The 123,991-nt window shown below is 38.9% G+C and overlaps 2 protein-coding genes, 1 long non-coding RNA gene and 1 pseudogene across 4 annotated transcripts; 2 read left to right on the forward strand and 2 right to left on the reverse strand.

The window, feature by feature from the left end:
• Nucleotides 1-2,052: 2,052 nt before the first annotated feature.
• LOC132694780 (uncharacterized) lies at nucleotides 2,053-49,304 on the reverse strand. Its single transcript, XR_009617474.3, has 3 exons — nucleotides 49,221-49,304; nucleotides 4,131-4,207; nucleotides 2,053-2,592 (listed from the first exon to the last, which is right to left on the reverse strand). It is a non-coding gene; the product is annotated as an uncharacterized LOC132694780 (long non-coding RNA).
• CLEC4E (C-type lectin domain family 4 member E) lies at nucleotides 48,379-54,864 on the forward strand. 2 transcript variants are annotated; one of them, XM_060658496.3, is made up of 7 exons: nucleotides 48,379-48,640; nucleotides 49,422-49,522; nucleotides 50,333-50,425; nucleotides 51,032-51,121; nucleotides 52,318-52,469; nucleotides 53,141-53,256; nucleotides 54,275-54,860. In XM_060658496.3, exons 2-7 carry the CDS (start codon nucleotides 49,486-49,488, stop codon nucleotides 54,444-54,446), a joined length of 660 nt encoding a protein of 219 aa, XP_060514479.1. In that variant the 5' UTR covers nucleotides 48,379-48,640; nucleotides 49,422-49,485; the 3' UTR covers nucleotides 54,447-54,860. The 2 variants fall into 2 exon arrangements, with proteins under 2 accessions (XP_060514479.1, XP_060514480.1); XM_060658497.3 differs by lacking the exons at nucleotides 48,379-48,640; nucleotides 51,032-51,121 and having other exon boundaries at nucleotides 49,425-49,522; nucleotides 54,275-54,864.
• Nucleotides 54,865-58,934: 4,070 nt separating this feature from the next.
• CLEC4D (C-type lectin domain family 4 member D) lies at nucleotides 58,935-69,017 on the reverse strand. Its single transcript, XM_060658499.3, has 6 exons — nucleotides 68,750-69,017; nucleotides 66,969-67,058; nucleotides 64,149-64,253; nucleotides 62,840-62,991; nucleotides 61,445-61,560; nucleotides 58,935-61,162 (listed from the first exon to the last, which is right to left on the reverse strand). Exons 1-6 carry the CDS (start codon nucleotides 68,772-68,774, stop codon nucleotides 61,012-61,014), a joined length of 639 nt encoding a protein of 212 aa, XP_060514482.1. The 5' UTR covers nucleotides 68,775-69,017; the 3' UTR covers nucleotides 58,935-61,011.
• A 21,320-nt stretch (nucleotides 69,018-90,337) lies between these two features.
• On the forward strand, nucleotides 90,338-91,387 carry LOC132694777 (coiled-coil domain-containing protein 127-like; annotated as a pseudogene).
• Nucleotides 91,388-123,991: the final 32,604 nt, after the last annotated feature.

Raw genomic sequence — 123,991 nt, forward strand, 5'->3', positions numbered from 1 at the left:
CACTACATAAATTCTGGACATCTGCTGTACAAGAAATACAGTATAGCTAACTATACAGTTCTGTACACGCCAAAATTTGTCAAGAGGGCAGACCTATGTTAAATGTGCTTCACACACACACACACACACACACACACACACACACACAGGAACTTGGGAGGTGTGGGGCATGTCTATTGATTGTGGTAATGGCATCATGCATGTTTGCATATGCCCAAACTCATCAAATTGTACACATTAGATATATGCAATTCTTTGTGTATCAATTTATACCTCAATAAAGATGTTAAAACTTTTTAAATAAAAATTAAAAATAATAACCTATGGTGGAAAGAACATCTGGCCACCTATTAGTCTAGATTCCAGTTCTATCTAGAACACAAGCGAATTATGTTTTCAGGTAAATTACTTGTTCTTTCTGTTTATTTACTTGTAAAATGATGGGATTGAAACAGATTAGCAAAAAATATGTACTATTTGTTTAAAATTCTAATTTTTTGAGTAGTTGGCATTCAGATTTGTAAGAGTTGCCTTTTAGGCAAGAAACTATGGGCAAAACTGTATGCATTCTCATTACTTACCAGATAATTTCTTTTAAAGTATCTGGACCTGCATTATTTAAGCAGTAAAAAATATACATTAGAAATATCTGGGCTGAGTTAACACTTAAAATCAAATCCTTGGATCTTGAATCATTATAAATTAGATAAAATCAGAATCTAAGTTCATATTCATTGGACTAACCATTTGGAAGGGTGTAGTGTCCTTTCAACAAGTGGAAAATCAGGCTAATCTTCAAGTGATCAATGACATAGACAAGCATCATAAATCTGTGACAACCCAGCTCTTACGTTCCTGATAAAAATCGCCTTTAGAAAACTTTCTGCCTCAATCAACATGTCAGAAGAAATTACACCCAACATTTAATCATTTCTTTGGGTCTTAAAGACATCTCTAAGGTGCAATGGCAGAAAATACAAAAGGAAGTCCTTGTTAATTTCTCACAAGGCCACATGAAGTTATGAAGGCAGAATTAGGCAGGGAGGACAGATCTGATTCAGCTACAACAGATATATCTTAACTGCAGTGATCAATCAGAAGCACTAGGGGGTCTCTAGCAAAGAATGGGCATGATATGGTTGAGGGTATGGGGCAAAGCATCAGGTAAGAAGGAGCAGAAAAATGACAGGAGGCAGGCGTTGCTGTAACAAAGTTTAGCAACTTCGTAATTGTGCTGAGCACATCTCCCATTGCCATGTGGAGATCTGATGCCAAAGACAGCATCTTCTAAAGGGTTCTTGTTTTCATTGTTCTGATGAGAAGCTGGAGTCCATTCATTAGCACTGCTCTCTGTTCTCTTTCACTCTCAACCAGAAATTACGGTCCTTGGTCCTTGAGAAATTAATGGCCTCTGGTCCCACACCTACCTCCAATTAGTACCGAGGCAATAGGTGAAAAATATGTTTGGAATCGTGCAAACCTCCGGGGGCAGGTTAATGTCCTCATTAAGCCTGAGACTTCAGAAGAGTTCTGAGCTGTGAAACTGTACCCTCTGTTGAATTATCAACAAAACCAAGGCCCCTGGCACTTCGGGTTATTGCCTGGCCCAAGAGGCTGAATAAATTAGGAAAGTTAAAAAGAAGAAAAAGTAACTCTGATAAGTTACCGTAAACAAGAAAGCTTTGCAGGCTCACTAATGTAACAAACTGAGCTCAAATAAGAGCAGTAAAAATAAAAATCAAACTACAGATTTCCCAGAACATTTTATTCTAAAAGTCTTCAAGATAGGCTTTTTTTTTTTTTTTAAATTTTTTTTCAACGTTTTTTATTTATTTTTGGGACAGAGAGAGACAGAGCATGAACGGGGGAGGGGCAGAGAGAGAGAGAGAGACACAGAATCGGAAACAGGCTCCAGGCTCCGAGCCATCAGCCCAGAGCCTGACGCGGGGCTCGAACTCACGGACCGCGAGATCGTGACCTGGCTGAAGTCGGACGCTTAACCGACTGCGCCACCCAGGCGCCCCCAAGATAGGCTTTTTAAAAAGATACCTTTAGACTTTTTTTTTTATAAATTGCAAAAACAGAACAGAGTCCCTGTATACCCTTTACCCAACTTCTGTTTATGTTAATATCTTACAGAACCATCAGATATTTATCAAAAGAAATGATGGTACATCCTAATATTGGTCTAATACTATTAACTAAATTCAAAGCTGGTTCGAATTTCACCCGTTTTTCCATTGTTTCTCTGCCCAAGGATCTAATCCAGGATTGCACATTGGATTTCGTTTTGTCCTCTCTCCTTACTTTCTTCCAACCTGGAACGATTCCTCAGTTCTTCTTTGTCTTTATGACTCTGACATTTTTTGAAGGGGGCCCATCAGTTAAGGGTGGGCTTCTCCGGTGATTTCTCACTATGAGATCGAGGCTACGCACGGTTAGGAGGGATGCTGCAGAGGTAATGTACTTCTCAGTGCACCACATCAAGGGGCACTTAATGCTGATGTCTATCACTGGTGGTATTAATGTTCCTCGCTCGGCTAGGGTCATGGCAAGCTTTTCATCATGATTTTCATAAGTGAAGAAAGAGACCTTTAATGAGAAAACCAAGTGAGATTACATAGCCTAAATGCAGGGTCTGGCTCCAAAGTTCATGGACTTTCCAAAATTCACCATGTTCTTCCTCTTTAGTGGGAATGATATTGAAAATTCCCTTTAGGGCTTATAAGCCAAGGAATACAGGCAGCTTCCAGAAGCTGAAAAAGGCACAGAGTGAATTCTCTCTTAGAGCCTCCAGAAGGAATGCAGTTCCCCCCTGCATCTTGTATGTTCCTAGTCATTCCTAGTACCTCATTCTCATGCCTAGCAAAGACCCTGGTTAGAGCCTATAATTATCTGTGAACGAATAAAGAAATTATATACCCCCCCCAAAAAAAGAAAATTCCCTTTATTTTTTTAACTTTTCCTCTAAGATCCCTAGATGAATAAAACTGACTAAAACTGTTGCCCATTATGTGTTACTATGTGCTTTCTGAGCTCTAGAAAAAGTGAAAATATGATTCAAATAAAAACGTTCGAAAATTAAAGTTTGTGGTCTCTCAATGAAAGGGGGTATTAAACATTAGAGTTTTGTACTTTCTTCTGAGCCAGTTTTATGTTTTCTGATGATCCAAGGCCAACATAATTTTGTATATTGGCCAGCAAAAACAAACAAGCAAAAACAATGCTGTGAATGTGGATATTAATATTTTCATCTCGGAGATTTGGACATAGGCTGAGAAACAAAATTAAACAGTTTTGAAGGAAATTTTCTTCAGAAAATCAGTACTAATAATTTTATAACAATGATTATGGTCAGCCCCCAAACTGGAAAAATAAGAATAGATTTCCTTACTTTACCTCACTCTCATGTCTTCCCACATAAGTTATTTACCTGAAATAATCATTGTACCTACTCTTAGAATGTATCACATAGGGGTGCCTGGGTGGCTCAGTCAGTTAAGTGCCCAACTTCAGCTCGGATCGTGATCTCACGGTTCGTGAGTTGGAGCCCTGCATCGGGCTCTGTGCTGACAGCTCAGAGCCTGGAGCCTGCTTCGGATTCTGTGTCTTCCTCTCTCTTCCCCTCCCCCTGCTTGCTCTCTCTCTCTCTCTCTCTCAAAAATAAATCAACATTAAAAAAAAGAAATGTATCACATAGAATTGGGGCACCTGGGTGACTCAGGTCATGAACTCATGGTTCATGAGTTCGAGTCCTGCTTGAGGCTCCGTGCTGTCAGCTTGGTATTGTCTCTCTCTCCCTGTATCTTTGCCCCTCCTCTGCTCATGCACTCTCTTCCTCAAAAATAAATAAATAAAATTAAAAAAAGAGAAATGTATCGCATAGAATAGACCTGAGAGTCAATTGGAAAGAATTCTACTCAGTGGAATTAAACCATAATGCAACAAATTAACAGAACACATTACACAGTAAAAATAAAATTGTTTTCAAGTAATTTGTATCTGTTTTCCCTTTTTCCATAGCCAGAATATATTTCCTGCATATGAATTCATATGTGAAGCCACCATGCATACACCAGCTCACACTGAGTTTCAAATTGCTCCCGGGTTTTTCTCTCATTTGGACTCACTGAGTTACATGCTTCGTTATGGGGAAAAAAGACGGGCTTATCTCTCTTCAGCGTGTCCTGATGGAGAGAACTTGAAACTACAAAGGATATGGAAGAGAGTGTAGCCAGTTCATTCGTTAAGCCACAAATATTTTGCAAGTTAATATGTGATCATGAGCACTGAGGCCAGACTACCTGGGTTCAAACCCTGGCTTTAGTGGTGCGGTCTTACCTAAATTAGTTAGTCTTTCTAAGTCACGGGCTTCCTCATTTGTAAAATGGCGATAACAACAGTACGGATCTCATCTGTAAGACAGGAGAACAGTAATCCCCTCAAGTGCTGTAATGAGGAGCAAACGAAATATCCGTAAAACACGCATATAGTTGGTGTAGAGCAGTAACACGCAGAGTAACTGTGAATCCTACTTTGCCCAGGACATTCTTGATTATTCCTGTTGTCTTGGCATAATTATTAACAGGGCCTTCCATTTGATCTAAAAAGCGTCGCGGTTCGGAATATGAATTACACAGCCATCCTAGTTACAAAGCACATAGTAAGTACCGTGTAACCATCAGTTATTATCGAAACCTTGTGCTGAGCATCAGCAGTGAGCATTGACAACAATGAAATGATAATCTCTGCCTTCATGAAGCTTTTATTCTAGTTGGGAGAGATCACTAACCATCAACATCAGTCAGTAAAATGGTGATAAATATTATGACGTTGAATAGCAACTAAGTTCCTGGAAACTGCCAGTTAGCTTATCTTCCCAAATCTATCCCAAATCAGTGGGATTTTTAAACTTGTCTGAAGAGAGAAATATTAACTCAAAATGGGCTAAAGATAGGCGTACCTGGGTGACTCAGTTGGTTAAGTGTCCAACTTCAGCTCAGGTCATGATCTCCAGGTCGTGAGTTCGAGCCCCGCATTGGGCTCTGTGCTGACAGCTCAGAGCCTGGAGCCTGTTTCGGGTTCTGTGTCTCCCTCTCTCTGCCCCTCCCCTGCTTGCTCTCTCTCTCTCTCTCTCTCTCAAAAATAAATAAACATTTTAAAAAATGGGCTAAAGACTTAAATGTGAGATGTGAAACCAAAAGAAAGAAAGAAAGAAAGAAGGAAAGAAAGAAAGAAAGAAGAAAAGAAAGAAAAAGAGAAGCCCAGAAACCATAAAACTCCTATAAGAAAACATAGGAGAAAAACTGCTTGACATGTGTCTTGGCAATTATTTTTTGGAAAATGACACCTAGCATGCAAGTTACAAAATAAAAAATGGACTACATCAAAGTAAAAAGCTTCTGCACAGCAAAAAGAAACCCTGAAAATGAAAAGACAACCTAAGGAATGGGAAAACATATTTGCAAATAATATACCTGATAAAGAAGTTAACATCCAAAGTATATAAAGAACAATTACAACTCAAGTAAAAATAAATAATCCCATTTAAAATGGGCAAAGGACCTGAATAGACATTCTTCCAAAAATGATACATGAGGGGCGCCTGGGTGGCTCAGTTGGTTGGGCGGCCGACTTCGGCTCAGGTCATGATCTCGCGGTCCGTGAGTTCCAGCCCCGCGTCGGGCTCTGTGCTGACAGCTCAGAGCCTGGAGTCTGTTTCAGATTCTGTGTCTCCCTCTCTCTCTGGCCCTCCCCTGTTCATGCTCTGTCTCTCTCTGTCTGAAAAATAAATAAACGTTAAAAAAAAAAAATTAAAAAAAAAAATGATACATGAGTGGCCAACAGGAACATGAAAACGTGCTCCACGTTGCTCCTCACCAGGGAAATGCAAATCCAAAGCCCAGTATCACCTCATGTCTACCCGAATGGCTGTCATCAAAAAGACAAGAGATAACAAATGCTAGTGGGGTTGTGGAGAAAAGGGAGTCTTTGTGCACTGTTGATGGGAATGTAAATCGGTGCAGCCAATTTACCATGGCAACAGTATAGAGGTTCTTGGAAAAATTAGAAATAAAACGACCCTATGATCCAGCAATTCCACATCTGGACGTTTATCTGAAGAAAATGAAAACATTAACTTGAAAAGATATCTGTACCCCCCACGTTTACTACAGCATGATTTACAATAGCCAAGACATGGAAACAACCTACATGTCCATCGAGGGATAAATAGGTAAATAAAAAAATGTATATATACACATATATACAGACACACATCATAGAATACTCTTCAGCTATGAAACAGAAGGAACTCTTTTTATGACAATATGAATGAATCTTGAGAGCACTATGTTAAGTGAAATACATCAGACAGAGGAAGACAGATACTGTATGATCTCACTTATATGTGGAATCTGAAAGAGCGAGAGAGAGATCAGATGTAAAAAAGATACAGAAAGATATAGAAAAAGATGTCAGATTTGTGGTTGCCAGAGGTTAGTGGTGGGGGTAGAGGGGATCGGATGAAGCTGGTCAAAAGATACTTCCAGTTATAAGATAAAAAGTATTAGGGATATAATGTACAACATGATGACTATAGTTAATATTGCTGTATGGTATATGCGAAAGTCGTTCAAAGAGTAAATTCTAAGAGTTCCCCAAAGGGAAAAAAAAAACCATTTTTTTCCTGTTCTTTGTATCTATATGAGTTAATGGATGTTAATTGAACTTTTTGTGGTAATCATTTCACAATACATAATTCTAGGACATAACTACCGGGCTGAATTAAAAGGATAAGATCAGAGAAAAAGCCAAGAAAGTTGTGCGTAGAGTCCGTTTGAAATCATCACAGGTAAAGGTTTCTTCCAAATGGGAGACTTCCCACAGTGGATAAGCCAACCGCCTCACCCCAATCCTCCTGTGGTAGACTGTTGTATCTCAAAATCCATTCTTCCTTTCTTCCTAACACTTGCCCACTTTGGTAGAGGCCCCATTTTCTGGTATTCTTAATTCTTAAGGGTGGCCATATGATTGAGTTCTTAACAATACCTGACTGAAAGAACAAACACAATTTTGACCTTGTTTTCCTGAAAGGAAATGACTTGTCCTATACTTCCTTGTTTCCCTTTCCTCTGGGCTGGACCACGAACATGGCAATGAGCCAGCTTTGACCATGCAGACAAGAACAATGCATTAGGGCAGGCTTTCTAATCATGGTTTCTAGAGAATTCACTAAAAAAAAGATTATTCAAAGGATGATTTTCTCAGTTCTCTCAAGCGTGACTACTTTATGTGGGTAAGAAGTAAGTTAATTAATCACACAAGATGATTTATTTATTCACTCCCAGAGAGAATTTATTTATTCTCTCCCAGAACAGGTTGAGAGGAGATGGTGGAGTTCTGCGTGGAAGGAAACTTATTCTTTGAATTATCTCATGAGTCAGGGCTACCTAGCCAATTCAGACCCGCCAGACTGGTACTCTTAGAGAAATGAAACTCCGTTAATTAGTCCCTTCTGTGCATTAGTGTTTAGTGTTTAGTGTGCACATAGTGTTTAGTGTGCAATTAGTGTGCAATTAGTATTTATGTGCATCTTTGTTTTTTCAAAGTAGAATTTATTCTCACTACTAGACACTGCTTATTTTTTCTTAAAGGAAAATACATCTCACTGCATTGTAGTATATTGGGTTGGGGTAGACTGATTCAACATAGGCTCATTAGTGGTTTGGATACTTAGGTATTTTTACCCTTAATCAATAACTGATGGGTTTTTTTTTTAACGTTTTTATTTATTTTTGAAGGAGAGTGAGAGACAGAGCATGAGTGGGGGAGGAGCAGAGAGAGAGGAAGACACAGAATCCAAAGCAGGCTCCAGGTTCTGAGCTGTCAGCACAGAGCCCAAGGTGGGGCTCGAACTCATGAACCATGAGATCATGACCTGAGCCAAAGTCGGATGCTTAACCGACTGAGCCACTCAGGCACCCTTATAACTGATGTGTTTTTTTTTTTTATTTTAAGTTTATTTATTTTGAGAGAGAGAAAAAGAGAGCACAAGCAGGGGAGGGGCAAAGGAAACCCAGGCAGGTTCCTTGCCATCAACACTGAGACTGATGGGAAGCTTGAACCCATGAACTGTGAGATCATGACCTGAGCCAAGATCAGGAGTCAGTCGCTTAACCAACTGCACCACCTGGGCACCCTGTGTTGGGTTTTGAGTGATGGCTGGGTATGGGTTCTGAATCTAACCTGTCGTCTGGTAAATTACAGCAAGATAGAGTGAGTAAATTATTTATTTCTCTTACCCAACTCCTTCTTTGTCATCACTTCCATATCTGCCTATTCTAGCAATAGACCATGATGACATAATTACTTATGACATCACAGGAACTGACTACATTCATACAGAAGGATGAGAAGGATAGAGAGAAGCCACGTGGAACAGAAGAGGACAAGATGGAAGGTACGAAGAAGAAGAGAGAAAGAGTAAAAAGAAAAAACAGAGAGGCAAAGCAGAATTAAGTGTCAGGAAAGAAGGCAAAAAGCTTTAAGAAGCTAGAAAAACTTCCAGCTTAATAGCTGTATCAACAGGTGAACCTCAAAGTCTTAGTGGCTTAGAAGCATTCAAAAAATGCATTTCTTGGGGCACTTGGGCGGCTCAGTAGGTTAAGCGCCGGCTCCTGATCTCGGCTCAGGTCATGATCTCATGGTTTGTGGGTTCAAGCCCCATGTCAGGCTCTGTGCTGACAGCCTGCTTGGGATTCTCTCTTCCCCTCTCCCTGCTCCTCTCTTTCTCTCTCTCTCTCTCTCTCTCAAAAATAAATAAATACACTTAAAAAAATAATTTAAAAATGTATTTCTTGCTCATACTACAACCCAGCAAAGATCCAGGGTGGGAGTAGTACAAAGCTCTACTTCCTATAGTTATTCAAGGACTAAGGCAGATGGATGTTCTATTATCAATTGGTGTCAACATCTCAACAGCAGACCTCAGATTTTGCTACCGCTCGGTAAATGAGCACCGAAGGGTGCTCACCAGCAATGTAATGATCTTTTCTTGGGTAAATACCTAGGAATGGAATGGCTGTGTCACATGTATATATGACTTGCCCAGATATTACGTTTTGCAGAATGGTTATTATTTTACATTCTCAGCAACAATACATGAGAGTTTCCATTCCTCTACATCCTTGCCAATATCGGTGTATTCAAACTGTTAAATTACACATCCTAAAAGATACATAGTGACATCTCATTAAGGTTTTGAGTTGCATTTCTCTATCAGCTCATGGTGTGGAGATTCTTTTCATCTGCTTCTTTGCTGTCTGTGTAACTTCTTTGGTGAAATGTCCTGTTCAAGTCTTCTGCCGTTTTGAAAAATTGCGTTTCTTTTTTTACTCTTGAGCTCTGAGAGTTCTTTATATATCTGGATACAAGTCCTTTATCAGATATGCAATTTGCAAATATTTCCCCTGAATCTATGCCTTATTTTTCACTTTCTTAATGCTGCCATTTGAAGACCAGATATTAATTGAAATGCTTCTTTGAGGCTGCTGAAATGTTGAGAATGTAATCAGTTTGGGATCGCGTATGTGATGACACAGAGGTTTTTCTTAACTTTATGCTCCCCTTCTCCCGGGTGGTGATTGATGCTGTAATTAATCATGCTTGGCCACCTAAAGTGATTTTATTATTGGAGTGATCTCATGACATGAAGGAAACTAAGGACAGCTGTCATGGATCTCCTTGCTCAGGTCCTGCAAATGGGCTTAATGATAGGGTGGAGATTAGTGTTATTCAGAATAAAGATAATGATAAGAATTAAGAAGGTGGAAAAATCTTGGGACAAATGAATTGGATGAAACCATTCCGACAGCTGATTGAAAATAACATGAAACACTCAGCACTCAGATCTTTTAAAAAAATGTTTATTTAATTATTTTGAGAGAGAGAGAGAGAAAATGAGAGAGAGAGCACGCACGAGCAGAGGAGGGGCAGAGAGAGAGGAAGAGAGAGAAAATCCCAAGCAGGGTCTGCACTGTCAGCCCAGGGCCTGATGTGGGACTCAGTCTCACAACCATGAGATTATGACCTGAGCTAAAATCAAGAGTCAGACGCTTAACTGACTGAGCCACCCAGGCACCCCAGATCTTTTTTTTCTAATACCATTCTCTAACAAAATGTACCAGGGTTCCTCACAGAAATGGATAGTTCTAGGACTAGAGCAGGACGTATACAAGATGAGCATCTCATAGTGCCAGAAAGTAAGAAAATGCTCAAGCACAATGATAGGCATACGTCAAAGGGACACAGGAGTCAACTGAAGAGCTCCCAATGTCTGAAGCTAGAATGACTTGACCAACAAAATAATGTTACATCAACCTATATCCCAACCTATATCTCAACAAATATCCATGAGTCTATGCTGATACAAATAAATGATAAATGATTCGATGTGGAAGAATAGAAAAGTTTCCAATGGAGAGGAATTCTAAATCATTTATATATACACTTCACCTTCAAGAAGATGGAACATAACTCCCTAAATGTGGGCCAGATATAGTGACTTATTTCCAAAGAGCACGGTGTAAAAAGGGAGAAAAAAGAATAACTTTACTGTGAAGTAATGTGATACCACCTCAGTGAGGTCTTCAAGGTCAATATCAATAGGGATGTCTTATTGATGGCAGGTACCCTTGATATTATGTGATGAGAGTGGCACTTTGCTTTTGTTGTTTTACTCCCCAAACTCATAAAGCTAGTCTAATCATGAGAAAAATATCAATCTAACCCCAGTTGAAGAATATTCTACCTAACCAATACTCCTGAAAACTGCCAAGGTCATCAAAACAAGAAAAGTCTGGGAACTGTCATAGCCAAGGATCCTGAATGGGATCCTGGAACAGATAAAGGGCATTAGGCAAAATTAAGGAAATTTGAATAAAGTATAGGGTTCTTTTTTTAATAATAATGTATCAATATCAATCCATTGTTTATGACAAATGTACCATATTAATGTTAGCTGTTAGTAATTGAGGAACTGGATGTGTGGCAAATGGGAACTGTCTGTATTATCTTCATAATTTTTCTATATATCTGTAACTATTCAAAACCAAAAAGGGTATTTTAAAAGTTATTTTAAATTATCTTTTGAGGGGCACTTGGGTGGCTCAGTTTGGTTAAGCATCCTGTAGCAGGATTCTCACACAGAGAGTTGTGACACCGAGGCTTTTCTTTCCAGGAAGCAACTTTATTCCTGCTGGCACCACTCATTTGGGGTTTGTACCCAAAGAACTGAGCCCTGAACACCACATGGTGTAGTTTTTTATATATTTTTTACCTCTTTGTCTCCCATATATGGTAACATGCAAACATGTAGTCTGCTTGAGTGGTCTCATGTTACAAGGTCATGAGAGGGTTGTCACTTAAGCGTATAGTCAGGTTCTCTTGATGGTTTTTTTTTTTTTTTCTTTCCTTAGGGAGGAGACCCTACCACAATCTGACTTCAGCTCAGGTCATGATCTCACAGTTTGTGAGTTCGAGCCCCGCGTCAGGCTCTGTGCTGACAGCTCAGAGCCTGGAGCCTGCTCCAGATTCTGTGTCTCCCTTTCTCTCTGCCCCTTCCCCCCACTCTCTCTCTTCCCCTCTCTCTCTCTCTCTCTCAAAAATAAATAAACACTTAGGGTCATTTGGGTGGCTTAGTTGGTTAAGCGTCTGACTTTGGCTCAGGTCCTGATCTCATGGTTCATGAGTTCAAGCCCCACATTGGGCTCTGTGTTGACAGCTCAGAGCCTGGAACCTGCTTCGGATTCTGTGTCTCCCTCTCTTTCTGCCCCTCCCCTGCTCGCTCAGGCTGTCTGTCTCTCTCTCAAAAATAAATAAACCTAAAAACAACAACAGCAACAACTTCTGGGTCTCCTGGGTGGCTCGGTCGATTGGGCGTCCAACTTTGGCTCGGGTCATGATCTCGCAGTCTGTGAGTTCAAGCCCTGTGTCGGGCTCTGTGCTGATGGCTCAGAGCCTGGAGCCTGCTTCGGATTCTGTGTCTCCCTCTCTCACTCTCTGCCGCTCCCCTGCTCATGTTCTGTCTCTCTCTCTCTCTCTCTCTCTCTCAAAAATAAATAAAAACGTTTAAAAAATTTAAAGAAAATAAACACATAAATAAATAAATATCTTTTGAAATGGCATAAGAGGTGGATTAGTGACAAAAATGTTAATGGACGACTATGAAAGATTGGTGGTTCCCACCAACTCCTCAAACTGTCGAAAGGACCACAACAGGTTTGTTCAACTTATTTTCATCTCAGTTGCAAAATCCGTTGATTGCATGAAAGACAAAAGAATAGACAACAGCTTGAGAGCCAGTGTGACTTACAACAGTTCAAGATAAAAGAGAGGATTACGACTCTCAGTCACTGGTGGGCCAGGATCTCCTGGCAGGGTCCCCAACAGAAGACACAAGGCACTATGCATCCGTATGGATAAAATGGTCTGAGAGCGGTGAAGACATTTTATTCGGATTGCTGGGCACAGACGCTTAATGTACCGCCAGCCTAAACCTGCTGATGAAAAGTGAAAGATTGATGTAATTGAATTAAGAGACTACAGTGGTGCAATTGTAGGATGTTTGCAGGTGAAAGTATGACTGAAAATAAGAATTTGTGGATGAAAATAGTGTGTTATAAAAATGGATGTGATGTCTACATAGAGGACTTTTCCTTACCTAAAGCAAGGGGAAAGAGATGTACAAATTTGCTCTTCATCCAATTTTAATTGGTCCTGCTAGAGGTATTTATCCAATCTGGGTGTCTTTTATTGTAGGAAAATCTCTTTAGAAGCAGAAATGTCTGCAGGTTTATAGAAAATCCGTTACTAAGAGTTAGCTCATACCAAGCGCAGAGCACATGCGGAAAGGGAAAACACCATGAATAAGAGGAAGAGATTTGAACAAAAGGAATATAAATAAATACGTGCAAGTTTCACTGGAGAACCTTTTTTTCTTACCCACCTGTCAACATGACTGACATTCCTACAATTTCTTGAGTTAGCCTTTTGAGTTCGTGTACTAAATGGGACATACGTATCTCTGTGTGTCTGTAAAAGTGAAGATTATCTCAGCTTACTCAGTAGACATAACCCCGGAAAGAACATGACATGTCATCAATCGGTTCTGATGTAAACGCTTAATTTGATTTGATTTAATATTATGTAATTTAATTCAAAGGCTGATTTAATTAGTTCTGATTTAAAATAATATAGAGGACTGGACCATGGCGTGTTGCCCCCAAAGGCAGGGTCTACACATCCATGAGGCATTGGAGAGGCATAAAACAGGGGTGACTGGGTGCCTCAGTCAGTTAAGTGTCCGGGCTCAGGTCATGATCTCTCGGTTCATGAGTTCGAGGCTTGGCTCAGGCTCTTTGCCTGGAGCCTGTTTCAGAGTCTGTGTCTCCATTTCTCTCTGCCCCTCCTGCTCACGCTCTGTCTCTCTCTTTCAAAAATGAATAAACACTAAAAAAAACTTTTTGAGGCATACAACAGAAATAAAGTCTCTTTCCAAGGCTAGGAAAAACACGTGCTAACAAACAGAGAGGGAACAGTGACAGAGTGACGCATACTGCTGAAACAAACTTCAGCAACTTCATAATTGTGCCTAGGGATCAACCTCCTTGGAGAATACACTTGAGGACTTTGCTGAAAACCAATGCAAGAGCTAACACTTCCCACAGGGCCTGCTGACTTCTGTTGCTATGGAGGAGAACTTTTAATCACTCCATTAACTTCACCCTTCCCCCCCCCCCCACCCCTCCTTCAACTTCAGACAAAAATTACACTCCTTAAATAGTTTCTGCCCTGTGGCTCTTCACCTGCTTTCAATTAGAATAGAGATAATGGATGAAGAATATGTTTGGAATATTCCAACTCTCTGGAGACATCTGCCTTTGGCAAGTAGAAGGCCAGGGAGAGTTGTGGGTGGGAATTCTAGTCCATTCCTTCAAGCTTCAACAGGACTAAAGGTTCACGTTGCTGCCTGGAGGTTGATGCTGAATGAGGTCAACAGGTCATAATGGGCAAGTAGTTAAAAGCTAAAAACCTTGAATCACCAAACCAAAGCCATGAACTCAGATAGTAGATTCGGTTAAAATGATCAATCCAATGGGGGTGGGTGGTGGGGGGAACATAGGCAAAAACTTTTAGTCTAAAGGATTTCATCTTGTTGGTTGGTAAATATATTTCAAACAGAAAAATATTCTAGGTACTATTTCTGTTGAACCATTCTGGAAGCACAAGTTGATATAAATCACTCATTCTCTTTCTCTTTGAACAAGAACAAAACTATTACTATAACCCATCTTGTCCCAATCCATCAAAGTATAAGTCTGAGGAAAAGCTTATTGATTGAGGTTGATAATTTACTGCCTAAAACTAGTAAAAATTCTCTTATGCAAAACCAGGCTCAATGAGAAACTTGTTTACGCATTATTTCTGGGCATGAACTAACTAATATATCACAGCAAAAACAATATACAATTGGAAAGGCAAAGCTGAGCTCCTAATAACTAGGTAAGTGCTTGCCTCATGATGTAAGTGATAACTCCGGGTAGACATTATACCTGTCACTGTGGCCAAACAACTAACATTTCACTATTAGAAAATTAAGAAAATGTCTTTGGAAAGATAATGATGATTCATTTCCACTATGAAAGGAGAAGTCAGGGCATCACAAAATAACTGGGCATCTTGAAAAATACATGAGAGGTACTGAGAGGAGACAACAAGGAAAAAGTTCACCTACTCTACAAATTGCCCTAAGTCTTTGAAACAATTTGTGAACGAAAGAATGGACCATTCTATTAAGGGAATTTGGAAATATGGATGACCCTTGGGCAACATGGATTTGAACTGCACGGGTCCACTTATACGTGAAATTTTTAAATAAATACAGCAGAGTACTGTAAACATATTTTCTTTATGATTTTCTTAATCACATTTTCTTTTCCCTAGTTTACTTTATTGCAAGAATACAGTGTATAATACACATACAAAATATGTGTTAATGAACTGGCTTTCAGTCAATAGTACCCTAATAGCAGGTAAGCTTTTGGAGAATCAAAAATTATACATGGATTTTCCACTGCACAGGGGTGGGGGCACAACCCCAAACCTTGCGTTGTTTGAGGGTCAACTGTATTGCTCCCACGCTCAGTGAAATTAAACCATATTTTCAAATTTCAGAGTGTGAATTAAAACTCGGGGGGGGGGGGAAATCTGCCATAAAGAGTCTTTGCAATCAAAAGTTAGTAGTATTAATTATCATAACAGAAGAAAAATTTTAAAAACAAAGAATTGTGCAAAGCCAACTCCTTGGGTTCAAACCTGAGTTCTGAGTATATCAAGTGAAGTGACAAGAACATGCTTACCAAGGAAACTAGACACTTAACTTCTTGGTAAAATATTGCCATTATCTGGGGCGCATGGGTGGCTCAGCCATTGGGCGTGGGACCTGGGTCATTATCTCCGATCTGTGAGTTCCCTGCCCTGCGTCAGGCTCTGTGCTGGCAGTTCAGAGCCTGGAGCCTGCTTCGGATTCTGTGTCTACCCCTCCCCTGCTCACACTCTGTCTCTCAATAACAAGTAAGTGTTAAAAAATAATAATAATAAAATAAAATAAAATGTTGCCATTATCCAGTTGAATATTCTTTTTTTTTTGAGGGTTTCTTTTTTTTTATTGAAATATATTTGACATATAACATAGTGTAAATTTAAGGTGAACAACATGTTGATTTGATACATTTTATGTACTGTAATATGATTACCATGATAGCCAGAGCACCTCTATCATATTTCCATAATAATCATTTCTTTTTTTGTAGTTGGAACAATTAAGATCTAGACTCTTACCAAGTTTGATGATTATATGATATTATCATCTATAATGACTGTACTGCATTCTTAAATAAATATAATTCAGTTGTCATTTTTGTAAAATATATATATAATCACCACCTCACAGGAATGGTGCAAGCACTGAATGGAAAAATTTTGTGAAAACACTTGAAAAGTTAAAAATTCCATAAAAATGTAAGACTAAGATATTAGTCTCGATATCAATAATAATAATGAAATATATTGAGGCTTTACACAAATTACTTCATTTAATCCTAGAGCATCCCAATAAAAAAAGTGTATTATTGGGGCTCCTGGGTGGCTCAGTCTGTTGAGCGTCCGACTTCAGCTCAGGTCACGATCTCTCAGTCCATGAGTTCGAGCCCCGTGTCAGGCTCTGGGCTGACGGCTCGGAGCCCGGAGCCTGCTTCCAATTCTGTGTCTCCCTCTCTCTCTGTCCCTCCCCCGTTCATGCTCTGTCTCTCTCTGTCTCAAAAATAAATAAATGTTAAAAAAAAAAATTTTAAAAAAAAGTGTATTATTGGCCACCTGGGTGGCTCAGTTGGTTGAGCATCTGACTTCAGCTCAGGTCATGATCTCGCAGTTCCTGAGTTTGAGCCCTGCCTGAGTCTTGGCTGCTGTCAGGGCAGAGCCTGCCTGGATCCTCTGTCCCCCACTCTCTGTCTGCCCCTCCCCCACTTTCTCTAAAAAATAAATAAAACATTTTCAAAAAGTGTATTATTAACCCTATCAGTTCCTAGAAGGAACTGTGGCTTACAGTCTCTGGGTTGCAAGACAATGTCAAATATATAACATTATAAAAAATTATAATTATAACATATAAAAAATTAAGATGACATTGAAACATACCTTGTAAAGTCACACTTGTGATAAAGATACAATTTCTGTCCAAGAAACCGATCTACATGCTTGACAATAATTTTTTTTATTTATTGGATTTTTTTGGAGTCACAAAATACCTGCCCTTTGTTACAAGTAAAACAATATAAGAGTGTATAAAGGCAGCATTAATAATGTTGATGTTAAAAAAATAACACATAGCAGTAAGCTGAGGTAAGCAGGGTTCTGAGAACTTATGTTTTTTTTTTTAATTTTTTTTAACGTTTATTTATTTTTGAGACAGAGAGAGACAGAGCATAAACAGGGGGAGGGTCAGAGAGAGAGGGAGACACAGAATCTGAAACAGGCTCCAGGCTCTGAGCTGTCAGCACAGAGCCCAACGTGGGGCTCGAACCCACGGACCGTGAGATCATGACCTGAGCCGAAGTCGGGCGCTTAACTTACTGAGCCACCCAGGCGCCCCTCTGAGAACTTATGTTAAATGAAGTGATATTCCCAACAAACTGATGGATGATAAGCACTATTTTGTAAGCAAGATTTTTATTTAACTTTCAATACAAACACAAAAGGCTTGTCACAGTGTGCAGATCGATGACTTTTCATGAAATTAACATTCCTATGTAACCAATATGCTGGTAAGAATGCAAAAATGTCATCACCACAGAAGCCACAACATCTGTGCCCTCAGTTACCTCTCTCTCCCAAGGGCAAGTAGCCACTTAGGCTGACTTTTTACCCTGCAGATTATTTTGGCCTGTTTGGGAAATTTATATACACGCAATCATGCTTGCTCTGTAATGGCTTGTGTCTGGACTCTTCCTCAACATAATTGTGATATTCACATTATGGTGTTTCCTGTAGTTCAGGTTCAGTCATTTTAATTTCTGTACGGTATTCCATTTTTGTCAATCTACTACTTTTGATAGGCCTTTGGGTTGTTTCCAGTTTGGGCCTATGACAAAACGCTACTATGGACCTTTTTATACATTACGTTAGGTGAACATTTGTATGCCTTCCTGTTGAGTTTGTGCCTCAGAGTGAAACAGCGGTGTCAAAAGATATTCCTATGTTCTGCTCTAGCAGACATGGCCAAAGAGTCTTCCAAAGGGCCCATGTCACCAGCAGCAAATAAGACATCAAGTCCTTCCACATTCTCTCCAACAATTGGTACTGCTTGCTTTTGTCTGTTTATTGGTAGTCTTGTGGGTGTGTTCTAATTTGCATGTCTTGATGGCTAAGAAAGTTGAGCACATTTCATGTTTTTATGGGCCCTTGGAAAGTTCTCTCATGAAATAAATGTCTAAAGGCTTTTGATCATTTTTCTCCTGGGTCAACTTGTTGATTTTGTGGAAGTTTTTTACATATCCTAGATATGAGTCCTCTGTTGAATATATATTTTGCACTATCTTCACCCATTCTGTGACTTGCTTTTTTACTCTCTGATAGGTGTCTTTTGGGGTGCCTGGGTGGCTCAGTCGGTTGAGTGTCCAACTTTGGCTCAGGTCATGATCTCACAGTTTGTGAATTCGAGCCCCACGTCAGGCTCTGTGCTGACGGCTCAGAGCCTGGAGCCTCCTTTGGATTCTGTGTGTGTGTGTCTCTCTCTGCCCCCTCCCCCACTTGCGTGCGCACTCTCTCTCTCTCTCTCTCTCAAAAATAAACATTAAACAAAATTTTTAAAATTTTAAAAAGGCGTCTTTTGATTAACAGAAGTTTAACATTTTAATGTAGTCCAATTAATCAACATCGTTTTTTTACGGTAAGTGATTTTCATGTCCTTTAAAAACAACTTTCTGTATGCCAAGTTTATGAAGTAACCGTCTAATCTTTTGTCTAAAAGCAATGTTGGTATACTTTTACATTAAGGTCTATCATATATCAGAATTTAGGCATAAGGATTCTTTTTTAACATAACATACACTTTATTTTCTAATGTAGATAAAATGGACGTATAATATCATTTTAGTTTCACGTGTGCAGCATAATGATTTCATAATTGTGCAAATTGCTAAAAGATCACCACAATAAGTCTCCTTAACACTCATCACAGAGTTACAAATTGTGTTTTCTTGTGATGAAACTTTTAAGAGCCACTTACCCTCTTAGGAAGTTTCAAATTTAAAATACAGTGTTATTAACTGTAGTCACTATATGTAATGCTATACATTACATCCCCAGGACTTATTTGTTTTATAGCTGGAGGTTTGTACTTTTTAACTCCCTCTACCCATTTCACTCCCAACACACACACCAGCTCCCCACTCCCAAGCAACCACCAATCTGTTCTCTGTATTCATGAGCTTAGGTTTGCTTTTGTTGTTGTATTTTGGCTTTTTTTTTTTTTTTTTTTTAATTTTAGATTCCACACGTAAGTAAGATCATTCGGTGTTTATCTTTCTCCATCTGACTTCTTTCACTTAGTGTCATGCCCTCAAGGTCCATCCATGTTGTCACAAATGGCAAGATTTCCTTCTTTTTATGGCTGAATAATATTCCATTGTATATGCATACCACTTTTTCTTCATTCATTCATCAATTTTTCCATAGGGATAACCGATTTTTCCATATATTGAAAAGTCCACCGTTACTGTGGGGCAGTGACACTTTTCTCATAAGTCAGATAAATGTGAGAGTCTTTTTCTGGATTGTACAAACGATCTATTGGCTTCTCTGTACTGAGGTAAATACTATACTGGCTAGATTACTGTGATTTTATAATAGGTCTGGTATCTAACAGTGTAAGTGCCCTTGTATGCCCTTATCCTCTAAGATCACCTTGTCTGCTTTTCACCATTTACATTTACATACATGTTTTGGAGTGACTTTGTCAACTACACACACACACACACACACACACACACACACATACCTTTGCTGGAATTTTCCCTGAATATTTTGAATTCATAAATGAATTTGTGGGAAATCAATAGTTTTAATATATTTTGAGTACTGATTTTTAATATATAGAGTAATCCATAAACATGTATATCCTTCTATTTCTAGTGCCTATTTGTCTTCTGTTAAGAAGTCAGTTTTGGGGCGCCTGGGTGGCTCAGTCGGTTGAGCGTCCGACTTCGGCTCAGGTCACGATCTCGCGGTCCGTGAGTTCGAGCCCTGCATCGGGCTCTGGGCTGATGGCTCAGAGCCTGGAGCCTGCTTCCGATTCTGTGTCTCCCTCTCTCTCTGCCCCTCCCCCGTTCATGCTCTGTCTCTCTCTGTCTCAAAAATAAATAAACGTTAAAAAAAAAATTAAAAAAAAAAAAGAAGTCAGTTTTGGGGCGCCTGGGTGGCTCAGTCTGTTAAGCGTGCAACTTTGGCTCAGGTCATGATCTCATGATTTGTGAGCTTGAGCCCCACATCAGGCTCACCCTAGAGCCTGCTTTCAAATCTGTGTCTCCCTCTCTCTGCCCCTCCCCACCCACATTCTGTCTCTCTTTCTCTCTCTCAAAAATAAGTAAACAGTAAAGAAAAAAGAAGTCAGTTTCAGTCTTAGTTTTGTTCCTCTAAGAAAATATGTATTATTTTCTTTTAGATGTTTTTAGGATTTTTTTCTTCAATTTTCTTTTTCTTTTTCACTTTTATTTCTTTTAGAGATAGAGAGGGTGGCAAGTGTGGGAGAGGAGCAGAAGGAGAGAGAGAGAGAAAGAGAGAGGAGGGAGGAGAAAATCCTAAACAGGCTCACACACAATGCCAAGCCTGATGCAAGGCTCAATCCACAACCCCTGGGATCATGACCTGAGCCAAAACCAAGAGTGAGATGCTCAACCGACTGAGTCTTTTTTTAAACATTTTATTTTTAAGTAATGTCTACACCCAATGTGGGGTTCAAATTCACAACCCCCAGATCAAGAGTCTCATACTCTTCTCCAGCCAGGCACCCCCTTTCTGCTTCAATTTTCATCAACTAAGGTATAGCTAAGGGAAGTTTCATTTTTGTTTATCCTGCTTGGGAATTTTTAAACTTCTTGACTTTATCCATAAGCTAGTTTACTTCACAGATTGGAGGAAATTCTTCACCATTTTCTTTACAAGAATTGCTTTTCCCTGACTTTCTCTCTTTTTGCCTCTGGAACTCCAAAGTAATGTAGGTTAGATCTTTTCACTATGCCTAATGTGTCTCTCAAACTTCTTTCTACGTTTGCCTCCTTTTTTCTCTCTCTGTCCTTCATTTCAGATATGTTGTATTGACATGGCTTCTGGTTGACTGTCCTGTCTTTTACTGAATCTAATTTGTTCTTAAAACCAGCCCTTGAGTTCCTCATTTGATGTACTGTGTTCTTCTAGTACTAAAATTTCTGTCTCTCCAGAGCGATGTTTTCTATTTTCCCCTCTTTTCTTAACTTAACTAAAATCATGCTGATTTTTAAGTCTTTATCTGTTAACTCCAATGTTCTGATCACCTGCTTTTATTGGACTTTTTATTTTGGTTTTCAGTCATGTCAGTCATATCAGAACTAGAGAGGCTCCATACGATATCTTTTCCTCTGGCAGGCAAAATAGAGTGGGGTTAGACAGGGCACCAGGGTGGCTCGTTGGTTAAGCAGCAACTCTCGATTTGGGCTCAGGTCATGATCTCCCAGTTCTTGAGTTCGAGCCCCACATGAGGCTCTGCGCTGACAGTGCGGAGCCTGCTTGGGATTCTCTCTGCCCCTCCCCTGCTCTCTCTCTCTCTCTCAAAATAAATAAAAACTTTAGAAAACTAGAGTGGAGTTAGATCCCTTCAATCCTAATGAGATGCTGAGCTAACTGTAGGTTTCATTTTTGCTGAGGAATAGCCTACCTCTGCTCATCCTATTCCTGAGATAGTCTTTCAGGGCTTTCAACTAGAAGCTTGGTATGTTCTCTAGAGACATCTTTGGTGAGCTCTAAAATCAAGTCTTTGTCTCTTTAACATCCCTAGGCTACAAAAAGTCTGTTCTACTTTTCAGAAGTCTTTGGCTTAGTTTATAGTATCTTGACCTGGCAAAGTTCAGAATTTGCCAACTATTTTTTTAAATGTTTATTTTTGAGACAGAGAAAGACACAGACAGATCATGAGTACGGGAGGAGCAGAGAGAGAGGGAGACACAGAATCTGAAGCAGGCTCCAGGCTCTGAACTATCAGCACAGAGCCCGATGTGGGGTTCGAACTTACAAACTGTGAGATCATGACTTGAGCTGAAGTCAGAGGCTTAACCCACTGAGCCACCCAGGTGCCCCGAATTTGCCAGATATTTTAAGGAGGAAACTGGCAATGGAGACAGACACTATTATACTCACTTTAGAGATAGAGATATTAAGGCACAGAGAGGTTAGGTTATCGGAAACGTCACACATGTTACTTAATGGCTGAACCGGGATTCTAATTTAGAGACTTTGGCCCAAGACATTATTATCCTTTTCCCTATCTTAACCCATTTTAAGTAACAAATATTAATATATTGTTATGAATGAGTCTTTCAATGTGCTAACACCAACATACTTTTTTTCTTAAATTTATTACAGTTGAATTATCTTTACCTTCAACTTGCATTGTTTTAGCAATATAATAGGGACATCCATCCTGGCCAATATTCTTCTGAAAGTGTGCAGAGATGAGTCAGAAACAATACTCAAAGTATGTTTTTTCCTTCAAAGCAGAGATTAAGGCAATTATCACTTTAGTTGGCCCTTTGTCGCTTTATTTTTAGGAACAAGACTGTAACTTTTTTTTGTTTTGTTTTATATTGTTTTGTTTGGTAGGGGGAAAAAACCATAGTTATTCTTGAGCTTTTTCCTAACCTCACATCCCTAAATCTCTCAGAAACTATCGTGTACACAACTGATCTTCATTATTCATGAATTCTGTATTGGCAAATTCAGTTCACTTATTGGCTAAAATGTACTTGCACACTCAAAATCAATACTCATGAGGCTTTCATGGTCATTTGTGGACATGCACGGAGTTGCTTGAGGCACATGTTCCCAGCTGAGGGCAAGCAAGCCAATGCTCTCCCTTCTTGATTCCACTCCCATAAAACCAAACAAGTGTCCTTTCTGTGGTTTATTTAGTACAGGGGGTATTTTGTGTGCAATTTGTGCTTTTTGCTGGTGAGGTCACTGTCTAAAACGATCCTCAAGAGCAGCGCTGAAGTGCTGTCTAGTGGTGTTCCTAAGGGCAAGAAGGCTGTGATGTGCCTACTGGAGAAAATACATGACTTTGATAAACTTCCTTCCGGCGTGAGCTGGAGTGCTGTTGGCTGTTAATGAATCTTATAATGTTAATGAACCAACGCTATATACTTAATTCAGTGTCTTTAAACAGAAAATACATAAAAAAGATATACTGATCACTTGACCAGAAATGTGACCAGGGTTCACAGACACCTAACTCCAAATTGTCTCTAAATCAACAGTTCAGTATTCACTAATTCCATGTTCTTAGTGACTTTACAAAATATAAGTACCACGAATAAACTACACCCACACACAGATGTTCTGTCACCAAATTAATGATGTTACTTTCCCAACAGAAAAAAAAAAATTGGATTCCAGGTAAATTTTTTTTTTTCTTGGAAATCTATGTCCTAGGATATAGAGTGAGTTGAAAGTTGACTTAATGTGAATTTCTCTATTATAATTAATTATCACAGTTATAATTAATTAATTGTATCAATGATAATATATTAAATATTAATTAACATATATTAATTAATACAATTAATTAATTATCTGCTATAATTGGTTAATATTAAATTAACATACAAACACGTCATGGCGTTTCCTAATAAGCACCCTGAATTCCAGAAGAAATGGGGAAGAAATGGTTTGGCAGAGGCCTAGAGCCACAAGAGGGCATCATTACTCTAGGAATAAGACTTGATACACCAAGTAATTTATAAGAAAATATTTCACCTGCATCGATTACTTTATGTTGTTGTATCACGTAGCATTCGTAATTCTTAAAACATTACTGGGCACATAGTAGCCACCCACTAAATATTCATTGACTCAGTGAATAATTCATGGATCCAAAATTGTATGGAGTCAAGCATATTGAACAAAGCGAAGAATTAACCTTCGTCTATGAAATTTAGATTTCCTATTTCCTGTCTCCGTAAGCGGATAGGAAATACAGCTCAACAAGACAACTGTGAGAGGAAAATGGTGCTAGTTCAGGACAAACTGAGGTCTTAGTGACCTAGTAAGAAAGGAGAGCTCCATGAGAGGACACCACGACCCTGGCATACTTCATTTCCTTGATCCGAGCAGACAAGACTCTGTCCAAAATATCACAGCAAAATTTACTCTGGCAGGAAAGCTCATGTAACCAAGAAAATCTAGAATATGGCGATGGTACCATCCTGCACTCATTAGTCAAATTCAAATTTTCACGTCCGTTTAACAAGAGTGAGCGGAGGCACATTTTATAGCCGGGGAGGTTGATTTTTCTAAATGCTACCATGCCAGGTTCTGTAGGGGCCCACAAGAGGGAAGCTGTCAGGAAGCTGTTTTTCTGTTAACTCTTAGAGTGAGACTAAAAAGCCACCATGAACAGAAGCATAGGCATCACTATCACAGACAGCTGCCAGATTTAACAATTAAAAATTCATGACACCCATTGTTTAACTAAAATCCGAATGTAACTGTGTATCTTGCATTCTGTTAACCCTACTGTCACAATAACCTTTAAGGTGCTGCCTTAATTAGGGTAAGGAACTGAGAAAAGAAGGGAGTGAAGTCATTTCATGCTACATATTAGTTAACCACTTGGGGATAGGAAAGCAGAGCTCCAAAACATTCAGAATCTCAAACTGAAACAAAAAACTAGTACCATTAATAATGAGCACCAGGGGTGCGTGGGTGGCATCTGAATTCCGCTCAGGACATGATCTCCCGGTTTGTGAGTTCGAGCCCTGTGTCAGGTTCTGTGCTGACAGCTCAGAGCCTGGAGTCTGTTTCAGACTCTGTGTCTCCCTCTCCCTCTGCCCCTCCCTGCTCATGCTCTGTCTCTCTTAAAAGCAAACTTTTTTTTTTTTAATTTTAAAAAATAAAGAGCTCCAAAATGAGATTATGTTCTTAGAGAATAAACATAGTAAATTTGATTGAAATGAAAATTTCCCTGCCTAGTTTCCCCAAGCTTTGCACAACACTGCCCCACTAAAATACCTATATAATTTATGCATGCATTTGGAATGTCAACATTTATTAAGAAACAATTATAAATCAGGCAGTGTGATAAATGTGGGCATACTGCAATGAACAGACAGACATTGTCCTGCCCTCGCGAATTACATATTCTAGCAAGGCAAATAAGCAATACTTCTGCAATTAAATATTCAATTACAACTGTGAAAATTACCCACCCCCCAATACACAATACACAAAGGTATAGAGACAAAAGAGTATGTCCTAAGAACACACTGATATATTTGAAAACTATTAGAGATGAGATGGAAATACAGAGGTAAGAAGGAAACCAAAAAAATAATAATTATACATAAAATCCAACCATGCTACAGTAGCTCTAAAATTAAGATCAACAAAATGGACTGTGAGAATCAGGGAATAATCTTTAAATTGAAAAATAAAGCTTTTGGCTAATTGTGTGGATAGCTATCCCCTAAAATGTCAAATGACTTTTGAAAAGGTGGACAAAATAGTTCCATATCCCCGTCCCTATATATGAGGGATGGGTACCAAACAGCCAACTGGACAGCTCTATCCTTATAAATGCTCAGGCCCAAAGTCTGGACTGCTGGAGTTACCCTCAACTCCTACTTTCCCTAATCACTCATACCAATCCATCCACACTCCTACTGGTTTATCCTTCAAAATATATCTGGAATTTTAAGACTTCTTGTCATCTCTACCACCTTAGCCCAAGAGGGCATCATCTCTCATAGGGATTATAGTTCTTATTATAGGTATAAAAGATTTCCCTGATTTGTTTTTCTCTCTCAACACTGTAGCTGGAGTGGTGTTGTGAAACGGTAACTCACATTATAACGCTGCTCTTTGCAGAACCTCCAATGGCTTCTTGCCTAAGTCATCCTTAAAACTATGGACAAGGTGGGGTGCCTGGGTGACTCAGTCAGTTAAGCATCTGGCTTTGGCTCAGGTCATGATCTCACAGTTCGTGAGTTTGAGCCCCGTGTGGGGCTCTGTGCTGACAGCTCAGAGCGTGGACCCTGCTTTGGATTCTGTGTCTCCCTCTCTCTGTCTGCCCCTCCCCTGTTCACGCTGTGTCTCTCTCTGTCTCAGAAATAAATAAACATTAAAAAAAATTTTTTTAAACTGTGGACAAGGCTCTCAGAGATCCTGCCCTCCATGACCTCTTTGAGCTCATTCACTGCTGCTCAGCCCCTCCGTCGCCCATTCACTTCCTGCCTCTTAATCTTGCTGCTGGATTTGCTCCTGATTTGAGGCTTTCATTTGTTATTCCCTCTGCCTCTTCCCCCAGATACCTTCATGGTTTGCTTCCCCACTCCTTTCAAGTCCTATTTGATTGCCTCCTTCTCAACGAAGCTTTCCTTGGCCACTCTATTTAAGATCTCAACTCTCTTCTGGGAAGAATTTCCTGTCTCCTTTCCTGCTTTAATTTTTCCCCTATTATTTACCATCCTCTACTCTACTACATATTTTACTTAAAATTCTAATGATGCTGCTCACTGTTTCTTCACTCACTAGAAAATATCAACCATAAAGGCAAGGACTTTTATCTGCTCTGTCAGTTCAGTATTCCCAGAGCCTAGAAGAATGCCTGTATCCATAAATGCTTGTTGAAAGAATAAAAAACTCTCAGCTCTGTGTGTGTGTGCGTGTGTGTGTGCGTGTGTGTGTGTACCGATATGGGTAAGAACCCATTTTGCAACACCTCTGCATGTCCTCAGTGGACTCATGAGTGGTCTGCTATCTCTTGCTCTCCGTAAAAGATGGGGATAATTGCTGTCTTCCATTTTAATTAAAAAGTCCCTTTTCACATTCTAAAGTACACCATTACCCCTCTGTACGTGGTTTTGGACTGGTGTGTGACTAGAACTGGTTGCCCTGTCATAGGAGAAGTGTTAGCATTTTCCTTCAAACCTTCCATAAGAAATTCAGTCAGAATAGGAAAATGGCAGGAGGGATGAAAGTCTTGATCACTTCAGTTAAAACTGGAGGATATAGTTTGGAGAGAACACAGAAAAGCACTGTAAAAATTAAAAACACAAAATTATCTCTTTTCTGAAATAAAGACGATACGTCAACAATAAAAGCTATTGTACAAGTTCTTAGAATTAATAAAATAAATCTTTCAATAGAAGAATAGAAATACAGAGGCAACTGGCTGAATCAGTTGGTATATAGTATGTGACTCTTGATCTCAAGGTCATGAGTTCAAGCCCCAAATTGGGTGTGGAGCCTACTTAAATGAATAAATAAATAAATACATAAATACATAAATACATAAATAAATTTATTTATTAAAAAGGAATTCAAATTTTTGATAAATACATTAAACATATACTCTTCACCAGTAAAGAGGAAAATGTAAATTAAGACAGCAATAAAATAACACTTTTTCTATCAGATTTGAAGTATTTAAAATAAATAGTAACTTCCTGAGCTAGTGAGGTTAATAGAGATGGGGCACATTTGTATAGTGTTGGTAGGAACACAAACTGATGCCTTCTGTTTGAAAACTGCATATGGCACATCCATCATTTTAACGAATTTATATTTTGAAAATTTATCCCCCCAAAATAAAATATCAATAAATAATGAAATCTTTACAAGAATTCTTATTGTAGAATTGTGTCAAAGAATAATCTCAACATTACTCCATTTTTGTTGTTATCAATAGCCTTATGGCCAAACAGACCTGGTGCCTGCCCCACAAAACAAATAATTTAAAAAAATATAATCATATTACAGCATTATGTATATATTAAATCACCATGTTGTACACCTTACAAAAGATCACATGTACAACCTAAATATAACTTATTTTTGATGTTTATTTAGACGGAGAGTGAGTGTGCACATGAGCGGGGGAGGGATAGAGAGAGAGGGAGACAGAGAATCCCAAGTAGGCTCCGTGCTGTCAGCACAGAGCCTGATGTGGGGGCTCGAACGCATGAACTGTTAGATCATGACTTGAGCCAAAACCAAGAGTCAGACACTCAACCGACTGAGCCACCCAGGCGCTCACATAAGTGAGTATTATTTGTCAATCATACCTCAGTAAAGCTGGGGAAAATGTTATGTTTCTAGGGAAAAACAAAACAAGACAAAAAAACGTAAAACTCTGGGTGGAAACCAAAGGTAACAGCTCAAAGGGTAACAAACATAATCATATTATCTGCCCATTCCTTCTAAATATTTATTTAGTGATTATATATAAATATAAATGCATAATTATACTGAAATTCAACACAAATCATCGGTCTCTGAAAAATAACACAAAGGAAACTCCTCTCTGTCCTTGAATCGTTATCAACTTAACTTTTTGTCAGTTAGCCTTCTTCCCAGCTAGAATGTGAACTACATATAAGTACATTTTTATTTTATTTTATTTTATTTTATTTTATTTTATTTTATTTTATTTTATCTTATTTTATTTTATCTTATTTTATTTTGTTTTGTTTTATTTTATTTTATTTTATTCACTCTTAAACTTTCTTGTTTTCAAGCAGAATGACACAACAAAAAAACTCCAAATATGTTTGGCTGTTTATGCGACTAAGCCAGGGCAGACTAATGTTGAGCATACATCCAGGAAAACGCCAGGACTTACGCACCCATGCATTTTCAGTGAATAGATAAAAGCTAATATTTAGCTGAAATAATGCAGAGGAAACCCATACCGTGAAAAGTCTGACGATAACCGACAGCAGAGGTCTCAATTTCCTCTTTGTATGAATATGGGAAAGAGAGGAAGAATTGGATCATTTCTAGAGGATGGTGACACTTACTAACTATATTGAACGATTTTGGCTTCAGGTCGGAATCCTGTAGCACCCCTCCCCACCATGATGTGTCTCAAGTTCCTCTCCTTTATGAACCCTCTCCCAAAACAAAATAAAAAACTATGCTTTTTTATTTTTACCCTGAAGAGTTTATTTGTTTGAATGTTATTCTTGAACATTAATATAGAACCCGATGCCATTCTATAGTGTTAGCGCCAGGTAAAGATGATTTCAAACTTTTAAGGAGGACATTGTAAGATATTTATATCACTAGGCTGCCAAAGAAATGAGACAGGAAGAAACTCCTTAAAAATATAATAGTAAGGGGGCACCTGGGTGGCTCAGTCAGTTAAGAATCCTACTTTGGCTCAGGTCATGATCTCCAGGTTTGTGAGTTCGAGCCCCACGCCCCATGTGGGCTCCGGGCTGATAGCTCAGAGCCTGGAGCATGCTTCAAATTCTGGTGTATCTCTCTCTGCCTCTCCCCTGCTCATGCTGTCTCTCTGTCTCTCAAAAATAAACGTTAAAAAATTCTTTTAAATAAAATAAATAAATATACGTACACACACACACACACACACACACACACACATATATATATATAAAGTGGTAAGAACTATGGGGGAGCGGTGCCTGGGTGACTTATGACTCAGTCAGTTGAGCGACCACCTCCTGATTTTGGCTTAGGTTACAGGGTTGTGGAATCGAGCCCAGAGCTGGGCTCCACACTGAGCATATAGCCTGCCTAAGATTCCCTCTCTCCCTGTGCCCTTCTCCCCCACTCTCGCCCCCTCTCTCTCTAAAAAATAAAAAAAATAAAACAAAATAAAAAGAACTGGGTCACCAAGGTGGCTTAGTCAGTTAAGCGTCCAGCTTCAGCTCAGGTCATGATTTCACGGTCTGTGAGTTCGAGCCCTGCACCAGGCTATGTGCTGACAGCTCAGGGCCTGAAGCCTACTTCCGATTCTCTCTCTCTCTCTCTCTCTCTCTCTCTCTCTCTTTCTGCCCCTCTTCCGCTCTCACTCAGTCTCTTTTTCTCTCTCAAAAATAAATGAACATTAAAACAAACAAACAAAAGAACTGGAAGAATTACAAGATGAAAAAAAGGTCAATGTTGCCCCCCCCACCGAGGTAGATATGAAAGAAGATAATTTTCTAGATTATCAGAGGAAAAAAGATTTTAATAGAACTAATCTGGAATTATTTATTTACACTATTTATATAGTAATTATACTAAATAATATATATTATATATTATATAATATAATAATTATATAATATAAATAATACTAATAATATACTATTTATACTAATTAATTATTTATCTATACTATTATATCCCTATAGAAGGAGATGGATAGCATAGATATTTATGGTAATAATCTAGTTTCGGAAATATTTAAGGAAGAAAAGGACCCTTCATAAATCCTTGTCAAGTGAAAAGAAAGTGTGAAAGCTAGGTCATGTTTCTGATGCTTATCTCAGCCATGATTTTGGTCCAGATGTTTCCTGTGACGGCCTTATGTAATTAGTAGCAGATTCAGCATCATCACAGATGTGAGCTCCTGAAATGATGACAATGAAACCATTACATTACAGAATTGTTTTAGCCATTCCAGTTATTTCTTCTTCGTCCCTACTGGCCTATCATGGGCTCTCCTCACAAGTAAAATGTGTGCATCTGGGAGAAATTGCAGCATTGTGCGTTTGGTAACGTTCACCTTTGAGATTATTTTTCTTAACAGATTGTGAATTTTCTAGATGTTTTATGTAAACTTGTCATTGGGTAATACAATCGCAAAACAAACCAACACGCACGCACAAATCACAACACGGTAGATTGGAAAATTGTTTCACGTAAAACATTGAATTGTTGGGTGGAAGTTTGTTGAGGCAAGACTGAAGCGTTAAGGTCTTAGCGTTAAAGAGAGAAAGCAGACATGTTCGGTTTTGGAATCAAGATAATGATTCCTATTTCTCAACAATTCACCTTACTGTGCTAACACATGCTTTTATTTCTCCCCGGCCCTCTGTGCATCCTTTTACAATCTGTACCCATCAAGTCTTCAAAGCCCATTCCAATAGCCAAGGGAGCTATTGGATGTGCCGGAAATATAAGTTTATTACTAAGGTTGTATTCTCCTACTAATGAAATGCCAAAGCTAAAAATAAATAAAGTGTATCCTCACTGTCCGAAAAAGAAAAAAAAAAAAAGAAGAAAACATTTTTTTTTTAATGTTCACAAAGTCATTGGCAATGTCAATGTCAGTGGCCTCTCCCTAAAATTTCATTTTGCACGTCCTGATTGCTTGGAACATCTCGGGAAAGTGCTATAGTACATTGATTTTTTTCTCACGGTAGTCTTCTATGAAATGTCATTTTACGTTGTCTACCTTAATTCCTACAAAAGTACATTCTCAGGGCACCTAGGTGGCTCAGTCAGTTAAGCGTCCAACTCTCAACATCGGCTCAAGTCATGATCTCACTGGTCTGAGTTCAAGCCCTGTGTCGGGTTCTGTGCTAATAGCATAAGATTATCGGGATTCTCTTTCTCCCTCTCTCTTGGCCCCTGACCCACTCATGCTCTCTCTCTCTTTCTCTCTCTCTCTTTTTCTCTCTCTCAAAAATAAATTAAAAAAGAAAAAAACTTCATCCTCTCCTGAAATAAATGTAGTGATACATTTGAAACACAATGAATATTATTAAGATTGCCATTGGTATAAAGCAAGTTCATTTATTTTTTAAATTCTATTCATACCTAAGATGTCATTTCTGCTCATTCTTGAAATGATTAACATATTGTACAATTTTCCAAAATGTTTACTTTGGTTTTTATTCCCGATGTGTGCAGTATTCACAAATTGTATAAAGAAAATGTGTTCTTTGCCATTAACTCTATCTTTGTGTATTAGACAGGGCCCTCCGGGGAACATGGGTTCACGCAGTTAGGGAGGCTGAGAGGTCTCACCATCTTCTATCAGCAAACTGGACACCCAGGAAAGCAGGTGGTGTCCAAGTCCAAAGTTCTGAGACAGGGGAGCTGATGGTGTACTTCTCAGGTAAGGACAGGCAAAGAACAATGTCTCGGCTCAATCAGGCTGAAAAGGGACGCAGTCTCCCTTCCTCTACCTTTTGTTCTCCTCGCTTCCTCAACGGATTGGATAATGTCCACCCACCTTGGAGAAGGCAATCTGCTTTGCTGAGACCACTGATTCAACTTCTAATGTCACTGGGGAAAACTCTCAAAGACACGCCCAGAAATCACATTTAGCTAAATATCTGGATACTCCATGACGCAGTCAAGGCGATACATACAATTAGCCATCACACTGTGTTTACACTCACATTTACGCAACACTCCTGTTTAGATTCCCCGTGCTTATGACAGCAAAACCATCCTGGCAGGTGTCTCTTCTTTTCTCCTTGTCCCCTCCAGACTATTCGGAGAGCGACTTTGTTTTTTGAAATTTAAGTCAGATTATACCACTCTCTTGCTCAAAACCCTGTCATTGTTCCCCATTTCAATGTGACAAAAGCCAGTCCTTACAATTGCCTTCAAGTGTCCACGTGATCTAGCCACCTGACTTCCTCTCCTCCTCCCTCTTTCCCTCGCTCTACTCCTCTCTGGCCCCTTCAGTATGATTCATATCCTACTTACTCCTGCTTAATGTAACCATTGTTAGTCCCTCGGCCTGTAATGCTGTTCCCAGTAAGTTTGCTAGGCTAATTCCACAACAGCCCCAACCGATTCCACAACAATCGGTTCTACCACCGATTTCAAAATCCATTGATGATTCCGGACTAAAACAGTTGTGAAAATTTGAGATTGATGCAAAGCCATGATTTTCTAATTCTGTCATTTCTTGCATATGTGTCAGCTGGCATCTTCTCTAAAGAAGAGCCCCCCTGCCCTCCCCTCCCCATATTTTGAGTAACATTATGGGCTCTAGATTCCGTTTTTCATGCAGTGTTTTCTAATTCATTATTGGCTTTTGTTGCGCTTAAGTTTCCCCCAAATGTGGCCAGTATGACTCTCTTTGAGTTGATTCTTGTCCTTTTGTTAACTCTCTGTCAGTATTTGAACACTGCTTTGCTTTCTGCACAAAAAAAGAGGGACTAGGCTTGCCACGTGCCTTCCCTGTGTCAGACCTACAATCAGCCATTTCTCCAAGAAGCTCTAGTTCCCTTTAGCGAGAAATGGTGCCTCAGAGCCACGATCTAAGGAGTAAGTGTTCTAGACATCAGGGTGTCGCTGGATTTTTCTCTTTCTTTTTTTTTTTTTTAATAAAAATTTTTTTTAACGTTTATTTATTATTGAGAGACAGAGAGACACAGAATGTGAGCAGGGGAAGGGCAGAAAGAAGGGGAGACACAGAACCCAAAGCAGGCTCCAGGCTCTGAGCTGTCAACACAGACCCTGCAGCGGGGCTCAAACTCACAAGCCGCGAGATCATGACCTGAGTTGAAGATGGACGCTTACCCGACTGAGCCACCCAGGCACCCCTGGATTTTTTATGTACTCTTAAAAGATCTTTATATTAATTCTTTATCTATGGTATATTTTGCAAATATTTCTCTTATTTCCTCATTTGTCTTTTGCCACTGCTTATAGTGTTTTAATATGTTATGTAGTTATCTGGATTTTGACTTGTAATTAGTCATAGTTAAGTTCTCAGACTTGGGTTGTATAAAACTCCATCTGTGCATTCTTCTTGTGTGTGTGTGGCTTTAATTTTTTTTTTATACATAGATTTCTTCTCTATTTGGAACCTATGCTGGTATTTGACATATGGACCCAATTTCCTTATGCTCTGAATGCGTAGTTAGTTGTTCCAATTTTATTTATTGAAAAGTCCCTTTTGAGATGGCACTTTTATATTTTTAAGTAGTTGTGTTATTTCTGAATTTTTGTTTACTCCATTTGTGTGTCTACCTTTGTGTCCAAGTGGCAGTGTTGTAAATACAGAAGCTTTATGGGGCATCCGGGTGGCTCAGTTGGTTGAGCATCAGACTCTTGAATTCAGCTCAGGTCATGATCTCATGCTTTGTGAGATTCAGCCCCATGTGGGGCTCAGTGCTGACAGCTTGGAGCCAGCTTGGGATTCCCCCTCTCTCTGTCATTCTCTGCCCCTCCCCACCCCTCTCAAAATAAATAAATAAGTTTTTATAAATACATATACATATACATACATATATAGCCTTCATAATTTGCTTTAATATCTGAAAGGACTATTTCCCATTCATGGTTTTTCCCTCTCTACCCAGTATTCTGTATGTTTTTTGAATACCATGTGTATTCTAATATGCTTTTTGCAATATGAATTTCTAAGTTTTTGGTTTTTGGGTTTTTTTGTTTGTTTTTTTGCTTAAAGAAAAAACTTTGTTATTTGTGTTGGGATTATGCTAAATTTCTATGTTAACTTAAGAAGGATTGACAAAAAAAAAAAAAAAAAAAAAAAAGAGGTTAGAGAGGGAGAGAGCCAAAGCATAAGAGACTCTTAAAAACTGAGAACAAACTGAGGGTTGATGGGGGGGTGGGGGGTGGGAGGGTGGGGAGGGTGGGTGATGGGTATTGAGGAGAGCACCTTTTGGGATGAATACTGGGTGTTGTATGGAAACCAATTTGACAATAAATTTCATATTAAAAAAAAAAAAAGAAGGATTGACATCCACAGACAAGGTATGGTTTTACATTTACTCACCTCCACTTTCAGAAGTGTGCTAAAGTCCTTCTCACATTGTTTTTTGTATATCTTGTTATGTTTATTCCCAGGATGTGTATCTTATCTGTTGCTATCGTAAGCGGGGTTTTCTCTTCCAACTGGTTACGTCTGTATCCACATTGATTTTGTGTACTCATTTTCTATTCTACTCTCTTACTGAACTTGCTTTATTGTTTTCATCCTTGATTCTCTTAGATGTTTCAGATATATTACCATGTCATCTGCTAGTAGAGATAGTTTTGTATCTTCTTTCCCAGTTGCTATGTTTCTAGTTATTTTCCTTAAAAAAAAAAATTGCATTGGCTTGTACTTCCAGCATAGTACTGAATAGGAACAGAAATAAGTGAGACTCCTCACCTTGTTCTTGACCTTAGTGACAACTTCATAGCATTTCCCCACTAAGTTAGAAGCTGACTTAAGGGATAACCAGTTTATACCTTCCCAAGTGTTTTTGTTAGGAATGGATATTAAATTTTGTCAAGATCCTTGAATGCTGAAGGCAATTTATAGAGAGAAATAATTTTTCTCTTTGATGAAAAATATAAAATAGAGTTTAAGGGACATTTAAAAATATAAAATGGAGTTTAAGATGCATAGAACAAGACTACAACATGTCCCTAAGGAGAGGAGATAGAGACTAGGGGAGAAAAAAATACTTTTATAAATGTCTGAGAATTTTCCTAAAATAGGAAAAGTTACTTTACATATTTAGAAAGACCAGAATATCCTAGACATGATTTAAAAAAGAAATCCAACATTCAGTCATGTCATTGTGACATTGTTGAATTCCAAAGCAAAGGGGAAGTAAAATGACAATTTCAATGTGAATAAGATAAAACAAAATGAAATACCATTTCACAATCTCAAAGTGACAAAATTAAAAGCCTGACAATGACCAAGTGTTGGTAAAGATGTGGAGCAGTAGGAACTTATAAAACAGCTGTTGAAAGTTCAAATTTAGAACTTAGAAATAGAATTTAAAAGTGATATTTCCCAGCAAAGAAATACCCTATGACACAGAAATTCCACTTCCCGAGAAAAGGTACACATGTGAACAGATTTATACAAGAATAGAAAACAACATCACTTGCAATAGGAAAAAAAAGGAAATAGTTCAAATATCTTTTTTGAGGAGAATTTTCTAGTTTACATTATATTCTTAAATAGCTAGATACAATATGCAGCCATAACAAAGAAGGAAATAAAACCATATTACATACGACTATGTGTATAAATCCTTAAAATAGGCTTTTAAAATGTAGCAAATCACAGAATAATATATACAATATAATACCTTTATATAAAGTTGAAAAACTGCCAAAATCCAACAATATATTATTTGGGGATGGAAAGCTATTTTAAAGCAAAGCAAAGAAATGATGAACACAAAAGTAAAATTTTTGTGTTTATCCATTTTTGAGAGACAGAGTGTGAGTGGGGGAGGGGCAGAGCCAGAGGGAGACACAGAATCCGAAGCAGGCTCCAGGCTCTGAGCTGTCAGCACAGAGCCCGATGCAGGGCTCGAACCCATCAACTGTGAGACCATGTCCTGAGCAGAAGTTGGACACTTAACCGACTGAGCCACCCAGGTGCCCCTTGATGAACACAAAATTTAAAGTAGGGCTTTGCTCTAGAGAACTGCAGGGGGAAGAATGTGCTCAGGCAAGGACATCCAGGGAACTTCATAGGTGCACATACTTCTTAAGCAAGGTGGTCATGAAAAGGGGTTTATATAATGAAAATTCTTTAAACAGTACATGGACATTATTATTTTAGGTGTACTACTTTGTAAAGGATTGTTGGATGACAAGGTCCTTACAGTCCATTTCAACTTGTGAACATCTGGTTTGAAATGCATATTTGAGCACCAAAAGCCATAATACCTAGGAATAAACCCAACCAAAGGTGTGAAAAATCTATACACTGAAAACTATAGAAAGCCTATGAAAGAAACTGAAGAAGACTCCTCCCCAAATGGAAAAACTCTCCATATTCGCGGATTGGAAGAACACATACTGTTAAAATGTTGATACTATGCAAAGCCATCTACATATTCAATGCAATCCCTATCAAAATAACACCAGCATTCTTCGTAGAGCTAGAACAAGCAATCCTAAATTTGTATGGAACCAGAAAAGACCCCGAATAGCCAAAGCAATCTTGAAAAAGAAAACCAAAGCTGGAGGTATCACAATTCCGGACTTCGAGCTATATTACAAAGCTTTAATCATCAAGACAGTACGGTACTGGCACAAAAATAGACACCCAGATCTATGCAACAGAATAGGGAACCCAGAAATGGACCCACAAACGTATGGCCAACTAATCTTTAACAAAGCAGGAAAGAATATCCAATGGAAAAAAAAGACAGCCTCTTCAGTTAATGGTGCTGCAGAAGAATGAATCTGGACCACCTTCTTACACCATACACAAAAATAAACTCAAAATGGATTAAAGACCTAAATATAAGACAGGAAGCCATCAAAATACTAGAGGAGAAAACAGGCAACAATCTCTTTGGCCTCGGCTGCAGCAACTTCTTACTTGACACATCTCCAGAGGCAAAGGAAACAAAGCAAACGTGAGCTATTGGGACCTCATCATGATTAAAATCTTCTGCACAGTGAAGGAAACAAATCAGCAAAACTAAGAGGCAACCAACAGAATGGGAGAAGATATTTTGCAAGTGACATATCAGATAAAGGGTTAGTACCCAAAATCTATAAAGAACTTTTCAAACTCAACACTCAAAAAACAAATAATCCAGTGAAGAAATGGGCAGAAGACATGAATAGACATTTTTCCAAAGAAGACCTCCAAATGGCTAACAGACACATGAAAAGATGCTCAACTTTGCTCATCATCAGGGAAATACAAATCACAACCTCAATGAGATACCACCTCAAACCTGTCAGAATGGCTAACATTAACAACTCAGGCAACAACAGATGTTGGCGAGGATGCGGAGAAAGAGGAACCCTTTTGCACTGCTGGTGGGAATGCAAACTGGTGCAGCCACTCTGGAAAAGAGTATGGAAAATTAAAAAATTAAAAATTAAAAATAGAACTACCCTATGACCCTGCAATTGCACTACTAGGTATTTATCCAAAGGATACAAGAGTGCTGTTTCCAAGGGGCACCTATATCCCAATGTTTATAGTAGCACCATCAACAATAGCCAAAGTATGGAAGGAGCCCAAATGTCCATCGATGGATGAATGGATAAAGAAGATGTGGTATATACATCTACAATGGAATACTACTCAGTGATCAAAAAGAATGAAATCTTGCCATTTGCAACAACATGGATAGAACTAGAGGGTATTATGCTAAGCAAAATAAGTCAGAGAAAGACAAATATCATTTGACTTCACTCATATGTGGAATTTATGATACAAGACAGATGAACATAAGGGATGGGAAGCAAAAATAATATAAAAACAGAGAGGGAGACAAACCATAAGAGACTTAAATATAGAGAACAAACTGAGGGTTGTTGGAGGGGTGGTGGGTGGGGGGATGGGCTAAAAGGGACAAGGGGCATTGAGGAAGACAATTGCTGGGATAAGCACTGGGTATTATATGTAAGTGATGAATCACTAAATTCTGTTCCTGAAATCATTATTACACTATATGTTAACTAACTTGGATGTAAATTAAACATAAATAAATAATAACAAAATGTTAAAAATGAAATACATATTTGGTTAATGTTCACTCAAACACTTGGTTAGGCTCCCGCAAGAAGGCCAAATTTCTACCATTTATATGGAAATGTTTCTGAAGACATTTATTCCCTCTCTCAATTCCTTGCATTTCAGTGCTTGAGATACAACCTCAACAGAGAAAGATTTACTCTAGAAAATGTGGCCTTACATTGTCATAATGGTGCTGATCTTCCTTCCAGCTTTTAAAAAAGAAGCTTATCCCTTTTTCCACAGTAAGTTCTACTGAATGAATGCAAGCTGTAGAAACTTTCCAAAACAATTTCTACACCACAGTCTTTTCCATTGTCATCAGGTAATAAACTGTGAGTATAATTTGGCCTCTTCACATCAGAGCAGATTCCAATGGAATATTCATTCCCTTTTCTGCAAATTTTATGGCCAGGAGAAAGTTCCATATAACCAAAGTGGTAAAGTATATCTTAATTTTACTTAGAAATCTATTGTGTTACAGAAAGAAACAAGATAGGTGATAAGCGAGAATGGAGTTGGGCTAACTAAGAGTGTCTTTAATTTAGTGTTCCTTAGTCTTACAGTTGTACTGTGTTCAACATTATGTACAAACACAATTCCTCTCAAGCTCCAGAACTTTGAATGACATAACTCCTGCTCTTAAACAAACAAACAAACAAAAATTTACTTGATGTGAAAATTTCTGAGCATCAGTTATTGCCAATGCTTCTGTTATTTGGGGCATGGCCGCCATGCCTCAGCAAGAACAGTTACCACCATGGCAAACTCCAGCTTAAGTTCCAGAAATCAAGTATGTGGCACTTATCATGCATAAACACAAATGATGACTTGGCAATTGAGGAGAGTATTCCCCCTTCCTGGTGCACTTGGCCTTTTACCTTTTAAGACTCATGTGCAGGATTGATCTGTTATTGGATAATCAGCAGTGGTCTCTACAAAAGAATTCCTTTGCCAGAAAACAATAAATAACTGAAAGACTACATCTCCCAGAGAGAATCATTCTATAGTTCATCCAGATGCTTTTAATTACAGTTGTTGTATCTCACATTTCTGGATTTAAACCTCATTTCTTGGGGCACCTGGGTGGCTCAGTTGGTTGAGTGTCCAACTCCTGATTTCAGTTCAGGTCACGATCTCATGGTTTGGGAGTTGGAGCCCCACATGGGGCTCCATGCTGACAGTGCAGAGCCTGCTTGGGGTTCTCTCTCCTTCTCTCTCTGCCCCTCCCTTGCTTGTGCTCTCTCTAAAAATAGATAAATAAAAACTTAAAAATAAATAAATAAATAAATAAACCTCATTTCTTTTTTAAAAAATGTTTATTTTGAGAGAGAGAGAGAGAGCGCGCGCGCATCACACGAGCAGGGGAGGGACAGAGAGAAGAGAGAGAATGTGGAGCTCAAACCTCACAAACCTTGAGATCATGACCTGAACCAAAATCGAGAGTCAGATGCTTAACTGACTGAGCCACCCAGGTGCCCCCAAACCTCATTTCTTTTTTTTTTTTTATTTTTTTTTATTTTTTATTTTTTTTTATTTTTTAATATATGAAATTTACTGTCAAATTGGTTTCCATACAACACCCAGTGCTCATCCCAAAAAGTGCCCTCCTCAATACCCATCACCCACCCTGCCCTCCCTCCCACCCCCCATCAACCCTCAGTTTGTTCTCAGTTTTTAACAGTCTCTAATGCTTTGGCTCTCTCCCACTCTAACCTCTTTTTTTTTTTTTTTTTCCTTCCCCTCCCCCATGGGTTTCTGTTATGTTTCTCAGGATCCACATAAGAGTGAAACCATATGGTATCTGTCTTTCTCTGTATGGCTTATTTCACTTAGCATCACACTCTCCAGTTCCATCCATGTTGCTACAAAAGGCCATATTTCATTTTTTCTCATTGCCACGTAGTATTCCATTGTGTATATAAACCACAATTTCTTTATCCATTCATCAGTTGATGGACATTTAGGCTCTTTCCATAATTTGGCTATTGTTGAGAGTGCCGCTATAAACATTGGGGTACAGGTGCCCCTATGCATCAGTACTCCTGTATCCCTTGGATAAATTCCTAGCAGTGCTATTGCTGGGTCATAGGGTAGGTCTATTTTTAATTTTCTGAGGAACCTCCACACTGCTTTCCAGAGCGGCTGAACCAATTTGCATTCCCACCAACAGTGCAAGAGGGTTCCTGTTTCTCCACATCCTCTCCAGCATCTATAGTCTCCTGATTTCTTCATTTTGGCCACTCTGACTGGCGTGAGGTGGTATCTGAGTGTGGTTTTGATTTGTATTTCCCTGATAAGGAGCGACGTTGAACATCTTTTCATGTGCCTGTTGGCCATCCAGATGTCTTCTTTAGAGAAGTGTCTATTCACGTTTTCTGCCCATTTCTTCACTGGGTTATTTGTTTTTCGGGTGTGGAGTTTGATGAGCTCTTTATAGATTTTGGATACTAGCCCTTTGTCCGATGTGTCATTTGCAAATATCTTTTCCCATTCCGTTGGTTGCCTTTTCGTTTTGTTGGTTGTTTCCTTTGCTGTGCAGAAGCTTTTTATCTTCATAAGGTCCCAGTAATTCACTTTTGCTTTTAATTCCCTTGCCTTTGGGGATGTGCCGAGTAAGAGATTGCTACGGCTGAGGTCAGAGAGGTCTTTTCCTGCTTTCTCCTCTAAGGTTTTGATGGTTTCCTGTCTCACATTCAGGTCCTTTATCCATTTTGAGTTTATTTTTGTGAATGGTGTGAGAAAGTGGTCTAGTTTCAACCTTCTGCATGTTGCTGTCCAGTTCTCCCAGCACCATTTGTTAAAGAGACTGTCTTTTTTCCATTGGATGTTCTTTCCTGCTTTGTCAAAGATGAGTTGGCCATACGTTTGTGGGTCTAGTTCTGGGGTTTCTATTCTATTCCATTGGTCTATGTGTCTGTTTTTATGCCAATACCATGCTGTCTTGATGATGACAGCTTTGTAGTAGAGGCTAAAGCCTGGGATTGTGATGCCTCCTGCTTTGGTCTTCTTCTTCAAAATTACTTTGGCTATTCGGGGCCTTTTGTGGTTCCATATGAATTTTAAGATTGCTTGTTCTAGTTTTGAGAAGAATGCTGGTGCAATTTTGATTGGGATTGCATTGAATGTGTAGATAGCTTTGGGTAGTATTGACATTTTGACAATATTTATTCTTCCAATCCATGAGCAGGGAATGTCTTTCCATCTCTTTATATCTTCTTCAATTACCTGCATAAGCTTTCTATAGTTTTCAGCATACAGATCTTTTACATCTTTCCCCAAACCTCATTTCTTGATTCACATCTAACCCCTTCACATCTCGCTACTGGAAATAAGCTTAAGAAATTGTAAATGATATCGGATGTCAGTGGGGAAGAGAGGGAAGAGAAAATGTTTGAAAGTTCAGAGAGTATTCAAAAGCATCCCTCTCCCTTAAAGGATGTTCTTCTCTCTCTCTCAGTAGGTCAAGTTTTCTCCACTTACATGTTAGAGGAATCAGCAATATAGCACTGTCGTTTCCCCTCAGTGCCTTCTTCTGGTTCCCTCCATGTTTGTGGGGTTTTTTTTTTAATGTTTATTATTTATTTTTGAGAGAGACAGGCAGAGAGAGCATGAGCAGGGGGTGGGGTAGGTGGACAGAGAGAGAGGAAGACACAGAATCCGAAGCAGGCTCCAGGCTCTGAGCTGTTGGCACAGAGCCCAATGTGGGGCTCAAACCCACAAATTGTGAGATCATGACCTGAGCCAAAGCCAAAGTCAAACACATAACTGACTGAGCCGCCCAGGCACCCCAGTTCTTTTTTTTTTTAATTTTTATTTTTTAGACAGAGAGGGCATGTGAGCAGGGAAGAAGGGCAGAAGGAGCGAGAGAGAATCTTAAGCAGGCTGTATGCTCAGCACGGAGCCCAACTCCGGGCTCAATCCTACGACCCTGTTATCATGACCTGAGCCAAAATTAGGAGGTGGTTACTCAACCGACTGAGTCACCCAGGCGCCCCTGGTTCCCTCAGTGTTTTACATAAGCTTTGATCCATATTTCAAGCAGGCATATGGAAGCATACAGAATGCTATTTAGACTGTCTAAAGTTCAAATTTCACATTGTTTTGTGTTTATGAACAGTTTAATGAGGGATAACTAGATATCACTGGCTTTCTACTACCAGAACTTAAAATGTCTTAAAATTTAATTTTTATTGAAATAAGAAGAAAAAGATCTCTAACAGAAAGGAAGCATATTCTTGAGCACCCGTTATATTTTCACATATATGATTTTATTTAATTTTCACTCTAACCCTTGTTAACCTGCTACATGCTATTTAAAGATGACAAACTGAATCAGAGAAATGTCATCTGGATACACTGAAAGTCAAAGTCAGCCAGTAGGGGTGTTGAATTTGAACACTGTTCTATCTGCCCCAGAGCTGCTTTCACCGTGATTTGCTGCCACAATAATGACAGTGTCACTTGATTAAAAAGCAATTGTCATTCTTTTGACAAAATGCATTGATTTCACGCCACACTTTGGGATCTTTATTTTCATATTATTGTTCATTTCATATCAATGATGTCACTTAAACACTAATTCCTTTTACCTTCTGGGAGGAAAATATTCAAATAATTGTTTCCTTGAATTCCTATCTGATCTCAGTAGGATCACTTAACACTCCGGAAGAAATAGCCAACCCAATAAACCAGCCCTGGAAACCAAGATGGAAAAGGTTTCCCAAACCACCATGGCTTTGCCTTTGGTGCTCAGATAGGTGGATATGAAAGAAATCCACATACTACAGAAAATCAGCATGCTGAATGTGATTGCTTTGGGCTTATTGGACCTGCCTGGTAGGCATAGAGTCAGAAAAGTAATAGTCAAGGTCAAAAGTTCTAGAAAGCCCAAGTACTCCAGAGCACAGCAGAAGGGAGTAGCAGACCTTTTATTACACTGAAGGATGATTTTGCCAAACCGATTGTGTGCCAATGTTAGCAAAAGAGGGAGAAGGTCCCGGCCAGACTGGCAGATATATACATGAAGGAGCCATTATAAACTATCACCTTGGCGAATTGGGTCACCATCGGCCTTTGTAGAGTTTCCTGGTTTTATGGCATTGAAGGCCACAACCATAAGGAAGGTCTTTGCTAAAATAGCAGAAATGACTACAGAAAATATAACTCCAAAGAATGTTTACCTCAAGATGAAGGTGACCAGGCAAAAGGAGACCAGGTAAAAGTCAAAAAACAGAAGAAGCAAAGCATTAAGGAAGCAAGGAGGATATAACTGAGATTTCAATTATTTGCTCTGACGACAGATGTGTCTCCCTATTTGATAAATAGTCCTAAAATCAGAGTAGTGAGGACAGAAAACCAATGCCCAGAAGGCCATAACAGATCCTAGAGGGTCTTCGTGGGACGAAAAAGTCCTAATTTGCGGAAGGAACTGATTTCTCTGTTTACTTGGATATGGGTCTTCAGGACCCTTGATGTTCATACATATCTGGAAGGGATACAGCTTGATTGATTATAGCCCATCAGTCATTCCCCAAATATGTGCATAAAGCAAATATATCTCGAACAGAACTATATTTGAATTCTGAGGTAAATATACCTAATTACATTCCTTAGATCATAACACTGAAAAATAAAGACCGTCTTTAATGGGAGAGAAACCATCTATTATACATTTGAATCCAAAATATCGAGCCAGAAAGAACGAGTTGAATTGAACGAGAGAGCAAGAATTTAGAAAGTGAAATGATGTTGAGGGCAAAACAGACTATATAAAAAATGGATTTGGGTAAAGTAGGAAAGGAAGAGGGAATACATTCTACAGATATCCTGCACCCAGGAAATATGTAGTCCTGATGTTTATTGAGTATCTTTATGGTAAGTGCTTTCTTTAAACTTATAATTTGTTTGTGGCAGCAGTTTTCAAGGGTGCTTTTTTATCATTAGTGCTTACAGTAAACAATAACAATGAAAGGATGAAACTTTAGAGGTAAATGTTTTGAAGAAACTTCAAAACAAGCACAAGGAAGTGTGATGTTTCATCCATTAAGGTGTGACCTCACTCACGCAGGGGAATTTTATTATTTAAATTTTTTTTAATGTTTATTTATTTTTGAGACAGAGTGAGACAGAGTGAGAGTGGGGGAGGAGCAGAGAGAGACAGGGAGACACAGAATCTGAAGCAGGCTCCAGGCTCCGAGCTGTCAGCACAGATCCAGATGTGGGGCTTAAACTCACAAAACATGACATGGTGACCTGAGCTGAAGTCAGATGCTTAACCGACTGAGCCACCCAAGTGCCCCCAAAATTGAATTTTAAAAATCTCTACATGATCTGTATATTGAAACTCCTTTCAGTGTGATGAGACTCAAATCTACGTGTATTATTAAGAATAAAATGCTACAATAATAGTTTTGAAAAAGCTATTAAATTTGTATCTAAAGTCAAATATCAAGAATTTCATTTAAAATTATTTAACTAATAAAAATTATTTAAATAGTATTAAATAGCTATTAAAAACTTCTTTATTTGGGGGTGTCTGGGCAGCCCAGTTGGTTGAGCATCTGGCTCTTGGCTTCGGCTCAGGTCATGATCTGACAGTTTTGTGGGTTTGAACCCCATGTCGGGCTCCCTGCTGGTGGCTCAGAGCCTGCTTGGGATTCCCTCCCTCCCTCCCTCTCTCTCTCTCCCTCTCTCTGCCCCTCCCCCACTCACACTTTCTCTGCCTCTCTCAGAATAAATAAATAAACTCTGATACAATGTTTTTAAAAAGTTGGTTTTTTAAAAAATTTGTATGGGTCCAAATTTTGACTTTATTTCTCACATCCTAATGAAATGGAGCGTGTTCTTTAACCTCTCCATCAATGTACTCACCATTAAAACGTGATTAATAATAGGACCTCATTACTGATCTCTGTAATCGCTGGATGAGATTTGTGTAAACAGCCTAACACAGGAAATGACATAGAGTAAATAATGAACGACTAGGACAAGTAGATGGTCGCTGGGGAGGATTTGTTATACTACTGTTTCTCTTTCCTACTTGAATTACTATGATAATATCTGTCCCATCCACACTGCTGATGCTCTGTTAAATATTTGGGGAGACATTATGTAAGGGCACAAACTTGCCAACCAGTAGAGAAATAATTCCTGAAGACTTAATGCACAGCATAGAGATTATAGTCAACAACATGGATTATAGTCAACAACTTCGAAGTTGCTAAGAGACTAGGTCTTACTCATACTCATTGCAAAAAAAGAAATAATTATGTGATGTGTTATATGCTATATGTAAATTGTGTCTCCGTAAAAATTTATGAATTGTTTAATTCATTTGGGAAATTACACATGTGCAGAGCAGGTGCATTTGCCTCTGCTCTGCTTTGTAAATTCGGAGAATAGACTGTCAGAATTCAATGACTGCCCTTTAAATCCAGGGTTTGTGGTCTTTTGATGGCAGACCATGTAAAGGCAACTTTATTTTCTCCACTGCCTTTGGGAAAAAAATCACTCACTAGTAAGGAGGCAAGTATGAAATTGGGAAAAAAGGCACTAACCACTGAAATGAGAGATCTGGGTTTTAGACCTTGTTTTGCCACTCAATACCTATAGATCCCCAGCAAACAATATATCTGATTTGGGACACATATCTTATTTGTGAATAAATGTATCAAATTAGATCATTGCATTGAACTCTAACATTTTCCTCCTCCCCATTCTCTGTGCATTTGTCTTTCTCTTTACAAATAATCACAGAGCTCACAGAACAAATCTTCTCGAACATGAAAGACCACTGCTGATTATAAACTGAAGGAAAAGATGATCATTGAATTCATGATAGGAACAAGGGCAACGTTATCAACGTATCAAAGGTAAATCAATGGGGACGTTCTATTGCCAGGGGAAAGAGATTTAATGATTTTTCAGCTGCCAAAATACAGTGGGAGCTGACCAAAGCCCAAAGCAGAATCTTTGGAACCAAAGGCAGTAGCATTAAGTTGGGACGTGCCTGGATAAAAAGCAGATGAGTAACTTGTTCTTGTCCAACAAATAGATTTTGTTAGGACTTCAGTGAAAGATGCTTGCTTCCCTCTTGTGCTTTATACACTATTTCTATGACTTAGCTCATTTCTGAGTCCTCAATAGACCTGGACCAGCCTTTTCCCAATCTGCTCCTAGCAGATCTGAATGAACTTGAGGGGGAAAGGTTAAAGCCAATCTTAACTGAGGGCCTAGGACATGCACGCCAAGCAATTTACTAAGGAATGTGTATTCTATTCTAGTCATCATCACAGCCCCTACTTCAGATAGTTATCCTCATCATCTCTGTTTTAAAGTTCTTTATTTTCAAATTATAAAGTAAATAGGAAAATTGATGATGAATACAAATATTTTAAAAAAAAGAGTGCGGGGGTGCCTGGGTGGCTCAGGGGTTAAGCATCTGACCCGTGATTTTGGCTCAGGTCATGATCTCATGGTTCATGAGAGTGAGTGCTGAATGGGACTTGCACTATAGGCGAGGAACCTGCTTGGGATTCTCTCACTCCTTTTCTCTCTGCCCCTCCCCCTCTGTACAATCAGGGGAGGGGCAAGGAGAGGGAGACACAGAATTTCCTAAGGGAGCAAAATTCCAAAATCTTATTTAACAAAATTCATGGAAAATCATATTTGATACAGAAAGAAACTTTTATTGTTGTTAAAGAGCATGGGTACAAAGGGATTAGAGAAAAGGAAAGTGTTCAAAAATATCTCGTTCTCTATTCTCCCACAGTGAAAGGGAAGTTTGTATCCTATGAAAAAATAGCAGCATAGTGACCACAGCAGTAATGTGCCAACTGCTCTGTTAAGTAATCAGTGCTCCTATACTGTAATGTCCCTGTGTTACATTTACCTAATACGGTTTTAATATTAAATTGCTATGAGGAGTCCCTGGCTGGCTCAGCCTGTGAAGCATGCAGCTCTTGATCTCAGGGTTGTGAGTTTGAGCCCCGTATCGGGGGTAGGTGTTACTTTAAAAAATGAAATCTTTTCCAAAACATTGCCATGAAAATTCCCCTCAGGCACAATTTTTATTATTATGTTTATATCCCAGAAGGTTATTCTGTGATGAAAACTCAAGCCAAATATTGATTTTGTTTTAAACGTTTGGCATGTATCATTGAGCCAGAAATGTGTACCTGCAAATATGTATAAAGGGAGTCAGTACCTCATGCGTTAGAGGAAGGAAAAACTAGAAGTTATTTGTGCCTGGTTTATAAATTATGGAAAAGTTTAAACAGTAGAGTCAGGAAGATAGATACCCAAATACAATGATGAATATAACAGTAATTTTTAAAACATGAAAGTTTTTTAAAACATGAAAGCAGGTATGATCTTATTTGACAAAAAATGAATAAACAATCTATTATATAAACTCCACCTCTATAAGCTTGGAAAATGTCTCAAAGTATACATAAGAAATCATCAAGGAGCGCCTGGGTGGCTCAGTCGGTTAAGCGTCCGACTTCGGCTCATGGTCTCAAGATTTGTGGGTTTGAGCCCCGCGTCGGGCTCTGTGCTGACAGCTCAGAGCGTGGAGCCTGTTTCAGATTCTGTGTCTCCCTCTCTCTGCCCCTCTCCCCAGCTCGCGCTCAATAAATAAAATTTAAAAAAAAAAAAAAAAGGAACAAATCATCAAGCATGGTCGACTTTAGAAGGACAGATGGGAGGTCTTTTACTTGCCATATTCTTCTCATACTGTTAACCATAAAAATATTACTTTTATAATTTGGAAAAAGTGATAAAACAAAGGATCAAAACATATACATATTTTGGCTGGTAAGATGCTAATCATTAACTATTAATATTCATTAATTGCATGTTCATAAAATTATTAACATATAATTGTCTATGGACATTAGTTATTGCTGAATGATCATGATTAATAAATAATTGACTGTAGTCATTATGATTCATCATTTAATAATTCATTTAACTCAGCCATTGTATAATTTCTTTTTGTAGGTCAAAAGCCATTTGCTGATAAGACACATGTTAAACATGTATATATTTTATAATATGGACATGTGTAATTTTTAAACATTCTTTAATAAATCTATATAACTGTAAAATGAAAGATGCAGAGGAAGTTGAGCAATACATTGAAACAACAAAAAGTCCCTTTGAGAACAAGGATATTTTCTAACATGTGAAAAGCGTGTGAGTCATTGTTGTGGGAATTACCAAGTCATATATATGTTACTAACGCCTCCTGACACATGTGAATTTTAATCAATAGAGGTCAGCTGGATCTTGTTCCAAAGTATTTTTAAGGAATAGAGTGGAAAATTACTATAGGTAACTAACCTTCCAGAGAAAGCGGCATTGTATTTTAATGTCTAATTGACATTGCTTCTTCTGACATTCAAATTCATTTCTCTTATATAGGTCACATTATAAAACAAAAACTCCCAAAGAATTAGGAAGAATAGAATGAGATTACCCACTGAGTCTCGAAGGTGGCAGAAGCTGTGTTGTAACGGAAGGAACAAGGAACGGAGCTGAATTGCAAAGTAGTCATATCATGTAAGGCGTGGGGGGGTTCAACTGGGGCAGAGGTAGGAGATTGCTTTAACAAAAGGGCTATAAACCCACAATGCGACATACTCAGCCCAACATGAAGCCAGAATGTTCCAGCGTTGCAAGCAAATGAGGAAGAAACCCACCTGAACTATGAAAAGAAACTCACACGGAGTTATAAATGCCTCTACGATGTGCCCAGCTGTGTGCCGAGTGCAAAGATTTGGTTTTGTCCTCTTTCCCGCCGACAAATGTGTGACAGTAAGGCTCAGAAGTAAAACTGGGAGTGCAGAGGCGGGCCCGTGAATGTCAGAGACAAACTGAGGCATGAGTGGGGAGGCCTGGAAGAAAGTAGCGATTTTTTTTTTTTTTTTTTTAAATAGGCATCACATCCAGCACAGAGCCCAATGAGGGGCTTGAACTCACCTCCCTGAGATCAAGCCCTGAGCTGAGATCAAGAGTCGGATGCTTAACCGACTGAGCCCCCTGGGCGCCCCAAACAGAGAGATTTTATCCACCCAAAGAAAACAGTGTTTTGAAGCCCCTGATGTTTCCCCTCAGTCAGCCCATTTCTGTTGGTACTTACCACTATCATCATTTCCCCACTTTGTTGTTTCCTTAAGTGAGGAGACTCGTTGCCCGGTAAACTCCCTTGTCCTCCTTATGCAAGAAAGGAAACCCTGACTGAAACACAAAGCCGCAGAACAAATTAATATTATTATGCCTTCAGGCTGAACTTCCTTAAAAAAAAAAAAAAAAAAAACAGAAATGGATTCATTTTCCTTAGATCTTAGCAACAAAATAGTACTGGACTCAGAAACTGATGAGAGAAGGAGAGAGAGAGAGAGAGAATGAATTCATCCCAACCATCTACATCACAAGGCACAGGTAAAATTTGCAACTCTCCCTTTCTTTCATAGATCTTTTTTTGGGGGGAAGCGGTGATAAATATGCTGAGGGGATAGGACACTAGAAATGTCTCCACTAAAGTAAAAGAAGGGAGACAGAGACAGAATGCAAGGGGGAAAACAGGCAGTGGTTAGGAGACGCTATGTTGTACTGAGGGTTGCTGGGCTGGGTTTTGGGGAGAACTGAATCAGACTGCTGTTCCCACCCTTTCACTGTGTTGCATTGGGCAAGCCACCTCCCTTCTCTGGAACTCACTTTCCCTGTTTGTAAAATATTTATCGGGTGGGAGGGGGAGAGGAACTATAAGAACATTGCTCGAGTTTTATATGAATTGGTTTACAAAGGGCTTGGGAAATGAGACGCCAGAAAGAGGAGGGCAGGAGAGAGATTAAAAAAAACAAAACAGAGAGGGTGAGAGAGAGAAAGGGAAAGACAAAGATAGGAAAAGAAGACAGAAAGCCTGAGAGACTTAAGAAGGAAAAATAGCACATCTGTCTCAGTTCACGAGTCTTAAGATCAGCAATGGCTTATTCTAGTGGTTCTAAAAGCTGGTTCCCAGACCAGGAACTTGCTGGCTCCATAGCAGCTCTAATGAATTGTTAACTCTAGAAGTGAGGCCCCATCATCGGTGTTTAAACAAACTCTCCAAATGATTCTGAGTCATGCTGAAGTCTAAGAATTACTCCATATAGACAGCTCAAGTGGGAGGAGATAAGTAAGGTTGAATAAGAATCTCTTTTGTACCTTGCCCTGGGAAGATTGATCATGTTTGCATATTGCTTTCTACAGAGAAAGGACACTTCTCTTCCCAAAGGCTCTTATGGACTGTTGCTGGGGTCTCCATTCTACTGCTCAGTGTCTGTTTTATCACCAGATGTGTTGGTGAGTTCTAAAGGTCAAGTTTAATCTCCCTGGTGAATATTAAGAGAAAAATCTTTCTTCTTGCCTGTGGGTTCTCTTCTCCCCCAAAGGGTATTTCTGTTCCACTTTCTTCCCTGTTTATCTCCAGGTTATTCCTCAACTAGAACCCCAACTAGTACAGAACGGTTACCAAATTGCAGCGACCTCTGACATATTTTTCATGATAGACATTTTTCATCTCCTTGGTGGCCTTGAGTCCTTGCCTTTGTACTTCTGTCATGAGTGTAAACTTCTCCACGGGAACCTAGCCAGAGACATGACAAACTGTGTTTTGGAACAAGGGTAGGCAGGGTGGGCATAAGAGAAAGTGAAAGCATATTTGTTTTCTCTGGGCCTTTGGACCTGAAGTAAAGTACATTCATCTTCATAAATCAGCAAAAACCATGAAATGTGAATCCTTTTTTCTTTGGGTAAGTAAATCTCGGTACCTCTCCGTGTAGAAGGACAAATAGAGAATTAAAAAAAGATATCATGATGATTGCTGGTACTTTTGTTACAAATACACACATGATAAACTTTATTTTTTATCAAGAATAACGAACATACACTCTGCCCCTTTCCTTACAGTGACGTATCATAGCTTTCAACTCTGTGATGAGAAAAAGTTCCAGCCATATGAGGATTTAATGGACTTCTCCTGCTACAAAGATGGATCGGGTATAATAGTCCTCAAATTTGAACATCAACATTTACATATTGACACTTTTTGGCTTCTAGATTGATTTTGGGACAAGTAGTTGGATGATGTCCTGTTTCTCAAAAACAAAATATAAAATCTTGCCTGTACTACCAGAGAATGATGAGGAATTGATAAGACAGGTCTAGGACTTTGAAAACGTGATTAGCATTGGACAGGAAATCCTGGGGACATTATAGCAAACTTTTAGAAGAAATTTGAGGTATGTCTGAACAGAAAATCTAGAAGTGGAAGGTATTATCTCCAGGAGTGCACTTTCTTTTCATTCCTCACTTGCTTCCCAATGAGAATGAAGAAGAAAAAATAGAGAGAGAATAGGGAATTTGGAGATATCTCAGAAATATACTCTCTACACTCTTATATATATAGTTTTGTTCTAAGTCTTAGCAAAATGCTACATGACGCTCCTCTGGAACTTAATTTCCTCACCATTAAATTGAGAAACACTGGACTATTTCTTTTTAATAAACTTCAGAGACTTACATTCTACAATTCTAAGAAGTTTAGCCCATCTCCACAACCAGTTTGGAGACTTTGTTGAGGGCATATTGCTTGGGCAACATGAGAGATGGTTGCTTAGATAAAATGTATAACCTTCTCTCACCTTGGCATTCTAAGAATAGTTAATAAGGCTCTATATCAATAGCATAACAGAGATAGATTGTATGTATGACTGCATCTACTGGCAAGTTTAGAAAATAAGGATTATATCTCAGGGTGCCTGGGTGGCTCAGTCAGTTAAGCATCTGACTTAGGCTCAGGTCATGATCTTATGGTTCATGGATTCGAGCCCTACATCAGGCTCTGTGCTAACAGCACAGAGCCTAGAGCCTGCTTCGGATCCTGTGTCTCCCTCTCTTCCTGTCCCTTCCCCACTCGTGTTCTGTCTCTTAAAAATAAATAAACGTTTAAAAAAATTTTTTTTAATTTAGAAAATAAAGGTTATGTCTCAAAAGACAAGACAATTGCTATTTGTGTTTACTGACATAGGAATTCTCTAAAGTCTTAGATAGTAGGTTGGGGAGTGGGCAAGGACAAGGGGCTCCAAGGTACCAGTCAGAAGACTGGTAATGATGAACTTCATGAGGCCAGATGAAGCTTTCTGTTTCCTTACTTAGTTGATACATGACACTCATGGAAACGTCTCTCCTCCTAGGTTCAGTCAAGAATTGTTGTCCGTCGAGCTGGATCCATTTTCAATCTAGCTGCTACTTATTTTCTACTAACACCATGTCCTGGGCATCAAGCGTAAAAAACTGCTCAAACATGGGAGCACATCTGGTTGTTATCAACACACAGGAGGAGCAGGTAGTTGGAGCACAGTCACCTCCAGTGTCAGTGTAACATTCTTTCCAGGATCTATCCCTCTTTCCATACGTGTATGCACTCTTTGGTCCAAAATTACTATTTGTTAAGTGAATGTATTAAAATACATGCTGTTCCTACTATTTCTATAAGTCGATACCTACTCTAATTTATTGTCATCACTAGAAGAGCCTGAGGGGGGAAAAAGGGGAATTTCCATGTTCAATGCCTTTCTTACTAAGACAGGGAAAAAAAGGGGGGGGGATGCTGACAGTTCATTTTAGAGTGACTATTGTGTTGATGAACACATCAGATGATTATGTCAGATATTCCCAAGATATGTCCGTTATCTTTAAGCTGTGATTAATAATCTTTCATGCTGGATATATAAGTAGCTTTTGCTACAAATAACAGTAGATCAGCTTTGAGTGAGATATTAAGAAACTCCTTCTCTGTTAAAGATTCTCTTTTTGTTGGTTTAATTCTATGTTCCGTATGTTTTTACCACAATAGAAAAAAAATCAGGAGATACTCCTCCATGATCTTCCGATTTCAGAGCCATTTATCTGCCACCTATAATCCACTTTACCTCTTTTAATAACAATTACCTTCAACATTTGTCCAAAATTGAAATGACTGATCTACTTTGTGTTTTTATCGTGTTGCTCCTCTAGGAATTTCTTTTCTACGCGAAACCGAAAAGGAGAGAGTTTTATATTGGACTGACAGACCAGGTGATTGAGGGTCAGTGGCAATGGGTAGATGGCACACCTTTCACAGAAGCTCTGAGGTAATTTCCTTCTTACAGGACAATTTTAACACTATCTCAAGTCCCAAAGTTAGACCATTGTTGAGGGGAGTTCTCAGAACCTCCTTCCATTCCATGAGATATTTTCAGGTCAATCCTTGGTGATTTTATGTGCAAGAAGATAGTCGAAGGAAGCACGAGGATCTCGTGCTCTGGCTTCCTGAGACCATCAGAAGGATAAAGGGGAAATAACAGATGAACATGAGGAGGGAATCAGAATCGAAGACTAATTCATCGGAAATGCAGCAGAGACAAAGAGTGAAATTCAGAGTCTTGTGCCCAAACTAGTAAATGATTTGAGGGTAGTGATTTGAGAAAGGAGATTTATGGAGTGAAAGTGGGGACTCCCTTGATAAGGTCTCTTTTCCCTTTGATAGTGACCTTACACCCTTAGAGCACAGCACATTGGAGTTTTCATGGGTTTGATCTCATTAATTATTTCATTTTACCTAAATTGCACCCTTCTGAGATACATCGATATTATTAATCTTCATTTAGCATTTGAGGAAACCAAAGGCTCAGTTCTAAGAGTACAGCTGCCATGCACTGAGACTCTAGAAAGTTGCTTCTCTACAGCACCGTAACACCACTAAAGTATGCACCTACGTTAATTCAAACTCGGTGCAGAATAAAGGGAACTAAACGTAAGATGAGACAGAAGCGTGAAGGAAACAAATTCATGAGCATCAGTGCTTCCCGTAACTTCTCATTATGGGTCTACAGCTGAGGAAGCTTGACAGACCAGAAAGTCAGGAATATCCAGCTGGGCTTCGCCACTCGCAAACTCTAAGACTTAAGACAAGTGGTTTGGTTTTTCCGGGATTCCTTTTCTTCAATAAAATGGAGGTTATAATGCCTAACTATAATGCCTAATGGAGGTTATAATGCGCAACAAAATTGTTGCGAGGGAGCACAACACAAATGCAACTGGTCTAGCACATGAGGTCATTTGGCCTCCTGTAGCTGGGATTTAAAATCTTCTGCACTTGCTCTCTTCCAGCTTCTGGGACGAAGGGGAGCCCAATAATATAGTTACAGTGGAGGACTGTGCTACCATACGAGACTCTTCAAATCCGAGGAAAAATTGGAATGACGTGCCCTGTTTCTTCAATGTGTTTCGGATTTGTGAAATGCCTGAAATAAGTGCTTTGAATAACAAAAAAATCTTCTGAGAACAGAAAGCACAACTGAAATGCATAAATACAGAGGCACAAGAGCATGAACACAACACCAACAGGAGAAAACTGTGCACTGCACTTTATAAGGACTACCTAGGGACTTCATAAGGACTTGTCGCTTTTGATATAAATAAACTAAGTAGTTTTGGGGTGCCTGGGTGGCTCAGTCGGTTAAGCGTCTGACTTCGGCTCAGGTCATGATCTCGAAGTTCGTGAGTTCGAGCCCCGCATCAGGTTCTGTGCTGACAGCTCAGAGCCTGGAGCCTGCTTCGAATTCTGTGTCTCCTTCTCTCTCTGTCCCTCCCCTGCTCGCACTCTGTCTCTGTCTCTCAAAAATAAATAAACATGAAAGAAAAATTTTTTAAAAAAGATTTTAAATAAAATAAGTAGTTTTGAATGATATAATTTATGATCCTGATTGACATGCATTTTTCTCTATATTAGTCTCAGGACTTCTCCCAATTTACCAAGCAATTCTCTAACAAATGCTGGGAAAAGTAAAGAATACTCCTGCTTTGTTTGTGAATATTTATATGAACATATAGAGACATACAGCAAGTACAGAGCCCAGCAAAGAAGAGGATTTTATTTTTCTTTTCTTTTATTTTACATTTTGTGTTTATTTTGTATGTCAAAGTTCAATTATATCAGAGGCTTAATTGTAATTCCAAATAACAAAGCCATATATCCATAAGTCAGATAAGGGGGACTAAGAATCCCATTAACTAATCCATTACATTAGCTAGTTATCATTAACCCAAGAGCTGGCCCAACGCTGACAAAACTTAGAGCCAAGTAGTTGTCACAGAGATCAACTCAATGAACCAATTTATTTTTAAGATATAGACAAACTGTTGACTTTAAAACCTACCTCATTGGATTCACCTCTGTAGAAGCTATCCAGTGCTATATTATTAAGTGGATATATATGAACTCTCCAAGAAATATACTAACGACTTTTATAAAATAGATCATAAATTTGCAATGAAGCAGAAACGCCTTTATATTTTCCTATAGGATAGCAAAACATTTCAGAATGCCAAAGGATTTATAATTTCATTAACATCCTGAGAAAAATAGCTCTACTAGGAATAAAACTCAATATAGATATAGAAGATTTCTTTTTTTTTATTTAAATCCAAGTTAGTTACCATATAGTGTAATAATGATTTCAAGAATAGAATTTAATGATTCATCACTTACATATAATATCCAGTGCTCATCCCAACAAGTGTCCTCCTTAATGCCCATCACCCATTTAGCCCATCCACCCCCAATACCCCGCCAGCAACCCCCAGTTTGTTCTCTGTATTTAAGAGTCTCTTACGGTTTGACTCCTCTGTTTTTCTGTCATTTTTGCTTCCCTTCGCCTATGGTCATCTGCTTTGTTTCTTAAATGTCACACATGAGTGAAATCATATATTTGTCTTTGACTGACTTATTCCCCTTAGCATAATACACTCTAGTTCCATCCACGCTGTTGCAAATGGCTCCACTGGATAACTGAATCTCACTTGGATTTGTGGCTATTGCTCAGCTAGGGCCAGGGTCCAATAGCTAAATTGTTCTAAGAGAACATTCAGCTTGACAGCTTCCTATCTCAAGCCTATCCACTACATGCATAATATTTTAATCAATGCTGATAAGGTTATTCAAGAATATTTAAATATCATGGTACCTTGAATAACCACACTTCTTGCACACGGCACCACACAGAGACCCTCAAAATTCATACACTGAAATTAATGTGTAATCATTAGACGGGAAAATTCAACTGGGTAAGTGAATATAATATGTAGTAAAACCTTGGATTGCGAGTAACTTGTTCTGCAAGTGTTCTGCAAGACGAGCAAACATTTCTGATAAATATTAACTTGATCAAAGAGCAATGTCTTGCAACACAAGTAGTATGTGACACCGAATGTCATATGATCACAACTGAGCCAATGGTTCTTCTCTCTCTCTCTCTCTCTGTGTGTGTGTGTGGGATTGTGGGTGATCATCTCCCATGTTCAGATGCTCAGTCTCAGACTGTGGTGTTTGGCAGAAATCAGTGATTTTTCAGAACGTTGGGAGGGGCCCACAGCTGGCACTAGTGTATTTTTTTTTTTTGACATTTTTATTTTTTTATTTTTATTTTTTAAGTTTTAACATAGTTCATGATTTAATTAAAGTATAATCATTTAGTGATCATTTTGATCCATTTTGTCTTCTTATTCCCGAAATTTTCTTTTTTTTTTTTAAGCGCTGTAGTTGGATGTTTATTTTTTTTAATGTTTATTTATTTATTTTTTTAATATATGAAATTTACTGTCAAATTGGTTTCCATACAACACCCAGTGCTCATCCCAAAAGGTGCCCTCCTCAATACCCATCACCCACCCTACCCTCCCTCCCACCTGGCACTAGTGTATTTTTTGTCACTTCAAAGCACCTATGGATAGTCCTCTGCTTTTCTATACAAGAGTAAGCTTAGGAATGCTTTGCTTCATTCTAGGTCAGGCTGTCTGCCAATATAGACCCTTTCCTCTGCTACCTTATTGCCAATTACATTAAATACAGCATGTGACAAGAGTTTATCAATACTGTACCGAAGTCAACATCCGTGCGAGTGTATACAATGGCCCCGATGCAGAAGATTTCATTGAGCCAATAGATAGCAGTGATTCCATTAATGATAGTGAAAGTCGCCCTACACAATAACCTTCCTTCTCTTGTCCCTCTCACACCAGCCACAAAGGTTTCCAAAGGTAAGTGCAGGTTAATTTGTTTATTTTTCTTTATATTTTATATTTTCTTTGTTACTTTGTATTATATTACAGTATTGTAATCATTTTTATATGAATATTTTGGGGTTGTGGGATGAATCATCTGAGTTTCCATGATTTCTTATGGGGAAATTCACTTTGATATACAAGTGCTTTGGATTACAAGCATGTTTCTGGAATGAATTACGCTCACAAACCAAGGTTTATCTATATTAGTTTTCCTTAAAGTGTTCATTCCTCTTAGATATATGTGACAATATGTAGTTTTGTTGATTTTTATTATATAAGGAAATATTTTGTCACTCAAAAGTTATCTCAGATTATGATATACCAATATAATGAAACACTATTTACTTATATGGGGCAAGGTATAAATCATTTTCCAAACTATATTTTTAAGTAAAAAATGCAAGATATTTTCCCCCCAAAACCAAATAATCAATTTAAAAATGGCGCCCATTGGCGCCTGGGTGGCTCAGTCTGATAAGCGTCTGACTTTGGCTCAGGTCATGATCTCATGGTTTGTGGGATTGAGCCCTGCATCAGGCTCTGTGCTGACAGCTCGGAGCCTGAAGCCTGCTTCAGATTCTGTGTCTCCCTCTATCTCTGCCCCTACTCTATTCATGTTGCTCTCTCTCTCTCTCTCTCTCAAAATAAATAAACATTGAAAATAAAATAAAATAAAAATGGGCAGAAGACGTGAACAAACGTTTCTCCAAAGGCATCCAGATGGCTAACAGACACATGAAAAGATGCTCAACATCACTGAGCATCAGGGAAATGCAAATCAAAACCACAATGAGATACCACCTCATACCTGTCAGAATGGCTAAAATAAAAAAACACAAGAAACAAGTGTTGGGGAGGATGTGGAGAAAAAGGAACCCTCCTGTATTCATTAGGGGAAATGGAAACTGGTACAGCCGCTGTGGAAGAAATATGGAGGTTCCTCAAAAAGTTAAAAATAGAACTACCCTCTGATCCAGTAATTGCACTGAGGTATTTACTCCAAGGGTGGAAAAATACTAATTCAAAGGAATAAATGCACCCAATGTATATAGCAGCATTATCTACAATAGCCAAATTACGGAAGCTTAAAGAAGCTGTGTATACACAACAGAATATTATTCCATCATAAAAAAAAAACAATGAAATCTTGCCATTTGCAACATGGATGGAGCTACAGAGTATATTGCCAAGCGAAATAAGACAGAGAAAGACGAATACCACATGATCTCACTCATAGGTGGAATTTAAGAAACAAAACAAAGGAACAAAGGAAAAAAGAGAGAGAGACAAACCAAGAAACAGACTCTAACTATAGAGAACAAACTGATGGTTACCAGAGGGGTGGTGGGTGGGGAAAAGGAGGAAATAGGTGATGGGGATCAAAGAATACACTTGTCATGATGAAAACAGACGAACAAACAAAAACACCTTAGATTTGTGGGGAAAAAATTGTAACATGTTTAAGGCAATGTAGATAATGTTGCTATTAGTATAAAAACAGTAGGTTATATATGTATATATATTTATATAACACATATAAACATACATGGAAATACATATAAAAAACATAATCATATCTACTCTGAAGAGGCATTTAAGGGACTGAAGTTCAGGGTGGAAGATCTAACTGATACTTTTATTTACATTTTTACTGTTTGAGATGTGTGTGTGTGTGTGTGTGTGTGTGTGTGTGTGGCAAACACACACACACACACATATACAGCAAACACAAAATAAATATTTAAATTTTTTAAGTGTTTCAAATTTCTAAGACTACCACAATACCCTAAAAAATTTGCATTTATTTTTATGAAATTACTATCAGGTGTCTTAAAGAAATTATGAGGAATACGAGTGCCATGGAGAGTTAGGAGTAGATTGAAAGGGCCCGAGGATGGAAATAGGGAGACCAGTCAGAAGGCCATTGCAATAATCCGGGTAAGAACGATGGTCTGTGGTGGTCACCACGGAGGTAATGAAAAATGATCAGACTGCGAGAAAAGAGATTAAGGATATAGATGCCGACACAGATGTATAAAATCACATAGAGATCACATTTTATTGGCAACTGAATCTCTACCTATATACGGTAGAGAAAGTGGATGATGTTAACTACACAAAGCCTTTTAGCATATACATAAAATTATTTCCACAAGTTTTGTAGATTTTGTGCTATGTAACTAGTGAATGGCGAGCAATTAAAATCATTAGCACTCCTTCAGTTAAAAGTATCAGCTTTAAATGCAGACACACACATACACACACACACACACAATCAATCAATCAAACACTAATCTTCCTAACACAGAAAATCACTAAGTAATTTACAAAATAAATGCTGTTTTCAAAAATAGCTTTAAGGCAGTCAGGTTAAAAAGCCGTTGCTTGGCCTGGATGGCCGAGTCAGTTGAGTGGTTGAGCATCTGACTCTTGACTTTGGCTCAGGTCATGATCTCGCGTTTGTGAGATGGAGCCCCATATGGGGCTCCGTGCCGAGAGAACAGACCCCACTTGGGATTCTCTCTCTCTCTCTCCCTCCCTCTCTGCCCCTCCCCTGCTCATGCTCACTCTTTCTCTCTCTCTCTCTCTCAAAATAAAATCAACTTCAAAAAAAAGCCACTGCTTGGAATTGTTTAGCTTCGATTCAGGAAACATCAGCAAACTGAGAATTTTAAGAAAGACCACCATATTTTGGATAGCACTGCTCCACAGTTAACACTAGTGATATCACAAAAGCGTCATGTCATGTTGTTAAGACAAGGACTTCCCTTCTAGTTTGAACTCTAGCTTTATAGCTCTAAAAAGACATGCTAACATAAATGGGCTGAAAATATGATTATTTTTTCCTGACTCAAATTAAAAATGTAGAAACACGAATACAATGCTAGAACTTTCATCCATTAGTCAAGAGGCCAAGTCACCCTAGTAACTTTCCTGTAATCCCGAAGGCAACACAGTTTGCCGCTCATGAAAAGTAGTTCTGGGCCACAGTCCTGTTTCTCTTCATGAACTAGCAATGTTCCAGGTGAGCTCTTTGCCTTCCCGTGGGTTCAGTTTCTTCAGCTACAGAGTTGAAGGCAGTTTGGTTAAGGTGGCCTATGAGGGATTTATCCGCTTGAAAAGAAACTAAGTCAGCTTGGGACTCCCTGCTTTGGGAAGACATTTAAGGTAGAGTAAGAAGAAAATGTTTTTAAAGGTAGATAGACTTTCTTTTTTTTTCCATCTTGGCAATACTACAATTCAGAACTCCTACACTCCTGTTCAGAAAATATTTTGCTCATGGAATGTCAATCTAATGACTGATACTATTAAAAAGTCTGGGAACGAGACATTGAACAATAAGAATGTTGTTTAAAAACTTCAAAGGGTTTGTCATATTTAAAAAAAAAGTGGCATGCCTCTATCAGTTGGAATACCCTGCCTTTGAATTTTCAGAGCTAAGAATTTGAGCAGAGAAGAACAATGACCAAGAGATCACCTCATTTGAGCCATTCTGTTGGACATATAATCAATGCACACCAATCGAAAAGGAAATACTTTGATACACTATCAAGAAAGCAAAGTTCATGAAAATGGATTCTCACAGAAAAGATGATTCCGGCCACCAAACCACACAAAAGTACATTGTCTTGAATGAATAAAACAAAAGTAAGGCCATCGTAACTGAAAAATGTTCTATTTTCTCAGCATGTTTTCTCTGCTCCAATGGTGCAGGTACATTCTGCCCTGGTCTAATTGGTTCCCCTTTTCTGTTGCCATCATAAGGACTCCTTTGGAGGTTTCTAGTTGAATGTTGTTCCAGGTAACTTGCAAATTCTTCTTCTCTCAAAGTTACAAGGAAAGTCATTCCAGGCCCATTTGTCTTGGACATTAACAAGGATAACACAATTTTCATTCTGCTTATAGTTGTTGGGTTCACCCTCATGCCAGAATCTAAAATGAAAAAATATATATGTATATCTTTATATTTGTATTTGTGTGGGTGTGGGTGTGTGTGTAGATCAGGAGACATGTAGAGAAAACGCCTCCAGTGAAAAATTTAGAGCTGCACTCTCTAATAGAAATATAGTCATTTATTAGTAGAGAAGTTGCTCAATACATAACGGTCCTCTCTGAGCAGGCATTTCTATATCAGTATGCCTCGAGGCAAATGAATTCTCCTTGCTATCTTCTTGTCTTTGCCTAGAAAGTTTTCACCCCAGTCAATATACTTACACAATATGTGGGTCAAATGGTGTCTTGTCCACCCAGGACCACTGGCCTTCATGGTCCTCATCTGTAAGTCCCAGGAAATATGAAAACCGTCTATCCAAAAGTTGAATGATAAAGTTCTGCATAAAAAGGTAAACTTTTGTAAGTATATTTGCATTTGTCATTTAGTAGCTGTTATGTTAGGAAACGTGGGAAAAGGTCAGATGGATTACTACTAGCTAAGCACAGAAGCACTGTCATCGGACAGATCTCCTTTCAATCCTGCCTCTGCCATATATCGTGTAATGTCATAAGTGCTTATACCCCTCCAAACTCAAGATTTCTCATCTCCAAAAGTGGATGACTTCAAAGAATTACTGTGAAGAGTGAGATCATACTTGCAAATCACTTAGCACAATGCTTAGGATCGGATTTTTTTTAACTTTTGTTTTTAAAATTGTCTCTTCCTCTTAAAAACTGAGAACAAACTGAGGGTTGATGGGGGGTGGGAGGGAGGGGAGGGTGGATGATGGGTATTGAGGAGGGCACCTTTTGGGATGAGCACTGAGTGTTGTATGGAAACCAATTTGACAATAAATTTCATATATTGAAAAAATAAAAATAAAAAAAATAAAATTGTCTCTTCAATGGCTTGCATATTAAATTAAGTTCCATTGTATTCAAAGAGTCAATGAACCTGTAGATTGCAAAGCCATTGGAACAGAATTCTCCAGGAAACCCCCTTCACAAAGAAAAGAGTAGATTAGGAGTTACGGTACATCTCTGGAAGTATATTATATGACGAAATAAATTGTTTTTTTAAAAAAAAAACTGAATAAAACTTAAGAATTGTTTTTTATTTAGAATTACAACCAGACAGCTAAATTATTTTTCCTATGCTTTATCCTGAGAAGCTATCTCAGTCATGATTAACCATTCACGTATTCACTTACTCAGTCATGATTAACCATTCACGTATTCACTTACTCACCAAACATGTATCAGGTCCTATCCAGTGCGCCTAACACTGCACAAGACTTTGGAGATGCAGAGGTGAGGAAAGCATGTCCCCAGCCCTCTACAAAGTCAGAGTCACTGGAAGAGATGGGGCAGTGAACAGGTAACCTCCCAGTTAACACTAGTGAAGCAAGAGCCATGATCATGCAATACACAAAGTACCACGGAAGTATCTCCAAACGGGAACAGGGAGGATGGAGTAGGGAAGATGGTCAGGGTCACTTTCTGGAGGAAATAATACATGAATCAAATCTGGAGAGAACAGAAGTTGGCCAAATGAAGAAAAATAAGGAAGAAAGAGGAAACAGATAAAGCAAAGGCACAGAGACAGAGCAAAGAAATTCCTGTCTATGCCAAGAGATTCAAACCAGCAGAGAGACTGATGTGAGCCTCCCAACATACCTGCTCAGCTTCTGAGGTGATGGTGACCAGATGAGCCCCCATGTCCGTGCAGTTCCTCTCGCTCTTTGCCCATGTCTTGTTGTCATTCAGAGGTAAATAGCAACTGTCCTGGAAGGATCTCCAACCAGTAGGACAGCAATTCCAGGTGCTTCCTCGTGAGGAAATTGACATGAAAATTACTTACAAGGAGCCTATCGTCTGTAACAGATTGCATAACTTTTCTGCTAACTATGCAGTTCACATTTTGGGAAATAATACCATGATTACCAAAATCATCCTATTCCCCTTTTAATAAAAAATCCTGAAAACTACATTCTAAATATTCTCTAAACAAAACTGTCTGAATCACATCGTGACTGTGAGAAAATTAGAAGATATTCTCTTAGAAGACATCATCATTTTTCCATGTCCCTACATGTATCTTCTAGAATAAAGCCTTTTGTAGGAAATTATATGTAAAGGGAGAGGAGAACCTACTAGAACTGTCAAGCATTTCCCCATTTTCCCAGATGAGATTTTACAAATTCTAGAATGATAAAAGAGATAAAGTCCCTTCAGCAAAGCTGTATATTCTAGAAGGAAACAGTCCTTAAGATATGTCTGAATCAAAAGAAAATGGAATTAACTTAATGTTATGTTTTGGATGCCAAAAATGGACCCTAAATGTATTGTTATATTCTTCAGTTATTCAACTGACTACAGTCGTGAGAAATCTGTTTCTATTTATTGATGTTCATTCTTGCACCAGATGCTCATGTTTTTTAATCTCTCCTGGTTTACTACTGATTCCTTTAAATCCGATTATGAGGGGCGCCGGGGTGGCTCAGTCGGATGAGCGTCTGACTTCAGCTCAGGTCATAATCTCACCACTTGTGAGTTCAAGCCCCACATCGGGCTCTGTGCTGACAGCTCAGAGCCTGGAGCCTGCTTCAGATTCTGTGTCTCTGTCTCTGTCTGCTCCTCCTCCCTTCTCCCCTTTATTTATAAAAATTTTTTTAAATGTTTATTTATTTTTGAGACAGAGAGAGACAGAGCAAGAATGGGGGAGGGGCAGAGAGAGAGGGAGACATAGAACTGGAAGCAGGCTCCAGGCTCTGAGCTGTCAGCACAGAGCCTGACACGGGGCTCGAACCCACGGACCGCGAGATCGTGACCTGAGCCGAAGTCGGCCGCTCAACAGACTGAGCCACCCAGGCGCCCCTCCCCTTTATTTATAAAATAAACATTTAAAAAAAATTAAATCAGATTATGAACCTGAATAGAAATGGAAGTAAGACAGAAATTCTCCTATGCCCTTTGCTATCTGTACCTTTCAGTTTTGATTCCTCTTTGGTGCATGTTATCTTCGTGTAATACTCTGGTAACTTGAACATTCCCATGCGTCTCCTGCAGTGTAGAAAGCTGTAATGAGTCACTGTCAAGGGGGAAAACAAGTTAGTTTTCTTTTCCTGTAAAACCACTGAAGTAGGGAAATGGGGCTGGTCACTCTGACCTTTCTTTTCCCCTAAGAGTTAAGGTAACTATCCCTTTTCTTACTAGGCAGCTCCTTTGTTCCAGCTCTGGGTGAACTGGTTGAAAGGAGTTGCAAAAAAAATTTTTTTTTAATTTTTATTTAATGTTTACCTATTTTTGAGACAGAGAGAGACAGAGCATGAACGGGGGAGGGTCAGAGAGAGAGGGAGACACAGAATCCGAAGCAGGCTCCAGGCTCTGAGCTGTTGGCACAGAGCCCAACGCGGGGCTCGAACTCACGGACCGTGAGATCATGACCTGAGCCGAAGTCGGACGCTTAACCGACTGAGCCACCCAGGCGCCCCTAAAATTATTTTTTTTATTAGCACATTATCCATTCTGTGCTTTATGGCAGTAGTCCTGCAAGCCTCTGTTTTTTCTCACAACCTGTGTTAGGACGGAGATATTTAGTAAACACAGGGATCGTCCTGCTAAGATTTATGAGTCACATCCCACATACAACCCACTTTCAGTCTCTTAAAGGTAACTATGCCACTTTTAAAGTAATCACCTTGTGCTTTGCCTCACAATCGTACCCCTTAATGACATATCCCTAAACCATACAGATTAGATTTGTCTGCTTTTGAGCTTTACATAAATCAAATTCTAAAATATGCCTTCTTTTCCTTCGGCCATTCGCTCAGTGTTAACTTCTGAAATTTGTCCATATTGCTACACGCAACTATAATCGATTAATTTTGACTGCTATAAAGTGATCTGTTGTCTTAATGCACTAAAATGTATTTAGATATTCGTCTTCTGGTAAATATTTGCATCGCTTCCCGTGTTGACTCCTGTGAACTGTACGTACCACTTGGAGAGTTTTTGACCGTGCATCCTAGAGCACATAAGCATGTCTTTCTGTAGGATGCTACACACCTAGGAGCGGAATTGCTGGTAACAGGATATGCATATTGCCAACTATGATAGTGGCAAACTTTTCCAAAGTGGTTGTACTGTTCTATGCTCCCACTGATAGCAATTCTTTGAAGGTCCAGTCCCTCCACACCATCAATAGTCAATAGTGCCAGACCTTTCCATTGTTGCCATCCTGGCATATTTGCAAAGGTACCTCACTGTGAGTTGAATTTGCATTTCCCCCAAAACTTGACCTTTTTTATGTGTTCATTAGACATTTCAGGCTTTCTTTTCTATAACGGCTATTCGAAATTTTGCCTATTTTTCTGCTGTATTGTCAGTATTTTTTCCTATTGGGTCGAAAGGATTGTTTATATATACTGTCCACTAAATTTTTTTATCCATTTTTCTTATACATTAAAAACACCGTCTGCAATGGCTGTTTTATTTCTTGGTGTTTTTATTGTAGAGTAATTTTTACTTTAATATAGTCTAATTGGTCAACAGTTTCTTCACTGGCTAGCACACTTTATGACTTGTTCAAGAAATTATTTCCGGCCTTGCAGCGCCTGGGTGGCTGAGTCGGTTGAGCGTCCGACTTCAGCTCGGGTCATGATCTCACAGTCTGTGAGTTCAAGCCCCGTGTCGGGCTCTGTGCTGACAGCTCAGAGCCCGGGGCTGCTTCAGATTCTGTGTCTCCCTCTCTCTCTGACCCTCCCCCATTCATGCTCTGTCTCTCTCTGTCTCAAAAATAAATAAACGTTAAGAAAAATTAAAAAAAAAAAAAAAAAAAGAAATTATTCCCGGCCTTGAGGATATGAACATATTCTCCATGTATCTTCTAAAAAGGATTATCGATTTGCTTTTCACATTTTGGCCAATAATCTCCCTTGCATTGGTTTTGTACATGGTATAAAACAGGAGACTGATTTCGTTTTTTGAATAAGGATGATCAATGGTCCTCTAGCACATTAACTGAACAAATCTGTCCTTTCCCTATAATGGCAATATCCCTTTCTGTTTTATATAGAGATTCATATAGGCAGGATCTGTAACTAAGCTCTCTTTATCTTTCCTCTGGTCTATTCATCCATACTTGCACCTATGCTATATTAGTGTAACTATAATAACTTTACACATGGTCTTGGTATTAGAAAGAACAAATCTTTCATTGTTCTTCGTTTCAAAGAGGCACCTGGGTGGCTCAGTCGGTTAAGCGCCAGACTTCAGCTCAGGTCATGATCTCACGGTTCATGAGTTCGAGCCCCACGTTGGGCTCCGTGCTGACAGCTCGGAGCCTGGAGCCTGCTTTGGATTCTGCGTCTCCAACTCTCTGCCCCTCCTTTGTTCATGCCCTCTCTCTCTCATAAATAAATAGACATCAAAAAAATTAAAAAAAAAAAAAAAAAAGCCAGACTGCAGTTCATCAGAAAGTTGGGTTTTTGCTGGTTACTCTTTACTGATAACATGCAGCCCTTAGTAATCTCAGTAAAAATGGGGTATGATTTACCATAGTCACCACCCTTCATATGTATAGAAAAGGGACTCTAACTTCCATATTTTGTTCCCTTACACAAGACAGCACCATCACGAATAGAAGGTTAAGTGCAGAGCTCTGGATTTTAAATTCAAGACCTTGAAAAACATTATGAATTGAAATGTTGGAGGCAAATCAAGATAACAAAAGGCTTAGAGCAACTTTATGAAGTTTAGTTGAGAAAATAATTCACAAAGAGTTCCACTTTTGGTAATAACTTACCCAAACAATTTGCAATAAAACAAGCACTGAGGAGTGAGATGAAAAAAATAGCAATGGCCCAAGGGATCAGGTGGGAAGGCTGGCCTTCTTCTACAGGGACAAAAAGAAAGATAGATTGTCTTCTCAGCCACAAGAACTAAGAACTAAGGAAAATACTCTACTGAGGAGCAAGCTAAACATGAGATCATCCAAAATATTTTAGATCTAGCAGAGAGCTTAAAGATTTCCTCCTGAATAAGTCAGTTTTAGAGCTTACTGATACACACATACATGCATAAAAATATAAACTTTTTTTTTTAATAGGAAGGGCTTTTTATAAGCAAGACACAAAACCCCCAAATAATAAAAAATTGATAATGTCAATTACGTCCATTAAAGTTTAAACATCTATATAACATGAATAATGTTAAGACACAAGCACCATATGAAAGAAAATTTTGTCACAATATTATTGTCTACGCTGTGTAGAGAATTTCAAAAGTCAATTCAAAAACTAAGCAAAAACCGGATCCGGATATTTGCTGAAAACTTAATTTTCTGAAATTATAAATGGCCATTAAACAAAAAAAGGATGTTCAAAGAAATGTAAACTACAATATAATGATATACTTTTTCACAAATGAGAGTTTTAGAGGAAAACAAAAAAAAATGCAGTGTTGGTAGGGTTGGGGGGAAAATTAACTCTCTTGGTGAGGAAATGAATGCAACTGCCGAAATATAAATTAGAAAGCCTTCAGACAGACCAAGTTAGCAGCCTGTATCAGTTTTCAAATGCATTACATTTGCCGCGACAATTTCAATCCTAGAGATCTGTCATATGAAAATAACTGAACTTATTTACAGGAAAGGATATTCATTGCAGTACCAGAACCAGAAACCAACACTTGCTTGTGTATTAGTGCAGATTCTAAATTATGGCAAGTCTCTATGATGGAATTCTGCACAGTGATTAAAATAATCATATACATCAGTAAGTATCAACGGAAAAAGTCTTCAAGATGTGTTGTTACATAAAAAATTTCAAGACCAGTGTATTCTGTGCTCCCATCGAAGTTTGCCATGCTTGGGTTGATGAGGTGAAGCAAAACATTAATTTTTAAATTATGTATTTCTGCATTTGTTCTCTTTCTCAAAAATATTACTCAATATTCTTGTAAAGCAAATACATTGTGACACTTAAGTGCAGCATAAAAGGGGATAACGGCAGAGCCCCCAGGTAAACTGTGAGCCTTGGTCATCGTGTTTTGTAGATCTTCCTTCTTCCTCTTGCCTTTAAAAGAATCTTCCCGAATTGCTCTCTTTCTTCCCATCTTATTTTTCTTTTGTATACTTTACCTCCTCTTTTGGCCCAGTTTGCATTTCATAAAGAAGCTTCCCTTCCCAACATAATCGAATCTATCTATGACCTTCCTCTTCACCAAAGTCATTGTCATTTCCTTTAATATCCTCCTCCTCCTCATCTTCAATTTCATAACTATAATTTTGTTAATTTGTATTTTTAAATCCTAGTCCTAATTATGGGGTGCCTGGGTGGCTCAGTGGGTTAAATGTCCAATTCCTGATCTCGGCTCAGGTCACGATCTCATGGTTCATGAGTTTGAGTCCCTCATTGGGCTCTGTGCTAACAGCACAGAGCCTGCTTGGGATTCCCTCTCTCTCCCCACTCTCTGCCCCTCCCTCACTTGCTCTCTCTCTCTCTCTCAAAATAAATAAACTTAAAAAAAAATCTTAGTCATAATCACATTTGTCTCTTTCAAATTGAAAGGAGAGAATGTACTCACGTTTATTTTGAGGTTCTTGGCTCATTGTGTATTAACTCTCTTGTTGTCCAGTGGTTGGGAGAACCAGAAACCTCTTGTATTTTTCCACAAGGGTGTTGTCCTGTGAGTAAGGGAGTATACCCTCAGAAATACTTGAGAGTGAACATTAATCTTACTTATTCCAAATAAGATCAGAAAGCTCCCTGTATAAAAAATAAGTCAAAAGAAGTCTTTTCAAAGACGGGCTTCCTTTGATTCACTCTGGGACACAGAGCAAAGACAAAAGGAAATTGGGAAAGCAACACCCAAAAACAGTCAGTAGAAATTTCCAGAAGTATGTTGAGATCACTATCAGCGTGTCACATGAAATTACTCAATTTGTTTTTATTCATTCACACAAAATGTTTAGTAATGCCCCAGAAAGAATCATTATTATGTCTTATAAAAATTTAATAAACATTCCCTCATCTTTTTTCTTTTTCAAAGGCAGTTACATGTTTGAGGTAGATTCTCCCCTAAGACGTTCTCTGAGCTCAGTTAGTTGTGTACAGGATGGCAAAAGACAATGTGTGCAATGAGTTAAAGCTTCTAATGTACACAGTGCATGTGTGCTGTATGTAAAGACACAGGAACTTTTGTTTTGAAGTTAAGGAAGGAATGGTGGAGCTGTTGATTAATTCCCCGAATCTACCTAGATGACAGAAAATAAGCTTGTTAAGGCAAAGGAAAAGGAAATGTAACACTCTGTGACAGAGACACTATCAGGGTCCCTGGCTTCATTTACAGTACTGTCATGGACTGAATGCTTAAGTCCCCTCCCACCCATGCTGCAGCATCATGATCTCAAATGTTCCAGCCTCTAGAACTGTCCAAAATAAATGTCTGTCGTTTAAGCCACCAATCTATGGTATTTTGTTACAGCAGCCTGAGATCACAAAAACAAGTATCTAGCAACTTAGAGATCTTTCTTAAATTCTAGCTTCCAAAATATGGCCATCCACCTGCATTCTTCCTTAAGCTACAATATTACTTTAAGTATATGTACATATACATATACATACACATACACATACACATATACATATACATATACATATACATATATATTTAGTGATCTTGAATGAAAGACTACTTTGCTATGTTAAGTTGGGAGTGAAGGAAGTAAAATTATAAATTTGACAACACATTTTTCAACACTGTCATAACCAAAAGTATTCCCAGAGCAACAACATTACCTACCCACAAATTCTCACGAGCAACCCTAGAAACTAGATCTTTGTCGAAAGTAATATGTGTTCTTTTTTTAAAAGTTTGTTTACTTATTTTGAAAGAGAGAGAGAGAGAGAGCACACATGTGTGTGATCAGGGTAGGGGCAGAGAGAGAGGGAGAGAGAGAATCCCAAGCATGCTCTGTGCTGTCAGTGCAGAGCCCAACATGGGGCTCAAATCCATGAACCATGAGATCATGACCTGAGCTGAGATCAGGAGTTGGACGCTTAACCAACCGAGACACCCAGGCGTCCCAATATGTGTTCTTTATCAAAATTATCTAGGAGTCTAGTGGGACACCTGGGTAGCTCAGTGGGTTAAGTGTCCGATTTCGGCTCAGGTCATGATCTCCCTGTTTGTGAGTTAGAGCCCCCTGTCGGTCTCTGTGCTGACAACTCAGAGCCTGGAACCTGCTTCAGATTCTGTGCCTCCCTCTCTCTCTGCCCCTGCCCCATTCACACTCTGTCTCTCTCTCTCAAAAATAAAGAGACCTAGGAGTCTTAGAAGATATATAAATCCCACCTAGGGCAGGAAAACATAAAGTGCACCTGGCATATTCTGTGCTTCCAGAAAACAAACATGATTTCAAACATATGAGAGATAGTCTGTTTTAGAAAGTTTCCTGAGCCAAATGAAAAGCTGTGTCCACCATATAGTTAAGATCATGAAAAGACGACATGAAAATGAGCAAATGCTGTATTAACCTTTGCTTTGGAGTTGGGAAAGAGATAATAGAGCTCGCTTAATCTCCAAGATTTTCCTACATAAGACAAAGCACGGTTGTTATGGCAAAGAAAGAGGAAGTGTGAACTCCTGTGGAAAAGACACAATCTTTATCACAGAAAAACTCTATTAACAAGTAAAGAATTTGGGACACCTGGGTGGCTCAGTCAGTTGGGCGTCCATCTCTTGGTATCAGCTCAGGTCATGATCCCAGGGTCATGGGATCAAGCCCCATGTTGGGAGCCATGCTCAGCATGGAGCCTGCTTGGGATATTCTCTCTCTCTCTCTCTCTCTCTCTCTCTCTCTGTCTCCTGTTAGCTCTCTCCCCCACTTGTGCCCTCTCACACTCTCTAAAACAAAATTAAATTAAAATAATTTTTTAAAAAAGATAAAGCAGTTTACTTGCAAGGACTCTAAGGACAAGTTTAAACAATTTCTATATAAATATATTTTTATTATGATGGTTAATTAGAACTACCTGAATGTATAAAAGTTTATGAATTCACAATGATCCAAAAGGAAATAATTTACATCTGTAATACAAAATATGAATAAATATGATCGCCTTGTTTATTTTTAATTGTTTTTCTCCACAGCTTTGTTTATTTTTAATTGATTTTGGTAGACAAAGGTTTTATTATGATGTGTACATTAATATATATGTTTGTTTCTTCCTGTAAGAATGTATACATTTCTAAGCACAGGTATCTCCTTGCTTTGTTTGTAAGACTAAATAATAGATACCAGAAATGGTAAGACAAGTAATCCAGGAAAAAAAGTCAACTCTTTACCAACAACAGGACGGACCAGTGTGCACCTGTTGTTATATTTAATAGCCAGGTAAAAAGGGAAACCAAGAGTTCATCAGTACAAAGTAGCTGAGTAGATAGAGGGTTCATAGTGCGCTGCAAAACTATGAATTAGTCAGATAAAACTAAGCGAAAGAACTCACAGCATTGACTCACTTATATCCTAGAAGGTAAAACTCCAACATGGGCTTACTGATTGAAAAAATAAGGACCACATGGTTTTGGAATAACATTAACAGATGAAGCCAGTGAGTTATATAACGCTAGCCAGAAAGATAGTAGAGGCACAGTATTTCTGGGGGAGACACTGGGTTGCAAAAAAATAAACCGTATGAAAAGTACAGACTAAAATAAACTGATGTCATAAGTAAAGGGCATGAACATCATTATCGGGTTCCCATCCAAAATGGTGGCACGGGTGGTTCCTGAAACTTCCTCTATGGAAACACCAAATCTATAGCTACCTGTGGAATAAATCCCTCTGAAAGAAATCCAGAAAGATGAGTGACCCCTGCACATCAGGCAAGTGAGAAAAAACCAAAATGGGTAGGAAAGGCTGAAACACACGCTCACCATAAACCCCACCGTTGGCATAGCAACACACAATCAGGAGGGAACTCACAACTCTCAGTCTCTCTCTAAGGAGCAAAGAGTTTGGACCCAATATCTACCGCCCCAGCTTTTAAGACTGTTACATGAGGGATAAGCCCCCAAAATACTTATCTCTGAAAGTGAATGGGGTTTGTATCGAGGGGACTCACAAGACTGTAGCAAAGAAACACGTTTTTTTTTAATTTCTTATTTTTTTATATTCATGTATTTTTAAGAGACAGAGAGAGAGTGAGAGAGAGAGAGAGAGAAGAGGGGAGGGGCAGAGAGCGAGAGACAGAGGATCCAAAGCAGGCTTGGTGCTGACAGTAGAGAGCCCAATGCAGGGCTCAAACTCACAAACCAAGAGATCATGACCTAAGTTGAAGTCAGATGCCCAACGAAATGAGCCGCCCAGGGACCCCGCAAAGAAACAGTTCTTAAGGGACTCTTGAGGACTTGCATGGCTATCCCCCCAGGGCTTAGCACAGAGACAGTGAAGAGAAACAACTAGCTTCCAATCTTTCCATGAAAGAAAACTACTTGCATACTTTCAAAGCTACTGCTTAGGGTCCAGCTTCCAACTGGCTTGGATCTAGGTGCTGAGTGAGATCCTCCCTTTTGAGACACTGACAGGTCTTGATACACTCTCAATGACTGGGACCCACTAAGAACAAAAAAGACAACTGGGACAATCACAAAGGCTTGAGGGACAATCAAGAGCCAGGGTTAGACTAACCAATAAAGTTCATCTCCTACATGATACCACTCCTCCAAGACTGGTAGAAAAGACCACCAGAAACCAATGCAGAGCCAAGGAAAATGAAGAACAAGACAAAACTCCAAGGGCACCCGGGTGGCTGAGTCGGTTAAGCGTCCGACTTCGGCTCAGGTCACGATCTCAAGGCTTGTGAGTTGGAGCCCCATGGGGGCTCTGTGCTGACAGCTCAGAGCCTGGAGCTGCTCACGCTCTGTCTCTCTCTCTCTGTCTCAAAAATAAATAAACATTAAAAAAAATAGCTATAACTTTACTTGTTAATGGATGGTGACAATAAAAATGTAAATGGGACATCAAAAATATAAAAAGGGGGAGAGTAAAAGATGGAGTTGGCATGCAAGCAGAGTTAAATTGTTATCAGCATAAAATAGACTGTTACCTCCACAAGATGTTTTATGTAAATCTCATGGGAACCATAAAGTAAAACTCTAAAATAAATACACTAAGATACAGAGAGAGGAAACAAAGCATACCACTACAGAAAATCATTGATTTGCGAAGGAAGACAGTAAGAAAGGAAGAAAAAAATAAAATAAAATGGAATGACCAAACAACCAGAGAACAATTAATAAGACATAATTAGCAAGTTCTTGCCTATCAATAATGACTTTAATATTAATGGATCGAATTCTCCAATCAAAGGCATAGAATGACTGGATGGTTTAAAAAAACAACAACAACAAAACCCAAGACCCAACTATATGCTGACTACAGGAGACTCCCCTCTGCTCAAAAGATATACAGAGATTCAAAGTGAAGGATAGCAAAGACACTCCATGCAAGCAAAAACAAAAATCTTTCCTAACAGAAGACAAAATAAACTTTAAGCCAAAAATGGTAACAAGAGACAAAGACAGTTATTATATGATGATAAAGGGTCAATACATCAAGAAGATAAAACAAACATAAATATATATGCACATAACATCAGAGCATCCAGGTTTCAAGAAAATCTAAACAAACGTAAAGAGAGAAATAGGAAACAATACAAAATAGTAGGGAATCTCAATACCTCACTTCCAACAGCAAATAGATCATTGACACAGAAAATCAATTAAGAAAACAATGGACCTGAAACAAACTTTAGACCAAATGAACCCGACAGACATCTCCAAAATATCCCAGCCAATAACAGTAGAATACACATTCTTCTCAAGTGCAAATGGGATATTTTCCAGGATAGATCACATGACAGTCACAAAACAAGCTAAGCAAATTTAAGACTGAAATCACACCAAGTATCTTTTCCAATCACATTGAAACTAGAAACCAATAAGAAGAGGAAAGCTGGAAAAAACATAAACATGTGGAGATTAAACAGCATGGTCCTGAATGGGTCAACACAGAAATCAAAAGGGAAATCAAAAAATATTTTTAAATAAATGAAAATGAAAGCACAACACATCAAAACCTACAGGAGACTGCAAAAGCAGTTGTAAGAAGGAAGTTTATAGTGATTCACGCCTCTACCTCAAGAAACAAGAAATAGCTCAAACACCTCACTTTATACCTCAAGGAGCTAGAAAAAGAACAAACCGAACCCAAATTAGCAGAAGAAAGGAATTAACAAAGACCAGATAAATACATGAAATAAAGACTGACCGAAAATACAAAAGATCATTGAAACTAAGAGCTGATTTTTTAAAAGATTAAAAAAGTCGACAGGGCGCCTGGGTGGCTCAGTCGGTTAAACATCCGACTTTAGCTCAGGTCATGATCTCACAGTTCGTGAGTTCAAGCCCCATATCCGGTTCTGTGCTGAGAGCTTGGAGCCTGGAGCCTGCTTCCGATTCTGTGTCTCCCTCTCTCTCTGGCCCTCCCCCACTCACAGTCTGTCTCTCAAAAATAAATAAACATTTAAAAAATTTTTTTAGGGGCGCCTGGGTGGCTCAGTCGGTTGAGCGGCCGACTTCGGCTCAGGTCATGATCTCACGGTCCGTGAATTCAAGCCCCGCGTCGGGCTCTCTGCTGACAGCTCGGAGCCTGGAGCCTGTTTTGGATTCTGTGTCTCCCTCTCTCTGACCCTCCCCCGTTCATGCTCTGTCTCTCTCTGTCTCAAAAATAAATAAACGTTAAAAAAATTTTTTAAAAAGGTTGACAAACTTTTAGAGTAACACAGACATGGAGAGAGAGTACTCAAATAAATGAAACAAGAAATTAAAGAGGAGATATTATAGCTGATACCACAGAAATACAAAGGATCATGAGAGACTACTATGAACAATTATACACCAACAAAGTGGATAACCTGGAAGAAATACATTCCTAAAAACATGAAGAAATCAAAAATCTGAACAGACCAAGGTCAGTAAAGAGATTGAAACAGTAATGAGAAACCTGTCAACAAAGAAAAGCCAGGGACCAAATGGCTTCACTGGTGAATTCTTCCAAATATTTAAACAGTTAATGGCAGGGCGCCTGGGTGGCTCAGTCGGTTAAGCGGCCGACTTCGGCTCAGGTCACAATCTCGCGGTCCGTGAGTTTGAGCCCCGCGTCGGGCTCTGTGCTGACAGCTCAGAGCCTGGAGCTTGCTTCAGATTCTGTGTCTCCCTCTCTCTCTGCCCCTCCCCTGTTCATCCTCTGTCTCTCTCTGTCTCAAAAATAAATAAACGTTAAAAAAAAAATTTTTTTTTAAATAAAGGGTTAATGGCAATCTTGCAACTTTTCCAAAAAATTGAAAAGGAGGAAATACTACCAAACTTATATTATGATAGCAGTATTCTGATACTACAGCCAGATGAGGATACTATAAGAAAAGAAAATTATGGATCATTATCCCTGATGCATATAGATACAAAAATGCTCAACAAAATATGGCAAACCAAAATCAGCAGAACATTAAAAAGATCATTCACCCTGATTAAATGGGAATTATCCCTGGGATGTAAGGGATAAAAGGAGTAAAACTGCTTTTGTTTGTATATATGTTCCTATATACAAAATATCCTAAGAATTCCATCAAGAAACTTCTAGAACTAATCAACAAATCCAATAAAGTTGCAACATGCACAATTATCATACAGAAAATCATTTTATTTCTATACACTACCAACAAAACATCTGAAAAAGGAACAAAGAAAACAATTCCATTCACAATAGCATCAAAACCACTGAAACACTTAGGAATAAATCTAATCAAGGAAGTAAAATGCCCATACACTGAAAACTACAAGACTTTGATGAAAAAAATTAAGGACACAAACAAATGGAAAGATACTTTGTATTCACGGATCCGGATAATTAATATTGTTAAAATGTCTAGTCTAGTGAAAGCCATCTATAGATTCAATGCAATCCCTATCAAAATTCCAATGACATTTTCTACAAAAATAGAAAAAACAATAATAAAATTTGTATGACACTACAAAAGGCCCTAAAGAGCCAAAGCAATCCTGCGGAAAAAAAAAACAAAACCAGAGCAACACGCTCCCTGATTTCAAATTATACTACAAAGTTATAGTAATGAAAATAGTGGTATTGGGATAAAAATAGACACACATATCAACAGAGCAGAATTGGAAGCCCAGAACTCTTGCATATATGGTCAACAAATGTTTCACAAGGGAGCCAAGAATAGTCAACAGAGACGGAATAGTCCTTTCAAAATGGTGTTGGGAAAATATAACCACATGTGGGAGAATGTGGTTCTTACCCTTAACTTACACCACTAATAAAAATGAAATCAAAATGGATTAGAGACTTAAAAAAAATTTTTTAACGTTCATTTACTTTCAAGAAAGAGAGACAGAGAGCAAGCAGGGGAGGGGCAGAGAGAGAGGGAGACACAGAATCCGAGGCAGGCTCCAGGCTCCGAGCTGTCAGCACAGAGCCTGACACAGGGCTCGAACTCAAGAACTGAGATCGTGACCTGAGCCGAAGTCAGACACTTAACTGACTAAGCCACCCAGGTGCCCCAATGGATTAAAGACTTTAAAAAGACCTGAAAATATAAAACTCCTAGAAAAAAAACATAGGGATAAAACTTGACATTGGTCCCAGCAACGATTTTCTGGCTATCAGAGCAAGAGCACAAGCAGCAAAATTAAAGGTAAATAAGTGGGACTACATCAAACTTAAAAGCTTTCTGCTTTTTTCCTTAAGTTTATTTCTTTATTTTGAGAGGGGGAGAGAGAGAGAGAGAGAGAGAGAACACCATGGAGTGGGGAAGGGTCAGAGAGAGAATCCCAAGCAGGTTCCACACCACAGCACAGAGGCTGATGTGGGGCTTGAACTCAGGAACCACGAGCTCATGGCCTGAGCCAAGATCAAGTGTTGACCACTTAACCGACTGAGCCATCCAGGTACCCCTGCTTTCTGCTTTTTAAAAAAGATTTTTTTTCCAGACGTGCAAAAACATTTGTTAATAAAATGAAAAGGTAACCTACAGAATGGAAGAAAATATTTATAAATCACATATAAGGAATTAATATCTAAAGTGTATAAAGAATTACTACAACTCAATAGCAAAAACAAACAAACAAACAAATCCTAACAACCAGACTTAAAAATGGGCAGAAAAAGTGAATAGACAGTTTCCAAAGAAGACATATAAATGGCCAGCAGGCACGCGAAAAGGGGCTTGACATCACTAATCATCAGGGAAATGCAAATCAAAAGCACAATGAAATATCACCTCACACTTGGTAAAACAATTATATCAAGAAGACAAGAGATATCCGGTATTGAGAAGGATTTGGAGAAAAGGGAACCCTAGTGCACTGTTGGTAAGAATGCAAACTGGTGATGCCGCTATGGAAAATAGAACGGAGGTTCCCCAAAACGTTAAAAATAGACCTACCACATGACCCAGCAACACCGCTTCCGGTTTTATATCCAAAGACATTGAAATTAGGATATCATTAGGGATATCTGCATTACTATATTCCTTGCAGCATAACTACAATAGTCCAGATATGGAAACCACCTAACTGTCCGTCAGTGGACGAATGGATAAGGAAGATACAGTATACACATACAATGGACTATTATTTAAACATGAGAACGAAGAAAATCTTGCCATTTGGAACCCCTTGGATGGACGTTGAGGGCATTAGGCTAAATGAAACAGGTCAGGCAGAGAAAGATAAATACTGTATGATATCACTTGTTTGTGGAATAAAAAAAAAAATGACAAACTGAGGAACAGAGAGAGTTGGGTGATGGTTACCAGGGGCTGGGGAGGGGGGCTGGGGAGTGGGGAGATATTGGCCAAAGGGTACACACAAACTTCCGGAAACAGACAGCAATACAATAATAGGAGGAGACTTCAGCGCCCCACTTGCAACAACAGATTGATCATCCAGACAGAAAATGAATAAGGAGACGCTGGACTTAAACGACACACGGAGCTAACACACATTTTACAAAACACTCCACCCAAGAACAACATAATACACATTCTTCTCACGTGTGCATGGAAAATTCTTCGGGAGACAGCATATGTTAGACTACAAAACAAGTCTTAATAAATTTAAGCGATTGAAATCATATTAAGCATCTTTTCTGACCACATTGGTATAAATCTAGAAATCAATTGCAAGACAAAAACTGAAAAGTTCACAAATGTATGAGGTTAAACAACATGCTCCTGTATACATACATACTACATGCTACACGCAGCATATAGTTTTTTTGGTTTTTGGGTTTTTTTTAATTTTTTTTTTTTAATGCTTATTTATCCTTGAGACAGAGAGAGACAGAACATGAACGGGGGAGGGTCAGAGAGAGGGAGACGCAGAATCGGAAACAAGTTCCAGGCTCCGAGCTGTCAGCAGAGAGCCCAACGCGGGGCTTGAACTCACGGACTGCGAGATCATGACCTGAGCCGAAGTCGGCCGCTCAACCGACTGAGCCACCCAGGCGCCCCTAGTTTTTAAATTATTATTCACTGAGCCCCTGTACGTCTTTTGATTGCGGAATATAGTCCATTTCATTTAAAGAAATTATCATTATCATTTTATTGTGGTATACTTCACATACCATAAAATAATGTTTTAGCCAATGAGTCAAAAAAGAAATCAAAATAGGGGTGCCCGGGTGATTCAGTCAGTTAAGCTGACCGACTCTTGACTTTGGCTCAGGTCATGATCTCATGGTTTGTGAGTTCAAGCCCCGCGTCCGGGTCTGTGCTGGCAGTGCGGAGCCTGCTTGGGATTCTCTGTCTCCCTCTCTCTCTGCCCCGTCTCTCTCTCTCTCTCTCTCTCTCTCTCTCTCTCTCTCTCACACACACACACACACACACACAAATAAATAAATAAACGTTAAAAATAAATTCAAAAGAAAGGATGTTGGTCAGAGAACCCTTTCACATTAACAAACTAACACGCAGCAACCAGGCCCAGAAATGAAAATGATTCTATGGAATGTAAACCTGAAAGGTTTGTTAGAGTGAGGGATCCGGGATAGCACGCTATTCAAAACTTCACAGCGCACTATTGCAAAGCCTGTTAGTTGAGAAGATTCTCAGCCGTGCATGCTTTTGCCTTATTCCATCTCTTCCACACCACGGGATTCTGGGTTCTGCCATTTTCCTTTTAATGGCTTTTGTCAGGCAGTATCTCACAGATGAATTATTGCCCTAAAGTGAAAGAAACATTTCAGCCTCAAATCTTGTGTCAAAACTTAGCAAAGAAACAGTTCATTGCCTTCAACGTATTTGGACTCATCCTAAAGATGGAACCTGAAAAAGATATATAGGAAATAAACATACCAGGGAAATCCCTCAGGAAGAAACCAGGAAGGAGATGGAAATAAAAGTGAATCACTTGATTAGTCGCAAATCTTTTTTTTTTTTTTAGGTTTATTTATTTATTTTGAGAAAGAGAGAGAGCAGGGGAGGGGCAGAGTGAGAGGGAGAGAGAGAGAATCCCAAGCAGGCTCCATGCTGTGAGCATGGAGCCCGTCTCGGGGGTTCGATCTTAAAAAGTGTAAGATCGTGATCGGAATAGAAACAAAGAGTCCCACTCTTGGGGCACCTGGGTGGCTCAGTCAGTTAAGTCTCTGACTCTTGATTTCCACTCGGGTCATGATCTCACAGTTTTGGGGGTTGGAGCCCCATATGGCAGGCTCTGAGTTGACAGCCTGCTTGGGATTCTCTCTCTCTCTCCCTCAGCCCCCCTCTCTAAAAAAACCAATATTAAACACACACACACACACACACACACACACACACACACAGAGGAGTCTGATGCTTAACCAACTGAGCCACCCAGGCGCCCCTAGGTGCAAATATTTAGAAAGCCTCTACTCCTTTCACTAATTCCACAATGTGCCTGTTATGAACCAGGGACTTTCCCCAGGCCCTGGGGAAAAGGCAGTGGGCAAAATAGGTCCAAATTACCCGCCTTCCTAGTGTTGACCTTGCCTTACGGAAAATCATTTTCAACAAATACTTATACATTTAATGAATATTGCCTACGAAGAATTCCTGGATCATAAAGAAGAAAAATGGGAGGACATAATCCAGTCTGGGGCTGGCGTAGGGATGAGGAGGAAGGAAGGAATGTGAGAAGGTGAGTAGGAGTTGTCTGCCCCACCATTTCCCTACCATGTGCCGGGAGATTCAGAGAACAATATGAGGTTGCATAGTTAGTAAATGACTCACCAATTAGATGACACAGGGTCCCTTTCGAATGTGACAGAGACTCGGTATTTTACAAGATATTTCTCTCCTTCCTTGTTCTAAGACAATGTTATGAAAGGGAGAACATAAAAATGACAAACTCATGCTCACAGACTCAAAGTATTAAGAAAGGAATCTACACTCTTCCAGAGAGAAAAACAAAATACAGATCTCCTCAAAAGAAAGAAATGAAGCTGAGGTGTGACTTCTTATCATTGTACCTGGTTTGCTAGAAATAAATGAAATTATACCTTCATCGGTCAGCAGGCCTATGTTTTCTCACCTCAGGGAAGGTTTGTGCTACAGGGCCAAAAAGAAAAAGTTCCTCGTAACGAACACTATCCCTTTTCCCCTTTGTTTTTCGGAAGATGGTGATACTTGGAGTGATTAATCTAAAGGGCACATAAAGGGGCACCTGGGTGGCTCAGTCGGTTAATGGGCCGACCTCAGCTCAGGTCATGATCTCGCGTTCTGTGAGTTCGAGCCCCGCGTCAGGCTGTGTGCTGACAGCTCAGAGCCTGGAGCCTGCTTCGGATTCTGTGTCTCCCTCTCTCTCTGCCCCTCCCCTGCTTATGCTCTGTCTCTCTCTGTCTCAAAAATAAACAAAACATTAAAAAAAAATTAAAGGGCACATAAAGAGGTAGAGTCTTAGGAAGATTTTCAAAGACTTTGACATGAACAAAAGTTGTCAAATTCCAGTAACCCTGAGAACTTAGACACTGCCTCCCGACAAAGATCTCCAAAGTGGATAGACCTGAGAGAAGAATAACGGTTGAGTTCATCCAGAGAAACTGGACTGTTGTCACAGAAAATCTGATGCCATCCACCACCCAGATCCCACACAGGCTGGAACATTGGGACAAGAATTGGTGACCCCACTGAAGATGCACTGAAGATCAAGAGTCCCTCTCTCTTTTACTGGACAACACATAAGCTTCTTGGATCTTCCTGTAATTGCAGTGGGGGGAACGAAGGCCCAACATGACGGAGACCGAATTTCCTACCCGCCAGGCTGGGCACCAGAGTCTCAGAAGCAGATTTATTTTTACTTAAAAACGTGCAGTGATTTGCACACTTAAGTTTGCAGACAAAGAGACACACCCACAGCAACAAAGAGAAAGACGCAGTATACAAGAAACAGTAGCTGTAACCAGGAGAGTCAGCAAGGGAAGTCCTTGGGTGGTTACTGAGAAGAGGGACGGGTCCACTATGGGGCAGCAGAAGAAGGGCACTGAGAAAACCAAATTAAAGCTGAGTGCTGTGTAAGAGACACATTAATTAGAAGGGTTGAAAAATAAGGGCATAACAGAAATAGGTTGTCCAAGAAAAAGCAATTGGCCATGCCGGGAGTGGGGGGAGCTATATGAGAAGCTAGAATTCAATTAGGAAGCAAATTAACACGCAGCTTGAGTCAAAATAACTTACGGTGGGGCAGCTGAGTGGCTCAGTTAGCTAAGGGTCTGACTCTTGATTTTGGCTCAGGTCATGATCTCACGGTTCCGGAGGTGGCACCCCACATCGGGCTCTGCGCTGACAGCACGGATCCTGCTTGGGATTCTCTCTCTCCTCTCTCTCTGTCCTTCCCCTGCTTTTGCGTACCCACTCGTTCTCTCTCATTCTCAAAATAAATAAACATTAAAAAAAAAAAAATACCTAATGGGATCTAAGCAAATAGAATCCATTTGACCTTAGTGAAATGAGCAATCCCCTCTAAACAAATCAGAATCAAGATATGGGACCTATAGAGAATGAAACATAATCTTAGCCCATCTTTTGGCCCAAAAGAGTGGTGATCATGTAAAAGTTTATTGACTAGGGTTGACCCTTGTACAAAACATGGGCACTTGATCATAGCTGTAGTATACATAGAAAGTGAATGTCGATGCATTAAAAAAAAAATTAAAAAAAAAAAGGGGGCGCCTGGGTGGCTCAGTCGGTTGAGCGTCCGACTTCAGCTCAGGTCAAGATCTTGTGGTCCATGAGTTCCAGCCCCGCGTCAGGCTGTGTGCTGACAGCTCAGAGCCTGGAGCCTGCTTCAGATTCTGTGTCTCCCTCTCTCTCTGCCCCTCCCCTGCTCATACTCTGTCTCTCTCTCTCTCTCAAAAATAAATAAACACTAAAATTTTTTTAAAAGGACTAACAAGAAATAAGGACATGTTTAGTATGAAAATCAAACAGGAGAATCATAAAAAAAGAAGGAGGAGGAGAAGAAGAAGAAAGAGGAGGAGGAGGAGGAGAAGAAGGAGAAGAAAAGAGTGCGCAAGAGGCAGAGAGAGGAACGATGTACACCAACAATGATGATGAGGAAACCAACATGGGCAAACAGGATGGAAACAACGGCAACAATCCAATGACTCAATGGGAACCCGCAGCTTCCTCTTTGGTGGAGTAAGTAAAGAGCACTAATCTGGGGGCACGTGGGTGGCTCAGTCGGTTAAGCGTCTGACTTCGGCTCAGGTCCTGATCTCACGGTTTGTGAGTTCCAGCCCCGCGTCAGGCTCTGTGCCTGGAGCCTGCTTCAGATTCTGTGTCTGCTCTCCCCCTGCTCATGCTCTGTCTCTCAGTAATAAATAAACATTTAAAAAAAAAAAAGAAAGAAAGAAAAAGAAGGAGCAGGAAATAAATAATTAAAAAAAAAAAAAAAAGAGCACTAATCTGGGGCAGTGTGCTTCTTGGAGGTCAGACAGGCCAGAGTAAACCAGAAGTGGTTATGAGTGAATACGCCTAGACCAACAGTAAAAACCACTTTTCTTTCCATGAGTGCCGTGGTCTACCACCGGAAGATGAAATCCACTGGAAACAGACATTAGACACTTACACTTCTATTTCTTTCAGAGTGTAACACACACTCAATTCCCATTTTCAGATTGTAACTATTCCCCCAAACCACTGCATATTTTTATATTCCATTCTAATCCTTCCTAGATTGGTCTTTTCCTACTTTGTATTGTCTGTACAACCTGTATATTAGGTTAAGGTTTTTCATTTGCCAATGATAGAAAGAATCCTACTAAAAACTCCCAGAGAAAAATAAGTGTATAACATGGCTGTTCATGCATTTCACAGAATCCAAGAAGGAGATGAACAACCACGTTTCCATAAGTGTGAACCAAGGTAGCTTGGGGGATCACAGACACAAGCGTATTCGGATCTTAAACCTAGGGCTCTGCGGTCAACAAGGTTTGATTCCTAAAACCAGGCCGTGTGTCTCACAGTTCATACTCCGAATCCTTGAGACAGACTTGGATTGTACAGCCTAGACCAAGTAGAGACAAAGGAAGAGAGAGTTGGGTAATCACAAACGTGATTACCAAGCTCTCGGTGGACAAATGCGAAAAGAAAAGAGACAGCAGAGAGCTAAGGAGGATAGCCCTGAACATCCCATTTCACCTCCGTGTTTCCCATTGCCCAAAGATCGTCTTAGAAAATATGCACAGCTTACGGTTCGCTTATTTACTTGGCTGTAGTGTATACTAGTCAGATTTTTGAGATGCCAGAAAGTGGACTGGAAACGGTTAATCTTTCTATGACAAAGTCAGGTATCAAAATCCCAAAAGGTCAGCTAGGTGGGCCGAAAGTAGCAAGAAGCAACTGAGCATGAAGGAATATTAAAATTTGCATTTGTGGGGCACCTGGGTGGCTCAGTCAGTTAAGTGTCAGACTCTTGATTTGGGCCCGGTCGTGATCTCACAGTTCGTGGGTTCAAGCCTCACGTCAGGCTCCATGTTGACAATGCAGAGCATGCTTGAGATTCTCTCTCTCGCCCTCTCTCCGTCCCTCCACGCCCAAAATAAATAAATAAACATTTATTTATTTTGTTTTTAACGTTTATTTTTGAGACAGAGAGAGACAGAGCACGAACAGGGGAGGGTCAGAGAGAGAGGGAGACACAGAATCTGAAACCGGCTCCAGGCTCTGAGCCATCAGCACAGAGCCTGACACGGGGCTTGAACTCACGGACTGCGAGATCATGACCTGAGCCAAAGTCGGACGCTTAACCGACTGAGCCACCCAGGCGCCCCAATAAATAAACACTTAAAATAGTAATAATAATAATAATAATAAAATTTTTATTTGTGTCCAGAGATGTAATTGTCACAGTAAACAGTGCTTTGGAAAACATCCTCAACACATCCAAGGCTCTGCTACCATACCTATCCACAATCGGGTTGACTTCATTTCCACTTCACAAGTGCCATGGAGACAGAGATTATAAAATATATAAACTCATAGAGCAGAAAATTACATAAAAATGATAAAGCAGAAAATTATTTTTATTATTCAATAAACACATATGTCATATTTACATATTCTGAATCTAGAATACGTTTCTGTCCCAGAAAAGACAAGTGAAAAGGCTCAGCTTAAGCCCCTGCACATCCGTATTATTAGCCAGTTGGACAAAGACAGCATAAAATCTTTTTTTTTTTCTTTTAAAGAGAGAGAGAGAATGAGTGTTCAATCAGTAGAGGGAATGGCAGAGAGAATCTTAAGCAGGCTCGATGCCCAGTGTGGAAGCCGACATGGGACTCAACCCCACGACCCTGGGATTATGACCAGAGCTGAAATCAAGAGTTAGACACTCAACCAACTGAGCCACCCAGGTGCCCCCAACATAAAATCTTTTAGGGAGTAATTAAACATTGGATCATACATCTCTTTAATGTGTGGCAATTTTATTTTATTGGATTTTACTGGAGAGTGGTCTAATTTTATCTTTATAATTCAATTAAAAAAAAAAAACCCTGTACATTACAACTATAAACACCAAATTATATGAAAACAAAGAAAAATCTTAATAAAACACATTGTTTCCTACATGTACCCACCCTGGCATTATGTTATAGATACCTCAAAATCTTTCAATTGGATCACTTTGCACAAAAGACAATTAAAATGTTTAAATAACTAAGGATTCTTGGTTTAATCAAGCTACACTTTTCTCCTTATAAATTCTGTTTTGTATTTGATAACAAAGAACAAAATCAGTGATTTGCATCCCGAATATTCCCCTTTTTTAAACCTCATAGGTACAAACTAAATTACAGAAACACCTCAATTTTAGAAGGCAAAAAAACCCCAAAATTGCATTTAAAAACAAAATTGCTTCAGGGTGCCAGGTGGCTCAGTCGGTTAAGCATCTGATTCTTGACTTGGGATCAGGTCATGATCTCACAGCTGGTGAGATCAAGCCCCCTGCTTGAAATTCTCTCTCTCCCTCTCTCTCTGCCCCTGCTTATGCCCTCTCTTGCTCTCAAAATAACTAAAGAAACTCTTAAAAATAAAATAAATTTTAAAAATTTTAAAAATTGCTTCATTCATGCATGGAAAGCCAATAAAATGGGGATTATTTTAGAGAATACTAAAAGTTTCTCTGAAAAATTCAAAAGCACAAGTTAGGGAAAATGTTTATTTCACTTACTTAGTAAAAAGTTTTAGGTTTTGGCTATAAGACAGGCACTGTATAGAGATTTATACAGTATAGTCACTGCCATCAAGGGTCACCTATTCAACATAAAAACTATTCCACTTGGAATCACTGTATTTCATAATCTCTATCCAGGAGCAGAGTCATTGTTAAAAACTATTAGGGGTGCCTGGGTGGCTCAGTTGGTTGAGCCTCCGACTTCGGCTCGGGTCATGATCTCGTGGTCCGTGAGTTCGAGCCCCGCGTCGGGCTCTGTGCGGACAGCTCAGAGCCTGGAGCCTGCTTCAGATTCTGTATCTCGCTCTCTCGCTGACCCTCCCCCGTTCATGCTCTGTCTCAAAAATAAATAAACGTTAAAAAAAATTTTTAAAAAAACTATTATACATTTTATTCTAAAATTTGTATACCTAAACATTCTCTCTTCCTGAGTGGAGTGCCATGCGCACTGATGATTTTAAATAAGTTTTAGTATTTTAAAGAGAGAAATAAAAAAAAATTAAAAAAATAATAAAAATAATAAAATAAAAATAAAGAGAGAAATAATACTCATCTACTTATTTATCCATTCCAGAAATACAGATTGAGTTCTTATTTTTGCAAGGCAGAGCATTGCCTTAATTTTATAGAATTAAGTCCTGATACCTGTACTTGAAAGCTTCATAGGGAATTCGTACTTACAGTGTCGAAAAATGAGCTCTTGGTGTCCTGTCTGAAATAGTCTTATGCTGCAGGTCTCTTCATATCCGGAAAATTAAAAAAAAAAAAAAAAAAAAAAAAAAAAAAAAAAAATTAACGGTAAATTGAAATCTTGTCATTCCTCAACTCAAAAGCCTTCAATGGCTTTCTATCTCACCGAGAATAACATTTAAAAGTCCTCATCATGGCCTACAAAGTATCACATGATCTGGCCCCTCTACCTCAGGGACCTTCTCCCTGCAAACACATCCACTCACAGTGGCCTTTTATTTGAAGCAATCCTCAAGATTTAGAGTCTTTGTTTTCAACATGACTTAGCCTGGACCCTCCCCTCGGATGTCTGCCTGGCTCAGTTTTTTTCTTCCTTGAAGGTGCCGCTCAAATGTCACTTTAACAGAGAGGCTTCCTAAGTAAGCACCTATGTAAATCAGTATCCCTCCATTACCCTCTATTTCTTCATCCCGTTTTTATGTTTCTCCAAAGCACTTATCATATGATACATGATGTATTTATTTGTTTAATTACTGTTTCATCCCATTCGAATATAATATGTACGAGAACAGGACCTCTGATTTTTGGCTACTTTATACCCCCCTAGGAGAAAACGTTCACATAACATGCAACATAGGTTTTCTGAATGAGTATTAGATGAGGCACAGGCTAGACATAGTTTGTATCAACAACGCTTGTTTGTTTTCTGAATTACACATTAAATTCTGTATTGCCATACAAGCTTGAGCGTCCAAGAGCTGCAGCCTACGTGAGTATTTGCCAAACAGATCACAAAATACTATTGTGGCAGTTACTTAGAAGTACCACCAAAAATTAATTTATCCAAAGGATACTGGTGTGCTGTTTCGAAGGGGCACATGCACCCCAATGTTTATAACAGCACTACGGACAATTGCCAAAGTATGGAAAAAGCCCAAATGTCCATTGACAGGTGAGTGGATAAGGAAGATGTGGTATATATTTATTTTTATATATATATGTATGTATATATATATACATATATATATATATATATATGTATATATATATACACAATGGAGTATTACTCAGTAATCAAAAAGAATGAAGTCTTGCCATTTGCAACTACGTGGATGGAACTGGAGGGTATTATGCTAAGCGAAATTAGTCAGAGAAAGACAAATATCATATCACTTCACTCATATGTGGAATTTAAGATACAAAACAGATGAACATAAGGGAAAGGAAGCAAAAATAAAAACAGGGAGGTGAGCAAGACATAAGAGACTCCTAAATATAGAGAACAAAGTGAGGGTTGCTGGAGGGGTTGTGGGGGGAGGGATGGGCTAAATGGACAAGGGCATTAAGGAAGACACTTGTTGGGATGAACACTGGGTGTTATACGTAGGGGATGAATCGCTGGACTCTATTCTTGAAATCATTATTGCACTACATGCTAAGGAACTTGGATGCAAGTTAAAAAATAAAATAAATAAATGAATAAAAAGAAGTACCACCAAAAATTAGTTGGAAAAACCCTGCATATCCTACAATTACCCCACTCTGAAGATTCACGATGCAGGTGGTCCCATAAAGAAGAGTCCTGAGATTCTTCCATACATTCCTCTTAAAGTTGAATAAGACACCATTCTGAAATTAATTTGAATGGTGAACACTTTTTTCTTGGTACACCTGGTGATAACTGCATCCTTTAGAGCTGCCTTCAACAAACCACCAAAGTTTTGGTCATAAGGCCCAGGTTAGGCCATCAGTTTCCCAAGCAGTGAGAACTCACTGATACCCTGGTGAGCTCAGCTCTGAACTCCACTGATGGTTGCAGTGTTTCAAGAACCAACCTAAAAAAAAAAAAAAAAAAGAACCAACCTAGCCCGTTCTGAATTGGTCAGGAAATTCACAAAGAAGAGTCAAGCAATCATCTTAGTAATTAAGTTAAAATTGCAGGGGGATCATGACAACTAGATCATTTATATTGCAGATAGGCAGGCAAAAAGCTATCTTTAAAATGTGTTCACTTCCTCCCACCCACACGTGATCTGATTTCTTTGAAGTGAAATGTATCACTGTTCATTATATTCCAGATTGACCATGTGGGGAACTGAAGCCGTATTCTACTTTTGGCCATCTTCTGTATTCTCAGAAAACAAATGATATTAACAAGAGACTCTCCACAACTCTGAACGTCACTTGTAGTAAGAAAACGCATGACTCAGAGAAACCACACTGCCTTAAAAGAATCGCGTAATCATCCAATCATCTTGATGAGTTCTCATCATCTTGATTTATTTAAAACCCTCAGCCCCCATCCAAACAACAGATTGAAGTCTAAGCCTCTCCTTTCTTTTACTGTAATAATTATGAAAACAATGTTCTAGATGTGATAGTTCAGCATCCCCAGGGAGTGTTTTCAGGGCTTTTATATGCTAACTCCATAGTTCACACCATTTCTCTTCTATTTCCTCCTATAAAAGAGGATAGCAGATGAGCACCTGTCTAACATAGCAGTCATCATAAAATTATGGAGACTGGTGTTCGAGCTAAGGCCTGAAGATGGACAGGAATTTGCTGGACCTATTGGGCAAGACATCAACACTTTGGCATTATTTTTTTTCTTAATAGTAAAAAGTACATATTTCATATTTCATACAGAAGCGACTTTGAAATGAAATAATGCACGTGAAGATCTTAGCATTTTAGAAAACACTCATTAAGGGTTCAGTTTCACACTCACTCGGGTATCTAATATCTATTATATTGACTCCGGAGGCAAGAAAGATCCCATTTTCACAGCTTTTCACAGAAATAAGACCCAAAAAACTTAACACCAAGCACCACCAGCGTCTTTGCCACAGTTTACTGTATCAACTGTATCAACTCCCTTCAACTTGACACAGTCTCTGTGAATTTCAGCACAGAGATGGGAGATAGGAACCGAACCGATTCATTCCCCAGGGAATAAAGGAGACTTCACTAGCTGTGGGTCACCTGGAGACCACGCCTCCGATTTGGTTTTTACTGGCCCCAAGTTGAATGGCTACATATGGCAACAAGAACAAAGGACTATATAGAACGCTAGGAACATCCCAATTCAATTAAATTACTTAATAAGCTTAATTTTACAGTATTAAAGTAATTTTGGGGGGTGCTTGGGTGGCTCAGTCAGTTGGGCGTCTGACTCTTGATTTCAGCTCAGGTCGTGATCTCACCGTTGGTGGTTTCCAGCCCCACATCGAGTTCTGCACTGATATTGCGGAGCCTGCTTGGGATTCTCTCTCTTCCTCTCCCTCTCTGCCCCTTCCCTGCTTGTGCTCTCTCTAAATAATTAATTAATTAACAAACTAATTTTTTGAGGAAAGAGACTATGGAAATAAAAATAAAGTATTTTTAAATGCTCCAGAAAAAAAAGTATTTGGTCCTACATTTGCCGATAGCCTCTTTGTACAGAGTCACAGAAAATCAGTCACACGGATGAAAAACAAATCGCTTTCCGAAAACAATTTAAGCACAACTATTGTTGGATAAGTTTAGTGTAAGCGACAAAGGTGTGAAGAAAGAATTAATATGGTTATGCTAATAAAATACATTTGCATCACAATTTTAAAGTGCAGGGTCAGCCCTGAATTTGAGTTAAAAGTATGTATCCAGGACCCCGTGGACAGTGGTGCAAAGGGACCCAGGGCCGGCGCTCCGGCCCGAGGGTTCATCTCAATGAATAACTTAAATGACCCCCCCCCCCCCCCGGACTGGAATATCTGGCCTAATTTCAGGGCTGATGGAGGTAATGGAAGCAGATGAAATCACGCTCTGTTGGTTCCAATGCTGGGATTGGCTGCTTTTCGTTGGATTTGGTCCAGGTAATCCCAGAAAGAGAAAAAGAGAGAGAAGGGTACCGTCAGTGAATGACCGCTTTCCATCGGGATCTTGAAGCCAAGTACCACGCGGTGATCTCAGAAAGCAGGCATGCAGTCGCTCACTGGTCTGTGGAACTTGAAGAGGAGCAGAATGAGAACGACAAGTTAATAAGAAGCCTGCATCCTCAGGGGTAGAAGAAGAGAAGCTTCTGAAAGAGGAACTGGTTCAGATTGTGCAAGAAAAGAGATAGTTGCAGCCCTTGAGCAGTGCTACCTGAGCTTCCTGGAAAGGGAAGGCAACTGGCAAAAGAGGGCCAGGTTTGCGCCAAAAGAGTCTGGCAGAGAGGAAGAGAGAAAGAGAGAGAGGGCGCACAAATGGGGGAGGGGCAGAGAGAGGGGGAGACACAGACTCTAGGCTCTGAGCTGTCAGCACAGAGCCTGATGTGGGGCTCGAACCCACGAACTGAGATCATGGACCTGAGTCAAAGTCACACATTTAACCACTAAGCCACCCAGGCATCCCAAAGAGTCTGACGCTCCTAGGGAAAAACAGGGCGTGTACCGCAGCCTGCTCCCATCTGGTGGCAGGTGGCTGGAAATAGATGACTTACTAGTCGGAGGCTCCGCTGACCCCATTAGTGCCGACCTGCTGGCCCACCCGACATACTGAAGCACCACACATATTATGGCAATGCCTAGAACACCGACAAACCAGGATGGGAGACTCACGTGGCTGTATCTCAAATAGTGGCAACTGGTTGTTGAATTTGAACAAGGGTAAGAGAGTCGAGAAAGCCAGGCGAGAGAAGTAGGGCAAGAGTGAAGTCGAAGTCCTCGGCGCTGCGTTGGGGGTGGGTATCCACATTTGCTCATTTCCTCCTGCCATGTTCTGAGACCGACACAGGGTTTCTTCCTTGACCTTCTTCAGCGATTAAGGATTCAGTTTCTTAGGATAATTGTTTTTAAGTTGTAATAGTTTATTAAGCCAAACAGTATGACCTCATATCTTAGCTGTAGGGTAAGATTGTTTTTAAGAAAGTCAAATGTAGCACTGATCCTCACTGAGAGTTTTCTGTTTTTATCACTCCCCAAATAAATAAATGAATAATAAATAAATAAAGTATTGATCCTCAATGAACGTTTTCTGTTTGTTTTTATCAATCCCTAAACAGATTCTGTTTTCTCTTCAAATTACTTTTCTCTCTCCTTGAATTACTTTTAGAAGCCTTCAGGTAATGGACAGAACTGCCTAATGATGACAACAGAAAATAGTAATATTATTGAGGTTTCATGATGTCAGTGAAGGTGTCTCTCAACAAAGGGAAAGAAAGTGTTTCTTGTATCCAGTAGGGATTTGGCTTGTGTCTGTATTTAGTAAGCACATATTATTTATTAGCAATGACATGTAATAAAAAATACTTACCATTTAAAATTTTTTAAAGTATATATCCATAACATATTAATTTTTAAAAATTAAAAAATTTTAAATCAGCTTCTTCCAGCTGAACAATGACCATCCTTACCATGGTGACTGTAGTCTTGAAATGCTATTTTCCACTAAGAGAAAGCCAAGTTTCTCATAAAAACAGATGACTTCATGTCTGGGGGAAGGAATCTGGAATGAACCTCAAATCACTCCAAATAGCAAGGAAGTTATCAAATACTTCCAAGATTGTGTCTGAAATACTCAGAAGTCAACTTGAAGAGTCTTTCTCTGGTCAAAAATAATATTATTTGATCTTTAATAAATCAAAAAATAATAAAAAAGAAGAATTCCAATGTATTGCCACCCATCCAATATTTAAATGCATGAGTTTATAATGGCATTATAAGAATTAATTGAGGGGCACCTGGGTGGCTCAGTCAGTTGAGTGACCGACTTCGGCTCAGGTCATGATCTCACGGTTTGCGAGATTGAACCCCGCGTCAGGCTCTGTGCTGACAGCTCAGAGCCTGGATCCTGCTTCGGATTCTGTGTCTCCCTCTCTCTCTCTCTGCCCCTCCCCGTCTCATGCTCTGTCTCTCTCTGTCTCAGAAATAAACATTTAAAAAAATTAAAAAAAAAAAAGAATTAATTGAACGACCTTACCAGAGTTACAGAGAACAAATGCACTAATGTTTGATAATCAGTAAGTAAATTGAAAGAATCAAGTATATAACCTGTGTTTCTTAGATGAAATGTTACTGGTACAATAGTTGAGAGGAAGAATCTCTTATTAAAAGTATCCCAGCAGGTAAATGACAAGGAAATTATACAATCACAATATCAGCATTTTGGGACCCAGTGAATTAATGAATCTAGTCATCGAATACCCCACCAGTGGCCACCAGCATCACAAAAAGAGAAAAACTGTAATGGAGTTATGTAGCTTCTGGGTAATGAAGTTCTTACTAATGAAAAGAAAAATAAGTCACAAGATGAATCATTTTGAACAGAATTTTGGCTGTTGAAAGGATTCAGAGCATAACAAAAGCTAGAGATAAAATTACATATTAAGACAAATTACCATAACTTAAGAATACCAAAGGTAGAAGGAGTATCTTAAAAGAGTCCAGAGAGGGGTGCCTGGGTGGCTCAGTCAGTTGAGCTTCCGACTTCAGCCCAGGTCATGATCTCACGGTCTGTGGGTTTGAGCCCCGCGTCAGGCTCTGTACTAACAGCTCAGAGCCTGGAGCCTGTTTCCAATCCTGTGTCTCCCTCTCTCTCTGCCCCTCCCCCAGTCTCACTTTGTCTCACTCTGTCTCTCAAAAATAAATAAATATTTAAAAAAAATTAAAAAAAAAAGAGTCCAGAGAAAAAGAACAAATCTCCTACAAAGAAAGAAAAATCTGATTTACCTCATCTTTCTCAATAGTAACACTGGGTGCAAGAAGACAGTGGAATAATATTTTTTTTTTTACCTATTAAAAAAGTATTTGGAATCTAACATTTATATCCAGCCAAACGGTCTTTTACATACAAGAACATTATAAGAATATTCTACCCCAAGAAATCTATCACTGAAAATACAAAGAGGTCCTTAAACATATGAACAAATACAGCCAAGTGCTGCCAGAGATAGGAAAGAGGAGAATCAAACATTTTAATAAAATGTATTGTTCTATAAAATGACCCAAGGCCTTTAGTGAAGTTCATTGTTGTCTTGAAAAACCTAAGACCAAAGAAATTCTTAAAAGAATTTCTGTAACAGTCTAAAAGTTAATTCCAGACCATAGCAACGTGGAGCACAGAGAGGTAAAAAGCAAAAAAAAAAAAAAACAAACAAAAAAAAACAAAACCAAAAAAGCAACTAAGAACGTGCTAACCAAAGGGCACCTGAGTGGAGCAGTTAAGCGTCAGGATCTCCGGGTTTGGTTCGAGCCCTGTGTCAGGCTCTGTGCTGACAGCTAGGAGCCTGGAGACTGCTTTGGATTCTGTGCGTCCCTCTTTTTCTGCTCCTGCCCCATTCACACTCTGTCTCTCTCTTAAAAATAAACATTAAAAAAAAAAAATGTGCTAACATTGCTTGTCTCTTTTAGGAGAAGTAGAGATAGACACTGAGAAGCATGTTAGTTTTTACTTATGCTTGTCAAATATTCTAGGTTTACTGTCTTCTGATCATACGGGACGATTTTCCTTTTTAGTCACTGAAGAGAAGTAGAGCTTTGTGGCTCATTTGGCCAGGATTACGTGACATGTGTCACTTTTGGGTCAAGGTATGTACTACTGATGAGAGACCCTCCAGAGCACTCTTTCCTCCAGGGTCATTGCCATTTTTCCACGTCGTGGCTGCTCCATGTGTCAGATAGAGCCTAGCCAACTAGAAATTGATATGCAGCATGAGAAAGAAACATGTTTGTTTTGTTTTGGTATAACTGTTTTTCACAGTATAATACAGTCTATCCCAATACAATGTCTAAGAAATTAGTAAACACAGGGGCGCCTGGGTGGCTCAGTCGGTTAAGCGACCGACTTCAGCTCAGGTCACAATCTCGCGGTCCGTGAGTTCGAGCCCCGCGTGGGGCTCTGGGCTGACGGCTCGGAGCCCTGAGCCTGCTTCCGATTCTGTGTCTCCCTCTCTCTCTGTCCCTCCCCCGTTCATGCTCTGTCTCTCTCTGTCTCAAAAATAAATAAACGTTAAAAATAAATAAATAAATAAATAAAAACAAATTAGTAAACACAACAATCACAAGTATGAATCTGAGATTAAGAGTACCCACCACCAGACCTTATGAAGATAAAAAGCTTCTGCACAGCAAAGGAAACAACCAACAAAACTAAAAGGCAACCAACGGAATGGGAAAAGATATTTGCAAATGACACATCGGACAAAGGGCTAGTATCCAAAATCTATAAAGAGCTCATCAAACTCCACACCCGAAAAACAAATAACCCAGTGAAGAAATGGGCAGAAAACATGAATAGACACTTCTCTAAAGAAGACATCCGGATGGCCAACAGGCACATGAAAAGATGTTCAACGTCGCTCCTTATCAGGGAAATACAAATCAAAACCACACTCAGATACCACCTCACGCCAGTCAGAGTGGCCAAAATGAAGAAATCAGGAGACTATAGATGCTAGAGAGGATGTGGAGAAACGGGAACCCTCTTGCACTGTTGGTGGGAATGCAAATTGGTTCAGCCGCTCTGGAAAGCAGTGTGGAGGTTCCTCAGAAAATTAAAAATAGACCTACCCTATGACCCAGCAATAGCACTGCTAGGAATTTATCCAAGGGATACAGGAGTACTGATGCATAGGGGCACCTGTACCCCAATGTTTATAGCGGCACTCTCAACAATAGCCAAATTATGGAAAGAGCCTAAATGTCCATCAACTGATGAATGGATAAAGAAATTGTGGTTTATATACACAATGGAATACTACGTGGCAATGAGAAAAAATGAAATATGGCCTTTTGTAGCAACATGGATGGAACTGGAGAGTGTGATGCTAAATGAAATAAGCCATACAGAGAAAGACAGATACCATATGGTTTCACTCTTATGTGGATCCTGAGAAACATAACAGAAACCCATGGGGGAGGGGAAGGAAAAAAAAAAAAAAAAAAAGAGGTTAGAGTGGGAGAGAGCCAAAGCATTAGAGACTGTTAAAAACTGAGAACAAACTGAGGGTTGATGGGGGGTGGGAGGGAGGGCAGGGTGGGTGATGGGTATTGAGGAGGGCACTTTTTGGGATGAGCACTGGGTGTTGTATGGAAACCAATTTGACAGTAAATTTCATATATTAAAAAATAAAAAAAATAAAAAAAATAAAAAAAGAGTACCCACCACCATAAGACAAAAATACAACGTAACTTTTTATAATAAGAAAACAGTTTGATTAATCTAATGAAAAGCAGGAAGCAATTGTTAAAAAGAAATAAAATGGAAACAGAGTACGCTGAAAATATGAAATAAGATGACAATGATGTGTATAAAATAATCACAATAAATAGGAATGGGTTAAACTTACTATTAAAAAAAAAAAAACAGAGACCAAAAAACAAAACAAAACAAAACAAAAAAAGAAACCTAGCTGGACCAAAGGCTGTTGTCTACAAGAGACATACAGAAAACAAGCAGAAAAATCAAAAAATTTGAAACAATGAAATGAAATCAAAAACGAAACAAAGAAAAGATAAAAGAAAAAAAAGATTCAAGCAATATGAGCTAAAAGAAAGCTTGAGTATCAATTTGAAGTTCTAATAAAATAGAATTCAATGCAAAATAATATAAGTGAAGAAGAAGAATATTACATATTGTTAAAAGGAACGATAAAAGAAGATTTAATCATAATAGTGGAGAGAGATTAAAAATATATGAAAGAACAACTGACAGATGTAGAGGGGGAAATGGGTAAATCAAAATTTATAGCTGGAGGTATTAGCACATTTTTCTGAACTGGCACATTAAGCACACTAAAAATAAGCAGAGAGATCAAATATCTCAACAATCCAATTAATCAGTTAAGCCATTCTTATTCACACACGCAAAGAATTCTCTTCTTTTTTTACTTCTCTAAATCTTTTTTTTTAATAACTCAATAGACATTATTTTTTAAATAGTTTTAGTTTCACAGCTACATTGAGTGAAAATACAGTTACCACATATTCCCTCTGGAAACATACACACAGCCTTCCCCACCATGAACATTTCGCACCAGTGTGGTACATTTATTAAAATCAATGAATCAACATTGACATACTATTATCAATCAATGTCCATAGTTGATATTAGGGTTCACGCTTTGTGTTACACTGTAATGTTTTGACAAAGGCATAATGATGTGTATCAACCAAGAATAGACATAATAGTTTCACTGCCCTTCAATGCTCCATTTACTCATCCCTCCCGCCCCCTCTGAAACCATGGCAACCACTGATCTATTTACTCCCTTCAAAGTTTTGCTTTTTGCAGAATGTCATATAGTTGGAATCACTATACAAAGTCAGTGCATTGTCTTTTAGGTACACTGTCTTTTATGATTGGCTTCTTTGACTTAGTAATATGACTTTACGTTTTCTCCACGCCCTCTAATAACTTGATAGCTCGTTTCTTTTCAGCTCTAAATAATATTCCATTGTCTGGCTGTACCATAGTTCATTTATCCAATTGCATACTGAGGGGTTGTCTTGGCTGCTTTTAGTTCTGGGTGAGTATGAACAAAACTACTATGGACAGTTATGTGCAGGTTTTTCTCTTCACATAAGTTTCCAACTTATTGGAGCATATAGCTTGGAGTATATAGTTACTGGATTCTGTGTAACTTTGTAAGAGAATTTCAAACTATTTCTGAAAGTACCCAGTAATAAGTCCTTGTATATATAGTCAGATGATTTTCAACAATGGTGCCAAAAGCATTCAATGGAAAAAAAATTTTTTTTCAACTACTGATGTTGGAAAACTGGATATCCACATGCAAAAGAATGAGGTTGGGGCAACTGGGTGGCCCAGTCAATTAAGTGTCTGATTTTGGCTCAGAATGGAGCCTGCTTTTGATCCTCTGTCTCCCTCTCTCTCTCTCTGCCCCTCTCCTGCTCTCTCTCTCTCTAAAATAACTAAACGATAAAAAATTTAAAAATTAAAAAAAGAATGAGGTTGGACCCTTGCACCACACACAAAAGTTACTCAAAATGAGTGAAAGACCTAAACATTAGAGCTAAAACCATCAAACTCAGAATAAAAGGGGAAAAGCTGTAGGACTTGTATTTGACAACAATTTCGGGCACATGACACTGAAAGCACAAACGACAGAAGTAAAAATACATACATTTAAGACTATTGTACATCAAAGGACATAATCAACACAGTGAAAAGACAACCTATGTAATGAGAGAAAATATTTGCAAATCACTTACCTGATAAGTGGATTAATATATTTGTATATAAATAACTCCGACAACTGAATAACAAAAACAAACAACCCAATTTAAAAATGGGCAACGGCTGGGGTGCCTGGGTGGCTCAGTCAGTCAAGCATCCAGCTTCAGCTCAGGACGTGATCTCACTGTTTGTGAGTTCAAGCCCCGTGTCAGGCTCTGTGCTGACAGCTCAGAGCCTGGAGCCTGATTCAGATTCTGTGTCTCCCTCTCTCTCTGCCCCTCCCCCTGCTCACTCTCTCTCTCTCTAAAAAATAAACATTAAAAAAAAATTTTTTTAATGGCAATGGACTTGAAGACATTTCTCCCAAAAAGATATACAAATGGCCAACAAGCACATGGAAAGATACTCAGCATCACTAACCATTAGAAGAATACCACAATGAGACACTTTACACCCATTAGGACAGCTACTACAAACAAAACGAAACAAAACACACACACACACACACACACACACACAAATGGAAAATAATAAGTGTTGTCAAGGATGCAGAAAAATTGGAAACTTTGGGCACTACTGGTGGGAATGTAGATTGTTGCAGCTGCTATGGAAAATATGGCAGTTCCTCAAAAAATCAACAATTGAATTACCATATTATGCACCTATTATGCCTTGTGAGCATATACGCAAAAGAATTGAAACTAGGTCTCTAAGAGACATTTGCATACCCATATTCATATGAACCCATGTTCATAATAATCAAAAAGTAAAAACAACCCAAATGTTCATCAGTGGATGAATGGATAAATTGTAGGATATGCATACAATGGAATATTATTGAGCCTCAAAAAAGAAAATTCTGACTCATGCTACAACACGGATGAAGCTTGAGACCATTATCCTAAGCGAAATAAACCAGGCACAAAAGGACAAATACTGTCTGATTCAACTTATGTGAGGGACCTAGAGTAGTGAAATTTATAGAGACAAAAAGTAGAATAGTGGTTGCCAAAGGTTGAGAAATGGGAGGAATGGGGAGTTATGGTTTGATGAGTATAAACTTATAATTTTGGGGGCGCCTGGGTGGCTCAGTCGGTTAAGCGTCCGACTTCGGCTCAGGTCGTGATCTCGCGGTCCGTGAGTTCGAGCCCTGCGTCGGGCTCTGTGCTGACAGCTCAGAGCCTGGAGCCTGTTTCAGATTCTGTGTCTCCCTCTCTCTCTGACCCTCCCCCATTCATGCTCTGTCTCTCTCTGTCTCAAAAATAAATAAACGTTAAAAAAAAAAATTTAAAAATAAATAAATAAATAAACTTATAATTTTGGATGATAAAAGGAGTTCTGAAGATTGATAGTGGTAGTGTAAAACAAAACAAAACAATATGAATGTACTAAATACGACTGAATGGTACACTTGAAAATTGTTAAGGTGACTAAATTCTATATATGTATTTTGCCACAATTAAAACTTGGTGGTTTTTTTTTTTTTTTGGAAAAAAAAAACACACCTAAATTACATCTCAAAATTTATCAGAGAAAGCCAAAATGCACGTACAGGAAAATTGTTAAAGTACTTAAAGTGCTCTTTAAGAGAAATTCATAACGTAATGATTGGGGTGTATGGGTGGCTCAGTTGGGTAAGCATCAAATTCTTGATTCTGGCTCAGGTCATGATCTCATGGTTTGTGAGTATGGGTCCCACATCAGGCTTTGAGGCTGATGGTGTGGAGCTTGCTTGGAATTCCCTCTCTCTCTCTCTCTCTCTCTCTCAAAATAAGTAAATAAACTTAAAAAAAACATAATGATTAAGAAAACAATCTGGCACTATCACTTCTTGGCCTTTTGGCTAAGATGAAGTAAAGAAAAAATCTGGCACTAAACAGCCACTAATTGGACAGCTTTGACTCTAATTAGCTTTACACTGGATAATTTGCTTTAAATATATTCATCAAGAAACTCAAAGGAGTAAACCATTCTCTTTAGCAATTGGAAAAAGGAAGGAAGGAGGGAAAGAGGGAAAAAAGGAAATAAGGAAGGAAATAAGGGGGAGGGAGGGAAGAGGAAAGAAAAATACTAAAGATAAAGGTAGAAGCCCATAAAATGGAAAATAAAAAATGGAGAAATTAACAAAACTAAAAGGTTACTTATCCAAAAGACTAAAAAGATATCCAAATTTCAGCAAGACTCATCAAGAAAATAAAAAATTAAATTTAAAAAATAGAATAGGAGCACCTGGGTGGCTCAGTTGGTTGAGCGTCTGTCTCTTGATTTGGGCTCGTGTCACAATCCCAGGGTTGGGGGATTGACCCTCAAGTCAGGCTCTGTGCTGAGTCTGGAGTCTGCTTAAGATTCTCTCTCTTTCTCCCTCTGCCCCTCGCTCCTGCTTGTGCCCTCTCTCTCTCTCTAAAATAAATAAAATAAAACTAATTTTTAAATAAATAAAAAATAGGTTAAACGTGGGGCAGCTGGGTGGCTGAGTCAGTTAAACAATGACTCTTGACTTCAGCTCAGGTCATGATCTCATGGTTCATGAGATTAAGCCCCCTGTCAGGCTCTTCACTAACAGTGCAAAGACTGCTTGGGATTCTCTTTCTCCTTCTCTCTGGCCCTCCCCTGCTAACATGTTCTCTCTCTCTCTTTCTCTCTCTCAATAAACAAACACTTTAAAAATACAATAAACAGGAAGAAATAACTATAGTTAGAGATTTCAAAACAACAAAATCTCTTTGGAGTAACTATTTGCTAACATATTTTTTAAATAGATGAAATAGAAAAAAATCTTAGGCAAATAAAGATGTTAAAATCAATGCAAATACATATAAAAAATGTGAATGGGTAGATATGGAAATGCCCTACCAAAGTTGAAAAGAGAAGCATAGAATGTTTCTAAAATTACAAGGGGAAATTTCAAAGGCTATATATATTTCAAGGGTATGGAGACATTGCACGTGTCCTGAGGGAATAAGTATGGGTTTCATATTGGAGATAAGTGAGCAGCTTTAAAACAATATTGTGTTTGGGTGCCACTCCCATAGGTTCTGATTTAATTGGCCTGGAATGAGTATCGGACCTCAGAATTGTTTAAATCTCCTGAGATTCCAAAGGGCAAGGTAAGTTTGAGACCCACAACTCCAAGGAAAAAAATGTACAGAAGGATAATTTATGCTAATGGGGCACCAGGAGAGACAACATTGGGTGTGTCAGCCCTGAGAGGAAGGGAGGACTCATGACTCATGGGGAAAAAAACCTACCTGGTGGAATCCCATTTTCATTAAAGGGAAGGTATACCGTTGTTATCCAAAGGAAACTATCAGACTAATAATGTGTTTATTTTCTACACATAAATCTTAAGTAGAGGAGAAAGGGTGAAGTAGAAAACATTTAACAGATATCAGATAAAAGTGTCCTAAGGAAAACATGATCATTCTGAGAGAATTGGAAGACATTTTTTAAAAACATGGAAATTCTAGAGATTAAAAAAATGAAATATCTGAAATAAAATTTTCATTGGATGGAATTAATACTAAATTAGACACTGAAGAAGAATAGTTAAGTGAATTTGAAGACACAGCAATAGAACTTATCCAATTTTTTCAGAGAAAAAAAAGACTGAAAAAATGAACATGTCACAGACCTGTGGCATAATATCAAGTAGTCTGATACATATATTTGGAGTCCCACAAAAGGGATCAAGAAAACTATTTGAGTGAAAATATAATTAAAAATTTTCCAAGTAGCTGAAAACTATAAACACATAGATGCAAAAAACTTAATGAACCCCAAGCAGGACACACACACACAAACACACACACACACACACACACACACACACACACACAAACTCAAGGTACAGTGTAACCAAATTACTTAAAAAAAAAAAGAAATAGTAAGAAAATCTTAAAAGCAGAGAAAGAAAGAAAATACATTATGTACAAAGGAACAAAGTAAAGAAAGACCACAGACTTCTCATCAGAAATTTGGCAGGTTTCAAAAGATTTACATAGACATCTTCAATTTCACTTCTAAGAATTTACTCAAGATAAATGAAAACATGTGCTCACAAAAAGACTTGCACATAAATATTCATAGCAAATATATTCATAATAGCTAAATTCTTGAAACAACCAAAATGTTCATCAACAGGAAAATGGATAAACAATTTGTGTTACATTTGTACGGTGGAATACTAGTCATCAATAAAAAGGAATTAAACTTGCTGTTGGGAATGCAAGCTAGTGCAGCCACTCTGGAAAACAGTATGGAGGTTCCTCAAAAAACTAAAAATAGAACTACCCTATGACCCAGCAATTGCACTACTAGGCATTTATCTAAGGGATACAGGGGTGCTGCTTCGAAGGGGCACAGGCACCCCGATGTTTATAGCAGCACTATCAACAATAGCCAAAGTATGGAAAGAATCCAAGTGTCCATCGATGGATGAATGGATAAAGAAGATGTGGTATATATATATACAATGGAGTATTACTCGGCAATCAAAAAGGATGAAATCTTGCCATTCGCAACTATGTGGATGGAACTAGAGGGTATTATGCTAAGCAAAATTAGTCAGAGAAAGACAAAAGTCATATGACTTCACTCATATGAGGACTTTAAGACACAGAACAGATGAACATAAGGGAAAAGAAGCAAAAATAATATAAAAACAGGGAGGGGGACAAAATATAAGAGACTCTTAAATATGAAGAACAAACTGAGGGTTACGGGAGGGGCTGTGGGAGGGGGGATAGGCTAAATGGGTAAGGGGCATGGAGGAATCTACTCCTGAAATCATTATTGCACTATATGCTAACTAATTTGGATGTAAATTTAAAAAGTAAAATTGAAAAAAAATAAAATGAATAAAAAGGAATTAAACACTGATAGGCACAATAATATGGATGAATCTCAAAAACAGTATGTTAAGTGAAAGAAGCCATAGACAAAAGAATACACACTGTATAATTTTGTTTACATGACAGTCCAGGAAAGAAAAATCTAATTTATATTCACAACAGATCCATGGTCTCTTGAGGCTGGGGTTGAGAGTAGAATTGGCTAAGAAGCAGCTTAAGAGAATTTTGGTGTAATGCAAATGTTTTATCATGACTTTGTTAGAATGTATAAGGGTGTAAAAATTTGTCAAAAGTCATTGAAATGGACATTTAAAATTGGTGTCCCTCCCCCCCCCCCATCCATATGTTGAAATCTTAACACCAATGTGATGGTATGAGGAGGCAGAACTTTTGGGAGTTGATTAGGCCATAAGAGAAGAGCCCTCTTGAATGGGATTAGTGGCCTCATAAGAGACCCCAGGAGTGGATACAGTGAGAAGACAGCAGTCTGCCATCTGAAAGAGGGCTCTCACCAGAACCAGACCATGTTGGCTAGACAGGACAGCTAAAGGGACACCATGAAAAATGGTCTTTGTTGCTCCTTTTCCAGCTTCTATTCTTGCTAGAATCTACACTTCCATCTTCTACAGCCTTATGAAACAGATAATGTATGTCCTCCTTGTAAAGATCAAGGAGTTAATAATGATTTCTTTGGAGTCTTCTGGCACAACAAGTAACATCTAAAAAGTTACTGGGTGGGTCGCCATGAAGTTCTCCAACACCCTGGCTCTGGGGCATAAGTGACTTTTGAAGGACACCTAAACACTTGTCTTTGTTCCTGGATGCCTGAGAAGACACATGCAGCATAACACAAGCCTCCATAAAAACTCTAGACCCCAAACTAAGGTAAGACTCACTTTTTTCTTTTCCCAGGTCCTGGATGTTCTGTGTCTACACTCTATGTCTTCAATAAACTCTGCTCTCACTTTCTCTCAGCTCACATTTGATTTCTATTCCACACAAAGCCAAGGACCCTCCTGACTGATCCTGTGGGACCCTGTCTGGGTCCTCAGACGCAGTCAGCCTGCAACATTGGAACCCTGATCTCAGACTTCCAGCTTTCAGAATTGCAGGGAAATATGTTCTGTTGTTTATAATCCACCAGTCCCTGGTTCTTTGTTTTAGCAGCCTGAACTAAGGTGTATCTTATTATATAAAATATGCCTCAATAAAGTTGATTCAAACAAGGAAGGCAGAGGTGCCTGGGTGGCTCAGTCAGTTAAGTTGCCAACTTCGGCTCAAGTCATGATCTCATGGTTCATGAGTTTGAGCCCCTCAATCAAGCTCTGAGCTGTCAGCACAGAGCCTGGAGCCTGCTTTAGATTCTGCGTCTCCCTCTCTCTCTGCCCCTCCACCACTCATGCTCTGTCTCTTTCTCAAAAATAAATAAACATTTTAAAACATTATTTAAAAAAAACAACAACAAAACAAAACAAGGAAGACAGCATGGTAAAAACCATTCTCTCTTCTCTGTATTTGTCCTCAATCCCTAAAGAAGAATGTCCACCAATACTTCCAATACATTTCTGGGTCTCTTCATTTCTCACAGTATCCTAGACTCTTGAGATGGGGTTTGATGCTTTCATTATTTCCGTTGTGAAGAATTAATTAAAAACCAGGATCTAAGTGTCCCTTTTCTCTCTGGGCTCTCTACAGGAAGGTGAAAAAGAGGACTTTTTCTGCATCCAGCCTACACCCCTCTCCCCAAACAGATTTCCATTTCAGACCTGACGCTGAGACAGTAATAGGAAACACTTTTTAGCTGCAAATCCCATCCACATTTTCCAGTACAGCTTTACCAGAAATAAAGCTGGTATTCGGATTCCTTCCTGATTCCTTTGTCTATTTCATAATTTCCCTAAAACCCAGAGAGTAGAGGGGTGTTACTAATAATCATCTTAAAGTTCTAAGAAATAGGATTTGATAATAGACGAGAGGGTGTAGTATAAGCACCTGACAGTTTGGGTTTTATTTTTATGGTAATGCAAATGGCCGACTTAAGCTTTTGACTGAAAACCATCCACCTCAAAGATGGCTATCTCAAACACATTGCCAACAACGTAACTAAAGAGGCAGGCCTTCTTTTGGCCACAATCTCAGGAGTTCCCTGGATGAAATCTGAGATTGACCCTCATACACAGAGGGCAAGGAGAGACTGAAGAAAGAAGCAGACCACTCCAGACTGGCAGGGGCCGGTTTTACGAAGCCAGAGAACTTACAAATGAGGCTTGTCTAGGCTGGCTACTAGTAAATCATCACATCTGCCCCCCAGATTTTGAAAGTTTGTATAGAGTCCTTAGCGGGGTTCAATCACGGATTCAGTCCAGATGGTCTCAAAAACACATTACTCACTCCGAACTACATCCTTAAATGACCCCAAATGCAGAATAAGAGGCAGAACATACACTCCGAGGACAGGAGAGGGACTGGGGATTTCCAATTGCCTGGGTCCAGTTACCAGGGCAATCAGTGGTCACATCTTGATGACCTCCTCCAATATTGCAAGCCCCCCTCACCAACCACCACCACGTTTCCTTTGCTTTAGAGACCTGTGGTTGACTTAGATAACTGACCATTTGGCTGCTTGTTTTTCCCCTTCTACACTTCAAATACCACTCTTCAGTTTTAAATTCATCAGTAAAGAGATTAAACCACAAAACCCTAAAACCTCCCACCCTCACCCCCAATAAAAGCAGAACCCTAGGCTTATACAGCCTCTCTTTGTCTCTTCCCCTGACCTCAATGTGTGGCCCCAGGCATGCCAGGACTTGAACTAATAAACACTTTTTTTTTTTTTTAAAGTTTCCTGATGGTTATTGCTGGGGGCATCTTGCAATCACAAAAAGAACCACAAAGGCTGGTCCGGACAACATTGATCCCAAAAGGGAAGATAGATGTCTGTGGGGACTTGCCATGGGTCCTTGTGAACTCCCCAGGCATGTCTAGCTGATAGCACCACTACTGATAGGCTGAGACCAGCACAAAACAGAGGGTAAAAAGAGGAAAATTATTGAAAACTGATTCTTAGATTTATAATTTTGAGCACCTGGGTTTATGTTGAATCCATCTACTTAAGAGGGGAGCTCTAGAAGAGGCAGTTTTTTGGTAAAATCTAGGGCCTTATTTCAACTTGTTAAGTTTTAAATTCTTATTTAAGATCTCTAAGTGAAACAGCAGGACCTACTTATTTGGAACTCAGTATGGAGATCAAACTAAATGAAAATTATACATTAGAACAAGAAGTCTGATTACGCACGACAAAGCAACATCTTTCAATAGGATTGTACTTCACAAGTGAGTCATAAAAATACCCTTGTCAAGGGTGTCTGGCTGGCTCAGTTGGTGAAGCATGGAACTCTTGATGTCAAGGTCACAAGTCTGAGCCCATGTTGGGCTTAGAGCCTACTTTAAAAGAAAAGAAAAAGTCAAATTTCCATTATGCAGAACTTCAATGAATCATGGGAAAAGAGGAAGAGGTTTATTTCTGTTACACTTCAGTATACGTTTGTTAGTCTAGAAAGTTTCATGTTTTTATAAACCACCAGAACACAACCCTCTCACAGATCACCTTACCCCTGTTCTCCCGCATTTATTCCATCTCATGTGTTTTAAGATTCAAATCTGCCAGCATGACTCTGACCGTTTAATAATAACTCTCTTCAACCCTAAATATATTGTCTTCTCTGTGATCAACCTTAAGAAGGAAAACTTTGCTATCTCAGAGCTTGTTTATTTTTGTTTAATTAATTTATTTATAGGCTTATGTATGTTTTCAATGTCCATTTCATTAACAGGTAAGAGTTACAGTTTTTTGTTTTTTGTTTTTAAGTAAGTTCTCTGCCCAACATGGGGCTTGAATTCATGACCTCAAGATCAAGAATTGTACACTCTAGAGAATGAGCTAGTCAGGCACCCCAGAGTTATGGTTTAAATCAGGGACTCTTAGGTGCCCCACTGTTTCCCTAGCACCAGAAAAATAGTAAATATTCAATAAAAATGTGTTCGCTTACAGGCTGTCTACTTCTCTGTATTTTATTATTCCTTGTGAAAACTCATGGGCCCTATGGGGCGCCTGGGTGGCTCAGTAGGTTAAGCGTCCGACTTCAACTCAGGTCAGGATCTCACAGTCCTCGAGTTCAAGCCCCACATCAGGCTCTGGACTGATGGCTCAGAGCCTGGAGCCTTCTTCCCATTCTGTGTCTCCCTCTCTCTCTGCCCCTCCCCTGTTCATGCTCTTTCTCTGTCTCAAAAATAAATAAACATTAAAAAAAAATTTTTTTTAAAAACTCGTGGGCTCTTTGAGAGTTTCTGAGGTTTTTAGTTAACTAGTAACTACAAAGAAACATAAGGGATAAACTAACAAGGAAGGAAAATTGTCAATGCTGTGAGATATCTTAAAGGTCTTACAATAAAAACTCTCTCTTTATTCTTTGGCAAAAAGATACACTGATCTGTCTCAGTTCCTCATTTCATTTTCTTGCTTCCTGTATCTATTATTGTTATTTTTCACTTGTGGAGACTCAAATTGATTAATGAAATACCTATCCTTAAACAAATTTTTCTGTCTAGCACTTGACCTTGAAAAACTAAAATGGAGCTACCTTAGGTGATGATGTTATTTCTTTGGATTATACTAAAGTCTCAGAGATTTTTTTTTTTTCTAACATTCGAGAAAATTTTTAGGTTGCCCAAATTAACACGTTCCCAATTCAGATAAGAAGGCATCACTCCATCCCCCAGGCCAGAGAATCTTGGTGCCAAAAAAGATCCCATCAGAGGAATTTCACCACCACCCCCTACCCAGGGAAAAAGAGAATGGGAGAAACCCAGCAGGCTTCCCCACCACGGAGATATGCAGCCTTTGTTACGGAGGAACCCCACAGCCTTCACCAACAGGGATCCCAGATGATGGAACAGCCCAGAGTCCTTGCTGCTACATCTCCTTCCCAAGATGAGATGTCCACTGTGATGACACCTGTCCTCAGGGGCCCCAGTCACTGCTGTGCCCCATTCTCCAGGACCAGGATGCCACAACACCTTGCTATATACAGAGCAGAACAGCTGTGGCTCCACCCACTGGGTACCAAGTCATGCCTCCAATGCCACTATAATGGTGAGCTGCCGCTGTCCTGATTCCACCCTGGGATTCCAGTTCTCAGCTCTGACCAGTCATTGCCAGGGCCAGCTGTCACTTCTCTGCCACCCGTCCCCAGGGACCCAGGGACTCCCCTGGGTTCTGACATATCTCTAATAGGCCACCACAAGGGATGTGCAGCTGCTGTCTTGTTACTGCCCTGGGGAAAGAGTTGGACTTTGACCAGCATGCCCAGACTGTGCTGCACAAACTAGAAGTAAACAAAAAATAAAAATCATTAAAAATAAAAAAATCAAATCAAATAACAGAAATTCTGGAGCTGAAGCTCCATAAAATGAATAAAATCAGAAATGAAACAGAGAGCTTCAGCAGCAGGCTCAATCAGGCAAAAGGAAAACTCTGAGAACCTGAAGACAGGTCTCTTAATATTATCCACTCAGAGGAGAAGAAATTAGAATGAAAAAGAACAGGGGTGCCTGGGTGGCTCAGTCAGTTAAGTAGCCAACTTCAGCTCAGGTCATGATCTCATGGTTCATGAGTCTAAGCCCTGCAACAGGGGCTCTGTGCTGACAGTTCAGAGGCTGGAGCCTGCTTCGGATTCTGTGTGTGTCTCTCTCTGCCCCTCCCTCACTTGCTCTCTCTCTCTCTTTCTCTCAAAAATAAATAAACATTAGGGGCACCTGGGTGGTTCAGTAGGTTGAGCGTCTGACTTTGGCTCAGGTCATGAATTCACGGTTCGTGAGTTCGAGCCCCACATGGGCTCTGTGCTGACAGCTCAAAGCCTGGAGCCTGATTTGGATCCTGTGTCTCCTCTCTCTGTTGCTCCCCTGCTTTCTCTCTCTCTCTCTCTCTCTCTCTCTCTCTCTGTGTCTCTCTCTCTCAAAAAAAAAATTAAAATTAAAAAAAAATTTTAATAAATAAACATTAAAAATTTTTAATAAAAAAAGAATGAAAAATGAAACCTATGTTTCTTTTCTAAAGAAATCATATTCACATTATGGGAGTCCCAGGAGGAAAAGATAAGGAAAAATAGAAAATTTATTTAAAGAAATAATGATTTTAAACTACCCAAGTCCGGGGAGTCACATGGACATTCAGGTACTAAAAGTGCAAAGATATCCAAACAGATTCAACCCAGAGATCTTTGCTGTGACACATCATAATAAAGCTCTCAACAATCAAAGAAAGGGAATTTTGAGAGCAGCAAGGCAAAACAAAGACTCATCACATACTAGGGAATTCCCAATAATGTTATTAGAAGATTTGTTAGCAGAAATCTTGCAAAACCAGGAAAGATTGGGATAATATATACTCAAATGCTAGGAAAAACAAACAAATGAATGAACGAACCCTGTCAGCCCAGCATACTTGACCTGGCAAAGTTGTCCTTCAGATGAAGAAGAGATACAGACTTTCCTGGACAAGCAAAACCTGAGGGAATTTATCACCACTAGACATGCCTTATGAAAATAAAAATGGCAAAGAGAGGGGCGCCTGGGTGGCTCAGTCAATTAAGCATCTGACTTCAGCTCAGGTCATGATCTCATGGTTCGTGGGTTCAGGCCCCCACATCAGGCTCTCTGCTGTCAGCACAGAGCCTGCTTTGGATCCTCTGTCCCCCTCTCTCTTTATCCCTCCCCTGCTCTCTCTCTCTCTCTCTCTCTCCCTCTCTCAAAATAAATAATCATTAAACAAACAAACAAACAAAGCCCAACTATATGCCGCCTACAAGAGACTAATTTAAGCTTTAAGGACACTAATAGCCTGAAAGTAAAGGGATGGAAAAAAATACTCCATGAAAATGGTAACCCAAAGAGAGCAGGGTAGCTATACTTTGATATAAAACAAAATACCCATTAATTTAAAACAGTAAAAATAGACAAAGAAAGTCATTATATATGATTAAGGGATCAATTGATCAAAAGGATATACCAATTGTGAATTATATGCATCTAATTTCGGAGTGCCCAAATAGATTACACAATTATAAGTGTATCTGAAGGCAAAAATAGGGGCACCTGGGTGGCTCAGTTGGTTAAGCCTCCAACTCTTGATTTGGGCTCAGGTCATGATTTCACAGTTTGTGAGATTGAGCCCCACACCAGGGTCTGTGCTGACAGCATGAACCCTGCTTGGGATTCTCTCTCTCCCTCTTTCTCTGCCCCTACTCTGCTTGTGCTCTCTCTCTCTCTCTCCCCCCACCCTTCAAAGGAAATAAATAAAAACTTTTTAAAAAATGAAGGCAAAAAGAGACAGCAGTGTAATAATTGTAGAGAACTGAATACCTTACTTTCAACATTGAATAGATCATCCAGACAAAAACACACTAAGGAAATAATTAACTTAAACTACTTAGATTCTGATTTCCCTTCTGATCACCAGTTTCAGTTCTGCATGAAATTCCAAAATGGGGAGGTGAGTCCCACACCAAAAAGCAATTCTCCAACAGCATTTGAGGGTCCTAAAACTAAACTCAAGTCTGATACTGTCTAAGTGAACACAGCATCAGATCTCATTGCCCTTCCCTGCCCCAACCCCAAACTTCAAATGCAAGTGTTAGTCCAAGTTGTCACCTTGCTTCTGACTGATTGGCTATAGATCTGAGGTTCCCATGAGCCCCTCCTTGGGCTTGATTAATTTGCCAGAGTGACTCACAGAACTCAGAGAAACATTTTGCTTACGAGACTACCAGTTTATTATAATAAGATAGAGCTCGAGAAAAGCCAGACAGAAGAGATGTGTGCATAGGGCAAGGGATGGGGAAAGGACACAGAACTTCCATGCTCTTCTCCAAGCACACCACTCTCTCCAAATCTCCATGTTTTCACCAACCCAGAAGCTCTCTGAGCCTAATCCTTTCGGGTTTTTATGGAAATGTCATTATGCAGACACAGTTGATTAAATCACTGGTTATTAGTGATTAGTTCAAATTCCAGGCCCTCTCCCCTCCTTCAAGGATGGGGGGTCGGGAGGAGACTGAAAGTTTCAGCCTTCTAATCACACGGTTGGTTTTCCTTGCAAGCAGTGTCCATCCTTAGGTGCTTTCCAAAAATCACCTTCTAAATACACCAAAAGACACCTATATCATTTTCATCACTTAGGAAAATTCAAGAGTTCCAGGAGAAAAAGGCCAACTATATATTTCTTATTGTAAATCACATCACAATTACACTTTAGATGAAATGGACTTAAAGACATGTATAGAGAATTTCATTCAACAGCATCAGACTACACATTCTTATTAAGTGCGCATGGCACATTCTCCAGGACAGACCGTATGCCAGGTCACAAAACAAGCTGTAACAAATTTGAGAAGATTGAAATCATATCAAGTATCTTTTTCAACCACAGTGGTGTGAAAGTAGAAATCAGTGACAGGAGGAAAACAAGATGTATAGATACGTGGAAACTAATCAACACACTTTGGAACAACCAATGGGTCAAAGAAGAAATCAAAAGGGAAATCAAAAAAATATCTGTAGACAAAGAAAAATGGAAACACAGTATACCAAAACTTATGGAATGCAGCAAAAGTAGTTTCAAGAGGAAAGTTTATAATGAAAAATGCTTACATTAAGGGAAAAAGGAAAGATCTTTTTTAAAAATGTGTATGTATTTATTTCGAGAGAGAGAGAGTGGGAGAAAGAGAGAATCCCAAGCAGACTCCACACTGTCAGCCCAGAGCCTGATGTGGGGCTTGAACTCATGAACCATGAGATCATGACCCGAGCTGAAACTAAGAGTTGGACGCTTAACCAACTGAGCCACTCAGGTGCCCCAAAAAGAAAAATCTTAAATAACAACCTAACTTTATACCTAAGGAACTAGAAAGAGACTAATCCAAAGTTAGCAGAAGTAAGGAAATAATAAAGATTATAGCAGAAATAAACTAAATAGAAACTAGAAAAACAATAGAAAAATGAAACTAAGAGTTGTTTTTCTGAAAAGATAAAGTTGACATTACCAAAAAGAGACAGATGACTAAAATTAATTATGATTGAAAGAAGATGCATTATAACTGATACCACAGAAATACAAAGGATCATATGAGACTATCCAGAATAATTATACATCAAAAATTAGATAACTTAGAAGAAATTGATAAGTTCCTAAAACACACAACTTATAAGAATTAATCATGAAATGATAGAAAATCTTAACAGACCAATAATAAGCAAGGAGATTATATCATTAATTTAAAATCTCATGGGGGGCGCCTGGGTGGCTCAGTTGGTGAAGTGTCTGACTTTGGCTCAGGTCATGATCTCCCAGTCCGTGGGCTCAAGCCCCGCATCAGGTTCTGTGCTGACAGCTCAGAGCCTGGAGCCTGCTTTCAATTCTGTGTCTCACTCTTCTCTCTGCCCCTCCCCCGCTTGTGCTCACTCTCTCTCTCTCTCTCTCTCAAAAATAAATAAATGTTAAAAAAATTCTTTAAAAAAATCTCATGGGGCTCCTGGCTAGCTCAGTCAGAAGAGCATGTGACTCTTGATCTTGAGGTCATGAGTTGAAGCCCCACGTTGGGTATAGAGATTGCTTAAATAAATAAGACTTTTTGAAAAACTTAAAAATTAAAATCTCCCAACAAATAAAAGCATAGAACCAGATGGCTTCACAGGTGAAATCGACCAAATCTTGGAAGAATTAATACTAACACTTCTCAAACTCTTCCAAAAAATTAAAGACAAAAGGACACTTCCAAACTCATGTTATTAGGGCAGCATTACCCTGATACCAAAACTAGATAAGAACACTGAAAGAAAACAAAATTATGGGCTAATATCCCTGATCAACATAGATACAAATATCATCAAAATACTATCAAACCAAATTTAAGAGCACATTAAAAGGGTCATACACTATGATCAAGTGGGATTCACCCCTGGGGTGCAAGAATGTTTGAACACATGCAAATCAAGAAATGTAACTAATACAGGGGCAACTGTGTGGCTCAGTCGGTTGAGCGTCCGACTTCGGCTCGGGTCATGATCTCACAGTTCGTGAGTTCAAGCCCCGCGTCGGGCTCTGTGCTGACAGCTCAGAGCCTGGAGCCTGCTTCGGATTCTGTGTCTCCCTCTCTCTCTGCCCCTTCCCCACTCATACTCTGTCTCTCCCTGTCTGTCAAAAATGAATAAACATTAAAAAAATTTTTTTTAAAGAAATGTAACTAATACATTTACAGAACAAAGGGAAAAAATCATATCATTATTTCAATCAATATAGAAAAACCATTTGACAAAATTCAACATGGTATCTTGATAAAAATTCTCAAGAAATTAAATATAGAAGAAATGTTCCTCCACATAATAAAGGCCATGTATAACCGGCCCAAAGCTAACATCATATTTAACAGTGAGAGGTTAAAGGCCTTTCCTGTAAGATCTGTAAGATCAGAAACAATACAAGAATGCCCACTCCTACCATTTCTACTTAACATAGTACTAAAACTCTTAGCTAAAGTAACCAGGCAAAATAGTAATAATAATAGTAATAATAATAATAATAATAATAAATGAAATAAAAGGTAACCAAACCAGAAAGGAAGAAGTAAAATCATATCACTTTACAGATGACATAATCCTCTATATAGAAAACCCTGAAGACTTCACCAAAAAAATGTTAGAACTAAAAAATGAAGTTTATAAAGTTGCAGGATACAAAATCAACATACAAAAATTAGTTGCATTTCTATAACAACCAACTATCTAAAACAAATTAAGACAGAAATCTTATATACAATAACATCAAAACCAATAAGATTTAGGAAGAAATTTAACCAAAGTGGTGAAAGACCTACCCTGAAAACTGTAAGACTTCGATGATAGAAAGTGGAAAAAAAAAAAAAAAAGACAAATAAATGGAAAGATATACTGTGTTCTTGGATCAGAAAAATTAATATTGGTAGTGACCCCAAAATGGTCTGTAGCCTATACTACCCCAAATGATCTACAGATTCAATCCACTCTCTATCAACACTCCAATGGCATTTTTCAAAGGAACAGAATAAACTATTCCAAAATTTGTATAAAGCTACCAAAAAAAAAAAAAAAAAAAAATGAAAAAACAAACAAACAAAAAACAAACAGCTAAAGCAATCCTGAGAAAGGAGAAAAAATGTAGAGACATCACACTTCCTGATTTCTAGCTATAGTACAAAACTACAGCTAGAAACAGTATGGTACTGGCATAAAAACAGGAACATAGACCAGTGGCACAGAATAGAGAGCCCAGACATAAACCCATGTATATATGGTTAACTAATATACACAATGGGGTAAGGATAGTCTCTTCAATAAATGACCTTAGGAAAACTGAATATCCACACGCACAAGTGTGAAACCAGCCCCTTACGTTACACACTCACAAAATTAGCTTGAAACAGGTCAAAAACTTAAATGTAAGACCTGAAACCATATAGCCCCTAAAAAAAAAGCATAAGGAAAAAGATCCTTGGCATTGGCCTTCGCAATAATTGGGTTTTTTTTGATAAGACACCAAAATCACAGGTAACAAAAGCCAAAATAAACAAGTGGGACTACATCAAACTAAAGAGCTTTGAACAGCAAAGGATTGAAAGGGAAAAGGAAACCTACAGAATGAGAGAAAATATTTGCAAAACATATATCTGATAAGGGAATAGTATTCAAAATATATAAAGAACTCATACAACTCAATACCAAAAAAGCAAATTTAAAAATGGGCAAAGGATCTGAATACACATTTTTTTTCAAAAAACACATACAAATGGCCAATAGGTATCTGAAAGGTGTTCAACATCACTAATTATCAGGTAAATGCAAATCAAAACTACGATATCATCTCATATCTGTTAGGTTGGCTATTATTAAAAAGACAAACAATAACAAGCATTGGCAAGGATATGGAGAAAAGGGAATCCTTGTACTCTGTTGGTGGGGATGCAAATTGGCATAGCTTTTATGGAAAATAGTATGGCAACAAATTAAGTATTAAACTACTATATGATCTAGCAATCCCACTCCTAAGTACATATTTGTAAGAATTGAAATGAGAGTCTCAAGGAGATATCTGCACATTTATGTTTATTGCAGCATTATTTGTAATTGCCGAGATATGTCCTTCATTGGATAAATGGACAAAGAAAACATACAATTGTGGTATATATACAATTAAATCTCCTTCACCCATGGAAAAGAAGGAAATCCTACCATTTGCGACAGATGGATAAATCTGGAATGCATTAGTGAAAGAAGTGAAATAGACCAGATAGAGAAAGATAAACACTGTCTGGTATCACTTATTATCACTTATATGTGGATTTAAAAAAAAAATTTTATAGAAACAGAGAATAGAATGGTAGTTGCCAGGGGCTGAAGGGAAGGCAACTTGGGTGACACAGTTCAAAGGGTACAAATTTTCAGTTATAAGTTCTGAAGTCTAATGTACGGTTGGTGACTATAGTTAATAATCCAGCATTATATACTTGAAAGTTGCTAAGAATAGATCTTAAGCATTCTTACCACCCACACTAAAAAGGGTTCATTATGTGTGGTGATGGATGTGTTAATTACCTTGATCTTGGTAATCATTCTACAATGTGTATGTATATCAATACATCACATTGTATTCTTTAAATATATACAATTATACTTGTCAATTATTTCTCAATAATTTTTTTTTAGAAAAGAATCCAAACTGGGGACATAGCTAGAACCAGGCAAAGTAATTGAAAGTGATAGTCAATGAATTTTTAAAAAGCATATTTTAGGTCCCTGGGGGGCTCAGTCGGTTAAGCAACTGACTTTGGCTCAGGTCATGATCTCACGGTTGGTGGGTTCGAGCCCCGCATTGGGCTCTGTGCTGACAGCTCACAGCCTGGAGCCTGCTTCGGTTCTGTGTGTCCCTCTCTCTCTGTTCCTCCCCTGCACATTCTCTGTCTCTCTCTGTCTCTCAAAAATAAATAAATGTTAAAAAAAAATTTTTTAAATAAATGAAAGGCATATTTTAGTATTTTAAGAGCTGTTGTAAGGTCAAGAAGGAAAATAAAATCTGTAAATTATATTTTGAATTCTATTTGATAAACAAAGGAGAAAGTTACAGTAGAAATTGACATATTAAGACGGAAAGAGAAAAATATTTTGAGGGACATTTTTTCAACAGGCTGTATTGGAAGTAATGAAGAGATATCTCCATTTCAAGTAAGAATTTATACAATAGACTACAATGAAACAACGACCGAAGGGTGGAATGAAAACCATAGAGGGGTGCTTGAGTGGCTCAGTCAGTTAGGTGTATCCAACTCTGGAGTTGGGCTCAGGTCATGATCTCGCGGTCATGAGATTGAGGCCCGCATCGGGCCCCACACTGGGAGTGAAGCCTGCTGAGGATTCTATCTTCTCCACCCCTGTGATCGCCCCACTTGCACTCTCTTTCTAAAATAAAAAAAAAAGTAATTAATTAAAAAAAGAAACCATAGAGGTACTCAGAGGTTTCTCCTGGGACCACCAGATCGTCCTTCTGTCAGATCTGCAAAATAAAGCAGAAAGTAACAATCCCCTCAAGCTAAGAGCTCAGGAACCCAGTTTCCTAGGAGTCTGGAGCATGGAAAGAAATAATTAACAACCTAAGGTTAATGATAATGGGTAAAATTTAAGGTGGGAGAATCCTAGAAACACCTGAACAAATGGCCGAATACAAACTTAGGCGGTACTGAGAAGTCCCTACTGCCCATCTTCCTATTCTCTCTTCTTGAATGGCAGTCTCCCTTTGCTGCCCTAACTCTCCCCAAATATAATACTTGCTCCAATTTTTAATCTCCCAGAATTATGAGTTTTTTAACCCTCCTAATTGCTCAGAAGGCTCAGTTATTTCTCTAATTTCATCTTTTTGTAACCTAGTGTCATGCTCTGAGCTCCATTACAGTACCAGAATTATCCAACCTTAGAGTTCTTTCACTCGTTTGCTCGCTTAATAGAACATCACTCTCAGAATCAACACCATTTCCTAATACTCCATTCTTAGTTTTACTTCTACCCTCCTCTGAAACTAAAAAGAAAGTAAGTTCTCACTTCCACTCTGAGGTTATTTTTCTAGAAATACTCTGCATGCACCCACTTGGTGAGGCATACCAGGAACCTCTTATGTCTGTTTCTCTGACGTTTTTATCCAGGAACCCTGGACTTGTTCAGAAAAATTAGACCTTTGTCGTCCTACTCTTAAAGGGAACTTCAGATATAAAATTCACCACAAATAAAGTAAGGGCTAAAGTCCCCCCACTTCCAAAAGTTAAAAGCATTTTCTTTATATTCAGAAAAATATAAGCATAAGAACATTCAAAAATAAAAGAATGTTAAGGACTTCTCCAAATATGTTCACATTCCCTGGTGTTTCCCATTAAGTTTCTCTATTCAATTACCATGTCGGATCTTGCAGAAGATAAGCATGTATATGACATACAGGTAATTCGTTTATATATCTTCCATGTATGAACAACCATTCACGTCTGTTGCTATTCTTATCATTTTCTTCATGATAAATTTCCATCGGAAGTTGTGCCCATAAAGTAAATGCTTTAGGAGGAAACATAAGTCATCTCATTCTAGAAAGATAAGCAACAGTTCAATTTCACAGATGTGAGTTAGAGTTTAAGGAAGGAAATAATAAACAGCATGGATCCATGAATATTTTGTAGTGTGGGATGTTCTTGCAAAAACAGAGTTCTTAAAGTTTCAAGAACCTGAGAAGATTGTTAATTAGTATTCATGAGTCAAGGTTAAGGTGAAGCACATGTTGGAAAAATATTTCATGATTTCCTTGGTTAACGACCAGTAGAATTACCAAAACAAATAGGGGCGACACAAGAGTTTTGGAATGTCAGGGGCAGGTTCCCTGTCTTTAGTATCAATGATTTGGTGGGGCTCTCTAACTTATGGGCCCTTTTTCTCACCCCAAATCATTGATTGAAGCACATTGTCAGGGGAGTAGTATCGAATATACAGAAACTTGAATAGGATGAGTTTTTTTTTTTTTTTTTTCTCAGTGGGACTTGTCAAATGGAAGAAGAGTTACGGATAAAATGAAAACTCAGAAACAACCTGGAAATAGTACAAATTCCCGAAGGGTTCAGTGAAGTCAACAGCAATACAGGATAAAGGAAGAGCAGACTCTGCAACGTCACCATCAGTTTTCAGTTCCCCTTGATAATGGAGGATGCAATAAACCAAAGGCTCGAGACTAATCTAAGGTCCAAACAAAAGAGCAAAGGTATCTCTCCAAGTCATGTAAGTTATAGACCAACTAACAGTCCCATTTTGCAACTTGCTTACCTATTCTTCATGCTCTTTTATTTTTTATTTTTTGAGTATATTTGACATACAACGTTACATTAGTTTCAGGTATCGATTTGCCCTCTGGGTACTGAGGGGAGGAGAAAAACTAAAAACAGGGGAGATGCCAAAGTGAAAATAAATTAAAATAAATAACAGGGGCACTTGGGTAGCTCAGTCGGTTAAGCATCCAACTCTTGATCTCGGCTCAGGTCATGATCTCATGATTCATGAGTTCGAGCCCTGCACTGGGCTCTGCACTGACAGTGTGGAGCCTGCTTGGGATTCTCTCTCCCCTCTCTCTCTGCCCCTATTCCTCTCTCTCTCTCTCTTTCTCTTGAAATAAATAAATAAATAAATAATTAAACTTAAAACTAAAATAAATAACAACATAAAAACATGGGCAGGGTGCCAAATTAATATAAAGCAAGAGCAGATTTAGATGTGGCCTCAGGCCACAAATGGAGACAGCAAAGGATCTTTTGACTCTGACCAGGCACAAGTAGAAAAACAAAAGAACAGGAGAGAAAATCCTCGGTAGACTGGCAAGTATGAAGGGAAAAATGTATCCAATGTTCAAACAGTGAATAGTGTTCCTTGTGACTTGACCTCCTTTAAAAGGGTAAGAGTTCTTTCCTAGTTACACCTCTGCTGTTCTCAAGGGTAATCCATGAATCACTAAATTAAATTACCCAGAGCTTCTGTTCTCAGAAAACATCTCTGGATTCCTTAATAAAGATGTGTGCCTGCTAATTAGAGGAAAGAGTAAATTTTCTTGCTCCGCAGTTTGAATTGACGGTAACAAGTCTGGAACTAACTGTCTCTAGAAAATCTTCTAGTGTCATAAGTTAGAGCTTAAGAAATACTCAGAAAGCTTAAATTGCTGTCCAAATATGCGGTTGTACAATAAATATTAAATATTCTGTCTAAATCAATTTACCTTTACTGTTTATCCACATCGCTTTGGACTGGACTGGAAGAAATGTGACCTTGGTTATGTTGAGATCTTCTCTGCTGCAGAAGACTATCAAGTCTCCTCTAGTGGGTCAGTGCCAAGATATCGAAGAAGGTCAGAACAAGTCTCCCCCAAATGGGACTTTTTAAAAAATTTTTTTTAACGTTTATTTATTTTTGAGACAGAGAGAGACAGAGCATGAACGGGGGAGGGGCAGAGAGAGAGGGAGACACAGAATCGGAAGCAGGCTCCAGGCTCTGAGCCATCAGCCCAGAGCCCAACACGGGGCTCGAACTCACGGACCGCGAGATCGTGACCTGAGCTGAAGTCGGACGCTTAACCGACTGAGCCACCCAGGCGCCCCAGATGGGACTTTTTAATCAGTAATACTTGTCCATAACTAAGAGCTCACTATAACTCAAGATAACCACCATAACTGAAGAGTCTGCTTCCTGGCCAAAAAAGCCTATGTGTACTTTCTCAGGCCTGGCCATAAGCAATCACAAAGACTTTACCTGGCAGGTCTCATGAGGAAAAGCAGCTCTTGCCACAGCAGACTTGGTGCACATCCAGGGAAGTCACAGTCAAGGACTCAGTCCCCTCAGGCTGGCCACACTCTTATGCTTATTTGCCTTCCTGGCCCGACGACCTTCATTTCTAGGTCTCTATAGCAAGGGTCTTCATCCCAGTTCTTCCTCAGGCATCTCGGCCAGGACATTCTGATCAGGGGAGGAGAAGACTTTGAAGATACTTTTCCCCACCCTGACTCAGTCGCCAGTATTTTCCACTACTAGCCTTTGTCCCTCAAACTCTCCTTGGTCCCCGGGTCTGTAAAACTATAGGAACCTTTGTTTCTAGGCTCCCTCAACAGTAGGATGCCTCCCACATCTGTGCTAACACACCTGATCCTCAACCAGTGTGCTGTTACATGAGGGAAAATGGGACACAGGGTATTCAGCACTTACTCTGATTCGGTCTCTTGTTTATACCAGGACAGCAAGTGATTAATGCTTCGCTGGTATGCTTATTTTGACTTATTTTACTCAGCTCTTCCAACACCTGGCAGCTTCGTTCTCTTGTCAGCTCTGCTGAGCCCTTAACAACACTCAAGGCAAAATTCAAAGGAAGTATATTAGTTCCCTGATGCTGCTGTAATAAATTATCACAAACTCTGTGACTTAAAACAACATAAATTTTTATGTTATAGCTCTAAAGATCAGAAGTTTAGAATGAGTTGGCAGTGCTGTATTCCTTCGGGAGGCCTAGAAGTGAATCCATTTCTTTGCCTTTTCCAGCTTCTGGAAACCACCTACGTTCCTTGATCCATGGTCCCTACCTCCATCTTCAAATCAAGTAGTGTAGTGTAGTTTCAAATCTCTCTCTCTCTCTCTGACTCTGACCCCTGCATTTGTCATCACATCTTCTTCCCTGACTCTGATCCCTCTACTTTTCTCTTGTAAGGACCACTTTGAGTCCATTAGGCCTACCCAGATAATCCAGGATAATCTCTCTGTCTCAAAATCCTTAATTTATTAATGTCTGCAAAACCCCTTACCCTATAGAATTGTAACGTATTCACAGGTTCCTGGGTTTAGGATGTGAGCGTCTTTGGGGGTCCATTATTCAGCCCACTACAGAAAGGTTCAAAATACCTTCTTGCCCCAGTAAAATATTAGCTATCTAGACTTCCATATCCAGTCATTTGCAGAGTTGATAAATTAGACCAAGCCTTTCGAGGAAGACAACTATTAAAAGCCAAATGCAATGTAGTTTTAATGTCTTAAAACATCAATGGATTTGTCAAAGATTAATTGACCATATCATCGTGGGTTCATTTCTGGGTTTTCTATTATGTTCCATTGATCTATGTCTATTTTGGTGCCAGTACCATACTGTTTTGATCACTACAGCTTTGTAGTGTAACTTTAACTCTGAATTGTGATGCCTATAGCTTTTTTTTTTTTTTTTTTTTTTTTTTTTTTTTGCTTTTTGCTTTTTGCTTTTTGCTTTTTCAAGGTTGCTTTGGCTATTCAGGGTCTTTTGTAGTTCTCTACAAATCTTAGGGTTGTTTGTTCTAGCTCTGTGAAAAATGCTATTGGTATTTTGATAGGGATTGCATTAATTGTGTAGATTGCTTTGGGTAGTATAGACATTTTAAAAATATTTGTGGTTCCAATCCATGAGCATGGAATGTCTTTCAGTTTCTTCACATCGTCTCCTATTTCTTTCATCAGTGTTTTATAGTTTTCGGAGTACAGGTCTTTCACCTCTTTGTTAGGTTTATTCCTAGGTAGCTTATTGGTTTTGGCACAATTGTAAATGGGATTTATTCCTTAATTTCTCTTTCTGGTGCTTCATTATTGGTGTGTAGAAATGCAACAGATTTCTGAATGTGGATTTTGTATCCTGCAACTTTACTGAATTCATGTATCAGTTCTAGTAATTTTTTGGTGGAGTCTTTCGGGTTTTCCACATCAAGTATCATGTCATCTGCAAAGAGTGAAAGTTTGACTTCTTCCTTGCTGATTTGGATGCCTTTTATTTCTTCTTGTCTGATTGCTAAGGCCAGGTCTTCCAGTATTCTATTAAAGAACAGTGGTGAGAGTGGATGTCCCTGTCTTGTTCCTGATCTTAGGGGGAAAGCTCTCAGTTTTTCACCTTTGAGTCTGATGCTAGCTGTGGGTTTTTCATATATGGTCTTTATTATGTTGAGGTAGGTTCCCTCTAAACCTACTTTGTTGAGGGCTTTTTTCATGAATGGATGTTGTACTTTGTCAAATGCTTTTTCTACATCTATTAAAAGGATGATATGGTTCTTATCCTTTCTTTCATTAATGTGGTGTATCACATTGATTGATTTGTGAACACTGAACCACCCTTGCAACCCAGGAATAAATCCCATTTGATCATGGTGACTGACTTTTTTAATGTATTGTTGGATTTTTTTTTTTTTTGCTAGTATTTTATTGAGAACTTTGCATCTGTGTTCATCAGGGATATTGGCCTGTAGTTATCCCTTTTAGTGGAGTCTTAAGCTGGGTAATGTTGAACTCTTAGAATGAGTTTGGAAGTTTTCCTTCCTTTTCTATTTTTGTGAATCACCTGAGAAGAATTGTTAACTCTTCTTTAAATGGTAGAATACAGCTGTGAAGCCATCTGGCTCTGGACTTTTGTTTGTTGGGAGTTTGTGATTACTGATTCCATTTCTTAGCAGCCTACCAACCTATTCAAATTGTGTATTTCTTTGTGTTTCAGTTTTGATAGTTTCTTTGTTTCTAGGAACTTCTCCATTTCTTCCATGTTGTCCAATTTGTTGACTTATAGTTTTTCATAATAATCTCTTATAATTGTTTGTATTTCTGTGGTGTTGGTTGTTATTTCTCCTCTCATTATGATTTTTATTTTTTTTATGTTTATTCATTTTTGAAAGACACAGAGAGACAGAGCACAAGCAGGGGTGGGGCATAGAGAAAGAGGGACACAGAATCTGAAGCAGGCTCCAGGCTCTGAGCTGTCAGCACCAGAGCCCGATGTGGAACTCGAACTCACGAACCATGAGATCATGACCTGAGCCAAAGTCGGATGCTCAACCGACTGAGCCAGCCAGGCACCCCTCATTATGATTTTATTTATTTGAGTCCTTTCACTTTTCTTTTTAATGTAAAGGAGGAAAGAATATCCAATGGGAAAAACACAGCCTCTTCAACAAATGGTATAGTGAAAATTGGACAGTAACATGCAAAAGAATGAAACTGGACCACTATCTTACACCATACACAAAATAAATTCAAAATGGAATAAAGACCTAAATGTGAGCTAGGAACCCATAAACATTCTAGGGGAGAACACAGGCAGTAACCTCTTTGACATCCACCCAGCAACTTCTTTCTAGATAGGTCTCCGGAGGCAAGGGAAACAAAAGCAAAAATAAACTATTGGGACTTCAGCAAGATAAAAAGCTTCTGCACAGCAAAGGAAACATTCAATAAAACTAAAAGGCAACCTATGATATGGGAGAAGATTTTTGCAAATTACAAAGGATTAGTATCCAAAATGCATAAAGAACTTAGAAAACACAACACCCAAAAAACAAATAATCCAATTTAAAGATGGGCAGAAGACATGAATAGACATTTTCCCAAAGAAGACACCCAGATGGCTAACAGACACATGAAAAGATGCTCAATATCATTCATTGTCAGAACTACAATGAGATATCACCTCATACCTGTCAGAATGGCTAAAATAAAAAAACACAAGAGGGTGCGCCTCAGTGGCTCGGTCAGTTAAGTGTCCACCTCTTGATTTCAGCTCTGGTCACGATCTCACGGTTCATGAGATTAAGTTCCGAGTCAGGCTCTCTCTCTCTCTCTCTCTCTCTCTCTCTCTCTCTCTCTCTCTCAAAGAAGAATAAGAAAAAGAAAGAAAGGAACATCAGGTGTAGGCAAGGAAATAGAGAAAGGAGACCTCTCTTGCACTGTTGGTGGGAATGCAAACTGATACAGCCACTGTGGAAAACAGTATGGTGGTTCCTCAACAAAGTTAAAAATAGAACTACCCTATGATCCAGCAATTGCACTATTAGGTATTTACCCAAAGAATACAAAAATACTAATTCAAAGGGATACATCTACCCCAATGTTTATAGCAGCATTGTCTACAATAGCCAAATTATGGAAACAGCCAAAGTGTCCACTGACCAATATATACCAATATATTTGGTATATATATATTGGTATATATATACATATATATATATATATATATGTATGTATATATATATATATATATATACATACATATATATATATATACAATGGAATATTAGTCATAAAAAAGAATGAAACCTTGCCATTTGCAACAACATGGAAGAAGCTAGAGAGTATTATGCTAAGCAAAATAAGTCAGTCAGAGAAAGACAGATGCAATATGATTTCATTCCTATGTGGAATTTAAGAAACAAAA

The sequence above is a fragment of the Panthera onca genome, chromosome B4 (genome assembly GCF_046562875.1).
Source record: "Panthera onca isolate mPanOnc1 chromosome B4, mPanOnc1 haplotype 2, whole genome shotgun sequence".
NCBI classification, from domain to species: domain Eukaryota; kingdom Metazoa; phylum Chordata; class Mammalia; order Carnivora; family Felidae; genus Panthera; species Panthera onca.

Coding starts and splice junctions, on each gene's coding strand:
- CLEC4E (XM_060658496.3), top strand. CDS start 49,486: ATGAATTCATCCCAACCATCTACATCACAAGGCACAG. Junction 49,523..50,332: donor ATCTACATCACAAGGCACAG/GTAAAATTTGCA, acceptor TGCTTTCTACAG/AGAAAGGACACTTCTCTTCC. Junction 53,257..54,274: donor CCTTTCACAGAAGCTCTGAG/GTAATTTCCTTC, acceptor GCTCTCTTCCAG/CTTCTGGGACGAAGGGGAGC.
- CLEC4D (XM_060658499.3), bottom strand. CDS start 68,774: ATGAGCCAAGAACCTCAAAATAAAC. Junction 64,254..66,968: donor TTTTATTGCAAATTGTTTGG/GTAAGTTATTAC, acceptor CCCCCTTGACAG/TGACTCATTACAGCTTTCTA. Junction 61,163..61,444: donor CCATTTGACCCACATATTGT/GTAAGTATATTG, acceptor TTTTCATTTTAG/ATTCTGGCATGAGGGTGAAC.